We start from the raw sequence: 144,179 nt of genomic DNA, 5'->3' as shown, positions 1-144,179 counted from the left end.
CCCTGCAGTTGGTTTTCAAAGGTCATTTTTTTTTCAACCCAATTTCAGTTAGTCTTATAAAATGTGAGTTAATCACGTCCATCCAATTCCCAACATATCCTGATCCAGAAGCATGTGGAACTGGTGATAGGTACACGGAAAATAGCAAATACGCCTTTAGTTTCCTCCTGGTCATTCCACTTGATGAAGTCCAATTACTTTAAGAAGAATTTGGTTTTTTAGAGAAAATTTCAGTGACTGTTGAAGTAAAAGACTATTGCCTCTGAGAAGGCAGGTTAGGAGAATAATCGGTGTTTATTTATACCCTAAGGTAGATTTTGTAATGTCATTTTATTAGTGTTTTTAAAAATCATAAAAGGATGAAAATGCATTAGATAAATTTTAACAAAAATACCCCAAATTCAAAATAATTATAATCATTTTGTATTTAGATACCTGAAAATTGCTCTTCATGCTTTTTCTTATATAGTAACTTTTGTATCTTATATTCAGTCAGGTATTCTTGAGAATACTGCAAAATCTCATGATTTATTTTGTTTAAGCAATTTGAGATTAAAAACATTCAGATGAGAAAAAGCTACAATTAGCATCATAAAATTATCTGAAATACAAGATCCTTTAGGTGAAACTTGACTGATGTTAGTATTTTATAATTTAAAAAATAGTATTTTTGCTACTCATTAAATTGAATTCACCTCCATAAAATTTGTAGCAAGCTATAACTATTAAAAAAATAGCAAAAAAGCCTTTATTACAAGAAAATGCAGATGCCCTCCCCCTTTTTTTTTTCAAATAAGTCAAGCTCGTTAAGGAAGTTAAAAACAGAGTTTCTTGTTTATGGTTCCACTAACAGGTTTATGTAGGCTGAACATGGACTCTAATCCTGTTGACTGGCAGTGCACTTTTATTTTGCCTGGCTCTCCTGCCCCTGCCCTGCTGAAAACACACATGGCTGGACAAAACGCTTGAAAACAGTGATCTCATTGTTATGGTCCCTAACTCTGGCCTTAGTGCTGTTAGATGATTGAGAAACACAACATGCTTCACAGATGTGGAAACCGTGTAATTCTGGGCTTCCTCCAGGAAAGAATGAGCTTTGATAGGCTGGAACTAAAGCTTTTCTAAAGGTATAAAATAACCGTGAATTTCCTATTACTATGGACAACTATTTCAGATATTCACAGCCAATTTAAGCATCGTGGCTAACAACTGTTCATGATATTGCTGCCTTAGATTATATATACCTTCTAGTGAGCGTGAGAGGTACATTTCTCACTCTCTTTTTTTTTAGGAAATTATAACCATGTTATTTTCTTAAAAAATATATAGTACACTAGTTTACTTGTTTTGTTTAGTTCTGAACATTTATATAAAACTCTAAATAATATCAGGAAACACTATATACTTAATTCATAAATGTTGGGATTTTGCCTCTAAATCACATCTAATATTTTAAGAATTTCTAAAAATTTAATACGAATTTGTCTTATTTACAAAGTTTGAGAAGTAGCTTTCCACTTTTTCTCAATTCAGCTAAGAAAAATAACTTTGATGCTATAGGTCCCTATACCTAGAGATGCAACCCACATAAATTAGGGCATTTGTTCAGTTTCCTTTTAATTGTTATCATTAATAGAACTTTCGTTCACAGAAAAAATTGAATACAACAAAAAGGGAAAACACTTTTATACATACTGTTAAAAATTCTATTTTGTTTCATTGAATGTGTAACATTTTGACTATCTACATTCAAGCTCGCTCTGTCTCTTAACCTAGAGAAAACTTTTCTTATAAGCATATAAACTTTTAGTATTAATTTAGATCTGTGAAATTGGCTTCAACTTGTGAAACATTAATGCCATAGATAACAAAAGCATAGGATATAATGTTTTATACATATTATTCAATAACAGCAGAAGATAATGCTGTCGGAGGGGCAGGTAAAATTTAGGTGCAAGCTAAACTCTAATGTGTACTTCTGGAAATAGAAATCATGCAATAATAGTTTTTTTCTCCTCAAACACATAAGTCTTTCAATGTGGAAATGAATTGCCTTGGCTTCAGGGGACAATTTGTACCCGTGGTTACTGTACATTGGAAAAGTGCCTGTATACTTAAATAGATGACTAAGTCTACTTTTGTACCCTGTGAATCATTTTATATTCAGCACTTCAATTAATTATTCTTTTCATCCAATTAAGGGAAACTTATGAGAACTGGAGTACTGTATATACTTAGGTGGTCTTTTACTTGAGAGCGTTTTTCCTGGATTGCTTTGGGAACCTAGATTGAGAAATTCAAAAATGTTATTGCATTTGTTTGGATGATCATATTTCCGTATCACAATGAAGGACTATTATTGTTTTATAAAATATATCTAATTATTAGCTACATGATGTAACACAATGTTCAGCGCAAGCTTAGATTAACTATGGAGACATTTCCAATTCATTTTAAAAGGTGTATTTGGTTTGGTCTTGTGTTGTTTCTTTTTTTTTATTGTTATACTTTAAGTTCTAGGATAGATGTGCAGAATGCGCAGGTTTGTTACATAGGTATACATGTGCCATGGTGATTTGCTGCACCCATCAATTCGTTATCTACATTAGGTATTTCTCCTAATGCTATTCCTCCCCTAGATCCCCTCCCCCAACAGGACCCAGTGTGTGCCCATATGTTCTCATTGTTCATCTTCCCCTTATGAGTGAGAATATGCAGTGTTTGGTTTTCTGTTCCTGTGTTAGTTTCCTGAGAATGATGGTGTCCAGTTTCATCCATGTCCCTGCAAAGGACATGAACTCGCTCTTTTTATGACTGCATAGTATTTCATGGTGTACATGTGCCACATTTTCTTTATCCAATCTAACATTGATGGGCATTTGGTTTGGTTCCAAGTCTTTGCTATTGTGAATAGTGCTGCAATAAACATACATGTGCATGTGTCTTTATAGTAGAATGATTTATAATCCTGTGGGTATATACCCCGTAATAGGATCCCTGTGTTAAATGGTATTTCTAGCTCTAGATCCTTGAGGAATCGCCACACTGTCTTCCACAATGATTGAACTAGTTTACAGTCCCACCAACAGTGTAAAAGAGTTCCTATTTCTCTATCTCCTCTCCAGCATCTATTGTTCCTTGACTTTTTAATGATTGCTATTCTAACTGGCGTGAGATGGTATCTCTTTGTGGTTTTGATTTACATTTCTCTAATGACCAGTGAAGATGAGCTTTTTTTTAAATATTTTTTTTGACCACATAAATGTGTTCTTTTGAGAAGTGTCTGTTCATATCCTTTGCCCAGTTACTGATCGGGCTTTTTTTTTCTTGTAAATTTTTAAAAGTTTCTTGTAGATTCTGGATATTAGCTCTTTGTCAGAAGGATAGATTGCAAAAATATTCTCCCATTCTGTAGGTTGCTTGTTCACTCTGATAATACTTTCTTTTGCTGCACAGAAACTTTTTAGTTTAATTAGATCCCATTTGTCCATTATGGCTTTTGTTGCAATTGCTTTTGGTATTTTAGTCATGAAGTCTTTGCCCATGCCTAAGTCCTGAGTGGTATTGCCTAGATTTTCTTTAGTGTTTTTATGGTTTTAGGTCTTATGTTTAAATCTTTAATCCATTTTGAGTTGATTTTTGTATAAGGTGTAAGGAAGGGGTCCAGTTTCATTTTTCTGCATATGGCTAGCCAGTTTTCTCAACACCATTTATTAAATAGGAAATCCTTTGCCCATTGCTTGTTTTTGTCACGTTTGTCAAAGATCAGATGGTTATAGATGTGTGATGTTATTTCTGAGGTCTTTGTTCTGTTCCATTGGTCTATATATCTCTTTTGGTACCAATACCATAATGTCTTGGTTACTGTAGTTTTGTAGTATAGTTTGTAGTCAAGTAGCATGATGCTTACAGCTTTTTTCTTTTTTCTTAGGATTGTCTTGGCAATACGGGCTCTTTTTTGGCTCCATATGAAATTTATAATAGTTCTTTTTTTTTCTAATTCTGTCAAGAACATCGATAGTAGCTTGATGGGAATAGCATTGAATCTATAAATCACTTTGGGCAGTATGGTCATTTTCATAATATTGATTCTTCCTATCCATGAGCATAGAATATTTTTCCATTTGCTTGTTTCCTCTCTTATTTCCTTGAGCAGTGGTTTGTAGTTCTCCTTGAGGAGGAGCTTCACATTCCTTCGAAGTTGTATTTCCAGGTATTTTATTCTCTTTGTAGCAATTGTGAATGGCACTTTGCCCATGATTGGCTCTCTGTTGGTCTATTATGGGTGCATAGGAATGCTTGTGATTTTTGCACATTTATTTTAGTATCCTGTGACTTTGCTGAAGTTGTTTAGCAGCTTAGGAGGTTTTGGGGCTGAGATGATGGAGTTTTGTAAATATACATAATGTCATCTGCAACCATATATACTTTGATTTCTTCTCTTAGTATTTGAACACCCTTTGTTTCTTTGTCTTGCCTGATTGCCCTGGCCGGAATTCCAATACTATGTTGAATAGGAATGGTGAGAGAAAACATCTCTGTGCTGGTTTTCAAAGGGAATGCATCCAGCTTTTGCCCACTCAGTATTATATTGGCTGTGGGTTTGTCATGAAGAGCTCTTATTAGTTTGAGATATGTTCCATCAATATCCAGTTTATTGAGTGTTTTTAGCATGAAGGGGTGTTGAATTTTATCGAAAGCCTTTTTTGTATCTATTGAAATAATCAGGTGGTTTTTGTCATCGGTTCTGTTTATGTGATGAATTTCATTTATTGATTTGCGTATGTTGAACCAGTCTTGCATCCCAGGGGTGAAGCCGACTTGACAGTGGTGGATAAGCTTTTCAATGTGCTGCTAGATTCGGTTTGCTGGTATTTTATTGAGGATTTTCACGTCGATTTTCATCAGGTATATTGGTCTGAAATTTTCTTTTTTTGTTGTGTCTCTGCCAGGTTTTGGTATCAGCATGATGCTGGCCTCATAGAATGATTTAGGGAGGATTCCCTCTTTTTCTATTGTTTGGAATACTTTCAGAAGGAATGGTAGCAGCTCCTCTTCACACCTCTGGTAGAATTTGGCTGTAAATTTGTCTGGTCCTGGGCTTTTTTTGGTTGGTAGGCTATTAATGACTGCCTCAATTTCAGAACTTGTTATTGGTCTATTCAGGGATTCAGCTTCTTCATGGTTTACTCTTGGGAGGGTGTATGTGTCTAGGAATTTATCCATTTCTTCTAGATTTTCTAGTTTATTTGTGTAAAGATGTTCATAGTATTCTCTGATGGTAGTTTGTATTTCTATGGAATCAGTGGTGATCTCCCCTTTGTCATTTTTTATTGTGTCTATTTGAGTCTTCTCTTTTCTTCTTTTTTAGTCTGGCTAGTGGTCTGTTTTGTTAAACTTTTCAAAAAACCAGCTCCTGAATTCATTGATTTTTTAAAGAGTTTTTTGTGCCTCTATCTCCTTCAGTTCTGCTCTGGTCTTAGTTATTTCTTGTCTTCTGTTGGCTTTTCAATTTGTTTGCTCTTGTTTTCTATAGTCCTTTTAATTATGATGTTAGGGTATTGATTTTAGATCCTTCCCACTTTCTCCTGTGGGATTTAATGCTATAAATTTCCCTGTAAACGCTGCTTTAGCTGTGTCCCAGAGATTCTGGTACATTGTGTCTGTGTTCTCATTGGTTTCAAATAACTTTTTTATTTCTGCCTTAATTTTGTTATTTACCTGTAGTTCTGCGATTTTGAGTGAGTTTCCTAATTCTGAGTTCTAATTTGATTGCACTGTGCTCTGAGAGACTGTTTGTTGTAATTTCCATTCTTCTGCATTTGCTGAGGAGTGTTTTACTTTCAATTATGTGGTCTATTTTAGAATAAGTGCTATGTGGTGCTGAGAAGAATGTACATTCTGTTGATTTGGGGTGGAGAGGTCTGTAAATGTCTATTAGGTCTGCTTGGTCCAGAGCTGAGTTTAAGTCCTGAATATCCTTGTTAATTTTCTATCTCATTGATCTGTCTAATATTGACAGTGGGGTTTAAAGTCTTCCATTATTATTGTGTGGGAGTCTAGGTCTCTTTGTAGGTCTCTAAGAACTTGCTTTATAAATCTGGGTGATCCTGTATTGGGTGCATATATATTTAGGATAGTTAGTTCTTCTTGTTGCATTGATCCCTTTATGACTATGTAATGCCATTCTTTGTCTTTTTTTTATCTTTGTTGCTTTAAAGTCTGTTTTATCAGAGACTAGGTTTGCAACCTCAGCTTTTCTTTTTCTGCTTTCCATTTTCTTGGTAAATCTTTCTCCATTCCTTTATTTTGAGTCGATCTGTGTCTTTGCATGTGAGATGGGTCTCCTGAATACAGCACAACAATGGGTCTTGATTCTTTATCCAGTTTGCCAGTCTGTGCCTTTTAATTGGGGCATTTAGCCTATTTACATTTAAGGTTAATATTGTTATGTGTAAATTTGATCCCGTCATTATGATGCTAACTGGTTGTTTTGCCCATTAGTTGATGCAGTTTCTTCATGGTGTTGATGATCTTTACACTTTGGTTTGTTTCTGCAGTGGCTGGTACTAGTTTTTCTTTTCCATATTTAGTATATCCTTCAGGAACTCTTTTAAGGCAGGCCTGGTAGTGACAAAATTCCTCAGCATTGTTTATAAAGGATTTTATTTCTCCTTCATTTATGATGCTTAGTTTGGCAAATATGAAATTCTGGGTTGAAAATTATTTTCTTTAAGAATGTTGAATATTGGCCCCCACTCCCTTCTGGCTTGTAGGGTTTCTGCAGATAGATCCACTGTTGGTCTGATGGGCTTCCCTTTGTGAGTAACCCAACTTTTCTCTCTGGCCACTTTTAACAATTTTTCCTTCATTTCAACCTTGGTGAATCTGATGACTTTGTGTCTTGGGGTTGCTCTTCTCAAGGAATATCTTTGTGGTTTTCTCTGTATTTCCTGAATTTGAACGTTGGCCTGTTTTGCTAGGTTGGGGAAGTTCTTCTGGATAATATCCTAAAGTGTGTTTCCCAACTTGGTTGCATTCTCCCTGTCATATTCAGGTACACCAGTCAAACACAGGTTTGGTCTTTTCACATAGTCCCTTATTTCTTGGAGACTTTGTTCATTCCTTTTTATTCTTTCTTCTCTAATCTTGTCTTCACACTTTATTTCATTAAGTTGATCTTCAGTCTCTGATACTCTTTCTTCTGCTTCATCAATTTGGCTACTGATACTTGAGTATCCTTCACGAAGTTCTCATGCTGTGTTTTTCAGCTCCTCCAGATCATTTATGTTCTTCTCTACATTGTTTATTCTAGTTAGCACTTCCTCTAACCTTTTATCAAGGCTCTCTAACATTTTATCATGCTTCCTTGCATTGGGTTAGAACATGCTCCTTTAGCTCAGAGGATTTTGTTATTACCCACCTTCTGAAGCCTACTACTGTCAATTCGTCAGACTCATTCTCCATCAGTTTTGTTCCTTTGCTGGCAAAGAGTTGTGATCCTTTAGAGAAGAAGCTTTCTGTTTTTTGGAATTTTCAGCCTTTTTGCACTGTTTTTTCCTCAACCTTGTGGATATATTTACCTTTGGTCTTCGATGTTGGTGACCTTAGGATGGAGTTTTTGTGGGGTCTTCCTTTTTGTTGATGTTTATGCTATTGTTTTCTATTGGTTAGTTTTCCTTCTAACAGTTAGGACCCTCTTCTGTAGGTATGCTGGATTTTGCTAAGGGGTCCACTCCAGATCCTGTTTGCCTGGGTATCTCCAGCAGAGGCTGTAGAATAGCAAAGATTGCTGCCTGCTCCTTCCTCTGGAAGCTTTTTCCCAGAGGGGCACCTGCCAGCAGGCAGGAACGTTTAAGTCTGCTGAAGCTGAACGCACAACCGCCCCTTTCCCCAGGTGCTCTGTCCTTGGGAAATGGGAATTTTATCTATAAGCCCCTGACTGGGGCTGCTGTCTTTCTTTCAGAGATGCCCTGCCTAGAGAGGAGGAATCTAGGGAGGCATTCTGGCTACAGAGGCTTTGTCCAGCTCTGGTAGGCTTCACTTAGTCCAAACTTCCAAGTGGCTTTGTTTACACTCAGCTGGAATTGCAGAAATCATCCACCTTCTGCATTGATCTCACTGGAAGCTGCAGACAGGAGCTGTTCCTATTTGTCCATCTTGCCTAGGAATCCTCATGTTGTTTCTTAAAGGAGAAGACCTAGTAATAAAAAGAGGAATGCCTTTTAAATATTCTAACAATGATGGTTGACAGAAAAGATAAGTTATTGAGAATTGTGTTTATATTTTAATTTTAAAAATCATTATTGTTGTAATCAATATAGAATTGTATGTTTTACAGAAAAATGTTAATGCACATCAGTATTATTAAAACTCATTTGTAGTGCAGCAAACCAACATGGCACATGTATACCTGTGTCTCAAACCTGCACATTGTGCATGTGTACCCTAGAACTTAAAGTATAATAATAAATAAAAATAAAAAATCTTGAAATAGAAAAACAAAAACAAAAAACTCATTTGTACTTCTCCAAAAATAATTTTCTCTTTGTCTTGAAGAGTATTTAACTTCATGGTATCTGATTTTTAACACACCTCAAATTTAATGTTGAATCTTGGAAATAAAATTCAACTGTATTTTTATATTTCTAAAGTATATTAATGATTAACATTGCCTTATTTTGATATATTTTTCATGATTATATTTACATACAAAATTCTAAAACTACTTAGAACTACAAAAAAAGTGTTTATTTATTCAAATACTTGGATTCATTCCTCTTCAAATATATTAAATTAATATATAATAGGCAATCTCAAACTTTTTAAATATTTGCAACTGAGCCTAAACAAACATAGTTTTGTGTTTATGTTTTCTCTGGTAAATGAATAAAATAAAGTCTTTGCAAAGTTATAAATTCAAATCCTTCAAAAGGGATCATAATGGAAAATGCTACCTTCCCACACCAATATAGTAACTAACCTTTACATGATATAGTGTTTCCTATGGACCAGATATTAATCTAAGTCTTCTGTGTATATACATATGTACAATAATTTTCACCACATCCTCATATGGGAGGTAGTATTATTATTTTCACGTTACAGATTAGGAAACTGAAGCAAAAAGTATAAGGTCACTTGTCCAAAGTTGCATGGTTAGTAAGAGTCAGGGTCAGAATTTATAATCAGTACTCCTACTCCAGAGGCCATGTTCTTAGTCAATACTCTGTTCTCTTTCTCTGTATCTGAGCACTATATTCCTGATGGGACTAGCGAATTTCTTCATCAGAAAATAATCACCGTATATTTCGTAAATCAGATGGGTAAAAAAAATGGATATTTTTGGCCATGTTTTTTATTAGAAAACAAGTCAGCACAAGGTCATGCTGTGAAGGATGGATTTATGTCTACGCATTTGCCTGCTTTTCACGGTAAAGAAATTTATTTGCTCACGGTAGTTACCTTTCTCTTTATGGGCATCACTCTGTTAATTATTCTCACAAAAGTAAAAGGGATTAAAACATTAAAAGGTCACCAAATTCTCTTGCATGACCCTTTCAAATGTGTCTCTCAGGGCTTGGATTAAGACCTTCTCCTCTTCTACTGTGACAGTGTTCTTCAAGACAGACTTCAAAATAAGGAGAAGCAGCATTTAAAAACTGAGGCATGGTGGATATTTGTGTGTGGAGAAAGTGAAGGAATAAAAGAGACAGATCCAGGGGAACAAGGAGCAAAACATTGCAGTGGTTGTTTAAGTAATCTGAATTCTACTAATCACCAAGCATTGCAGAAATAAAATGTTTTAGAATGTTGACCGGGCATTCATGTATTGTTAACTAACAAGATGAACGTAGCTTTCACATGGGGGCCCTTTGAATTTCCCTTCTAATTTAAATTGAAGCTGTGACACATGGTTCGGTTCCAACAAATGTGACTTTCCCCCAGTCTGCAGAATCTAAGCGATGCATCTCTTGGTTTAAAAAGAAGAAAAGTAATAATAAAATCTTTATAAGATATTATAATCTATTTGCTCCTTTGTTAAGGAATAGTGACAGTCATTTTACAGATCGGATACTGATCAGAAAAATTTTCAAATTTGCTTTGCATTCAGTTTCAGACCTGGACAACAGCTATCGATGATTAATTTGATTTGGGTGCACTTCATGTGATAAAAATCTAAAATGTTGATTTAGACTACATTTTGAATATCTCAATACATCTCTAAACTATGGAAACTCACCTAATGGCTAAACACTGCCTGTTGAGGTGGGCTAAAATTTATATTTCTATTCAAGTTAATTCTTTCTTATTAACATAGGAACCAGGGCTGTGTGAGTGTTGTTCTAGTAAAATCAAATCAACCGATAGTCATTTCATACGTTGTAGGCATTGTAGGGAATACTAGAGGGAAAAAAAAAGACACCAGCACAATCTAATTAGAAAGGCAAGATAAATGTTCCTCTAAATTTTAAGACAATATATTATCAAGTAATATATTGTTTTATACAAATATAAGTACTACTGGAAATGGAATGTTTGAAATACCTCTTTTTTTTTTTTTTTAATTGAGCCTGAGTTTCACTTCCTGGGTTCAAGTGATTCTCCCGAATAACTGGGACTACATGTGTGCACCACAATGCCTGGCTAACTTTTGTATTTTTAGTATAGAAGGGATTTCATCAGGTTGGCCAGGCTGGTCTCAAATTCCTGGCAGGTGATCCACCTGCCTCAGCCTCCCAAAGTGCTGGGATTACAAGAGTGAGCCACCATGCCTGGCCTTGAAGTATCTCTGAGGTTGAATCACTAATAAAGTTTTTGTGAAGAAAATTGTTCTAAAAAATTGCATATGACATTATGTTGCAGAAAAATAAGGAAGAGACTGCAAGGTGAAGTGGAAAATTTAGTTCTGAGATAGTGGAAGAAGAAAACAAGGGAGAAGGGGCAATGACAGAAGTTAACTTACCTTGTAGTGTGATACACAGCATTGCTAAGGACTGAAGGTTTGTTTCCAGCCTCCCACTCTGCCCCAATTCGTATGTTGGAGCTTAGTTCCCAATGAGACACTATTTGGAGATAAGACTTTTGGAGGTGATCAGGTCATGAAGGTGGAGTCCTCATGGTGAAATGAGTGCTCTTATAAATAGAGACAGAAGAGAGCTTGCTTCCTCTCCCTGCCCTCTACCATGTGAGGTTACAAGAAGTGGGGAGCTGGCTACAAATCAAGAAGTGGGCCCTCACCAGGCACTGCATCTGCGGCACCTTGATCTTCAACTTCCCAGCTTCTAGACTGAGAAATATATCTGTGTTGTTTAAACTGCACCATTTATGATAGTTTACTGTGGAAGCCAAAACTAAGATAAATATGTTGAGAGTCACCCGTCGATGATCTGGACTGTCTGATGGTGCTAAGAATCTACCTCTCAAAAACCTTTTACTCCTAACGTCCTAAGTAAAGACATGCTATTTTCAAGTTATTTATTTGGGTATTTCAGGGAAGATTACTCTCTTTACTGCCTTAGAGATTTCCCTTTTTCAGGTCACCATCAGCATCATGCTTTACCTACTCTGCTATACTTCTGAGCCTCTCACTGTTTGATGGGCAGACCCAGTCCATGAGACTGCCCTTGTCCTAGGCTGCACAGAGTCATGCCTTCCATGTGACAGTGTGTCATGTAGACCAAGCAGTGTGTGGACACTTACTTGAGGTTCAGGTGTTTCCATGGAAGCCAGGGTCACTCATTCAGGTTGCATGCTTAGGGACAACACGTGCAGTCTCTTGATATGTAACCTTATTATTATCTTCCTACCACAACTTCATCCCCTATCCAAGTCCCCTTATCTCTCACGGACTACACAACTTTAATTCTACTTTCCAGACAACTATGAGGAAAAGTTTAAGCTGTTAAAAAAAAAAAAAAAATGGAGTTGAGACGCTGTATCTTTGTATTGAAATACAAACAATTCAAAACTCAAACAGGAAAAAAAAGTTTTTTTCTTTATATTTTGTAATTGATTAATTATGGGAAGGGAGCAAGCATTATTCAATGTAAAAGGACATGTTCCACCTGTGCCTCCAATATTTCTCTACTTTTTTGGAGAATGTGGCTTTTATGATCTGTAAATCCCATCCCTCCTAAGTAAGCCATGACCCTTTTGCTGCCCCATCTCCAAGATCCTAGAAGAAACTAATCTGATACAATTGTAAACTTAAAGTTATATCTCCTTGGAGTACATTGTAACCCAGATATGAAATATCCTTATGATTTTCTAAACTCTAAAATACCACCTAGAACAAGACACAAATAATAAAATTTAAGAGAGAATATTGCTCAGATATTTATCTTGAGTGGTTACTTTGGCACGTGCTCTCTCTCTTTGTTTTAAGTAATTTTTTCTGGTTGCATAATACAAAGTCATGTATTAACAAAATTTCAAATTGCCACAGGTTTTGGAATCTTGTAGTAGCTTGTTGGCAAAGAGATATAGCAGAGAGGCTACTGTGTTTTCATTGTAAAAAGGATCTCTGAAGAGGGAATATTAACCAAAAGGAAAATATAATAACGGTGTGGGAATAAAACAAATTTTTGTTATCTTCCCTTAAAAATAACTGTTATTTTGTTGAATTATAAGATATCTTTCACTGTAGCTTAGTGGGTGTTATCACAGGAGAGGAAAAAGGCTTAAGAGCAAGAAAACAAAACTTATATTTTTAGGAGAGCATTCATTTAGATCACACGACATATTGGCATATAAACCAGTTCCTACCAAATGAGTCCATTGAGATGACAGTACTTATTTGTTGAAATCAGTGTTGTTTTGAAACTCAATGTTGCATTTCCAGTCCACTTAAAAAGTAGAATAATTTATTAGTCCTACTTTTATACCCTAAACAAATACTTCTTTTTTTAAAAAAAGCCATAGTATTAATTCTATTTATATATTAGTCTACCTTAAGAATGTGCACAAACGGGAGGAAACACCAATGGTAGAGATAGGGCAATGAAACCCAAGTCTATCCTCATTTAGTCTTATTACACTGGAGCTTCAATAAAATTGTATGAACAATTCGCATTTTTCAGAAATGTTCTGCAATCTTTTTGTTTGTTTGTTTGTTTGTTTGTTTTTGGAGACAGAGTCTCACTCTGTTACCTAGGCTGGAGTGCAGTGGCACGATTACAGCTCACTGCAGCCACAATTTCCTGGACTTAAGTCCTCAACCCCCTGAATAGCTGGGAATACAGGCATGCACCATCACGCTTGGCTATTGTTTTTTTATTTTTTTGTAGATATGGTGTATTAGTCCAATCTCGTATTTCTGTAAATAAATACCTGAGGCTGTGTAATTTCTAGATAAAAGAGGTTTAACTGTCTCACAGTTCTGTAGGCTACACAGGAAACATAGCAGCTTCTGCTTTTGGGGAGGCCTCAGGCAGCTTCCAATCATGGCAGAAGGCAAAGGGAGAATGAGTCATCTCACATGGCCACAGCAGGAGGAAAAGAGAGAGGGGCAGGTGCTTTTAAACAATCAGATCTTGTGAGAGCTTACTATTGATGACAGCACCAAGGGGATGGTGTTAAACCATGAGAAACTGCTTCCACAACCCAATCAACTCTCACCAAGCCCCACTTCCAACATTGGGGATTACAATTTTATACAAGATTTGGATCGGGACACAGATCCAAAATATAATAGACAGGAACTCAGTGTTAAACAGGCTGGTCCTGAAATCTTGGGCTTAAGCAATCCTCCCACCTCAGCCTCCAAAGTGTTCTCCCAAAGTGTATGTGTTGAAGTCTTAAACCCCCATCCCTCAGAATATGACTGTATTTGAAAAAAGGGCCATAAAAATGGTGACTAAGTTAAAAGGAGACAGGTTGAGTCCTAATCCAATATGATTTGTGTCTTTGTAGAAAGAGGAAATCTGGACACATGCAAGAAATACCAGGGATGCATGTGCACAGAGGAGTGACCACGTGAGGATATAGTGGAAGGCAGCCAATTACAAGCCAAGGAGAGAGACCTCAGAAGCAACCAATTGCCCTGACACCTTTATCTTGGACTTCTCAGCCTGTAGAACTGTGGAAAAATAAATCTATGTTGTTTAAGACACCTAGTACTTTTTTATGGCAGCCCTAGTAAACTAATACGTATGCATAGGCAGAAAAAGCAAATCCTTATATAGGTATATATTCATTGCTATGTCATGGTTGTTAGAAACATGCATCAGAAAATGTTCTACGAACTTTACATGCATTATTTCATCTAATCCTCAAAATATTATAGCAACAATGAGTTAGGTGCTATTTTATGTCCATTTTACAAAGAGGAAATTGAATCACAGAAGGTTTTAATAACCAATGTCTCGCAGTTAGCCCAAAATCAGTGTTCAAACTCATAACCACTATTCTCTAAAAGAAACTTTTAAAATTAAAAAAATAAACAAATAAATAAAAATTTAGTTTTGTAGGCATGTAGTGTAAAATGTACACCAATAAACCCAAAGCATGAAGCCCCAAAACTTTTGTTAAAAAGTGGGAAAATTCAAGTGACTTTAAACCTAATTTAGGCACACATGAGTGCATGTTACCAGCTGTATTCTTATAAGAACACTTCAATGTTCATTTTCATGAGGAATGTGGATGACATGCAATTTTTAAAGCACTAAGAGTTGTTTTTAGTGCAGCCTAGCCTATAATTTTAGAGTCCCTTAGCACATCAGTTTCAAGTATCCGTTGGGCAATTTCATGATCACAAACACAAAGTAGATACAACTCAGAAGAAAATGAAAGCTAATAACTCTCTTGTCTGGTCCATGGCTAAAATGCTCAGATTTTCAACTTGAAAAATATTTCATTTTGCCCACATCATTTGGTGTAAGGATTTCAATAGGTCAAATATCTAGATTATATTGTTTTAACAGAAACACAATTTGATAATTTAAAATGTGTTGATAAGTATTGATAGGACAGGCCCCCAAGTATATAAGAATTTAGAATGTTTAGCATTAATTACTTATAAATAAATGTATCTAATAAGATAGAAATAGCATTTGAAATTATGAAAAATAGTTATTACCACATGCCAGTTACTTTCCTACATTATAGATATAGAAATCAACAAGAAAAAATCACTTTCTGTATTTGTCACAAATATGAGAAAAATGCCATCTCAAATTCATTTAATATTATTGCTTTTCCTTGAAATGACTTTTTTGATGAAACGGAAGGAAATGTTACCTGATGACCCAATAAATATAATCATAAATTGTAATTATTTATTTCTGCGAATTTATATTCGCAGTATTTTCTCTTATTTATACAATCTTATTCTTTGTGTGTTTTAAAATCTAAACAATTGTACTTAGCAATTATTTTCTCTAGCTATAACACTAATACATAACCATTATGGAAAATTCAAATGAGACAATTCCCACATATTATCCCTCCACCACTGAGGATTAGTATCAGATATTGATATATTGCATTTCAGTTTCATATTTGTATACATGAGTGTGTGACTCAAAGGTTGGTGCATGTATTTATTTATTCTTTTATTTAGTTACTGTAGCTAATGTGTATGGATAACAATTCTGTTTCAGAGCAACAGAAGGCAGAAACCGTAAACTCTGTATTCTGAGATTTAAAAAAAATTCTATTGATGGAGAGACCAGGAATCCAGATTTGGACATGCTAAGTTTGAGATGTGTATGAAACCCTCAAATGGAAATATGTTAGGCAGGAGCCAGATATTGAGTTGTGCAGTTCAGAAGAGAAGTCTTGTCCAGCTTTATTACATTTGGGAGTCAAAGGTATTTAAGATCGTGCAGTCACGTAAAGCAGCAAAGACATCAGTGTGGCTAGAAAACAAAAGACACCAGAGATGAGCCCTGAAGCACTTCAATATTAAAAGTGTGAAAAGAAAAGGAAGGGCTGGCAAATCTGACAGAGAAGAAGAAAGTAGTGAGAGAGGAGAAAAAGAGACTGAGGTTGGAAAGTCAAGTAAACCAAATTTTTCTAAATTATACTACTAAAAGAGATAGTTTCAGCTTCATTAAATAGTGCTGATAGACCAAGTGAGGTGACAAGTGGGATCAGACTGTTGGATTTAAAATGAGGAGGACATTTCTTTATCCATTGTAGATGGATGGGCATTTGGGTTGGTTCCGCATTTTGGCAATTGCGAATTGTGCTGCTATAAACGTATGTGCAAGTATCTTTTTCGTATAATGACTTCTTTTCTTCTGGGTAAATACCCAGTAGCGGGATTGCTGGATCAAATGGTAGTTCTACTTTTAGTTATTTAAGGAATCTGCAAACTGTTTTCCATAGCTGTTGTACTAGTTTACATTTCCATCAGCAGTATAGAAGTGTTCTCTGTTCACACACAACCTGTTGTCCAATAACCTATGGAAATAATTTTTTAAAAAAACTAATAAAAATAAATAAATAAATACAATGAGAAGGGCATTGGTAATCTTGATGAGAGCAGCTTCTATGGAGTATTGGGAAAGAAAAACCAACTGGAGTAGAATTAAGAGAAGAAGGGATAAGAACTGGAGCGTGTACAGGCTAGTCTTTCCTGGAGTTTTGAATAAGGTGACTAAAGAAATAAATAAAAGTGAACAGTGTGTTAGAAGGAGGTGAGAAATTGACCAAAATAATTTTTTCTTTTACAATGATAAAAATAACATCTGGCCTAAATGCTAATTGAAATGATCCAAAGGGGAATAAAAAGTTGATGATGTAAGAAAAGGGAGAGAACTGTGATGCCGATAAGAAGAAAGGAGGATCCTGCCGTCAGTACATGAGGAGTTGAACTGTAGTGATAGGCAAGAGTGCAGAGTATGTGAGGGCAGACAAGGATAGGTAGCTAGTTATGATTAGTGAGAGCCTGAAATAATCCCTCAGATGTGAATCCACTAGAGATAGGATAGGATAGGTTCAGGAGCAGCAAGGCTAATATTCATGAATTTAAAGTGAGAAGAATCAGGGGGCTTGTTTTCTACACTAAGGTTTAGCTGATTAAGTGCAAAATAAATGTAGGATAAATTTTGAATTTAGGTAGCATTGGCTAGTTTATCAAGTGTCCAAGAAAGTAAAATGAAGATTTTTAACATGAAATCATAAGCCTCTTTCCTGTATTGCTGAATAGCTTTAAACATATTATTTTAATGTTTATAAGTAAATATGAACAAAAACATATTGAAGTATTTTCCAATTGTTGGAATATTTGTTTTCACTCATTATATATAATATTTCAATAATTATTGAATTTAAGAATGAGAATTGAAAATCAATTACAAAATAATAAATTACAAAGAGCTTCCAAAAGAATAACTGTTTTAATTATGATCTATTGCTATATAACAATTCATTCTCAACATTTAGTTGGTTTAAGAATCAACAGAGTTTAATTTGTTTCCACTACTACAATTTAGGAATGACTTGTTGGGAATAGTTTATTTTGTACATGAACGTGCATTAGCTAAAGTAACCTGGCTAGAAAAATTACTTCCAGAATGGCGTCACTCACATAACCGTCACTCCTATGTTGGTTGCTGACTGTGAGCAAAGCTGGAGATATCTGAAAGATCAAAATTTATCTTAGAAATCGTATTTCTTATGGCACATATACACCACGGAATACTATGCAGCCATAGAAAAGAATGAATTTATGTCCTTTGCAGGGACATGGATGAAACTGGAAACCATCATTCTCAGCAAAATAACGCAGAAACAAAAAACCAAACACCGCATGTTCTCATTCATAGGTGGGAGATGAACAATGAGAACACATGGACACAGGGAGGGGAACATCATACACTGGGGCCTGTTGGAGGGTGGACGGGTGCAAGGGGAGGGAGAGCATTAGGACAAATACCTAATGCATGTAGGGCTTAAAACCTAGATGACAGGTTGATAGGTGCAACAAACCACCATGGCACATGTATACCTATGTAACAAATCTGCACATGTATCCCAGAAATTAAAGAATAATAAATAAAGAAATAAAGAAATCAGTATTTCTATGATGGCTATAAACTTTGATTAGATTGGGAGAATTTTTATATATTCCATTATTTTTCACCCCAATTTTTTTGAAACTTATGAATTAAACTTCTTTAATAATTAAATTTTGCTTAAATTTTTTTGAAATTACTTTTCTTTTTTTTAAAGTTTACTTTGTTCTTTGACCAATTAATGTAAAGGTTTATTTAATTTAGTTTCATTCTACTTTGTTAGTCTATAATTTTTTTGGCATTTATCAGTCTCAACTTTTATATTTATTTATTTATTTATCTATTGAAATCAGTGTTTGGACGAATGGAGGTAAGATGGCGCAGTTCCGGGTTCTTCATCACCAACTTTTCCCCCGGGCGCGAAAATGCAGCCGGCGCCAGGGAAGGTGCAGATCAACTGGGCATGCGCCAGGTGATGTCAATCCGAAGAGACCAAGATTTACCTGGTCGCACCTACGGAACGCCCCCCGACACTCCTGTGTCCCGCCTATTGCCCTCCCACTTCTAGAAAAGCCGCTCCCTACGGCCGCGGGGCGCAAACTTCCTTAGTCCCCACTCCTGTCGGGACTGCAGGAACTTTGTCCGAGAGCTTCACTGGACAGCTCTCTCGGCCTCCTTTGCCAGAGGCCAACAGATCTCTCCCTACCCACCTTCTTCCCTGAAGCTAGGTGACCAAAAATAAATTTGCAGTTTTGCTCCTACCCTTGCCTACTGGCTGGTTCTTTTGTGCCCGCTCTGGTGGTCTTAGAAAAACAAATCAATCAGTACGTACTTTAATGAGGGTGTATATGAAACATAGTTGGGACATTTTGTAGACAATGAAACAAACCAAAGCCCCCCTATCAAAAAGTGGGTGAAGGATATGAACAGAGACTTCTCAAAAGAAGACATTTATGCAGCCCACACACATGAAAAAAGCATATCATAACTGATCATTAGATAAATGCAAATCAAAACCACAATGAGACACCATCTCATGCCAGTCAGAATGGCAATCATTAAAAAGTCAGGAAATAACAGATGCTGGAAAGGATGTGGAGAAATAGGAACGCTTTTACACTGTTGGTGGGATTGTAAACTAGTTCAACCATTGTGGAAGACAGTGTGGCGATTCCTCAGGGATCTAGAGCTAGAAATACAGTTTGACCCAGCAATCCCATTACTGGGTATATACCCAAATGTTAATCTATAATTTTTAAATTTAAGTTTTAAATAATTTTTAATTATTAAAATGTTTAAAACTATGTTTGTGCCTCTGGATATCTTCTTGAACACACCTTAAGTCACACCTAAGGTGTGTCCTAGTTGTTCACTTTTACTATTAACTTCTATTTTGTCGATTTAAAGAAAATGAGAATTTTAAAATTTCTTTGAGAAATACACTGAGGTTTTCTTTGTGACATAATCTAAATTCACATTTTTGAAGAATTTTTAATGAACTCTTAAATAGTTCTTATTCTAAGTTTTAGGTTGTTAGGTTCAATGCATGCCTTTAATTTAACCTAGCGATTCATTACTCAAACACTTTATTTTATGATATTATACCAGTTACTTGGCTACAGTTTTTAGTGCGGAACAAAATTATCATGCCAGATTTATGACTGAGAACTGACATATATAGCATTAAGGAAAAATTGTTCATGACACTTGTTAAAGATGATAAGGAAGAACCGAGGGGAATACAAGGAACTACTGCAGTGGGATTTTACAGTAGGAGAAAGAAACTAGGCTCAATTCTGAATACCACATAAGGATTTACAGCTAAGAAGTAGGGTGAAAAGACTGGTTGATGGAAAACTACTAAGAGAGTAAAGCAATTCTTTGCTAAACTTACCTGTCAAGATTCTTGCTAAACGTAATCTACGACGATCAGACATCATGAAGGGGATGGTAGAAAGGAGGAAATTGTTCAGATATTGAGGTTGATTAGACCCTACAAGGACTAAGACCAAAGCCCAAGTTTGAGCCTACTTGAGTGGACGGCTTAGAGGAACTTGACTGAAGTTTGGCCAGGTACAGTACCTTTGACAACAGCATCTCATTTGTAGAAATGTAATATTTTCAGTTAAAGTAATGACGTGTCACTATACAATTAGTTGTATTTGCCAAAATGTAATCTGAAAAGTTGATTCATTGTGAAGCCATACAAACAACCTGTAAGACCATTCTATGATTTCAACCTAAAAGGCCATTCTAAGATTTTCCTATAATATTGACAAAGTTATTAGCCTCTTACATTTAGAATCACTCTGTGATTATATATTACTAAATTATATATTAATATATAATTAAGGCATTATATATTACTTAATATATAACTCGGTATTAAAAGTTATGTTGCTGAATTCAATTTATCTCTTCCTAATAATTAAAAAAATACATTAAAATTGATAAAACCCAAAAAGACAGTTTCCATATTATTCACAGGATGTCTCTTCCTACACTTGCATCTTTAACAATGTAAGTCTTCCCATAACAAAATGCATCTTAAATATTCATGTTTTATGACCTCATCAATTGTAATCATTTTATCCACCTAGATGAAGCATGGAAATAACTATATTAATCATGTTAACAGCATTACCGTCTGAGGGTACTTACTGAAATCACATATCCTCTCTTTTGACTTTTCTTTTTTTGTAGAATTGACCTCAGGATTTATTTTTACACTGCTATCGTAAGTTTCATTGGCATATATTATTTAACGCAGTTAATATTTCAGCACATCAACAGTTAAGTAATAATATTTCCTAAGGTTCTTATTGATAAGTTAAAAAATGTTCATGAGATCTCCATATGCAATGTAAAAAAGTCACAACAATATTTGACTTTCATCATTAGCATACTAAGAAAATGACTTATCATTTATTTCTATGTAACAGAATAGTTTCTCTGTGAACTTCATTAACATAGATATTTTTCCATCTTCTTGATTTGGAATTACACTTCAAATCATCACATGGACAAATTCAGTGTGATTGAATGTTTCCTAGGTAATATAAATAAATAATATATTTTTGCACACAAGGTTGACTAATAGCTAATTATTCTTACAGACAAGCCTCTGTAGTAGAATTTGTGAGGTTTGTAGGTATATTATTATGCCATTCCAACAAATGTACCTCTGTAACAAGAGAATAAGCCTAGATTTTAGAGATGGTTTGCTGGGATTCCAGAACTATTTGAAAAGTAAAGGATACTTTGATTACTTTGATTTTTTTCTGTGAAATATGTTCATATTTCAAGTTTACTATTACATTTTTATTTGTAATTTAATTTTCATCTTCAATCTTGAGCAGAGCATTTTTTTCCTCAAAAAGTAACTAAGTACCATATTAAAGTGAATGGCTTGTATTGCCATCTATAGGAAAATAATACACTACATTTAATTCCCTCAGGTAAATAAGCCACATAGAAAATACACATTTTATTACACCCTCTAATTCTAGAAGTTAGAGATACACTTTGTTAATAGTATTACTATAGTGTTTGTTTTTAAAGACCAAAAATACATATGGAATATTTTAATGTTATCCTTACATTCCTTTCAAAAGTATCTACACATCTTGAAGGAGAATAAACACATACACACACACATGCAGTATCTCAGCAATTGAAAAGTTAAGATAAATATATGTCAGTATGTACAGTGTTATGAATTAGACCTGTGATATCAGGTCTCTTGAATAAAATTCTGTGTTCTCCATTTCCTACCTGTTTATCCTTTTGTAAGCTACTCAGTCTAAGTTTTGAAATTCTTGTCTGTAAAATGAGATTTTACTTAGGACTATTGTGAAGATTTAGAGCGATCATATTCCTGGTACGTATTAAGCACTGACCATATGTTAACTATTATTTTTTTGAGGTATCTTTTTCGTATCAATATATTTTTAAATGAGAGATAATCATATGCATAAAAGTATGTGTGTCTGTTAAAAAGCAGTTTAAGCTGGCATATGATGGATTTCACAAGCAAATCTATATACAGGCTTGAAGACTCAGAAGAAAGAAAGAATTTTTAATTAATGTTTTTTAAAAAGAGTCCGTGAATTCATAACACCCTTCCCAGACACTGACACAGATATCTATAACATGCTATTAACGTTTTCATCTTTTATTGCTATACATTTTATAAACAATTGACAGGATGACACAGATGCATTATTATTCAAGAATAATAGAATTTGTCCGCGGTTTTTAATAAAAAATAGATCTAATTCAATGTATATGAAGTTGATAATTTAGTTCTTTATTAGATTTGAGTTCTTCTAGTGTGTTTGAGAAGCAAAGTACAATTGTTTTGAAAAGTCACAGGTTAAAAAGTATGTGAAATACTTTTCAGAAAACATTTCAATTGGTTGCTGCACAGATAATAACCTACAGCATGTGGTCATGAATTAAATGCAAAATAACATCAGGAGCCCTGCTTCAAGAAATAATTAGGCTTTCTGCAGAGTCATTCAGTAAAATTACATTATTGTGTTCAACTGAGAGGAGCTGTGTAGAACTGTATTTGTAAAATATAATTGCAGGGACAGCTGGCCTGAAAAGGGAAGAATCTTAATAATATATGTTGCTGAGGTGGTTGGTTGTTTACTCCCCATTATGAAAGTGGTTGATAAGAACAGTCACTGTTGCATGGGAAAGAGAAATTAATTCAGGAAAATAATGATGCAGCTTTTCATGTCATTTAACTGCATTTTAAAGCGAAATGTATTGTTAGGCATGCAAGCGACATGCCTGGAGAATTTGTGCTCCTTGCTCGTACTCCCAAAGACTCAAATCTGCTATGTGGCCTTTCCCAGTTGGCTTCTTTTATTTTCTTAACTTCTCCCTTGTAATGTAAACATGGGAAAGAGAAAGTGGTAGCAGAACAAAGAATAAGCATACAAAGTAGCCCCACTCTTTTTGCATAAAGCTTTAATAGGGAAATGGTGCCACACTGAGACTATATGAATAGATTGATAATGGTGTGTTCATTTAAACCAAATAAGGAACCACTATATGTTTTGCCATTTTAAAGTTAATTTCTCTTTTACTTAAAGGCCTTCTAGATTTTTTTCCACTCTTTGTCAAATAGGACAATTAGTTTTATCAGTATAACCTTTCAATGCTGTTATAAACTCACATGTGCTAAAATAAATGTTTTAACACCCTCATGATCGTGTCCTATACAGATTAACACATAAAAGGTGGGTGCTAGTATTTCATATACAATTCACTGTCGCATAAATTAAACATAAATCAAGGGAAGACAAAGAAAAATGTTTAGCTGATTATTAACTCTGGAAAGAAACACGTTTTAATTTTTAATGATTATTTAAATGCAGGTTAGTTTTTTAGTGGCTTTTCATTATTCAAATAAATATCAAGTAAATATTTGTTGTAATTGTCCCACAAAACAAAAGTATTGATAAATGAATATAATTATCGTTTCCTAGAAACTGAAAGTTTCTATTTTTAGACAATGTCACTATAATGTACTCTTTAAAATTATTGGGATGATCTGTACTTTCATTTGTAAAAGCAAAGTTTGTAACTTACAGGCAAAATATCTGAAGGCAAAGTTTTACTACTTCAACAAATATATATTAAGGCTACTATGTGCCAGTCACTATTCTATACAGTAAACAAAATAGAGAAACTACTTTCAGGGAAGGGATATGCAAAAATGAAGGTGGACATTACACATTTAATGTCATGTCAGTAGTAATAAGTGCAGTGAAGAGACGGAAGGCAGAGTAAGGGTATCAATGAAGGATGTGCTACTTTAAGTAGGTTAGTCAGGGAAGGTCTTTCTGAGGCGATGACATTTGAGCAGAGTCCGGTCTCTTATTTATTTTTTTATTGAGAATCCTTTAATATTTGTATTATTCTGAAATTGAGGAGAAAAAATACTGCTAATGTAGTATTATGTAGTAGAAAATAATGTAGTAGAAAAATGTAGGATATGATTGAAGCAATCCTGTTTTATTTATCACAGGAAACCAAATCAGGTCTCTCACCTATGTACAGCTGAGGTTGACAGAAATGTTTTTGTTGGCTTCATTTGTGAAGAAAACATGGATTTAAGTAAATCAGTAGACAATATTTAGAGCCATTTTTAATTTGTTATATCTCATGATCTTATGGGTCAAGAATTGAGCCAGAGCTTGGCTTCCTGTTTTGTTACACATGGTTTTGACTAAGGCCGTTCTGATATTCAGCAGCACATAGGTTGGTATAAGGATCCAAGGCAGCTTTCCTCATACGTTGAGTCCTTAGTGGGGAAGACTGAAAGACCAAGTTTGGCCCGGGGTTGTCAACCAGGGCGCTTATATGTGCAGCTCCAGTACAGCAGTCTTCCAGTCGTCAGAATTCTAACGCGGTTGTTCAGTGATGTCAGCGGGAGTAGTCCTAGAGAAGAAACGTAGATGCTCCCAGTCTCTTAAGACACAGCCCTAACATCTGTCATGATATCATTTTGGCTTTATGTTATTGAGTAAAGTGTCATGGAGCTAACCCAGATCAAGAAGGGTGACATGGGCTCCTTGTTTTCATGGAAGTAAAGGCAAAGAGGTGGTGACCATCTTTAATTGGCCGCATTATTCATTTAAAAACTTACAAAACGTATTCAAATACAGAAACCAGAAAGCAAATTTGCCTAAGATGCTTGGATAGTTCTAAAGACTCTGTTACGTGTGTGTGTGTGTGTGTGTGTGTGTGTGTGTGTAGTAAACCTGAAATGTTATAGCTATCAATAGAATATGTCATTTCCCCAATTTTGTACTGTAGAACTCATAAATTAAAATCCCGCCAGAGAAATATTGTTTATTTGTATGTTCTGGGTGGTAACCTGAGTCCAAAATGCAGGAAAAGCTAATTCATTCTTGGTATTTGTCTTATAGAAAGGATTTCATTAGATGGCTTATTTTCATCTCAATATTTATGTTATACAACATAGTGGCTATAATTAATAGCTTATAGTTAATATGTTATATTCTAAAATTTCTAAGAGGATGTATTTCAAATGTTCTTACCACAAAACAATAAGTATGTGAGGTAATGCATATGCTAATTAGCTCAATTTTGGCCATTCCACAATACATCCATTATTCCAAACATCATGTTGTGCACCATAAATATATACAATTTTTGGTTGTCCATTTATTTATTTTAGCATCTTTTAATTCTTACATAAAGGGTATAACAGCAACTAACTACAACATGATGATCTCCTGTATGTTTAAATGCCCACTGAAAATCATTAAAACAGGTATTTGCAATGCCAACATTATGATGGACATTGTTTTACCTGTCCCTATTTAACTCAAAGGCAATTTTGTGTCTACTTGAGAATAAATTTTGACAGCTCTGTGCTGTCAATCCAATCATTATGGCCTCTGCTTCTGATATTTCCTTTGGCAGGTAACTTTAAGTTACAAGCGAAGTATCCACCCAATCAGTTTCACCTACAGCAGCAATAAAATCATTCTAGCATTCTCTGTAACTGTGGTTATTCATTTGCTAGATCAACTTTGAAATGACAGACAATATCATTTAGAATAATTCCTACAGCCATGAAAATTCTTAATTTGGGAAATTATAAGAACTTTTAATTTGGTATCTAATAGAACTCTGAGGTATTATTTTAAGATAATTTTATTTTCTATGTAAAAATGCTGTCTATGATATTTAAATTGCCAACATTTTACTATGACACTTTAAATGAGAACAGTAGAATTCTAGGAATGGCATTCCATCCATTGTAGCAGTTACTTTGAATTATCCAAATTTCTGGTCTGTGTCGACAGCAAGGAACTATACATTCCAGAATTCACTTGACTTTTAACAGGAATTCTTATTTCTGTTTATGCCAGTTTGAGGATAGCTATGTGCAACTGGATACTTACTACAGCAATTTTTTTTTCTTTGATCTGTGTCTCCCAGACACTAGGTATGACTATACCCTATATTAATTAAGGAAGATTTCTCAATACCTAAATTCTAATAATTACATTCTTAACATTGCCATGAGTTAGAAAACAAAAGTTCTTCTTGTAGTTTTCCTTATTAAACAAACGGAAGCAACTCAGAAATTGCCAAGTGGAAATAAATTAAGAAGAAAACTACTTTCCACTCACCTTATGCTGATCTTATGAAATAGTCTCATTCACTCTTTAAATATGTCTGTCTGTCAAGTTTGACCTTGGCCAGAAAGTTACGAGGACAGAATTACACTCTCTTGTCTTTGAAATGGGTGGGTCTGCTGGACAATTTTCCTTTTGGCATTCACAGTCTCAAATTAGTTGTGCACTTAATTAACAGCTACTTTAGTTCCTGTTTTGAAAGTGTCATGAAAATTATGTGCCAACATTTAAATGTCTATCCATATAATCACGTAGAGATGAGAATAATATCTGCTTGGTTTGATATCACTGTTTTGGGAATATCTGGGTCTAGATATTTGGGGATATCTGAATTTTCTTTTCTTCTTTCAAATGCTTTATTTTCTGTGCCTTTAGCATCATAGAAGCCTGACTATAAACTACTGAATAACAAATAATGTTTGTAGGAAGCACTCATACCACTGAACAATTCATAGGAAACACTTACAGCACTGAATATTCACTTCAATTTGTTAATTTTATTTTCTAGAAACCAGGTGTTCTTTTCATAGCTGTGGACCCGTGAGCTTTAAAAAATAAGAACTAACGCTTCCTGAGCACTAATTCAAATCCAAGTGTTTCTCTAGTGCTTCTTTGTATATTGAGTTATTTAAACCTCATTACATTTCTACAAAAAAAGATACTGGTTTTGAAGGAGAGAGAGTCATACCCAGTTCTACATGGACATTCTCTCCCAGAGAAGGTCACAAAGCTTGTAAATGGCAGAATCAGGATTTGAAATCGGGCTGTTTGTTTTGCCTGTTTTTTAACTGCTGTATTGTTTTTGCTCTCTATATAAATTTAGGAAGAAATTATTTGTAAAGACTCAGTGGCCTTAAAATAAGTCATGGCAGAACCTATATATTCAAAATTGCTTGGTGTGAGTCGTTTGGAGTTTTGAAGTGTTCAGGCCTACAAACTCGCCACCTGAGACCATGTAGAAATATCTGATTATAACTTTTTTTGGCGATTGATACATCCCTTGATCACTTTTCATGTACAATATATGATTACCACTTTGAGACACAAATATACACACACACACACACACACACATTCACACACACAAATGTTCGGGGGTAATATTGTCACTATTATATTTTAAAACATAATTTTTCTTCTAATTTTACCTTGTTCTTAGGAGTGTCTATAAAGATATAATGAGACAAATTATATTTTGGGATTTATTTTTTTCTAAATTAACGTTCTACTTTTGGTGACCTCAAGTAGGTATCTCAGACAGTGAAAGGGAGGGACATATTTGAAAGGTAGAACCATTTCATGTATTTTGATACAATGCCTAAGAAAAGTGAAAGTATAATGTTAAAACAGTAATTGTTTCTCTTATATCTCTCTTATAGCCTTTAAGTAAATTTTTACTTCATGGATGTATCAAACATATAGTCTTAGATATAATTGACATTATAATTTCAGAAGAGCTATTTATCAGGTTCAACAAAATTCACTTTCTGGAATTTTTATAATGATTTTAAAAATTATTCAGTTTTGAGAAAAGTTTTAAAATAACAAGTCTCTATAGACCATGGAAATACTTCTCAAAGAAAATAAAACAGAAATATTAAGATAAAATATTTCAGGATAGCTGTTTCTTGTAACTTGTTAAGACAGAGCCTTTCTTGTGGAATTAAAAATTTAACACATCAACAAAATCTGTTTGCTAACTTACGGTGTGTGGGAAATAACTCACAAATTTTATTTAAATCACTATTATGCTGTATGACTTTTTTCTGCTCTGACTATGCAAGACTTAGACTCATTAAAGTATAAGTTCAAAAAATTTTATTTGAAAAACATTACTACTAGATCTCATACTATGTTTTCCTCATGATCTCTTCAGAAGTGAACTATTTTTTCCAGATATTGTTTAGCTTTAGCGTTTGGCCAGTGAATCAATAAATATAAACGTTACAATCTCTGTGGATAGATTTGGTGCTAGGTATAGAAGTAAAGGAGCAAGAATTTTTGAGACATGATGTTGGCTGTGCATTGTGACAACGTTCCCTGAGGCTAAGACCATATGTTTTATATCTTGAGTCTAGCACAATTTCTGACACATAGTAGGCAGTTAAAAAATATTTGCTGAATGAAAAATGACTGAATGGCTGAATGTACTTAACTGTTCCAGTTTAGCATTTAGAGGTTATTTTTAAAACTGTTAGAGTGACGAATATACTCATTGAATACAGCAGCAAATATTTTCCTTTCACAAATGTCCAAGGATTTTTTGATCGGTATGTCAGTTTCCCATTGTGCCAAAAGCTCTAGTAATTTTTATTTTATTTTTTTTTTTAATGTAAGCACCTTGGAAGTCTTTGGTTAAATTGAAAAGGACTTAAGTTTGCATTTTCAGTTTTTCTCTTTGTAAAAATATTAATTTTCATGTTGAATTTTCCATTTATAAAGTATTATCAATAGTTTTTATATAGTATGCCTATAATTATAAGCAGTTTTTTTTCTTCTTCTTCTTCTTCTTTTTTTTTTTTTTTTTTTTTGAGACGGAGTTTTACTCTTGCTGCCCAGGCTGGAGTGCACTGGTGTGATCTCGGCTCACCGCAAACTCCACTTCCCTGGTTCAAGCGATTCTCCTGTCTCAGCCTTTCTGAGTAGCTGGGATTATAGGCATGCGTCACCACGCCCGGCTAATTTTGTATTTCTAGTAGAGACAGGGTTTCTCCATGTTGGTCAGGCTGGTCTCAAACTCCCGACCTCAGGTGATCCACTCACCTTGGCCTCCCGAAGTGCTGGGATTACAGGTGTAAGCCACCGCCCCCGGCGAGCAGTTTTTCTTAAAACAATTATTCCTATTAAATTAAGTACCATTTAGCAATTTTGAATATTGTGCAGAAACCTCACAACAATCCTAAGATGTAGGTATTATGGTTATCTTTCCTCTTTAATTAGGTCTAGAGATGTTAAAACAGTTTGTCCCAGTTCGTTCAACTAATAACGGGGCCAAATATGACAGATCCTAAATTGTTGTCTTTATTATGGTCTTCGGCAAAGCTACTTTGTGTTGGGATTGTAGTGTTTGTATCACATTCGTTTCTCACTGTGTGTCTCTGTGTTTGTGCATCTGTGTGAGCGTATACATATATATATACATTTTTTTCTAATATATATCAGACTATTTAGAGTCCTTACCTCAGCATGTTAAGTCCTTCGACTAAGTCTAGAAACAAAAGTACATGGCCAAGGTGGGTGTAGTGATGCATATCTGTAGTTCCAACTACTTATGAGACTGAGGCGGGAGGATTGCTTGAGTCCAGGAGTTCCAGACCAGCCTGGGCAACATGGCAAAACCGTGTGTCTACAAAAAATACAAAAATTAGGCAGGAGTAGTGGCACACACCTGTAGTCCCAGCTATTCAGGAGGCGGTGGCAGGAGAATGACTTGAGCCTGGGAGGTAGAAGCTGCAGTGAGCCAACTGCACGCCAGCCTGGGGGACAGAGTGAGACCCTCTCTCAAAAAAATAAAAATTGTGTTTAAAAAAGTACATGGCAGGAAATGTCAATTTTTCAAAGTATTTTATAACAAAAATATAATTTATTTTAATGTTTTAAATATGAAATTATTTAAAAACTTTTCCACATTATTAATGGTGAAATACAAAAACCTAAAAAATAAGACAGAACTAGTTTTATTTTTAAGCACCAGATCTGTTTTCCATACAGTAATTACTTTGATTTGTTTTATTTTTTCCTTCTGCTTCTCAAAATGCTTACATAGGTGTGCCTGGTTACAAGTCAAGTTGTTTATGTTATTCTAGTTTTTCAGACAAAGAGAAGTTTATTTTATTTTTCATACTTTTATTAAAACGTCAATGTACCACTAAAAATTCTAAAGAAAGATTGAACTAGAAAACAAATTCGAACCCATTATTGTCTGCAAATGAGTAAAAAACACATGTATTTAAATTACCCGAAAAAGTGCTCATTTTACTTCTTCAGTTGGTATGATTCAGATATAACTAGCGCTGGAAGAAACTCTCTGAGAGCCATAATTGTATTTCTATTATACCATTTGGATGCTCTTAGCTGCTTGTGTCTCGGGAGCCACATCATGGCCATAGAACAGACTGTTTCCTGTGGAAAGCAGCAGCACTGCAACACAGTTCTCCATAAAAAAAGAGACAAAGCACTGCCATGTTCACGTTTTTGACTTTTTCGTTATTATCATAAGTTGCTTCCATTTTCAAAGTTGAGCATTCATCAGGGTGATCATTATATCCAAAGCAAAAGAAGTAACTATAGAACTGAAAATTTATTGTAGACATGTAACAACTGATTTAGGGTAGTCAATATTAAATCCAATTCTATTATCATACTTTTAGTTTCCATAGGTTTGCTTTATACTGCCTAGATGGACAAATAAATTGACTAATTTTATCAACATGTAGCTTATTGGCTTACAAGTCAATAAATCCAAAAATGTGGATGAAAAGATATTCCTGATTGTGTATAGAAATTAACAATTTCTGGCTGGGCACGATGGCTCAAGCCTGTCATCCCAGCACTTTAGGAGGCTGAGGTGGGCGGATCACTAGGTCAGGAGATCGAGGCCATCCTGGCTAACACGGTGAAACCGCGTCTCTACTAAAAACACGAAAAAATTAATCAGGCGTGGTGGCGGCGCCTGTAGTCCCAGCTACTCGGGAGGCTGAGGCAGGAGAATGGCGGGAACCCGGGAGGCGGAGCTTGTAGTGAGCAGAGATCTCGCCACTCACTCCAGCCTGGGCGACAGAGCGAGACTCCGTCTCATAAAAAAAAAAAAAAAAAGGGAGTTACAATTTCTATAGTAATCCATTCACATATTTGTTGAGTAAGTTAGAGAACAAATGAATAAACTGAGTCCATCTCAGCTGTTTGTGTGGGAAACCACACCAATGAGGAAGTAAGGCCTTAGTAAAGGATCATGGGTGCCTATTTGAATATCACAGGTACCGAGAGAGAATATTCTTCCCTTATTTTAACTTTTGATATTTGTTGGTGGTATGATTTGAAGATGACTGATTTAAGAGTCAGAGGCCTGGATGCTTATTGATTCAGCCGTGTAATGCTGTGTAACCTGTTGCCATGTATTTAACCATTTTGGGTTCCAGTTTCTTCATGGGAACGGTCACAGCTTTCTTTGACTTACAACTTTATGGTGACTACCAAAAGTTGTAAGATCCTGTTTTTTAAAAGCCACATTATAAACTACAGAGCCTTTTTAACAGATTTTTCTTATAAAGTTGAACATTTTCTGGAGTTTGCCTCCTTTGGATAAACTCTTATCCCCCAGTAACTTGCTCCTTTTCGAATCTTTGGAATTTTCCATGTCTACACTCAATAATAGTGAGTGGGAAATTTCCTTGAAGGGTTTAGAGATAATAGAGATGAAGAAGGAAAGTGTGCATTTGTCGTAAGATCAGATGACTAAACTGAAGCCATCATTCCAGATTGCCTATGGTCTCATGTACCCAAACTGACATCAATAATCTTGTGTGTATGTGTCCGTGTGTTTGTGCTTATGTGTGCTTCTCTGTATATTTGCCTGAATTTTTGGCTTTATAATAAATACTTATTATCCATTCACCAAAATATGCACATCTTTAATTTCCGAATAATCTACTACATGTAGAAACTATTCTGAGCCAACAGTTTTAAAGAAAACTCCTCAAACAAAGAAAGTAGATTTATGTTTACCCACAGCACTGAAGAGCAGAAAGACATTATACAGGAGAAATAACCACCTTGTCCAAAGGACCAGTCTTAAAATGATACACATTTTATGTTCTCATGTAGAAATGATGGATGGTCCTCATTGTAAATGGGATCAGATGGCAATAAAAGGAAGCATATCTGATGGCTACAATATTGGGACCAATTAGATAAAATGAGACAGCGGTACATAATGGACAGCACACATCTGTTGTTACAATACAAAGTGCTCCAAGGAGTTCAAGGACTACACAAGAAAGAGTAGGGGAATTTCACACTCATTGACTTTACCTCTAATTGATATTTCAGCTGCAGAGATAAGATAAACCTGTTTTCATGCTTAAGTAACAACACTCTCCAAAATATCTAAGTATCATTAGCAATTATGATGTACAAAGAAAGAAAGAAAGCAGATCATTAGCAATTATGATGTACAAAGAAAGAAAGAAAGCAAATGTTATAATATCCCACTTTGTTTTCTAGTAGTTAATTAAAAGAATACATGTTATTTCTTTTGCTGTGAAAGTACATTCAGTCTTGAAATATAAAATCAAATTTAGCAATACAAATGGCAAGGAAGTAATTTATGAACATCACATATAGGCACTCTTTTTATCTATTAAGAAATTGAGGATGTCAATGTTTAAGTATTACTGGGCTCCAGCATCTGTGAGTGTCTGTTAGTGTAATCAGCCCTCTAATTATATTGGAATGGTGCAAAATTTTCCATGTATTTTACAGCTCGGTGGTCAAGATACTCAAAATTAGACAGCACATTAGGGCTTTGATAATGAAAGTAACGTACTGTAATATTTTTGAAGGTAAGGGATTTTTTGGAAACTAATGTTAACTGATTTTAGTGTTAATCCATTTTTAGTTTCAAATATACCTATCTACTTTGCTATTGGAGAAATATAACTAAAAATAAATTAATGATCCTTTTCCAGTCAGCTCATTTATTCCAACAGACACTCTTAGTGTCTGCTTTTATAATTAGCCACAGCGCAATTAATAATACAATAACAAATTTTATTTTATATATACGGGGGGAGGGAGAGAGAGAGACTTTACTACAATCTATATGAGATAAATACTATTATTACCTGAATTTCACAAACAAGAAACTGGCACCAAGAATTTAATCACTATCCAAGGATAGGTCAGAATTGAATCTCAATTGGATGTGTGATTTGGGGTTAGTCACTTAAAGTTTCTTAGCCTCATTTCCTTATGTGTAAAAAATAAGAAAAATTAACACTGTCCTTTCATTCTATGCATAATTCTATGCATAATTAAGCAAAGTCTTATAATTTGTGATATTCTTGGCATAGAGACTGGAAAAATAGAAAAGGCCTAATATATGGAACTATTAACATTAATATCATTGTTGCCATCATTATCTTCCTCGTTTAAAATAATTTAATAACTTTCCATAAGCATTTCATAAATATATAATGAATTGATACTTTTATTGTTTTAGAGACTATTAGCCCTATCTGTTAAATTGAGAAATACACTTTTAACCTGGCTTCCAAACAGTAGAATTTCATGATCCATTTGTAGAGATGGACTAGAAACAAAGAATAAGTTATTTATTCAGATATTTTGTTTACATTAAAACAGTATATACACACAACCATCTATTCTTCAAGTGAGTTCAAAACTTGTAACATGTTATCTATTTGAATTCAATTCAATCCCTGATCAGCTTTTGTGGTTGAGCTCATTAGTTGATCTGATCCTTTGGCTCCATCATCTTCTACAATAAGAACTCTAACAGCTTTTGCAATTAACTGTGCCTAAATATATTTAAGACAAACTGACATCTAGCAAACAAATACTTTGTCTTTCATCCATCTTTGAGGAATGAAGACTTGTTTTCAGGAATGCACAACTCTACTTAAGTAGTCTCCACAATCTTAAACATCTCTAAAGAATATAATGCTTTATATGTAAAAATATAATGCCCCGTGTTGCAGAGATCTTATTTAAAACAGATTTAATATTGAGATTGCATTGTAAGTCTAGTAACAAAAGGTTAATTTCTTCTATTATTTAAAAAGTTTCTACACAGACTCCTTTCACTTTATTTTTTTCTTTTCTTCTTCTTTTTGTGAGGATACTTTATGTGCAAACTAGAGTCCTAAAATTTCATCTACTTCAACAAGCACTTATATAGTAACTGCTAATAATATTAGCGACCACTAATATCTATTCTGCACTAATTATACACTTCCATTTTCGAAAGAACACAGTAAGATAAATATTATCTCCATTTAATAAGCAAGGAAGCTAAGACTAAAGATATACAGTAGTAAAAGAGATAGAGCTTGCACTCAATAAAGCTTGCAATCTACTATGTTAGAAGATAGCTGTAAACAAACAACTTAACACAAACTATGGCATAAGTACAAGCCATCTAAGCATGCTAGATATACAAAAACCATTGAATGCACAGAAAGAAGAGCACGTGATACAAGCTGGAGAAAGCTGGGAGGAGCTGGCATTAGATGCAACTTTAAAAAGAACCAGAGACTATCTGAAAATGGGGAACGGACTATTGAGGTAAAAGAAACAATTTGAGAAAAGGCACAAAGGTGTGAAAGTGTATGGCATATTTGGAAATGAATGTGTCATCTTGTGCGATTGTAGTACAGAATATTTGAGGAAGAAAGTAGGTGAGGCATCATGGTTAGATCCGTTGCTCTCAAATTTTAGTACCACTCAGTAGTGATTCCCAGGTGGGCCCAAGAATTTTCACTTCTGACAAGTGCCCGGGTAACCCTAGCACTTCTATCTCAGAAAACACACTTAGAGAACTACTAGTTTAGAGGCATATGAGTTGCTAATTTTAAATGCAGAATGTAAAAAGTTTTACCGTTTGTAATTCGTAAAATAAGATGTTCAATGTTGGCCTATGATGTTAAAATCATGTGATTTCAAAGGTAATTAACTATAGGCCTGAAGGGACTGTTAAGAAAGGATTTTTGGCTGGGCGCGGTGGCTCAAGCCTGTAATCCCAGCACTTTGGGAGGCCGAGACGGGCAGATCACGAGGTCAGGAGATCGAGACCATCCTGGCTAACACAGTGAAACCCCGTCTCTACCAAAAAAAATACAAAAACTAGCCGGGCGAGGTGGCGGCGCCTGTAGTCCCAGCTACTCGGGAGGCTGAGGCAGGAGAATGGCGGGAACCCGGGAGGCGGAGCTTGCAGTGAGCTGAGATCTGGCCACGGCACTCCAGTCCGGGCGACAGAGCGAGACTCCGCCTCAAAACAAAAAAAAAAAAAAAAAAAGAAAGGATTTTTTACAATGAAGTCTGGAGTTCATTTGACAATCTAACAGGATGCTTGTTCATAGCCCTAAGGATGAAAGCCCTGTTGAAATTGACATAAGATCAGGTTCTGGCTAGGAGCAATAATTAAGGAAACCATCGGGACCTTGGTTGTGGTAATACAACAACAGTCCCCCCAAAATGAAGACTGGGGTAACAAAGCAACATTAGGTCACACATGCAAAAGAAGACACCACATAAGAAGAGACCAAAGAACTGTCTTTGAAGTGTCTCTCTTTGAAGAGCTACTGCAAAAGGTCATGAATTGGTACACAGCACAAGGGTATTGAGCAGAAGCTGACAGAGGGAGACCTCCAGGCTGGGGGTGGTAGCTCATGCTTGTGATCCCAGCACTTTGGGAAGCCGAGACAGGCGGATAACCTGAGGTCAGGAGTTTGAGACCAGTCTAGCCAACATGGTGAAACCCTGTCTTTACTAAAAATACAAAAATTAGCCAAGCATAGTGGAGCACTCCTGTAATCCCAGCTACTCGGGAGGCTGAGGCAAGAGAATTGCTTGAACCCAGGAGGCAGAGGTAGCAGTGAGCCGAGATTGTGCCACTACACTCCAACCTGGGTGACAAGAGCAAGATTCCGTCTCAAAAAAAAAAAAAAAAAAAAAAAAAACTACCTCTAATACTTGCACACTCATATCTGATGCTGAAGCTGGCACAAAATAATAATTTGTCTAGACAGCACATCCCTTTCTAATTTATCTCCTCACTTCAGGAATCTATGTTTTTTCATTCTAACCCCATAAGCCAAAGAATTGGGCAAAATTGGTTAGTTCTAAAATCTGGAGAAAAAGCAACCACCTTCATATTGCTGGTACTGTAGTAGGAGGTTGTATGATCTTAAGTAAATGGCCTCTTTTGGAATGTAGTTTCCTAAAACATAAAATTGAAATAATTAAAATAAGTAATTTCAAATACACTTTCATATCTGAAATCTGTCTTGTAGAATAAAGAAAAAACAATGTGAGTAATCATCAGTATTGACACAAGGAAGATCTGGGTTGAAAACCACTCACTTTCAGAATGCTCACTTTTGGATGATTTTGTGTATACTGCTTAATCTCTCAAAGTTTCAGGGGGCTTTATTTGCAAAATGAGGACAATAATCCTTATTTCATAGAAACAGATAAAACTGAAGAACAAGTTCCAATATAAATTTTTTTCAAGTCACTGAAGTAAAACATTTTGCGCCCATTTTTGTGTGTGTGGTAAGGTAAAAACCCTACAGAATTAAAATCCATACAAACTTCCATTTCAAATCTTCCCTTACCAAACCCTAAAAGGTGTAAATTGCTTTAAAAAGCAAGGTAAGTGAAATTGCTTTGAAAAGAAAGGTAAAAGAAATTGCTTTAAAAAGGAAGGAAAGAAGAAATGAACAGATGGAAAGAGATGGAAAAATCAAAGGAGGAAGGGAGGTAGGAATGAAAAGATATGCCTTTTAATTCTAGAAAAGAACTACTTTTCTTTAATCCAAAATGACTAAATCAAATCATGGCAGTATAAGAATATATAGAACATATGAAAAGTTACATACTATAAAAATTAAATTGTCAACAGTTCCATATGAAAAGTATGACTACAGAGGGAACAAACATAAGCAGTACAAGAAATATTAATATTTAACTGGTATCTATATTTTTACATGTGCACTTTAAAAAGAAGAAAGTAATCATTAACATGTCAAATTCTCCAGTGTCTTTAAAGGATGTGAAGCACCATACTGTTTTCTAAGAATGCAGATACAGCGTGGGCATTGAGGCTCAAAGCAAATTTTACTTGAATCTTGATTCCAGCACTTGTGTGTTCCAGTAATGTGACTTTGATCCAGTATTTACACTCTCTCAACCTTAATTTCCTCATTTACCAAATGTAAATAATACTACCTGCTTCTCTAATGAATCTGTTGCTTATTACTCAAGTGACCACATAACCAAACATTTAAATACTTCAAGCCCAGTTTCTGAGCTCTCTCTAAGTGTTGTTTATTTTGGGGATTACATGAGACAGTGTGTTTAAAATATCTACCTATAGTAGTCTTTCAATAAATATTAGCTTTATTAATACTAAAGAATTCACATACACGTGTGCAATTGACATGTAGTTAAAAATATTCCTATTTGAATACCATAATTTCAGTCATTTTAACACCCTAGGATTTTTGGGTCTATCAAATTAATCTAAAATAGCTATTTTTTTCCTTCAACAACTGATTAAGGTTGAGACATAATAACAAATTAATTTTCTACAAATTCTGTTACTTTCATGGGACAAAATAGAAAACATGATTATCTGAAGCATCACATTTTTTATAGAAATCAGCTCATATCACCAGGCACTTCTGAACGCTCATCAATGTATCTCCGAAACGAAACACAATAACACAGGTACTGCCCGTCTCAAATTCAAATGAAAAAGTCAGTAATCTACGTATGGGTCCTGAACATTGTTTTTCAGAAATTCCAAAAAGATGATAATACCATACCACATATCTTTTTATCATCTCACTCTATGAAATTCCAAATTGTAATGCTTCTTTCTTTAAGTGAGGAGCTAAGATTCCTACTGTCATATTCACATACCCATGAAGGGCATTTTGAAATGTAATCATTGACTCTCCATGTTTATTCTCATTTTCGAGCATGATTGTGACCAATGGCCTCCCCTGACATAGCCAATTTTATGATCTAGGTGACTTTTGCAGGCCTTTTTGGCTCCTGTTTGAAATGAATAAAGGGCAATAACACTGCTCAGGTTACAAATGAAATGTTCTTTTACTGACATATTTTATAAATAATATGTAGGTACATTACATAGATTTTGAAATATACAAAACAAAGTCAAAGAAGAAAATCAGTATTACCTTGCACTCAGAGATGTCCTACATGCACACAAGAAAGAAAAATAAATACCCTGCTATTTCCATATATCACAAATATTTTCTCTGGTAACTAAATACTTTCGTAAATAACTATTCTAATGAGTAATACATGTTTACACATTCATCCTATAATTCATTTCAATAACCCAATTGTTGATGCCAATTTTTCATTATTATAAATGTCATAACAATAAAGATATCTATAGGCAAATAGATGGCAATTATGTATAACCTTAAATACCTTCCTAAGAAGAGAATTTCTGATCTAAAGTTAATAAAGCATTTACTTTTGGTAAGTGCTGTATTTTGTTTTTCAGGAAGTTTATAACAGGCAACAGCAAGTAACATCACTGTTTAAAATATTTCCAGTAATATATCAATCACCTCCTTCTCTTGTTGTACACTTTAAAAAAAATCAGTTTTTGTCAGTTGTATTTCAATAAAGCTGGTGGAAAAAATAAATAAAAATAGAAGAATTCTGGTAAAATTGAATTTTAGTTCAATGGAAATATAGTTAATGCATGTTCATTGAAGAAAATTTAGAAAACACAGAAGAAAATTAAAAATTTGAATAAATTTTGCCATTCACAATTAGTGATGAATATTATTATTATATTAGTAATCAAGGGGAAGCAAGATGAATAGACAAATATAGATTTTCTAGATTATATTATTTAAATACTTCAGGTTTACTGAACACCTGGTTGTAATGTGAATTATTCTAAAGAACATGCTGTTCCTTTCCTAACAAAAAAACTTCAAAGGCAAATAAATAATTTCCAATTCCTTTTTGGTCTCCAAGTCACTCTTTACACAAGAGGAATTTGATGAGTTAAGTGTAAATGTATAAGAAACATGTGGATTACATTTTCTTTAAAAATATACAATGGTTTAAAAATGAAGGACGAAACAGTGTTTGGCACAATGTATTTTTGGTGAAGCCAAACCAGCAACATTTGAGACAGTTTCAGATTGCAGTGTGACCTTCAGCATTGCTTGTGTTTCTGGGCATTACATGAATCTAAAAATAAACACTATCCGTAGCTAGAACTGAAGCAATAAAACCTGCAGCAAGGTATGGACCTGAATGAAAAATTTTATGAGGATTTACTGAATTTTTTTCTTTTTTCTAAAAAAAAAAATCTTCCAATCTGAGATTTCAAGCAAATGCCCACCATATGTGTCATGCTCTGTGTCTATTGCATTATTTCTTCATAAGGTTTCTGGTTCATGTTGAAGAGGGGACATCTGAATATGTATAAGAAAAATGTCAACCCTCCCCTAGCGGTAAGATAAATTGAACTACAACTTGTGCTCTTCAATGGTTTCAAATGTGTTCTGAGATGGAGTCATTTTTGAATGCTTTTGGTCCATACTTTGTTCTAATTTCTCCCTATGTATTTGTTGAAAAGACACTTTCTGAGAATGACATTTTGTTTCTGTCCATAGGCAAGAATTATAAAACATAAATAGCTGGATTATGTTGAGATTTATTGGTGGGTAAGTTAAGGTGATAGAATATGCACTATAACAGGCAACGACCATTTTAACAACCTGTAACAAGTGGAAAAAAACAATAAAATGGAACTGTAAAACTAGTGTTTTATTTTTGTTGTGTGCTACTGGCTTACCTGGTGCCTCTGTTGAAGCATGGCATTTCCGTGTTTTTTGCTGTTCTACAAATTCTCCCAGTCATCTCTCATTACCTCCTTCCTTATCCTGTTTTCCAAGCACAGATCACTGTGTATCAGTCAGTTTTCACACTGCTATAAAGAACTGCTTGAGAATCGGTAATTTATAAAGGAAAGGGGTTTAATTGACTCACAGTTCTGAATGGCTGGGGAGGCCTCAGGAAACTTACAATTATGGTCCGAAGGCAAAGGGGGAGCATGAACTTTCTTCACATGGTGGCAGGAAACATAAACAGGAGAAGAGAGCAATCGAGGAACTACCAAAACACTTATAAAACCATCAGATCTCATGAGAACGCACTCAGTATCACAAGAACAGCATGGGGAGAACTGGCCCCATGATCCATTCGCCTTCCACCAGGTCTCTCCCTCAATACCTGGGGATTACAATTCAAGATGAGATTTGGATAGGGCACAGCCACACCATATCACACTGAGTCCTGTCAATCATTTCCTAGTGCTTTTCTCAAAGTCATCCTTTCCTTTATTTTCCTACTGCAGCTTTCTGAGGTAGGCTCTCATCTCTCTATATCTAGACTGTACTTGTGAAAGAGAAAAAGCATCAGTCTCTGCTATTTTACATATGCCCCATAACTTGTTAACAGCAATTTAATATTTCTAAAAAATAAAAAAATTATTCTACCACTTTCTGCTTTATAACCTTCAATCGCATCGTATTACTCAAAAGCTAAATCTTACATCACAATATTAGAAAGCAGTGTTTATTCAGTAAATATTTGTTGAAGAAACAAATGTATTTCTCTCTTGTATAGCTCTCTAAAATCTATCTTCTCACTATCTCCACTACTTTTTGAAGTACATAAACTCTTTGTGGTAAGCAGAACTTAGTTGCCCACCCACTAATACTTGGAAACTGAACATGTTATGTCACGTAGCAAAAGAGACTTTAAAGATGTAATTAATGTTACAAACCTTAAAACGGAAGGGGAGAAGATCCACTATCCAGGTGGGCTCTCAATCTAACTACATTGCTGCTTAAAGCAAGGAATCTTTTTGGCTTTTATGGGAAAAAAATGTGGCAGAAGGTGAAGCAAGAAATATATGACTGAAGAAAAAGTCAGAGAGATTCCAAGTGTCAGCAGATTTGCCATGCCCTTGCTAGCTTTGAGAAGCAGGAATACTGGCCGGGCGCGGTGGCTCAAGCCTGTAATCCCAGCACTTTGGGAGGCCGAGACGGGCGGATCACGAGGTCAGGAGATCGAGACCATCCTGGCTAACACGGTGAAACCCCGTCTCTACTAAAAAATACAAAAAAGTAGCCAGGCGAGGTGGCGGCGCCTGTAGTCCCAGCTACTCGGGAGGCTGAGGCAGGAGAATGGCGGGAACCCGGGAGGCGGAGCTTGCAGTGAGCTGAGATCCGGCCACTGCACTCCAGCCTGGGCGACAGAGCGAGACTCCGTCTCAAGAAAAAGAGAAGCAGGAATACGCAGGCAAGGACCTCAGGGGCCACTAATGGCAGCCCCTAACAGAGAGGGTGACCTCTAACTTACAAGTGCAAAAAACTGTATTCTTACAAGAGCCCAGGTGAGTTTGGAAGTGAACACTTCCTGGTACCTCCTGATAAGAACCCAGTTTGCCAATATATTTACTTCAGGCTTGTGAAAAAGCTGAAATCCACAGCAGAGAAACCAGCTGAGCCAACAAAACAATGGGATAAATTTGTGCTGTTTTAAGCAAATTTGTGATAATTTCTTACAGCAGCAATAGGAAAATAATACACTCTCAAATATGCTGTTCTTGAGTTATGCCCATTGCCTCCTCAGCTCTACCTGGCATGCTACTTACCTATGGCAATAGTATACCTTCTGTATCACCTTCCAGTTCATCCCTAATCCACACAAACATCTTGGAAAAAATTGCATTGTGTTCCTTACAGCCAAGTATTCTTAATTAATTAATGTTTGAAAAACAAAATACCTGGGAGGATCTCTTTGGTTTGACTGGAAAGAGCAATGTATCTTTTGGATGACTTGCCGTTATATATAAGATGTTCTTGTTTGATTTATGGCTCCGGACATTTAGTAAAGAAAAATATTTTAAACTAGTGCATAGCAAACCTAAATATGCATGTGTCACACCTGGGCATTCTGTTAAATTGCAAATTCCGATTCACTAGGTCTGGATTTGGTCTAGAAAGTCTTCATCTCTAGTAAGCTTTAATTGCATTGTCATTTACTTTTTGTGTGACCTTGAGTAAATTACTTCAGTGTCCAAACTTAATTTTTTTCACCTGTAAAATTGATATTATGTGTATAAATGAGAACATGGATATAAGGGAAACACTGCTTTTTATGCTTTTTTATTACCACAACTCAGATAACACCAACAAAGCAGCCCAAAAATGCAGGGATGAGCCAGGGACAAATCGTTCAATTAGCAGATCTCAAGAGCTGGAAGAAAAGGTCTCAGGCTCTCATTCTTTATTTAAAATGGCATTCAACACACTCAACAGGTTTTGTTTGTTTGTTTGTTATTGGAGGCAGAGTCTTGCTCTGTCACCCAGGCTGGAGTGCAGTGGCCCAATCTTGGCTCACTGGAACCTCCACCTCCCAGGTTCAAGTGATTTTCGTGCCTCAGTCTCCCTAGTAGCGGGGATTATAGGCATGTGTCCCACACCTGGCTAATTTTGTGTATCTTAATAGAGAGAAGGCTTCACCATGTTACCCAGACTGGTCTCCAACTCCTGAGCTCAGGCAATTCTCCCGCTTAACCTTCCAAAATGCTAGGATTACAGGCATGAGCCACCACACCCAACCTCAGCACAGTTCTTCAGAGGGACTGAGGCCCATAGCAGATGGAATTCCAGTTGTTCTCAGTGGTAACAAGCTTTCTTCTTTTCTTAATTTCCTTCCCCGCTGCCCCACCACACCTTTGCTTCTGCTTCTTGGACCCTTTCAAATAAACTATCTTTTCATAAGTTCTTTTCTCAAACTAATTTTGCGTCACAATTACTCATACTCTTACCTATTTTGAAATGAGGTAAGAGGTAGAAAAGAGGGAAACATTGGCTTATGGAGTAGCTCCGATACTTGAACCATGTAGAGGCAATGATAAATTAAAAGATTGTAAAATTATTTGACATTTACTTTGCATTGAAAACCTTGGAGAAACAGAATGACATTGACCAGAAGACCTTCCTGGAAGTATTTAAAAGTATTTAAAAGATATTTATTTATTTATTTATTTATTTATTTATTTTGTATTTTTTTTATTATACTTTAAGTTCTAGGGCACATGTGCACAATGTACAGGTTTGTTACATATGTATACATGTGCCATGTTGGTGTGCTGCACCCATTAACTCATCGTTTACATTAGGTATATCTCCTAATGCTATCCCTCCCCACTCCCCCCCACCCCACAACAGGCCCCAGTGTGTGATGTTCCCCTTCCTGTGTCCAAGTGATCTCATTGTTCAATTCCCACCTGTGAGTGAGAACATGCTGCGTTTGGTTTTCTGTTCTTACGATAGTTTGCTGAGAATGATGGTTTCCAGCTGCATCCCCACAAAGGACATGAACTCATCCTTTTTTATGGCTGCATAGTATTCCATGGTATATATGTGCCACATTTGCTTAATCCAGTCTGTCACTGATGGATATTCGGGTTAGTTCCAAGTCTTTGCTATTGTGAACAGTGCCACAGTAAACATACGTGTGCACGTGTCATTATAGCAGCATGATTTATAATCCTTTCAGTATATACCAGTAATGGGATGGCTGGGTCAAATGGTATTTCTAGTTCTAGATCCTTGAGGAATCACCACACTGTCTTCCACAATGGTTGAACTAGTTTGCAGTCCCACCAACAGTGTAAAAGTGTTCATGTTTCCCCACATCCTCTCCAGCACCTGTTGTTTCCTGACTTGTTAATGATCACCATTCTAACTGGTGTGAGATGGTATCTCATTGTGGTTTTGATTTGCATTTCTCTGATGGCCAGTGATGATGAGCATTTTTTCATGTGCCACCGCACCCAGCCTGCTAACTCAATCTTAGCTGGCAATCCCCTTTTATATCAGTGACATGACATAACAAAACTGTCAGCTTGTTTCATCATACAGTTTTTCTTCCATCACTACTTCCCCAATATTTATATTAACAAACAGTTATATAAACAAACTTTATCCTTTTGTTTTTTCTTTTCAGGAATACTGGTAGTTGATGAAAACAATACGAGAAATGCCTGCTTCTTTGCATACAACATAATCTTCCCAAGAGCACCAACCTGAATGCTATGCGTTTTTAAATGTATCAATCTAACAGTCAAACCTGGAGTAAAACTTTTATTGGAGGTGAAGGCAGTTAAAGCTCAAACTTTGGGAACTATAAAATTCCAAATTCAAGGTGACTCCTCTCTAATTGATTTCATTTAAAACAGAACCACTTATTTCAAGAAAATGAACTTGAATAAAATTATAAATAGGTGAGAGTATGAGTAGGCATGCTATGGTTAATCGATGAGAAATGTAGTCATTTTATCAGAGTAGACATGCTCAGTGAATAAATATGAATAGTTAGAACCTTTCATAAAATTTCTGAAGAAATAATAGATATTTTCATATATTATTCCTGTATATATTAGTTTCAAAGACTCTAAGAGAAATCCTAAGATCACAGAATGTTAGAACAGGGGGTATTTTAGGGAGTATTCAATTCCATCCTCTGTTCTTAGATCCTCCTTCTTGCCCAGGAAAAGCAATGTAGCATTAAGGTTAAACATGCAGAATCTGGAGCCAAACAACCTTAGTTTTAGTCTTGGCTGTGACAAAGTTACTTAATGTCTCCATCTCTCAGTTTCCCACCCGTGCAAGGAGAAGGATAATAGGAGCACCTAATTACAGGGCTGTTGAAGAATTGAGTGGCTGAATACATGGTAGATCTAGAAGAAACTGACACACACTAATAGCACAGTAAGTGTGTGTGTATGTGTTTTTCTGCAGTGATGTTTCATTGAGAACCTACTACATGAAATCATTGACCAGGAACTAGAAATGAAAAGAAGATATGTTGTGGTTTCTGTCCTCGGGATGCTGAAAAACTTGAAGAGATGGACACCACAATGGTGTGAATGGGCACATTTCCCTGAAACGATATTTACAGAGGAGATGATAGTTTATCCAGATCTTGAAGGTTAAGTAAAGGCTTGCTAATATGTTGCTGCTGCTACTGCTGTTGTTGCCATTGATGATGATGATATTGATAGTGATGACAATAAATAATGAATTGATAATATAATTATTAATTGCTAAAATTTATTGGATACTTACTGCTAGTTAATTGTGTTATTTTGTTTAATGCTGAGAAAGATCCCATGAGTCAAGTTTCATTTTTATCTTTCCTCTTGAGGACATGAAACTGAGGCCTTGAGAGATTGTGAAATTTTCCCAAGGTTACTCAAGGAGTAGATGGCAGAGACAGAAAGTTAGCACAGGCAGAAATCCATTTTAAGTAATGGGACAAGCACCGGAGAGCATACCTAAACTATAATGCATTGTGATGAATGGAAAAAAATGTTCAAAGCAGCTCAAGTACTGAGTGTGTGCAGGTGATGGCAGCTGATGGTGAAGAACCTTCAATACTCTGCTAAAAGGGTGAACATAATATAGTAGGACCCAGTGGAAAAGAGAAGCTTTTAAAAGAGAGAAATAAGAATGACTGCTACCATTCGTTAAGAATTTATATCTACTCATAATCTCCATTGCCTGTCCCAATAGCATGTTATATACCTAATAGAATCCTTGGAAGTTTAGAGGTTAATCACTTTCCTAGAAATTTTGAAGAGATTCCTCTGGAGGCAGTGTGCTTAAGAGTAATTTCTTAATTGAAGGGGAGGATGAAAGGGAAGAAATGATGAAGTCAAGAATAACTGTGGTTTATGGAGTAGGAATTGTGGAAGAAACCATAACAATAAATGAGATTTATTGGAGAGTTTGAGAGGTAGTGGAGGAAATAAAAAAATTAAGATTTTGCATAAACACATTTCACTGATTATTGGATTTCCTAGTAGTAGATGTTTTCAGATGAGCAGTTAATATGTGCATCTGAATAGGAAAGATAAGGTAGATAATAATGACAATAATAGTAATGATTTGAAAAGCATTAAGAAATTTTCCTTTTACCTTTCTGCATATATGGCCATTATTCTGATTGACCTGGGGTCCAGGGATATGGGTGTCAGTGGCAGGTGAGAAGATGAAAATGTTTCAGAAGAAAAGTAGAGAAAGAAGATGATAATAGTTATATCAATAATGATTTACAGCAAGACAGTGATTGTAAGTTCCAACATCATAGAGAAAAATTAAGATTACTTTGACATCTTTAACTTTCATTTATATATGAAGGACTAAACTAGATGTTTCCCAAAGGTTGGAAAAGGCAACCATTCCCTGAGGTTAGAACAGAAAGGAAAGTGATAATGTGATACATAAAAACACTTCACACTGATTTGAAGTTTGGTTAGAGAATGGAATTGGGGAGAGAGAGAAACTATTTGACTACTGTCTCAGTATTCCTTTTCTGGATTTGACCTCAGGATGAGGAAAGTCGATTAGATAATTAGGGGAGGGTAGAAAGTTCAGGGGACTTGTTATTTCACTTGAAATAATTTGGGAGGAGCCACTATGCCCTGTGCCCTGCACTAGCATGAGGCAGCCAGTTTAGTAAAGAAGATGGAGTGGCGTGGGAAAAGAGGAGCACAGTGGGCACCCTCTAGTTCCTGCCATTCTTTGGTGGCAGGGAGACCATGGTGGAGGTCACCAAATCTGTAAGCAGCCTACTGAAGTGGCATAAGTCACATTCTTGTCGAGGCCAGAGTGATGAATGGAAGAGAATTGTATATCTTTGCCACCTGAAACTTGGGTAAGCTGAGCAAACCATGTGGGAGAGGGCTGTGCTTCTGGAAAGACTTTACTACAGCCCGAAGTTTAAAACCTCAAATTTTAGTTTAGGAGTCATGTACGAGGCCCACCTACAAAGTGGACAAGAGTGACAGGAAAAATATCAGGAAGTGCATATCTAACAAAGAATCAAAGATCGGAGGAGTCCTCCCCATTGTACGCCTCACCAAATTAAAGTAATACAAAACTAAGAGCCACCACAAAGACATATGAGCATTCCCTTTTCTCTGTCTGAAAAGCTTAACTTCATAGCAGGTGAAGGAGGTGCAGAATATATGAACATAAATGCCACTAAAATAGACAGCTTATTTAGTTTCAAATTAGATAGAACTAAAAGTTAATACTTCTTCTTACCAAGAAGTGAAGATTTCTAGGAAGACAGGCATAGTTATGGATTGGATTAAAGAGGTTTTATTTCCTATGTGACCAGAATGAGACTGGGAAAGAAGAATGAGCAAGAATGGAGGTATTGCAAATTTAGAGATTCTTTTCCAGTTATGGGAAGAGTTCCAGAAGAAATCTGAAAAAGTTTAATTCATTTTCCAATGGTACAGCAAGTGAATGCACTGAAATTTTTAGTTTGAGTTCATTTCTTGACTGTGCATCACCTCATGGCCACTCCCCATGGGAGGAGCCTGAGGATGATACAAAACACTTCCCATAGTGTGTATGAGGCTTTAAGGAAAATAATTTCTCAGTTGACTTCTGGAAGTACTGCACTAGATGGGTGGAAGGAAAGCTCTGTAGAATGTTACATGGAAAATGTTAACCCTCTCCACAAAAATGGTACCAAGAAACCTCAACATAGTTTATTAGAAAAATCTGGATAGATAGAATACTTTCTAAAAACTCAATTTTACTTTTTACTTGCCTAAAATCAAAAAAGTTTCATGTAATAGTTTGGGAGTCGTATTTACCATTATTTTGCTTTCTAAAACAGGTTTGGATTTATCAGAGGTGGTCTTTGGTGCTTTGGGATACAACATTTTCAAATTGTATTATTTGGATTAAGTCTAAATTAATTAAAAAATATATGTGAAGTAAAAATACCAAGATTCTGGTAATTAATTAGTGTATCAATTGGTAGATTGATATTAATAGTGCTCATTTTAATAATTACTCTGACTTTTAGTAGCCATAAGGCTAACACTTGAAGTACTTCTGTGATGTTCTTGGACAGTCATCGACATTACCAACTCATTCCCAACTCAATTGACCCAATGGAGAAAGTCAGACCTTACGTAGCCCCTACTTTTACAGAGTCTTGGTACAGAACTAAATCTGTACCCTGTGCCCCAAGAGTATGTATGAGACCAACCTCATATTTTCTACTTACAAGCTCTTTCTTTGCCATTTGTCTGTATTTCCATTAGTGCCTCTTCTTTTTACTTTCAAAGTTGTAAAGGTTAAACTGCTTTCTTGTTCTAGCTCTGAGAACTGCATTGTATTTCACCCTTTTGTTGAAACGGGAAATTGTCTTTAAATGAAAGGCAAACAGATACTACTTAGTCATGATAAATGGTGAAAATTAAGCCCACAGAACTTTTATCTTTAAACATATTTTTACCCTGACATCTTGAACCTGTTATATGATGCAACTATTTCCACAAGTATTTTAAAACTGGTTTTCTGTTCCAAATAGGACCTCAAATTATTGCTATCATCATCATTCCATGTACTCCAACTCTGCCTAAGATGCTCTAAAGATATTGTATCTACTGAAAAGATATTGTGTGTGACTAAAATCAAAGGATCTTTCTCACTAGGAGGCTAAGAGTCTATTTGGGGAAATTGTACAAGCACAGAAAAATTGTAATGAATGCTATTCGTAGAGTAGAAAATGACTTTGAATGGTCTTAAAAGATGAGTAAGATTGAGGTAAAGGAAGTCAGTGTATCACAGCGTCTTCAACAGGAAGTGTGTGGTGCGTGCCTGTGTGGTGTTGGGAAGGCACATGGCAAGCCTGGGAAACAATAGTAGGTGATTTGGGCCACAATGAGGAATTTTTATATAGAATAATTTTTCTCACTAGTAAAAACTACAGAGTTCTGAAGGAAGAGAAAAGAACTCCCAAACATCAACAGAGCTACAATAATGGCTGCTAGGTGAATATTCTTGTAAACAAAGATTTTTGTATGTCTTTTTTTTTTTTTTCTCTTCCTTCTTAATGGGGACTTAATGTTCCAAGAATCCATTTGACTTTGGCAAGTTCCACCAGACACCAAGTGATGGCATCTTTAATTTGTTTACATGAAACAGAAAAATAGAAAATAAAAATAAATAAATAAAACCTAGAATGATTTTCACCTGAAGAAGCCGGAAGCTGAGAAGTGAGTGGGTGCTGTATCCACTGTGAAAAGGATACTGGTATCTCTAGAAGGACCCTACCTCTACTGTACAGGTGAGTTTTGTCATGTTTCATAAAATGTTCCAGCCCTTTGATATATTGGACTCTTTGTTCTTTTCTCCTCCCCTTCAAAGGTTAAAACAAGCAGGGGAGATTGGGTGATGATCATAACAGAAAGAATGTGGGCGTAGGAGGTGTGAGGAAATCAGTGCCTGGGGCCTGAGTTGGTTCTTCCCTGAAATGATTGAAAAGCACAGTGTGGCTTGATGACCAGAATGAACAACAAAGACTTTGAGCAGAATCTGCAGTCTGGGCCCATGGAAAGAGTGTTCTGCAGGGATGAGTCCAGCCATCACTCACTCACGTTTGCCAAAACAACCAGCCATAAGAAGGATGCCCATCTCCCCCCAGGCCCTGCTTGTAGCCTGGACGTAGTGTTGCCTGTTGCTAATGAACCACTAGGATTGCCTCAAACGCACCCTGACAGCTGCAGAGTTTTCGGTAACAGCCCTAATTCCACTTTCCCTTCCATCTGTCTACAGATGGTTTAAATTTGACCCCTTTAAAAAAAAGTATCCTATTAAGGGGCAATTACTGTGCTTGTAGATTTCCCATAAAAAAATGACAGAATTGTGATTTGCAAGGGAGTCTGGTAATTGTGGATTATGTTGAGAGTTTGACCCTCATTCTGGACATGGAGGTTTTGACAGTATTTGGGGCTGGATTTATTCTAATTGTCAATCATAATGGCATAGATAATAGTCAGAAGTGTCAGTTATAAGTGCAAAAACCATTAGCACTGATTTTGTTTTTATTTTTTCAAAATGTCTTTCAACTACAACAGGATGCTACAACACCACAATGTTTCTGTTTATTTTGTGCCATCTGGGTTTCCTTGATTAATTATATATTTCTTCTTTCTACAAGAACTTTCTTCTGAAAATTGCAAACAATTTAAAGATAGTACTTCAATATTCATTATACTTTACGTATTATCTCAGTGTGAATATGAGAACCAAGATAATTTAGGAGAAATCAAAATGTAAATAGGTTTCTAGAATATTTCAGAGAATTACAAATCTTAGACTCTTCGGAGCCTTAAAGTTTGCTTGTCCAAATCTCTCTTTTGCTAGGGGCAGGGAGGATCACCATGCCTTGAGTGACCAATTTTGTTTCCCAGTGAGCCAGAAGGAAATGCCAGTCCTACTGATGCCCAATTTAGTACTATGTACTTTTGACACCTAAGTCACAAAAAAATCTTTCTTCTAAAATGAGTATGTGTTTTATAATAACTGAATTTCTCTCTAAAGGTTTCTGAAATAGAAAAATGTTCTTTTTTTTTTGAGACAGAGTCTCGCTCTGTCGCCCGGGTTGGAGTGCAGTGGCGTGATCTCCGCTCACTGCAAGCTCCACTGCCTCCCAGGTTCATGCCATTCTCCTGCCTCAGCCTCCCTAGAAGCTGGGACTACAGGCACCCACCACCATGCCCGGCTAATTATTTGTATTTTCAGTAGAGATGGAGTTTCACTGTGTTCACCAGGATGGTCTCAATCTCCTGACCTCATGATCCGCCCACCTTGGCCTCCCAATGTGCTGGGATTACAGGCGTGAATGTTCATTTTAACATATCAAACCAATACTTTCAAGCATGTGCTTTGTGCACTATGTTGCAGAGCCTACAAAGAAAAGATACAGTCCCTATCTCAAGAAGCATATAATTGTCTTGGAAAATTACTTTGAGAAATCAAGGCCTTAGAATGTGAAGAGGTATTTCATATTGGGAGGTTGTGTGTGACAGAAAGTGAATGGTACAGTTGATATGGAAGTGAATAAGGTTTCTCCTTGACTTCCAGCAGGTGCTCTGCAAACACTTGTTAAGTTGCATTGAGCTGTATTCACTTGGAGTGAAGCTTCTCTACGGGAAAAACAATGGGTATCATGGGAAACCCCACCCCTGATATTCAACGTGGGTTCTTTTCTATTTCCCTAAGTGTCAGCTGGTCTGAGAAATAAAGGGAAAGAGTACAAGAGAGAGAAATTCTAAAGCCGGGGCCTGGGGGAGCCATCACATGTCAGCAGGTTCTGTGATGCCCGCTGAGCCGTAAAACCAGCAAGTTTTTATTAGTGATTTTCAAAAGGGGAGGGAGTGTACAAATAGGGGGTAGGTCACAGAGGTCACATGCTTCACAAGGTAATAAAATATCACAAAGCAAATGGAGGCAGGGGGAGATCACAGGACCACAGGATGGGGCAAAATTTAAATTGCTAATGAAGTTTTGAGCACGCATTGTTGTTGATAACGTCTTATTAGGAGACAGGGTTTGAGAGCAGGCAACCGGTCTGACCACAATTTATTAGGTGGGAATTTCCTCATTCTAATAAGCCTGGGAGCGCTACGGGAGACCAGGGCTTATTTCATCCCTTTGTCTTTGACAATAATAGATAGTCGCCCTCAAAGTGGCCATTTTAGAGGCCTACCCTCAGGGGCACATTCTCTTTCTCAGGGATGTTCCTTGTTGAGAAAAATAATTCAGTGACATTTCTCCCATCTGCTTTTGAAAGAAGAGAAATATGGCTCTGTTCCACCCAACTCACTGGCAGTCAGAGTTTAAGGTTATCTCCCTTGTTCCCTGAGCATTGCTGTTATCCTGTTCTTTTTTCAAGGTGCTCAGGTTTCATATTGTTCAAGCACTCATGCTCTACAAACAACTTGTGCAGTTAACGCAATCATCACAGGGTCCTGAGGCGACATACATCCTCCTCAGCTTATGAAGATGGCGGGATTGAGAGAGTAAAGGAAAGACAGGCGTAGGAGAAATCATAAGGGTATTGATTGGGGAAGTGATGAGTGTCCATGAAATTTTCACAATTTATGTTCAGAGATTACAGTAAAGACAGGAGTAAGAAATTGTAAAAATATTAATTTGGGGAACTAATAAATGTCCATGAAATCTTCACAATTTTTATTCTTCTGCCATGGCTTCAGCCGGTCCCTCCATTCAGGGTCCCTGACTTCCTGCAACAAATGGGTTTGATCAACAATGTTAACTACTAATTTTTAGTAAAAATTCTGTAGGTTGGACTAAGTTGTGGATATTTGTTTATATATATTTCAATGTACAGTGTGACTAAAAAGTGCTATGCTATGTGCTTATTCTAAAAAATATGTTAAACATGAAGATTATATTAATATGGGGAAAACACTTTTTAAAATAATTTTCTAAATCTTTACCAGTAGCTTTCTAATTTGTGATGGTTGATTTACGTACTAACTTGGCTAAGCCATGGTACCCAGGTATTTGGTCAAACACCAGTCTAGATGTTTTTGTGAAGTGTTTATTTAGATAACATTAACATTTAAATCAGTATTCGTTGAGCAAAGCAAATTACTCTCGAGATGCAGGTGGGCCTCGTCCAATCAGTTAAAGGCCTTAAGAGAAAAAAGCCTAATATCCCTTAAGGAAAAGGAAATTCTATTAGCAATCTGCCTTCACACTCATATTGCAACATCAACTTTTCCATGGGTCTTTAGCCTCTCAACCTACTCTGAAGATTTTGGACTTTCCAGCCTCCATAATCACCTGAGACAATTCCTTAAATCTCTCTTTTGTGAACGTGTGCATGTGTGTATCTTTAGAAATATAAAATCCCATAATACCAAATACACAGCAGATTCTTGAATAACATCCTTGCAAACATGCAAATGGACTGTGTGCTGCAGAAGAATTACAAACACACACCAAGAACAACATGTGGTTATAATATATATGCAGAGTTTATTGGGGGAAATATGCATATAGAGAGTTTATTGGAGAAAAAATTCAAACTAGAGAAAGAGTATAGCATATGCTGTCTCCCAAGCTCATTATTCTACAACTTAAGCAGGGTATAGATGGTCTGAATGCACCCTGGCCATGGTTTCATCAGGAAGCATCTGCCTGGATGAGAAGCTAGAAGAAAAACTGAGAACATGCCAGGACAGTGAATAAGCCTGGAGCCCACACTGCATTACATATTTTTTGGTTAACCTGTGAGGGACTAGGGATCACCTCATTTCACAAAGGAGCAAAAAATATTTTAAGATGTCTCTGAGCCCAGGTAGGATGCTACAGAGAATGCATACAAATCAGGAGGGTCTGGAAAGCTATGCATGCTAGGAATGCAGACATCAAAGATTTTTCTCTCTGTGGGCCATTACACCAACTGACCCAGCTCCCTGCCCAGATACCAATAAAGAGGAGAAAATAAGCCTCTAGAGCCATGTAGACTTGTTTCCCATCAGGATCTTAAGTATGAGTGACAAGAGTCACTTCCACTTTTTGACTCAGTTCCCCTACCTGTACATTCTGACTATGGAAAAAATACAACTGCATATTAGTTGCTATTTCAAAGCAAGTTATGCATCTTGTGTGACAGCAAATCCAACCTTGGAGGGTGTTGTCTCCTAGGTGGCACCCTAACTGAATCTTCAGCCATTCCACTAGTCTACTAGATCAGCTAGTATATAGATATGAATTCATTGCCACTCTTCTATGTTTCTAGATTACAAGCAATGTGGTGAGATACCATAAGTTGTAAATAAGCCATTCTATAATTGCTTGGATGATATTACTAGAAGCAAGGTGCATTGATAAGTCAAATTCAATTTTGAAAATGTATCTATTTGTATTTAAAAAAATTTTGCTCACTAAGACTTGTTTCTCCTTTTGAGCGGGATATCGTGCATGTCTTTCACCCTAAAAAGAACGCCCTTAGAAACTTCTCTAAGGGTAGAAGCCTGAAATTTCATTTTATCTCTTCCTCTATACACACAAATGACTTCCTAATCATTTAGGATATTCTTGCTACTTCCCCCTAACCAGATTCAGTCAGCATCTAAGTCATAGACAAATGTGATGTTCTGTGAAAGGTCCTAATCAAGGTCCTGAGTATGTATAACCATATTATATAAGATATGAACACTCCCATACCTTTTATAATATAGAAGCATATTATATGCTGTGTCCATACCTTATATACTATGTTTACACATACAATACACTGATATCTCTGATAAGAGCAAGTGAGCTGCTTCTGGTCAACCCTTCAAATTGCTATGGAGAAGAAGAAAAAAGCATTTTCAATCCAGATCAATAGATGTGTACTAAATTCTAAAGCCTTCTTTGATTTATTGTACTCAGAATACCTATGTGGAATAGCAGTTACAATTAGAGTAACCACCTGCATTTACGACAGCCTTCAGTCATTCTTTATGACTCCTTCTGCTTTTTTCCCAAAAGTAAACTTGCTGTGGCCCTCCGGGGATGAGGCTTTGCTTTTGGTTTGCTATGCAGGTACAGATGGCACTTCCAGGTGCTAACCCTTGGGATTTCTTATCATAATGGACAATGCGAGGCTTCTGTTAGTTTCCTAATGTACTTTACCCAACTATGCTATTAGGAACTGGGAAAATATCCAAAGGGGGATTCTGGACCCAATAGGACCACTTTGAGATAGACTTGGCCCAAAACTTTATTCATCAGCCAATTTCCATAAGTCCCAGAAAACTATAGGGGTACTTCAGGTGCTCAGGGATGAGTGTCAACTCAGAGCCAGTGTCTAGAATTTTCCCTTTCTCCAGTGCAACGTCATAGGTGTAATGGCCATATACTCCTTCAGGGTATGCTTAGAGGAAGGTTTAGAGTCTGTATACATGAGAATGTTGCAAGGCCTTCCTCAAGGGGGCCTGGTCTCTCCTTCAAGTAGGTAATCCAGGTTTATAGACTAGTTTAGATAGAGGAATTGGAGATGCCATGACTTCTTACTGCAGTGACTCAAATAAGAACTCTGCTCCCCAGTGTATTCTCTACAATACAAATCAAGTAATATTTATGCCTATGTATTTTGTCCCTAGGTTCCAGTAATCAATTATCCATGACTCAGGTAGCTCGAATTTAAAACACCCTGGATGGCAGTCCATCTTTACAACCAATCATGGTAATTGAGCCATCCTTATCTCTGATGCTTAAGCACTGCCACCTGGCCTCTGTCACTCTGGAATCCCACAATTTCCACTAAAATCACATAGATTACTTCACAAGTGGCAACTCCCACCATCAACCCATATTTCCAGTTGAAATCCAGAACCAAGTTTTCAAAAATGCTGGTATTTCCCTCATAAAGCATTTCTCAATGCACTGGTGATGTAAGTGTTTTTTTGTAACTTTCAGATAAAATTGTCAGAAGAAGAGAAAGCAAATTGTCCGTAATTATTTTACTCTAAAATTATCATGTTTGTATATCTGTTTGACTCCTTGCTCTAAATAATTACAGGAAAGTTTTCACATCTTGACCTTTTTAGACATAGCCCTTTGTGGAATCCATGCTTTAGTCAGTCAACCAAGTGAACTATTAGAGCCATTTCCAGATGATCAAGTTAATACATTAAATCATGAATCCAATAGATATAGCCAACCTAACTGTATATTTCATTTTCTTCCTTTCACATGCTTACAATTCATTTATATATGTGCTCTTTAAATTTCCATTAATCAATGTGGGCAAATTTTTGCAATTCCTGGTGGTCTATATGCTGCCTTCTTCCAAGATAACTCGTGATTCTACCCTGGTCTTACTGGAATCTAACTCCAGTTTTGGATCTATAAGCAATGAAGTGCGATGTGTGTGAATTACAAAAGAAGGCTAGTTTCCTCAGGAAAATGAAAAGAGGGAGAGGTGTTTCTATTAGGAAATCAGTTTTGATATTCAATTATGGAACACATTTCATTGTGTAAGTCCAGTGTCCAGCTTGATGTGAACAAACAGTTTTCTGTGCATTTCTAAGAGAATCATTGCTTTCTCACTAACCCCTGAATATTAACAGAAGAAATTTAGCAAAGTTATCTGACCAACTTGCTTCAAAATTCTCCAGACTACACCACAAGACATTAGTCCTGACTTTCAGCCATGCTGTCCTGTACGTACAATGGATAAAAATAATTCACTGAAAGCTGTCATCAAGTACTCTGGTTTTCCACCTGTGTTTGAACTGAAACTTATAAGTCTTGCATTGCCTTTTTTTTTTTTTTTGGAAACTCTGTAGTGTTGTCTCAAATACTTTATCAAGCTCCACAATACTTGTAATCATTGTTACTGCCATAGTGGCAGAGTACAGCAGATTACTTAATTTCTTAGAGCCTGGATAATCCAGGTGGTTGTGATGTCCCTACATACCATGGATTACTAAAATTCCCTCTCTGCCTTCATGTGGGTCATTCCTACTTTCAAGATCTAACATAAAATCCTTTCTTGAGGATTTGTTTCCCAGAATCACTCCTTATGGGCAAAATTGTATATGCCATATTTCAACTAGGTAAGTAGAAACCACTCTGAGTTCTTAAATAGCAAATTTGAAGCAGGAACTTGGTTATATAGTGATAGAAGAGCTACAGAGATGGTCAAACAAACCAGAGATTAGCAACATCAGGGAGCCACTCCCACCCATAGGGGCAACAAAGAAAAGCATTCTAAAGGGAGCCCAGACACCAGGGTACCCAGCGGTAGTTGGGAGTGTGTCAGCAGCTGAGGCCTCAGAGGAGTCATAGTCACTGCAGGAGACACAGCTGCTGCCAGAGATGCTGTCCAAAGCAGAGCAGGAGACAGAGAAATATCCTGGCTTGTCCTAGTACCCGGTCTCACCCTTCAATCTCCTGCCAGGGCCAGGGCTCCACCCTCTGGTAATACCACTTGGGATATTGGAAAGTCTGGGAAGGGATCAATCTTGGGAAAGCAGTTTCAGTACCTGCAAGGAAACTAATACTTCCCTTTCCAGAACAGAGTGGTTTATTCAGGAAGAGAAACTATGTCTTCCTCCACCTCAGAATGGACTGCTCTGGCCATAATTTGTAACCACCACTGCGCAGTTAGGGGGCCTCAGGCTTGATGTGATCAATCTATTTGCAATAAAGCTATGATGAGGGTAGAAACAGATGAAGTATGTGTTACGACATTTGCTGAGAAAGACGTACTTATGAGAAATGAAGCAAGTCAGATTGACTAATATGGAAACATTATTGCTAGAGATCCATACACATGAAACAGCCAGATCAAGGAGGTTGAGGGTGTTTTTAGGGCACAGAGACTGTGTTCATTTAACTTGCTTTGTCTACATGCTGGATGGCATCATGAGCAGGTGGTAAATGCCTTTGAATTATCATGATAAACTGTTCTTCCTAATGAAAGTGTGAATGACTGTAGGTAATTATATGAAATTCAGTCATGAGATTAAGCCGTCAGCAAATGCAGGAAATTTATATTGAAATTTAGTCATTTATTAGCATCCCAGAAGACTCTATAGAAGCCAACATGGATCGTTGAAATTAAGCTGGACACATAACAAGGATTTTGTTTTGTAAAATGCAGCAGAGTCGACTGAGCTGGATAACCTGTTATGTCTTTAATGATATATGTCTGTAACTTTGTCTACTGTGCTGCCTGTAATTAGTAATAGGAATGCTGTGAATGCTTTTTTTTTTTTTTAATTCTACATTTCTATTTTCCACCACTGAATAATTCAAACCAGCACATGAAACATATGGGATGAGCAAAACATCTAAATTGTGCACAAGTTTGCCTATTGGCTCCTTGAAAGAAAAACTGTTAAAAACACAATTCCAGTATGTCAAATTCTTAAAAGAATCATGTCCCTCTTGCGATTTCTTTTCTCTCTCTCTTTTTTTAACTTCAGATTACATAAACGGCAATGGCATTTGTTGCAGAGATTGTTTGGAATTTGTCTTTGTTCCACTCTGAACAACATTGTCATTATTGAATTTTTACAGCTCCAACTTGCATTAACATCTGAAGAAGTTGTTAAATAATATTTTCCAATTAGATTATTCTTTCCAAACAATTCTAGCTCCAGGAAAATATGAATGATGATGTCTAAATAGGGTACGTTGTCATATTTAAAGAAAATACATGTACAAAAACTTTTAGAACTAGAAGAAGCCTTAAAGATTGTCTAGTAGTATTGTTCCTATTTTATAGAGAAGAAAACACACCAAAGAAGTTTAGTGATTTTTTTTTTTTTCTAGGAGCACACGGGTTGTTAGTGACAAGAACAGGTCAGGAATAGATTTTCTTTCAGATAATCTAAGGAAGCATTCTTTAGGTAACTCTTCATTATTCAGTAAGATTCCATTACTTTAACATGTGATGTAGTTCTGGTTCATGATCACGCATAGTTGCAAACAACATATAGTTTTATTCTTAAGAACAACAAGACTGCTTTATCCAGAGGATAACTCATTCCTCATAGTTCTCAGCATCAGGTTATTTGCACACAAGTTCTTCAGCTCAGAGCCTTTTTTTTTTTTTTTTTTTTGAAATGGAGTCTCACTCTGTCACCCAGGCTGGAGTGCAGTGGCACGATCTGGGCTCACCGCAAGCTCCACCTCCTGGGTTCCCGCCATTCTCCTGCCTCAGCGTCCCGAGTAACTGGGACTACAGGCGCCGCCACCACGCCGGGCTAGTTTTTTGTATTTTTAGTAGAGACGGGTTTCACCATGTTAGCCAGGAAGGTCTCGATCTCCTGACCTCGTGACCTGCCCCCCTCGGCCTCCCAACGTGCTGGGATTACAGGCGTGAGCCACCGCGCCCGGCCCAGTTCAGCATCATCTTACAGACTTTTTCCTTGTTTGTCTACTTAAAATTTATTGCAAACATTTTTAATTTTCCCTTCTGTCTCTCTCCCTCAACCTGGTCTTGTTACATCTTAGTTATTCAGTATGTAACTCTCTTGTCATCTTAGGGTTTTGTTTGAGGCAGGGTCTTGCTCTGTCACCTAGCCTGGAGTGCAGTGACACAATCTTGGCTCACTTCGACCTCTGCCTCCCGGGCTCAAGTGATCCTCCCACTTCAGCCTCCCAAGTAGCTGGAGTTACAGGCATGCACCACCACACCTGGCTACTTTTTGTATTTTTTTGTAGAGACATAGAGACAAGGTTTCATCATTTTGTCCAGGTTGGCCTCGAACTCCTGACCGCAAGTGATCTGCCCCCTTGGCCTCCCAAAGTGCTGGGATTACAGGTGTGAGCCACCACACTCCACCTTATCATCTTTGAATTTTCAGTTTAATGTACTGCAACAGATAGGAACCAGAAATTAAAGGTGCAAAGCCACAATCTGATGCCTTTCTAAGCAGAACTTCCGTTTTTATCATGGGAGTCATGCTTAAGTGACATGTGCGTAGGAGAGTTGCCGTGAGGCTAATCAGCTAAAGCTTGCAGGTCTCACTTGCACAGGCCCTTTCCCAGGTCTTGGGATGAATCTAGAGCTCATGTTGACATACGTTTTTGTAATTTTCTCAAAAATTAGCCGTTTTAAGCACTATTGTTTAAGAACATTGTCTCCTTCACTCACATACGCTGTCTTTTCCATCACATGTTCCAGTTATGGGGTGGTAGGGGTGAAACTAAGGCAAGGTTGAGTTGGTCAATACATACAACTGAGATTTAGTGGATGTATTTATGCCATTTTCAAATATATCTATGTACAATTAAATAATCATTTGCTGGTGTAGAAATGGCTTCTAGGAATACTTCAACCCCTCCATTGCAATGTTTCAAATGGGCCTGAGATGACCTCTCTCTATGAACATATCCTATCAGTGTTCTCTCAGCAAGCACAAGAGTGTAGTGAAAAAAAAGTAAAAAACCGGTTTAAAGTGTGCAGAGGATTAAAACTAGTCGTTAGAAATACAGTGCATCACATACGCATCTTTAAACAAGTAATTAATGAAAATGTACATTATTTTTCTGAATTTTGTGTTTTATGGCATTGATTTTCTTTTCAAAATTTATCCATTGTGATTTCTCATTTTCAGTATTCACTTATGTACATAACTTAGTCTTCATTTGGTATTCTTTTTCTTAAAAGGTCCTCCTCTCCCCAGCTTTCATAAGTCTCAGGCCCCACAAATCCTGGATCTGCCACTAGGTGATTAACTTTCCGAAGCTAATCCTTTTAGACTTCAGAGGGAAGGTCTGTTCCTGGCTCCCTCTCGCCGCCAAAGTTTAGCAGGGCTGGGATAGCAAAGACCTAGCAGAACAATCAAGAAATAAAAGCAGGTAAAAGTCTCTTCTGTGGCATGCAATGAAAAGTTCCACCGCAGAGAAGCTGAATTCTTTTGACAAGGCCAAGAGAACTGTCATAGGGCCACCAAACATGGAGAAGTTTAGAAGCCGCACAGGTCCACAGCAGAGAGCAAGGTGCGGGGGTTGCATCTAAAAAAATTTCCATGAAAAAGCTGTCATTTCTGAGACATGTTTCTATGAATGTGCACTGCCCGATCAGAGAGTGATTTAGCCTATTACAAATAGTCAGTACAGACACCATATTCGCTGTCGACATTGACAAGGGAAATGGATTAAACATCCATATGACTTCAAATCAAGACTTCTAGGGATTGAAATCACTACTTTGTTTTATTTCTATCAGTATTTTTGCCACATATAGTTGACCCTATAGAAAGTCTAAATAAAGAGAAAAAAATAGGACACACACACACTCGCACACACACACTCACACACACACAAGTTCTGGGGGTAGGATGATTTCTCCTACTTTATTTTCACGAGTTTAGAGAAAGAAGGAAATGGGGATTATAATTCACAGTAATCTGAATTTTCATGCAGAAATGGAACTAGATTGTCCAATTACTTATGATGTGTCAGTCTCATAATTCAATTTTAAGAAAGTAAGACAGTAGTGCAGAGTACACCTAATTTGTGGTATAAACAAGTTAAAAACCAGGCTTTCAGTTACCCGTAGTAGGATCTCTGTCTTACTTATATTTTAAGTAGACTGCTGTCTTACTTATATTTTATATGTGAATGTGAGCAAACATTAGGCACTCAATGTTAATTGTATAGTAGATTGAGATGGAGGTTGGTGTAGCAGAAAATACACGAGATGTGAAATTACACTGGACTTTTAATCCTGATTCTTCTTTGTCATGTTATTTAAAATCCCTGCAACTCAGTTTTTCATCTCTAATATGAAAATAAGGAAACCCGCCTTGAAAAGTTGTTCTGAGAATTCAAAGAGGCGACTTTTGTAAAGTTCCTGATTATAGATGCCTAGTAAATTTTAGCCAATACCAATTGATGCGTAAAATTCTGACTTTTGTAAAGTTCCTGATTATAGATGCCTAGTAAATTTTAGCCAATACCAATTGATGCGTAAAATTCTGACTTTTGTAAAGTTCCTGATTATAGATGCCTAGTAAATTTTAGCCAATACCAATTGATGCGTAAAATTCTAATCTTCCTGGGAAGTCTAGTAGTTAACAGGTACTTACACATTATCCCATTTAATCCACATATCTATCCTATAATATAGGTATTGCCATCTCCTTTTTACTAATGAGGAAGGGAACATTTCCCATGTCAAACAACTGGCAAAAGAGGAGTAAGATGACGCTAGAATCTTATAGCCTCTCAGCTTTCTGACACAGAAGCTGCAGGTTAAGATAAGTGTTTTCAGATGATTTATTCTGTTCATGTTTATTAAAGTCTTGCCCAAACACGTACTCTAAGTGTGAGAAATGAGGGTACTTCATTAAAAAAAAATTTCAGGACTAAAATGTAATTTTGATTTTTTTTCTAGCAGACAAAACAAGCACTGAACACTTACAGAGATTAGGGAGTTGACAGTTTCAGATGAAAAATAAGATGTCAGCATCAAGAAGCTATAATTCTTCCAATCCATTATTCACTATTTTAATGAGATTTGAGGATGAACTGAGTAAAGGAATAATCATATTCCTTGAGACCAGAAGAATATGTCAGATGAATTTATTCTGTATTGCCAAGTTGCAAATAATGTTCTACAACTCCAAAGTCTCTCATAACTCTCATTCGTGAAAGCCACATTACTCTCCCTCACTCTTCCAAAGTGCCCTACCCTTTCTGGCCATTTTTACCTCCCCCTACTGTCTCTTTTTATCCCAGTTGACTATGAGATTATAAAATCTTCTCACAGCAAATACATTCAGATGTGACAACAGCAAAAATTTGGGGGTGGTATGGAGTTCTGAGATTTCTGTTTGGCTAAATCTGGGTTTGGATCCTGGCTCTGTCACTCCCAGCTGAGTGCCTATATTAGGATTATCTAGAGGCGAAGAACTAATAGGATATATATATATATATATTTTATATAATATATAATTATCACATATATTTATATAATATATAATAATATAAAAATATATATGATTTATATATAATTATAATCATATATAATTATAAATATATATAATACAATACAATATACTGTAATATATATTTATATATAAATATATTTTATATATTTATATGTATTTATATATATATATCCCAGCCCACTGACTCAAATGTTAATCTCTTTTGGTAGCACCTCACAGACACATCCAGGATCAATACTTTGCATCTTTCAATCCATTCGAGTTGACACTCAGTATTAGCCATCACAAGTCCACTGCTTGTCGACTTAAACCCATACACGTCTCCTGAAATCACACATAACTTCAAATAAAGCCAATAATAAGGTCATAATTAGACCTAACATAACTCTCCTTCATACAACCAGAAATGCAACAGTCCCCAACCCAAATGCTATTACATAAACTTAAATGCTCATATGAAGTCAATAAATCTTACATCACATGATAAAGGAAAAAGGAAAAAAAAATGAAGATATTTTCTTAGTACAAGTGTATACGTTGACAAACATGTTTCTAACAAAAGGAGAAGGAAATACTCATGACAATTACAGTCCCCGTTTCTGCAACTGGTCACATGGTCTTAGCTGGTATTGATGACTACCTTCTTCTGCTACCCACTCTGTATTCCTTTGCCTTTAGCAAGCACCTTGGCACGTCATGGTTTTTCCCCCTGGTGGAGTTATCCAACCATCAGCTCTTGACATCTGTGCACTCGCATAGAAGCTGCCAAGGCTTTAAGTCACAGCCCAGACTCTACGTTGGGCCCTTTCAGCCACTGTTAGAGCAGCTAGGATGCACCAAGACCTTAGGCTGCACACAGCGCAGGGACCCTGGGCCCAGCCCATAAAACCACGTTTTCTCCCTAAGCCTCCTGAGATGGGAGGGACTGCTGTGAAGACCTCTGATATGCCCTGGAGACATTTTCCCCATTGGCTTGGGGATTAACATTCAGCTCCTTGTTGTTTATGCAAATTTCTGCAGCCGGCTTGAATTTCTCCTCAGAAAATGGATTTTCCTTATCTATCATATTTTCAGGCTGCAAATTTTCTGAACTTTTATGCTCTGCTTCCCTTATAAAACTGAATGCCTTTAACAGCACACAAGTCACCTCTTGAATGCTTCGCTGCTTAGAAATTTATTCCACCAGGTACTCTAAATCATCTCTCTCAAGTTCAAAGTTCCACAAATCTCTAGGGCAGGGACAAAATTCCTCCAGTCTTTTTACTAAAACATAACAAGAGTCACCTTTGCTCCAATTCCCAACAAGTTCCTCCTCTCCATCTGAGACCATCTCATCTTGGATTTCATTGTCCATATCACTATCAGCCTTTTGGTCAAAGCTAGTCAACAAATCTCTAGGAAGTTCCAAACTTTCCCATATTTTTCTGTCTTCTTCTGATCCCTCCAAACTGTTCCAACCTATGCCTGTTACCCATTTCCAAAGTTGTTTCCACATTATTGGGTATCTTTTCGGCAGTGCCCCCACTCTACTGGTACCAATTTACTGTATTAGGACATTTTCATGCTGCTGATAAAGACATATCCGAGACTGGGCAATTTACAAAAGAAAGAGGTTTAATGAACTTACACTTCCACATGATTGGGGAGGCCTCACAATCATGGTTGAAGGCAAGGAGGAGCAAGTTACGTCTTACATGGATGGCAGCAGACAGAGAGCTTGTGCAGGGAAACTCCCCTTCATAAAACCATCAGATTTTGTGAGACTCATTCACTATCAGAAGAAGAGCAAGGGAAAGACCTGCCTCCATGATTCAATATCTCCCACTGGGTCCCTTCCACAACTCTTGGTAATTATGGGAGCTACAAGATGAGATTTGAGTGGGAACACAGAGCCAAATTATATCAGTGCCTTTTGGAATGGACATTACTGATGATTTCCTCAATTACTGAAAAGTTAGATTAATTAAAGAGAAACAACAATATTTACTTAGTGATAAGTAAATTAAATAGTTAATCCCTGTAACAACTCTGTGAAGCAGTTTCCTTTAATATCTTCATTTTACAGCCGGGCACTGTGGCTCATGCTTGTAGTACCAGCACTTTGGGAGGCTGAGGCAGGCAGATCATGAGATCAGGAGTTTGAGACCAGTCTGGCCAGTGAAACCCAGTCTCTACTAAAAATATAACAATTAGCTGGGCATGGTGGCAGGCACCTGTAATCCCAGCTACTTGGGAGGCTGAGGCAGGAGAATCCCTTGAATTCAGGAGGCGGAGGTTGCAGTGAGCCGAGATCAAACACTCCAGCCTGGGTGACAGAGCTAGACTCCAGTTCAAAAAAACAAAACAAAACAAAGCAAAACTTCATTTTACATACAGTTGACCACCCTGTGATTTAAAGAGGTCAAGAAAATTATCCAAAATATATACCTTCTAAGTAGCATTGCTGAAACTCAACCCCCATTTTTATATTGCTAACTGCTTCCCAAATAATGCTATCTGCATATTACTATTTGTGAGAGTTACTTGAGATGAATTCACGTAATACTCATGATAGATCAAGGACTTTCATTAAATATTGGTTCCTATTTATTTGTATTTGTATAGTAGTTTATTTTTCCCAAATCCGTTTAGATTTTCTTATTTCACTTGATCTTCCTTGGACAGATAAACAGAAATATAAGATTAAATGATATCAACAAATCACCAGTGGAAATCATCCTAGGATGTGGGCCTTCTCTCTTCATATTTGGTATCTTTTTTCCTTCAAACCTTCAATCCCTCAAGATATCATAAGAAGAGACTTCGAATTTTAGCTTTTCTTGTGTCCTCCCTCCATTTGGGGCTTTGAGGAAAGGCATATGAAAATAGGGCATATGCTTATTTTCATAAAAGGATGTTACAGAACCTAATAGCGCACACTTAAAATGATTACTTTGCGATCTTTGGAATCATCGTGGTTGAAGGGCCACTCACAACAGGACTTTTCCTCTTCTTGCAATGATAAGCCTTAATGGAATCTGGCCTGGAGAGTGTCTGGGCTGTGTGTGAGCTTGGTGTCAGATCAAGTCCAAGCAAGTTCCCCGAAGCTCAGGCTTTACAACATCATGTAACTCAGAAACATTCCATCAAGCCACCACCCACCTTTTCCAGTGGGAATTCACTAAAATGATTATCTTGGAAGCAGTATGGAAGTAGGGGGAAGGGTGTTAAATTTGTGCTTTTGGAGCGGATTGTAGATGGGTGAGTGGGTGGAGACAAGAGGGGGGGAATTAAAAGCAAAGATGGAAAAAATAACCACACTGCCACCAAAATATTCTGCTCAAGGATGAGGGAGTACACCCTACAGCTGTTAGCACTGTTCAGCATATTTTGCATATTTACATATACCAAGTATTTCCAAACAGCCTTGTGTTTGTTTTAAAATCCCACACGGAGATGTCTGGTAAAGCTGTCACTGTGGAAACTTCATGGTGAAGTTTGCAAGACTATTTTCAAAATTCTTTATATGCATCATAAACTGAGCAGAAGAGCTATTGTCATTAACCACATTATAGAGAAATCTGAAGTAATCTGCCGACCCATCAGACAACACTCAGAACAAAGCATCCATGTTCTAAGACAAAGAAAGCACCTCGTTGATTGAAGCCAATTGTTTTTTTTATTGTTGGTGTAATTTGCTTAATGCAAAATGGCACACAGCATGATATCACGTCACCCAATTATCCTTGATTAGTCCTGAAGTTATCGAAGTATGATTTTTCTTTATTTCTGATGACTCTAACCTTTGACTTAAAGATATTTTCCCAGACTTACTGAGTTATCATTGACAAATAAAAGTTGTATATATTTAAGGTATACCATATGATGGTTTGACATGGGTAAACATTGTGTAAACACAATCAAATTAATTAATACAGCCATCACCAGATGTATTTTTTGTAAGAAAAATAACATTGGACAGATTTCTCATGTAGCCATTTTCTTCTGGAAACATAAAACACCACAAAACCATACAGAGCTCATTTGAAAAAGATTCGTGAGCTTTCAAGAGAAAAAGTCGGGGAGTTTAAAGCTATATTTTCCTTTTAGCAAGATCCACAAGAAAGGATAGAGTGTCATGCTTAAAGGGGAACAGATTTTGTATTTTTTGGCAAGATATTAAATCCTCTGTTGCTATATTTGGCTCTCTGCAAATAGTCTCTTGTACAAGTGCAAAGCAAAGATCAATGCTGGTGTTCTTCATTCAGTCACAGCCAAACTTGGTATAGAAAGTAAAACAGTTGTGCTTGAGTGTTGTTTCGAACAAAGTCTTGCAGTTCATTTATTGATCAGCAGCATTCCAGAGTGTGGATACCCTCTTTACACATTAAATCTATCAAAACATGTTTGCTTTTCCATAAGTTTTTCCACTGCTTAACTGATAGCAGATGGAGTGATTCAATCTGGACAAAAGTGTTAAAGCTTTACCACGTCAATGTGGTCATATTTAGCTATTTAGTCAAATGTGTATAAGCAGGTCAAATAAGATGCTTGGAGACTTAGGGCATCACAAGATGGGCCTATGTTCCCAAAAAAGGAAGCAGAACAATTAAATCGTACTTGGTTGTCCCCAGAGAAAACACACTTCAGCTAGGAAGAATCTGCACTAGATGACCTGCTCTCCACCCCCCAGACTGCTCATCTTACATAAGTAACACATAACCCTTTGGATTCTGAAATACTATAAAAACGACATGAAACATTTGAAATAGTGACAGAAATTTTCTTTATATGCAATGATTTGATGAATGAAGACAAACCCCCACACAAATGCCAACGCAAGCATTATGACTTGCTACTCCCAGTGAAATAGTCCTTCTTGATTACAAGAGTGATAGAAAATGATGGAAGTCCAATACTAATTGTTGTAGGTAGAATAATGGCTCCAAGTCCTAATCCCCAGAACCATTGAATATGTTATTTTACATGGAAAAAGGGACTTTAAAGATGTAATTAAAAACCTTGAGCTGGGCACGGTGGCATTCACCTGTAATCCCAGCACTTTGGAAGACCAGGGCGGGTAGATCAGGAGGTCAGGAGTTGGAGACCATCCTGGCCAACATGGTGAAACCCCGTCTCTACTAAAATACAAAATATGAGCCGTGTGTGGTAGCAGCATCTGTAGTCCCAGCTACTCGGGAGGCTGAGGCAGGGGGATCCTGTGAACCCAGGAGGCGGAGGTCGGAGTGAGCCGAGACCTCGCCACAGAACTCCAGCCTGACAACAGAGCAAGACGCCATCAAACAAAACAAAACAAAACAAAACAAAACCTTGAGATGCTGAGATTATTCTGGATTATACAGATGCAGCTATTGTAATCACATGAGTCCTTACACATGCACGGGAGAGGAAGAAGAGAAAGTCAATGATGCCATGTGAGAAGGCCTTGACCAGGCTGCTGGATTTGAAGATGGATGGAAGCTAAGCAAAGGACTCTAGAAGCAGGGAACAGCACGATTCTCTCTAGGAAGCATTCAGAAGAAATGCCGCCTACATTTTGTGGCCCACCAAGACTAAGATCTTCGCCAAATGTCTGACCCACAAGAGCTGTAAGATAATAAATTTGTGTTGTTTTAGGCCATTATCGTTGTAGCAATGTAGTAATATTTTACAGCAGTTCTAAAAAGCTCGTTTTGACACCACATTCTAAATGTGGTAGACAGTTAAAAAGCCTGTGCCAAATTATTTCACCTATAATGCTGGAAAGTCTATTATTTAAATGCTGATTTTCAGACTTTAGTACTTTCACATTAAAGATACGTGTAATAAGAAAATTGAGGGCCCACGTAGAGAAACTCTAGCTTTCTTCAGAATACACGGTCTTGTATTCTCTTTTCAATGTTAATGCATTGTAGAGAAGTTTTTGTTTGTTTTTTCATATTACTTATGGCAGGGTCCCTGTCAACAAATGTAAAAACAGTACAATACACCTTGGTCAACCAATATCCTTAGAAGCATTGTATTATAAAATTCTCAAGACTCTTGCTGTTATGTAATTAATATACCCCATTTCATTTGCTTTTCCAATATAAACATGTGTTTTATAATCTATTCCTTGCTGTAACATATAGACTTCTTGGCTCTAGAAATTAACTTCTTAATTAAAAACATCTAAGATGTTGTAATTTCCAAAATATTTATAAGATACTTAACTGAATAAGAAGGAAACAAAAAGTGCTTTAAATTCTCAAGAAATGCAGACCAAATACAAATGCTACATTAAAATATAAACATTCAATTCACATTAAATTATTTATTGAGCAAATTGAAGATAATGACATCTGTTTTTATTACAAAGTCTTCCATCATCTGGTATCATTGACACGTTATGAGACCTGCATTTGAAGAGTGAACAGAAATAAGAAAATGTTTTCCCAGCCCCACAAAAACAGAAAAAATATATAATTTCATAATTATCTTATAAAGCCAAAAATTTTATGAGTTACACATTTTTTATTAATTCAGAATGACAGCATAACTAAGGTTAATTTTTATTTCTGGAAACACAAAATTAAGGTAGCATAACTGCTTGTAGAACTAACAAGTCTGAAATTTCATGGTATTTCAATGCACTAAAATAATGTTTCTATTAGTTTTCAGTTTATCTAATCAAGTGACAGATATAAAATTCACTACACTGTATTTTTGTTCACAAAAGCATTTCACCTTACCTAGATTTATATAATAAAAACAAATTGTATCCATATCTTCCCTTTAAATATATGTACTTTAAGATGATACAAAGAATTCACATGAAAACCTTTCTCTATGTTCTATTTCCTGAAAAAAATGTACGGAATAGTATTTTTAAATCAGATATAATATCCAATATTGTACATATCCTAAGAAATTAAATCAATTGTGTAAATAATCATTATTAACTTTTGCTCTAGCCACAGCATAGAAAGAAATGTACATCTCTATTAATATAAAGAGACATCAATAGGAAAGTTCACATCTTATGTGTATACCCAAAAACTAATTAAAGTATTTGCATTTTAAAAGCATTATTCTTATACCAAATTTAGTAGTCTAGAAATTGTTTTTTTAAAAAAAACAAATTGATGGTTACTTATCCTTTTCTAAAAGGTGTCTGTTTGCTTATACAATGGAATTGATAAATGTACATTTAATTATATAGAATTTATTGGAACCTAAAAAGGAGATTCAGAAAAACTTACTGGATCAAATGAAATTGACTACGACTTCAAGAGAATACTACTTTGATCAATACTTTAAAACTATAACAGTATTTTTAAACAAAAAAGCACAATAGACAATAAAAGAAATAGAAAAATTGAGATAATTTAACAATAATGATAATTTCTATAGGTTGGAAAAGTGTACATGGTGCAATTCCCAGAGAGCACTACAAGATTAAAAAGAAAAAAAAAAACTGCTAAAAAATTCTAAATGTCTGTGCTGTGACCAATCTCCATGATCAAATTACTAAGGAAAGTAACATTTTGAAGTTATTGAGACTGAGGTTTCCTTATAGGCTCCACTCATGCCCCCACTTGCCAGAACCATTCACTTTTGTATAGGTTCTATGTTTGCTTTCAACATCCAATGGATGTTGAAAGGCTAAAATTTTTGCCTAATTTTTCTAAAATGATTTTAATAATACTTTTAATGCTTTAATAATAGATTTAAAGGGCACTTTGGCCTTTAAATATTTTCAGAGAATAAACTGTAATTTCTCTCTCAAGCAAGCCTCTCTTATTCTGAAAGATGTCTTTTATCTTACAGGAAAGAAAAAAAATGAGTTTCTAGGAGCCTCTCCATTAAACTGGCAGGCTGATTTCATTTCTGATCCCATACAGTTTCTGCTGTCTTTCCCTTGGCTGCAAAGGTGATCAATCAGGAATTCGAACTGCCATCAATACCCTTTTGTAACTGCAATGGCTCAAGTGAACTCCTTCCATCTTCAATAACTGACACAGTGTCAACATCTGCTTCCAATAAGGTGGTTTCTTTTTTCCTTGAGTAGAGTAAATCTGCTGACTGAGATCATAAATGGTTGTGTTTTTTCACCCTTTTAATGCGGAAGATTTTTTCCACCATATTTTGCAACTTTCCTTCAAGTCAAGTAAAAATAAAAAAAATCGGAGAACTTCAAAAGAAATGTTCTTATCCTAGGTGCCAAGGAATTTCGATATATAACTAAAAATATAAACCATGGTGAATGAATGACACTGTCCTCACAATTTTGGACACAGTAATTTAAATAAAATTTTGGAACATGTAAGAAAACTGAGTTGGACCTACACGCCACTATAAGATTAATTTATGTTTCCTTCAGAAATGATACACTAAAAAGTCAGCTAATGAAGAAATGTACATTTATCTCCTATACCAGGTAGAAGGGACAGTTAGTAGGAGACAAAGATTCTCTTTGTAGTAATTTCTTACAGAAAAACAATCATGTATCTATTTGATTGCTGCAGAAACGAATATGGACGTGAAGAGAAGAGACCTTTGGGAGCTCCATTTAAGGAACTACTTACTCAACTGATAGGCATCTCTAGTAGCTGTTATTTATCGAACATCTAATATGAGCCAGATGATTGATTGTGTGTGTGTGTTTGTGTGTGTGTGTGTGTGTGTGTCTGTGTGTGCGTGAATGTGATTTACAACTTCCACAGCCTGCCTGTTAGGTATTATCCCATTTTACTCATGAGATAAATAAATAACGCCCCAAACCACACATAAAATTGTGGCTAAACTAGAATTTAAAGAATGGCCTAACAGCCAAACTCTTTTCCATTAATGCATTCTGCTTTCTATTTATCCGTCAGTGAAAACTCTAACATATGTACTTTCCTTTTTCCACCACTTAATGCCACTGCCCCCACCGGCTTAATTCAGCAAACACTATTTAAAGAAGGGACACTCAGTAAGGGATAGAATACAGGTCTTTGAAATACAGTTTCTGATTGCCACTTTAAATTATAAATACAACATTAAACCAGATAGCAAACTCAAAAGCCAGATAGTGTGACATATTCTGCAAATCTTAGAGTAGGAATGGGCAAATACTTTTTGCAAAATGAATAACACGCTTCTCAAAGGCAACTTTCATGTCAGTGCCTAGAATTTGGGTTTTTTTTTTTAAAGTCTTGTAAAGTTAAAGAAGTAAATCCCTCAATTATTTGCAAACCATTCGTTCTCATTTTGCAAATTTTAGAGCAATTTTGGCCATTTTTGCTTAACAAAATAATACAAATACTCTTAAGAAGAAAGAGAAAAGCAAGCGAATAGAGGGGAAAGTTAAGAGAGGGTGCTTAACTTTCTTAAGAAGACACATTGATTTCTCAAAAGTTCAGAGGCTCTTTCAAATTAGCAATGAGAGACAAAATAATCTGTTAGGTTCCTGATTTGTCAACATTATGTTGTTTCTTAGCTCCCGATGGTTTATTGGTGGAAGCACATATTCTATTTAAAATAAATGAGATGATTTTCTAGGCTCTAGTTCACAGATATTTAGAAAGCTTGAATAAATCTGATTTGTAAAATCAGACAAAAGTCACCTTTGTCTAAAGGTGGAATGGTTTTAATAAAATTGTGGAGGCAGATGGCAGCCCTCATAAAAACAATTCAGCAGCCTCTAAGTCCAACAGCATCATTTTGATGCGAAAAAAGAAGAGCCAGAGAATGACAGAATTTTAAACTTGGAATGAATTCAGAATATTATGCTAAATTACAACCCATCCTCTTTTAGGACTTCTGGTGGTAACAGCAATATGGTCCTAGAAGACAATTGTAGAGACATGCTCATTCTCTATTTATATTCTTGATCTACTCTCTGGGTGGCAGTGTATCCCAAACACCTAGGGCCTGTTTTCTTTTTCCTTTTTCTTTTTGAGACAAGATCTTACTCTGTTGCCCAAGTTGGAGTATAGTGGTGCAATCACAGCTCACTGCAAACTGCAAACTCAAACTCCCAGGCTCAAATGGTCCTCCTGACTCAGCCTCCAGAGTAGCTGGGAGAAGAGTTGTGCACCACAATGCCCAGGTAGTTTTTCAGAAATTTTTTGTAGGGATAGGGTCTCCCCATGTTGCCCAGGCCGATCTTGAACTCTTGGGCTCAAGCAATCCTCCTGAGCCTCTGCCTCCCATAATGCTAGGATTATAGGCATGAGCCGCCGTGCCCAGCCTGGGTCCTGTTTTCAAAGAGAGAGCTCACTTACAAATCTTTCCTCTGTACAGCAGAGAAACCAGGTTCCCAACATTTCTCTGGTCCTCAGAGCCAATACATTTTTTGTCTGACTGTTATCAGGAGAGACACAGAGCAAAGTCTAAATTCAGGGTGAAGACATCTAAGTAATGCCCTTCAATTAAATTTGGTGGAAAATAAGAAATGGAGCAAGGAGTAACTACTTTCCTTCTCCTCTTCATTGGGAAAATCCAACTGAATGATCTGAATGAGTTTGAGTATAACACTACTTTCAAATAAATTACAAAGGAAGTTAATGTAGTCCAAAGGTGGATGCGGATGAGGTAAATAACCCTGTGAGTCATCACATGGGAACTGTTGAACACTTGTCTTTGAAAATTCAGAAGGACACAAGGCAAAACCAGATTTATAAATTCACACAATTTTGTGCTCCATGTATTTGGGCAAATTATAAATGAAACAATCACATCAAATCAAATTATGGACCAAAGTATAGAAAATTTAACCAGGCTACTCCCAGGAAATATAAGTTCATATTATTAGTGAGTGGAAGGTATCTTAAATTTGGACCCCACATTGGTAAAAATGTGCATATTGTGTAAAAGAAAGTCTAGGTAAGAAAAGCAAAGTGTGGAGTGATGACAGTACAAGAGAATATATAGATCTGAAACTCAAATCCAATGGATAGTGTATAAATGAATACATAAATTACAGCCAAGGAAAATATTTGAAAATTATCTATGATAACTCTGCCTATTTGAACATGCCATGTTCATGTTTAAAAAGCTCACATATAACATATGAGTAATTAAAGATAGAAAGTGGCATTTCACTGAACATACTATTTTATGTGGTGTAGAGAAAAATGGGAGAAATTTGAAAAAATCTCTTCATAAAACTAAAAAACTTCCATATTACACTAACTTTTTTACATGACATCTCTGGAAGCAGTTGATGGAAGAAATGAACTTTGCCTTTGAAGTCTCAACATTATCAATAATTGCTACTTTCATAATCTTAGTCTTCTCCTAGCAGTGTCTTAGTGATAATTTCAACTTTATTTAGATCCTGAGAGTCATATCAAGTTAAATTCTCAAATTTTTAATTTTTAGCCCCATTTAAATTGTATATGACCTCTGGTTTTATTTTTAAATTGTGGCATAAATTTAAATCCTAATATACACTTTATTTTGCCCTAAATTTCTTTCTAAAAATAATTAAATCAAGTAAAGCCAGATTTAAACAAACAAACAAAAAGACTTAAGTTCTGTGTTTAAACTATTACATATAGAATTTTGTGTTTGTTTGTTTTAGTTTACAGTGATAGGTGGCATTATAAGAAAGAGCTAGGGCTTTGTAATTTCTCTAGTGCCTTCCCAGATATTGTTCCTTCAAATGCTCTTCAGGAAAAACAAACCCCTTAAATACGTATTTAAATACTTAAAATACGACTTTTTAAATTGCCATGAATGAACAATCAGAAACAAGTAAAATAAGTCACTGGCACTCACAGGTAGCATGGTTAAATGCAGTTTTTTCCTTGTAGTTGTATATAACCTCTGGTTCCATTTATCAAATTTGGATGGGCTAGAAAGGTAATTAGTCTCCTGTGGGCAAATTCTTCATCTAATTGAAAGTTTATGCCAACTTTCTTATTAGTCAACCTCCAAGTTATTCTTTGGGAGAAATCAAAGCAATGAAATATCATTTCTTTAGTATGGTCATTTAAAAAAACTTTTCAAGCTATACATATAATTTAAAACTAATTGAGCTAGGGTGGAATTAAATCTTTACTGTGATTCAACGTAAAAACAATACTGCATTGGTTTGTCTATGGTATAGCTACTTTTGTAAAAAGGACAAAACACAAAACATTTGAGGTAACTTAGAAAGCACAGACAGAGCATATAATAGACATCTGAGAGATAAGCATTTTAAAAATTTTTGCCAGTGCTTCTCTGAGAGCAAGTTCTTTAAACAGAACTCAACAATTTTTACAATATTAAAAAAAATACATCCCTCAAAAATAGCCCATCAATGCTAAACCAACTTTTTTGTATTTCTACAAAAATAGATGCACATAGAGCTGCAAACTTGTATTCCTGAAAGAATGAGCATTTTAATGTGTGGTTCATCCTTTCCTGAAAAGGTGGTTGGTGAAAAAAAAAAAAATCAAAATGAAACAAAAAATTAGCTATATACTAATAAAAGCAAGATAACAAAAGGAGAGAGTTGCACAGTTGGCAAAGGCTCAGATGAGGAAAAAAACAAATAAAAATGCTTTTCTTCAATGTCTAGGACCCACTTTGCTTTCTCAAGAAAGGCCGAAACCCAGTCAACTGCGTGATACTCTGTCTTCTCCTTCCGTGCCTTTCTTCGTGTCCTATTGCTGAATGGAAAATCCCGACGGTATGTTTTCCCAGTGGGCCCTTGGATTTATGCTGCAACTTAACTCACTAAGATTGTGTATTTCAGTACCATGGTGATTCCTTACTCTTGTCTTGATGCTGTAGACCTGGAACAAATGACAATGAGAAAAAATAAAGAACATTAATACATATAGTACCAAAAATTAGCATAATCTGCAATACATTGGATGTAGAAACCAAAAAGATAATCCAGGCAACTGTGAGGTCTGACCTGAAGACAACATGATCTCTAAGCAAATTCTGTGCTAGAGCTCACAATTTTCAAAAAGCCAACGAACACAGTATGTGACAAAAACACAAGACTAGAACAGTGCTATTTATACAATACAAATTCGTTGCTATATTTTTTTATTTTCTTGGAGTATGAGTGGATAGCAAAATAGAAAAAAAATGAAACATTTTATTTGTAATTTCAAAAGCCGGTGATATTGGGGGAAAAAAGATGTAAATAATCTTTGGAGCATTTATGCAGTGCTTCAATTAATACTTTCAGTAACAATCAAAATTATTCTTTTAGACTAACGTGACAAATAAATTCGGTTGTTATTTTGAAATGTACTCCACAATGGGATTACTATAAACTATGTGAGCAATTAAATGGTTAAAAACTGAGTCTACTATTGTCTGTAAGATAAATATAGTTGGTTTATAACTAACAGTCCAGACCTATGTTCTATTTATTAATTTACTTATTTCATCTTATCTTCCTCCAAAAAATATTTAAAGTGGATTTTAAAAATCATACCAGATAGCAAAAATTAAAGTTTAAAAGTTAAAAATAGTGACGAAAGGAAGGTATACATAGATTAATAGGACATAGAGTAATTCGAACTCAAAGCTAAAATCAGTAATAATTTATCAAAGAGAAAACAGGAAATGTGACTTTTATCTGTGTCTAATACAGTTAATTGACTAGTATCTGATATGGGCTATTCACATGGCATCTTCAGTTTGCACCTACTCGAAGTTACTTTTGTTTTTTCTTTTCAGTTTCATTGACGTATAATTGAAAATTAAAATTATCTATACTTAAGGTGTGTAACAAGATATTTTGATGAGCTTATATATTGTGAAATTATTACCTCAATAAAGTTAGTTAATACATCTGGCACCCGTTTTAGTTCCCTTTGTTGTTGTACCTGAAGTATAATTGCTTGGAAGAGCGAAAACACAGGGTAATAGGTGCTTTTATGTTGTTTAAAACTAAGCAAAACATGAAGCAAAACTCTTTAAACGTGTAGGTAGAAATGCGGCAAGGTTGCTGTTGTGTAGGTGCAAGGATCTCAAGTTGTTTTCTTGGCCTTTGATCTAAAACTGTTCTAATCCAAGATGGATGTCAGAAACTGAATAGCTAAATTAGCCAATTTGGTTCAAAGTTTTTCTATTATTAAACAACATTTCTTATCCCTCAACTAGTAAAAGAATTTTGTAAAATATGGATGCCGTTACGAAATCGGACACAATTAGTGTTTGGAGACATTAAGACAATCTACAAAACGGACTACACAAAGGGCAAAAGAACAAATAGAAGGAGATAAAGAAGCACCTCACAAAATTACAAGTCACAATCTGTGTACTATGTAGCGTTTGTATATCGGCAACAAGCAACGCTTCCTGAATGCCAACAGATTGGCTCCACTTTTCTTTTTTTCCACAAGCATAACTGGTATTACGCTTGATAAAGAGGCAATAGTTTTCCCTTCCCATTTCGAAAGAAGAGGAGGAGAAGTATAAAAGAGGACAATGAGGGAGAGAAAAAAAAATAAAAGGATTTGGGGTATGTCAATCCACTCTTAAGTTTGCTTTATTCATTTTCACATGGTTTTCTGGTTAGAATAATTTGCAACCTGACATAGTCTCTGTTGGGTAACTCTTGTAATCTAAACCACCTTTACTGACAATCTGCTGACTATATAAATATTTTTTTCATTATTAAAACATCTCATCTTCTGTATGACTCAGGATTTCCACACTTGAAGACTGCATCAATCTACAGAATGTCAGCGCTGCAAGTCATGAATACTGTTGTAATCATCAAGTGGTTTGCCTGTCTTATTTTTGCTTTTAAATAAAGGCAATTTCTTATTTGCTTTGCAAAGACATATGACTCTTTCAAAATCACGTGAGCCTTTTGCTGCGGACAAGTATTGCATTACTTAAGATCGCCCCAGATTTTCCAATCAGAATAACAGAAGTCATTCTCTCGTTATAAATTCATCTATTCAATTTCTTGTTTCCATGTCTCTGCATTTCTACAATGTGAATCTTAAAAAGTCAATTCCTCTGTGGCCTGAAATGTATCAGATATCTAATGGATCCTTGTGGTTAAACTTCTTGGTGATGGAACATAAAAAACTTTGCTTTAATTACCAGGCATTCATTTGTAAATCTCAAAATAAACATACGTAAAGCACAAGAAAATGAGCAACTACAAACAAAAAACCCTACTAATAAGTTGCAAAAGAAAAGCAGGGCTACAATTTTTTTTTTTATTAAGACAACTGGTAATGGTAGATCGGGATAATTAAGAGTCAACAAGTACACTTAGTTTTTCCCAGCGAGGGTGGAGCGGGGCAAAATTGTTAACCCATGAATCTTATGTGGTCTACATTTATTTGGGATTTCCAATGATTTTTCTTGCTGGAACAAAATCCACTCTGCTCTAGGTTCTGCTCCTATTCAGACTTTCCTGCTTCCTCACTTACCCAAATCAAACCTACTTGAAATTAATTCATAACATATCCTGAGATTTCCCCACTGGCTGTCTGAAACCACATCTGTTTACCTTCTTTATGGTAGCCATTTTCTTTTAGTTCTATTGTTCAGACCATGAGATTTTTCAGTAGAAAGGAAAAAAAATCACAAAAATGAGATGAGCTAACATTTTCTTAGGGCCTTAATGATTATATTAGGAATGGTGCTAAGTACTTTATATGAAACATCATACTTCATGCTCCTAATCATGCTGAAATAATATCCATTTTACAAATGAGAAAATTTAAGTTAAGATACTTTATTCAATTATTAAGTGAGAGAAATAGGATTTTAAAAGAGGTGATCTGATGTCAGAGTCAAGGGTCTTAAACATCATATATGTGTTCACCTTATGAGAATTATACTGGCTGTAGCCTAAGTCAAAATTATCACAAAATCAATTCAAGAAAAACTTAATATATTTTTATACTCCTTTTTGCACTGCTTAGAAACACCCTGATGTAACAGAACTGATCAAGATTAACAAAATGGCCCTCAGTGATTTTTAAAAAATTATCCATTTGTCACATTTTTCCTAAGATGACATAAATGATGACATAGTAGTCTGTTACACTTTTGATGAAGACCACTTCAATGGTGTGATAGGATGTGTCATATTTAACTGATGTGTGCCTCCATATGTGGCTTTAATTTAACCACCACACCCCCTGCCAGACTTCTCCAGTGTGAACTTTAAAAATATAGAGTGGTCAGTTGGCTCTTGAGGTGGTTGTCAAAAATGAACTAAGAAACAAAGATATCAATTTTACACTCCAGTGTCTGAGTTTGAAATTCAGTTAGGACAAAAGCCTGAAAGAAACTGAAGGTCCATAGACAGACCCATTTCTTTACTTCAATTACAACACCACTACTGCCTGACCACCAAAAGAAAAGGAAAAAAAAAAAAAACTATTCAGAGCCAGGATGAGAGTAAAGGAAATATGAACATACCAAATAATAATAATAATAATAAAACAAACAAAAAAACCCACCACCACCACCACAACAAAAAGCAACAAAAACAACAACAACAACAACAAAAACCTTTGGATAAGGGCAAGTGAGAAGTCTTGGTCAAGGAAGAGGATGAGAACATGATTTTCCTTAACAATTTGAAGATTCTAAACAGTCTTAGTCCATTTGGGCTGCTATACCAAAATACCATAAACTAGATAGCTTATAAACAACCAAATCCTATTCACCACAGTTCTGAAGGCTGGGAAATCTAAGACCAAGGTGCCAGCAGATTTGGTGTTTGGTGAGAGCCTGTTTTCTGGTTCACAGAGAGTGCCTTCTGCTGTGTGATCACCTGAGATCTCTCTCAGATCTCTTTTATAAGGGCATTGATTTACACTCATGAAAGCTCTGCCCCCATGACCTGATCACCTCCCAAAGGCCCAGCCTTCTAATACCATGACCTGGGGGCTGGGATTTCAACATATGCATCTGGGGGAGATGTAATTATTCAGACCATAGCACTGACTGTATATAACAAGGCATCATGACTCATATTCTAGCGGAGGTCCAGGGACGCAGCAGCTTCACAGATCCACGTCTTGTAAAATGCTATAGAAATAAGAAAATAGAAATGGCGACATGGTAGGTCTGAGCCTGAAGAGCCTAGAGACTTCCCCCTCCTTAGTTTCCCTCAAGCCCTATTTTAATTTTTCCCCCAAAAGTCTTAAAGCTCGCCTACACTCCCCACAAATGGTAAAGGAGACAGTTCAGTGAGAATTCTGGGGTCCTGTCAGTATTAGCTGTGATATGGGTATCCCACAGCAGAAGAAATAGCATGGGCCACCCCAGATGAGCATCTTGGAGGGATCACAAACACTAGGAACTGAATTCAAACAGGCCAAGTTGAGTAGACCATTATTAGAAAGCACATTAGAAAGACTATTGTATAGAGAACGGCTGGAGAAACAGATTAGAGGAGGAGGGTATATTGGAAACAGCAGTCCAGGATAAGAATGAAAAGACAGAACCAAAAAGCAGACAACAACTTAAAACTGGACTGTTTTTGTGATGTGAATAACTTTCTAGGAACCCCAAGGAAAAAATGAGGAAAGAATCTGAGAAGAGATTTCAATTCAAATGGGATTTTGTTTTAAACTGAGAATAATGGAGCTGCCAGTGGATTGAACTAAGAATAAACATAATTGATGAGGGTAAGTCTTTGACTATTAGATAGAAATAATAAATAAACATTGGGTAACAAAAAAGTGACACTAATATACAGCTGAGTTTTAGGTACTATTTGTTTGTCAGTCATAACCCACTAAATAAACATGTTCTACTTCTGAGAAAGCATAGTCATTTGACAACACCACTGATCATGGCTCTTTAAGTAAGCTGAATATGCTTTCAATTAATTTTATTGTGGGAGATAAAAGAGGTAACCATACAATGGGAAACATGCTGTTGATTGAAAAAAAAGGAACATAAATAGGAACATAAAGCCTGAAAGTGTGTGTAGAAACTTTGAAGATCTAAAAGTAAAGACAGCATTTATACGGGTAAATGTAAACTTTTCATTTCATACATATTAAAAGTCAAGAAGTCATGTGGATTAGAATGCTTACTATTAGGCTAAGAACCTAGTAACATTTCCATATTTAAAAAATAGATCTCCCTTTCAATCATCCTTTAATAAAGATAAGAAATACTTATTACAAAGCTAAATTATACAACACTGTGTCAGATGCTACATCAAAATATCCAAACTTCGCCAGCAACTTGACAGCTAACACTGACACATTGATATATAATCACAAAAAGGTGCAAGAGACAGTCATACTATTTTCTATTGCTTTATGAAATTATCATCGTTAATGACCATAGAATTGCATTTGTTTGTCTGAGCCCTGGGGCAATCACTTTAAATACTAGCTAAGAATTTCTAAATAAGATCTATGTAGGGGTAGCACCTTAATGCTTGCAAGAGAAAAATGTAAGAGAGAAGGCTACCCAATCTGAGAACCATGATTTCATTGCAGGTGAATATCAAGATTAACATATAGGTGCCACATTTTAAAACATTTTTAAAACTCTTGAAACATCATGGAATTCTTGCTTAAAAATGAAGTTAAACAGTATTTAGAAAGTAAAAAGCCTACATAATATCACCTATCATCAGACAATTTGCTAAGTGTACCCGATCTACGTATACACACACGTACCATTTGCCTATTTCACCAGCAGTATTATCTTGGAAAATCATATGATGTCAGTATGTGTACCTCGACCCCATCCTTTTGGAAGGCAGCACAATATTTATTCTATAGTATACTATTACCCAATTCTCTATAGATGTACATCATTTATACACACACACACACACACACACAAAGAGGTGTACAAAGTTGCTGTTACTTGTGTGACTGTTTAGGAGTTAAATTTCTTAGAAAAATACACATATGTATAATTGCTGAATCCAAGCATGTGAACCTTGACATTTACATATTTAATTGTGGTGACTAAATGTGCTCAGGAAATTTGTACCCATATTTATATTTTTCACTATGTATGATCAATATTACAGATTAAAAGCATCTCGTTGTTTCAATGTGAGTTTCTTTCACTGTTAGTGAGGCTGGATATTGTGTGACTATGGCATTTATTCCTCTGTGTTTTAACTCTGGCCAAATGCTTATGCTTTTCAAAAAGTAATTTTCTCGTTGACTTTCAAATGCTTTTTGTATACTAGCATTTAGTATACTTTTAGGTATCCTAGCACTTTTTCCCATGTATTACAAATATTTTTGCCAGTTTGATGACTTCTCTCCATATTTAATATGCAAATTTTGAACAACAATTCTTTTTAAAGTAATCACAAATAGGATGTATTTTCTTAAACCAGACCAAAGGTTAAATTTATTATGATATTTCAAGTGCAATTATTCCCTTATAATTACAATTCTTGCACACCAAAATCATTATAAAAGATATCTAGTATGGCAGCATAATAATTTTCTGGCAGAGGGAAATTTTCCGTGTATAGAGGTATCTTCTCCAGGCACATTTAGAATGCACTTAAAATCTCCACATACTAGTATTGTCAGAAACAGCGAGGTTAAAAACTGTCTGAACTTGTCAAAATGTCTTTAAGCTCAGATTCAAAAGAGGGTAGAATAGAAAACCCACTGAACCTGATGTTACTAGAAAACCATAATTCACTATGCTATTTTAAGAAGTACAGCACCTGCTCACCTGAGGCAAACACGCAGGTGACAAAAGTTCAGCCACCCAGGTGTTTCTCCTTGCTGGTGTTTCCCAGACTCAGACAGCAAGCCACTTTCTTCTGTTTGCTCTCTCAGTACCTACCTCCCTCCAAAACCACAAACTCTCCTGTGCACAGAATCTCTAGCCTTTGCCTTTAGTGACATCCACTTCCTCAGACATATGCATATTAAAATGCACAGCTGGAGGGTAAATTGGCAAGTACTTAAAACATCAGGATATAAAGTTACAAATCTGAACCAGTTGTTTAAAAACTGACCCTGTGGATATATATAAACTCTATATATAGAGAGAGTTAGGTAGTTTTGGTTTTTTGTGTGTTTGTTTTTGTTTTTTGTTTTGTTGTTGTTGTTGTTTATCATAGTGGCAATTTACCGGTATCAAAATTTGAATGACAATGTGGCCAATAACCTCTTGGGTGACTGGGGACTGACTATATGGAACGATATGGAATTTAGACACTGCTTACCAATTCAGTGACTTCCATTTCAAAAGCAGATATAAAGAAACTTCGAAGCCAGAGACAAAGAATAAAGCAAAGGCAGAAGGGAGTGGGGAAAATGAAATGGAATACTCTGTAATTTCTTCTACAGACTTTCTCCCAGAACTGGGGAAGAGCAAAATCAAAAATCAAAAATAAAAAAATAAAAAGCTTGGATCACTTATTGTAACCAAAACCACAAGTTATAATACTCTCAAGAGATCCTAACTATCCAGACATCTGTTGGATAACAAATGTAGCCAAACATGCATCTTTAAAGAGGTTTCTAGGTTATGCAGTGACAGCTTTACAGTCCAGAAAACAGATAATCCAATCAGAGAAAGAGCTAATCTGGATCCATTTCTCACCCCAAAAGAAAAACATAATTAAGGACATAACACCAACATAGGAAACATGATACCTAGAAGTATGAATTGTAACATTTACTATTCTAAAATTTTTAAAAGATGCTTAAAAACTGCTGAAATATGCTTGCATTTTAATGCCTATTTGGTGTAAATGTACTTGATTTAATGCCCATCAATCTCTCTACAAATGCAAGATATATTGGAAAGCATTCCATTAGAATGAGATATGTTGCATGTATATCAATTTTTGAGTTGACATCAGAAAATATTCATCTCTCTCTCTCTCTCTCTTTTTTTTTTTCTTTGAGACAAAATCTCACTCTGTCACCCAGGCTGGAGTGCAAGGCACGATCCTGGCTCACTGCAACCTCTGCCTCCCAGGTTCAAGTGATTCTCGTGCCTCAGCCTCCCCAGTAGCTGAGACTATAGGTGTGCACCACCATGCCTGGCTAATTTTTTGTATTTTTAGTAGAGACGGAATTTCACCATGCTGTCCAGACTGGTCTCAAACTCCTGACCTCAGGTGATCCACCCGCCTTGGCCTCCCAAAGTGCTGGGATCACAGGCATGAGCCACCGCACCCAGCCTCATCTCACTTTTATGTGGCACGAACAGAAGCTCACTCTCTGACATTTTCCAAAAGAGACTGTCCAATTCGAGCAAACATAAATACGGCTTCAATGATTATGAAGATGCTAAGCATCACGTAATAGTGCTCAAGTAAACCAGGCATGAAAATAAACACTACAAAACATAATTGCGTTAAAAAAAATTACGAAGTTAAATCTCCAGCATATCAGACTGTATCCCAAAAATAAAAAAAAAATCCCAGCATATTTTGTTTCTCATCAGTCCTTTTTGCCAAGAAATTCAGAACATGTTGCCTGCAGACAACTGTTTGTGAAACCTTATATTATTGATAAAGAGAACAAGAAAAGAATAGTTAGGCAGCCTGAAAGGGAGTAAACTGTATCTGTAAATTCCTCAGGCCATATAGAATTTTTGTATATAATCTTTGCAGACTGTTGGAAAATGGATATAAAATTGTCTGGGAACAAGTTCTGAAACAGATTTCTTCATTTGATCTGTTCTCTTAGATGCACCCCTATATGAGACATGAGAAACAGCAAAGCTGAAAGTAGTATTTGCTGATAAGGACCTGACCGCTGAAACAGGCTTTTCAGTGCTTTGTGTAATTCTCTACTGGGAGTCATATCAGGACAACCTGGGAGTTATGACTTCCTTCTATCGTGAGCACATCAGTTTCTTTTGGGAAGGCAAGTTTTACTTTGAAAAGGTCTCCATCTCCCAACCACAGCTAGTTGATGACAATTCCTTTAAGAAAAGGGTCAAACGATGATGGCATTGCCTAATCTTGCTTGCAGTTTTTAAGAAAATACTTAAGCTAACAAGGGATGCTATCCAATTTACATAGTAATTTATATGGTAAAGGAACTTTAAAACTCCTTCATAAAATTAATGCTAAGATAAAAAAACTGATTAGATTTGCAACTTTTAAGGATTAGCATTTATTATTGGAGTTTTGTTCAGCCTAATTCATAGTCTAACTTCCTTTTTTGTACTTAAAATTTTCTTTTGTTTTATATGCGTCACAAGGATGAATATCTCAATACATAAGCATAAAGGAATAGGTGTTTTTTTTTTAGTACCCTCTCATTCCACGTGGCAGGATATTCTAGATAGAGAAAATGTTTAAATGTTTAAAAATGTCCTGAAGATGTTAATGTTAATCCTTCAATATTTTTATCTTCTTTTCCATTGTCTGCCCAATCAATACAAAAGCACCCAGTTTTCGCTATATGGCCAATATCAGCAAAATCACTATCAGGAAATTTAACTGTGACAAATATCACAGCTAATCTTCAAGAACAGGAAAGGATTAAGTCAGATACAGACAAAACAAAAATGACAGATGCATTCACAGCTTGCACCTCAATTTTTTAGGATGCCTCAAACCTCCAGTGTAAATTAATTTTTTGTTACAGTGAACCATACCTCAGATTCAGAATCATGACAGTTTTCATTCTGTATCATGTATCACCATCTAGAAAACACAAGCTCATGGGGTTCTCCCAGCTGTGTCAGGGGAGGAAGTGTCCTCTCCATTTTGCATCTAAGGAAGAGGAGGAGCTGAGGGGTTATAGGTTTACTCAACATAACGCAACTAATAAGTGGTGATACGTGTCCAGAATCAGTTTTTCAGTCCCGTTTTTCCCTACATATATCTGGGCAGACATTTCTACATCTCTGCAAATTTTAAAGATGCCTATATTGACCAGGATTTTTATGAGCCCCTAAGTGAATTTGGGAGGGGGGGGAATAAATTACTAATAAAATTAATGTATCTCTTTTCTCTTTTTCCCTGTCTGCCCTTCTCTCTCTTTCAATGCATACATATGGATGTGTACATAAATAAATATGTATATATATTCTTCTTCTAAAGTCCTTCTCCTTCTTTCGTCCTCAAACTCATATTACTGACCTCAATACCTGCTGCCCCAAAAGAAAACACGATTTGACAAACTAGTCTTCTCTGCTTTCATTGAATGATATGTATGTTCACGTATGATACAGACAAACATGCTAACTTTTTGTTATTATTTTCAAAAAAGGACATATATGTGCTTTTCCTGAGCTTTTCTTTTTCAGTTAGCAATACCAAATGGAACACAGTTCATTCATAGATCCCACCTCTTGATGGTAATCGCTCAATTCCACTTTTTTTCTTACTGCAAACATTATCACAATAAACATTTTGTACATATATCATATGCTGCGGCTTGTATTTATGGAAGGTAGACTCATAGGAGTAAGAATGTTCAGCCAAAGTTTATGAATATTATTACTGTTACTACATTTTCCAGTCTACTTCTTTAAAAAACTAAAACTCTAATTTTCTAGCAGTAATATATGAGAAATAGCATTTTCTCTTAGCAAGACATCTTCTACAATGACTCAAATTTACGCCACATAACTATTTGTATTATTATGCAAACACATCCTAAAACACACACTTTTAGAAACCTCCTGCACCTGTTCTACCAAGTAGGAGAAGAATCTGAGGCAAATCCCCATAGTGTAGGCATTGCGACATTATGGCACCATTTTATGGAGGAAAGCCCACAGAAGCCCATGGGCATGATAGCTACATGGCTGTCAGAGGACAGGGGAATTTCATTATGGTCCTGCAACATCCAGCTTTGAATATTTGAAACTGACAGCAATGTTCTGGAATGCATTTCTCCCCTCTTATTCATCATCCAGTTACTTTTCATGCAGATCTCACTGGCTGGGATCTCCTGGCATTTTGCATGCATCTCAAAGATGGTTTCCATTACCCTTCTGGTCATGAAATTGTCATTCTGGACACGTGCCCTACACAACTAACACCAATCAAGAGTTTGTAAATATTTTAACATAACTCTGATGTTTTTTTCCTCAGTAATAGGCTTATGACATATGCCAGAGAAAAAGAAAAAGTTTTGTAGAAAGTGTGAAGCAATTGGGTGTTGATTAGAAAAAATTTTATTGTTACCAAATCATCATAAACTCGACAATGACAACAAAGTCCAGAAAAAGTATTTCCATTATTCATAAACATTCTGCCTGGTATTTTTAAAAATAATCTGCACCTATTGCTTTGTGATGTGTAACTTTCCTAGCTGAGATAATGCCCTCAGGGTAGGTATACAAAATTCTATAAATCTTTTTTGAACCATAATAATGAGATGGAAAAACATCATATAGTCCTAGGCTGGCTTCCAGATAGAAATGTCATTTTATCTGTCTACATACTGAGATCAAATGATTTTAAGTAAACTTTTACGCCTATTATATTTTAATACCATTTTTAAACATCTTCATAATTTCCTAATCATGTATATAAATTACTAATATTGTCAAGAAAGGCTTCAATGAATCCCTAATGCCATAACCCTCAGGATTCAGATGGCTAATGTATGCTCCCTGAGAAGTGAAGTAGAAAGGAGGGAAACTAGTTTTAGTCGAACATCTACAATATATGATATTTTGATGCCCTCTAATCTTTAGGGTGAAAAATATCACAGTGCTTTAATATTTTAACATAAATCAAACTATTCTGTTTATTATTCTTGCGGCTCTCTAATGATTCATCTCCAAATTTATTGCATCCTGCTTTCATTGTAAAGCCTGGAATTGGAGCATTATAATATTTAGTAAATATTCAAGCATCTTGAGTTGTAAATCTAGGTTTCCTTTAATCCTTTTTGTAAATGTAAATGTTTAGAGAGAGAAATTATTTCTAAGATGTTACTGGGTATAAAACTCCGTAATTTGAATAACATTAGTACCCCAATGAAGTTAACTTACCAGTAACTTTTAAAGAGTGTTATTTAGCAAGGTTATTTGTAGAACTTTCATGCAACTAGTGATTTTTATCCAGCTGGGTTAGCACCAGACCACTTAAAAGAAATCATGGGTCTTGAGATGTGAGTAAGTTTTGGCAAATTTATGGGTGGAATGGAAAAGTAAGAAGTAAATCAATCTCTCTTTCATGGAGAGAAACTGCCTCTCCATTTGCTTCTCTAGCATATTTGCTATTCTCACCCTGTTTTTTGTATTTCCTGTACCTAACAAAACCAAGATATTTATGTTTTTAACTAACACACTTCATTATAAAGCATCATTGTAGTGCCAGCCACCATAATCTTAAACACCAAAGTAGTTTAGTCTGTTCCAAAGTGAATACTATGTAACAATTTTGAGCAATGACGATTACAACTTAAATCCATTAAAATATAATTTTTGTCACTTGTGAATAATGTCCCTTTCACAGAATATTCAGATTAAATCGGAATGTTGTTTTTAAATATAGCTTACTGGCCTTAAACCATAAATAATTCGGAATACCATTTCATAATACCATTTCATATGATTCTGCTTTTATGATATCATCAGGCACAAGCTGTCCACAAAGAGAAAAGGGTAGATTAGGACATTTATCTACTCCTGACTTCCTCTGTGGTACCCAGTGCTTCCTATCTAATATCAAAATGGAGAGCCTCAAACAATTTTTTCCCAGTTTTCTTAACAGATGAACTTCATTCACAGGTTAGAGAGTAAAGCTTATTGCTATGAAAATCTCTTCCGAGAGAATACTAGAAACAACTTTCTGTACTTATGGCAAATTTCTCAGTCTGTACTTTGCAAGTAATTTGTGGACTAGTAGCAATTGTAGTTTTGTTTCCTCTCTCTGGCAAAAAAACCCTGCCCCAGTCTGTGACACACAGTCTTGGTTTCACTTGATAGCTAAAGATATCTTGCTAAGTGAGAGATGAACAAGATAGTGTTTAATATCTGGATATAATCACATTGGGGGCCAGCTCATATAATGACTCACTGAGAGAATCCACTATTAGGTGGCTACTTACGCAAATTAACGGCTAGTAATTAAGATGTGTTTTTCTGAGAAGCAAAAGGTACATCAGCATATGTTTACTCCCTCTAAGTTCTAGATTTCATGGACCTGAGAAATATTAGGTTATGAAAAGGTAATTGTTTTATATATATATATATATATGCATATCATGTTGTTTTGTTTGTTTAATATTAGGTTACCTAAATGTATCCTAGCAAAAAGTATATGAATATCTCAATTCTAAGTTGTTTATGTATACTGTATATTGCATTATTGTGACATTCTTCAAAGTAAAAATAGATATTTATAACAAAATTGTAGCTAAAATAACATGAGGGATACCAAGAAAAACAAATCTGTGGATCTACAGATGAATGCAATCTCATGCCATGAGCAGCTTGTGTTTATAAAGAAGTCACACCACAAAGCATGACTACTTTTGTTTTGGGTACATTTAAATAAAGTGGATGAAGTGGAAATTGTGAAAGTCAAGTTTAAATTTCAGTAAAAAGCTCTTATTAACAAATCTTCACTTGAAAAATTAATTTAAACTTGGCTGGAATGTACAAGGTTGTATGTCTTACATTAGGTAAATTATTGGCAATAACAGGAAGTAAGAATGACAACATTTCAGTAGAATGCATGGAATGATTGTGACCACTGAAAGAAGATTACTATGTCAGAATTTACTTAATGTCATCACTAAAAAATCTGAGGATGATAAGAGGAGACATATTCTGGCATTCACATGTGAATGCCTGGTAATATGTTGTACATGATCACAAATATTTCCACATTTAACTCTCCCCCTCCTTACACACAAAGGGGCCCAGTATAATACTCTGAGATAGCTGCAATCAGTCTCCACATCCTGTGACCCTTCCTTATTCACTGTACTATTCTAGGTGTTATCTCTGGCCCCACCTACCCTTGTTAACCTAGGTTACACACAGCTTAAAGTAAGGTGAAAGTCATTCAAAAGGTTGAAAACCATGGCTTCTATTATGGGAAAGAAACAAAGTTAAATGAGAATTTAATAAGTATACCCCCCCAAAAATGTGTTCATAATAAAAGCAGAGTGGAGTGGAAAAATCTCCTGCTAAACACAATTTAAAATGCCTTTTTACTGAAGAATATATAAAACATTTTATATGCTATAGGGAACTGTGATCTCTAAGAGGTATATGTAGGCAATGTAAATAAATTCAGTTGATAATAGATCTTTTGTTTTCTCAATTAAGCCTGTATTATCACATTCGGAGTATTTTTCCTATGGAAACCATGGAACTCAGTTTAAAGATTGATAAAGGAAAGGGAAAAAAGCCTAATGTGAGATTTGTGATAACACCCTCTTGGTAAAGATGGGCATTTTTCACGTGGCATGGAGGGCAAATACAAATGATTTATGATCATACCATACTGATCATTCCAAGGTACCTGTATGTAATACCTGTTTAACAGAGGGAGCAAGAAATAAGAGTGAGCTAGCATGACAACAAAGCAATACCAAGACAAAGGTTAGAGGAATAAGGAGCCCTGGGTGCGAAATATGCGGTGGCATACACTTGCACAGCCCTGACAGTATGGATCCCTTTAAATTTTGTTCCAGAGGCACCTCACTCCCCTCACCACCACTCAGCCCATCAGAAAAAATGGACCACCTTACTTCATTCCTATGGCAGTTTTGCCTACCAAACCTCAAACCCTATTATAATATGTTGTAATGAATCTTAACAATTTAAATACTTAAAAAAATTTAAAAATTAAAAATTTAAATGCAAATATTTTAAAAATTGCAGATGTATGCTCTTTGAAAAAAAAAGAAAGATTCCAAAAATACAGAAATATATAAAATAAAAAGTGAGGTTCTCTCAACCCCACAGTTATACTCCTAGATATATTTCCAAGAGAACTAAACACACATTTACATAAAAACTTGTACATGAGGTCCGGATGCGGTGGCTCACACCTGTAATCCCAGCACTTTGGGAGTCCGAGGCAGGCAGATCACGAGGTCAGGAGTTTGAGACCAGCCTGGCCAACATAGTGAAACCCCGTCTCTACTAAAAATGCAAAAAATCAGCCGGGCGTGGTGGCAGACACCTGTAATTCTAGCTACTCAGGAGGCTGAGGCAGGACAATCGGTTGAACTCGGGAGACAGAGGCTGCAGTGAGCCGAGATCTTGCCATTGCACTCCAGCCTGGGCAATAAGACTGAAACTCTGTCACAAAACAAAACAAAACAAAATAAAACAAAATCTTGCACATGAGTGTTCATCACAGTATTATTCCTATTAGCCAAAAAGTGGAAACAAATCAAATGTCCATATGCATTTGTTTATGCATCAAATGCATAAGCAAAATGTAGTATTATCCACACAATGAAATTGTACCCAGCTCCAAAAAAGAAGGACTCTGTGATAAATGCTACAACACACATGAAACTTGAAAACGTTATACTAAGTGAAAAAAGACACAAAAAGCCACATATCATACAATTCCATTTGTATGAAACGTCCAAAATAAAAAATTCCACAGAAGTAGAAAGCAGACTAATATTTGCCAGGCATAGGGGATAGGGAAAATTGGGAGAGATTCCTAAGAGGAACAGGAGTTCTTGTTGAAGTGATGGAATGTTCTGTAATTAGAAGGTTGCACAATATTGTGAATATAAGACCCATCAGTTATATTTATGAAAATGGTGAAGCATATGCTATTGTGAAATATATCTAAATAATAAATTTTTAGAAGTTAAAAAAAGTGAAAGTCTGTCCATCTTCTCTTACATAGCTAGAATTTACAGAGTACTTGTTATATGCCGGGTATATTTGTAAATGCTTTAACGAATGAACTAATTTAATCTCAAAACAATCCTATTTAGACATCGTTTACCAATAAAGAAGTTGAAGTAGAAGGAGGGCAAAGTCATTGGTCAAAAGTCTGCTTCTTTTGTAAGTGGCAAAGCTGGACTTAGAAAATCAGGCAGTCTGGCTTCCAAGCTCATGCTATCCACTAACTTACCATGAGTAACTACCATTAAAAGTTGGGATAAACACTTCAGGATAACTTTCACTGAGGGAGTGCATGCGCCCACACGCATGAGTGTGTGTAGAAGATAACAGTTATACACGGATGATACTGAGGGTTGGCAACTACCCACAGACCAAATTCGGTATCACTTGTTTATGTACACCCACGAGTTAAGAATGTAAGAGTGAATTTTTCAGTGGTTGGAAGAAAAGAAGGAAAAAAGCAGAGTAGCATTTGATGACACGTGAGAAATATATAAAACTCAAATTTCAGTGCAAATCAATAAAGTTTTATTGGAACAAAACCATCTTCATACCAGTTTTGTCTACAGCTGTTTCTGCACCACATGAGCAGAGTAGAATTAGGCAGTGGTAACAAGAGACCTGTATGGCACGGCAAAGCATAAAATATTTTGATCTGTTTCTTTACAGAAAAATTTTGCTAACCCCTGAATTATGCCATACATGATACCATAAAACTTTTGTTTGTCACTACACATTATATTATGTTCAACCTTCTAGATTTCAAGGTTTCCTTAATGTCTTTAAGTAGATACAATGAAAAACAGCACCTAACATTATTAAACCATTTGCAATGAATTGAATGTTTATGACTCCCCTCCAAATACATTCAGATGTTGAAATCCTAACCCCCAAGGTGATGGTATAAGAAAGGGAGCCTTAGAAGGTAATTAGGTTATGAAGGTGGAGTCCTCGTGAATGGCATTATTGCCCTTATAAAAGAGATCTTTAAGGTTACTTTGCCCGTTTCATCATATGAGGTTACAATGAAAAGATGGGCATCTAGAAAACAGGCCCCTACCAGACATCAAATCTTTTAGAACCGTGATCTTGGATTTCGCAGTCTCCAAAACTATGACAATAAATTTCTGTTGTTTACAAGCTACCCAGTGTATGGTATTTTATTATAACAGCTTGAAAGCACTAAGACATCATTTCTCTACTAATGAAAATTTCATGTTTTTAGACGGGGCGCAGTGGCTCATGCCTTAATCCCAGCACTTTGGGAGGCCATGATGGGAGGATCACGAGGTCAGGAGCTCAAGACCAGCCTGGCCAACACAGTGAAACCCCATCTCTACTAAAAATACAACAATTAGCTGGGCAGGGTGGCGTGCACCTGTAGTCCCAGCTACTCAGGAGGCTGAGACAGGAAAATTGCTTGAACCTGGGAAGTGGAGGTTGTGGTGAGCTGGGATCGTACCACTGCACTGCAGCCTGGGCGACAGACAGAGTGAGGCTCTGTCTCAAAAAAAAAAGAAAAGAAAAGAAAAAGAAAATTTCACGTTTTTACCAAGTTCCACTAAAAATAATTGGATTAATGTATTTATTTTCTAATGGATGTGAAAATGACCTATATCTTAATGGTCCAGGTCACCAGGACTTTGAGAAGTTTTATGACTGTATGAAGATTCTTCTCTTGGCTGCTTCATAGTCACCCAATTGTTGACGCTGAGTTTTCAGCTGAATCACTGTTTCAGGCTGTGTGGTCAGGCCAGTGTGGCAGAAGTTACAGAGAGGGACCCAAGTTTCACTGTGCTCAACTGCTCTAGTACCCCTTCCTAGCTTGGTCCTATTACGCAGAAACTTCTGTTCATTTAAAAGTAGTTGGAAAAGTGGTAGAGTGGCTACTACCCTTTTGCTGTCCCTCTTTAGAGGATAGTGTGGTGTACAACCAGATCCCTGTCTCTTTAGGACTGAAGCATTTATTCTCCTGTTGCTGGCAATTCCTGACTCTCAGTTGCTTCTCTCTTTGGGAATTGTCTTCAGCTGAACAAACCCACCTTGCCCAATGTCATGTCCTCTTCCCAGAAGCAGATCACAACTTCTAACTGGTCAATTCAGGAATGTAAAAGCCCAACCCCCTTGACCCCAGGCAGAACAGTTATGAAGAACCATCTCACTCTGGAGCACCTTGCAGAATCCAGGCCTCTATTCAATTCATCGGTGAGACTTCTGCCCAAATCTCTTATCCTCCAAAGACGTTGCCCTGAGAACATGACCCCATAAATTGTCTACAAGCAAATCTGAGTCTCAGAATCTGTTTCCTAGAAAGATTGACCTACAACACCTCTCTCTAACTCCTCTCAAAGAAAGAGAGATGTAATATTTGTTATTATATCTGAGTTTAGCAGAATAAAATGACCACATATGGCTCAGCCCCTTCCACTCGCTCTTTTTCAGGCCAGCCTTGATGCATGATGGTGCACTGTCCTGCTTGTGCCTTTTGTAGGGAAACTGTACAAGAGTTAGGCCTCAGATTATGTTTTTCAGAGAAAAATCTGATCAATCATCAATCTCTTCATAGTAATGGAGCTCTAAGCTGTATAACAAGGAAAGGATCCATGGGAATCTTCTCTGAAGTCAAGATTTTCCCCAGAACTGCATGTACCAGAATCTAAATTTAGCTGAAGGCAGCAGGAGGTCTAATTGTGGCATTAAGTCTAATCTAGAATCTCCAATTCTGCCTAATCAATGATTATGCTAATAATTTTATCTTTATTTTCATGATTCCTTTGTTTTCTCAATTGGGTCAAAATTTGTGAAACGAATCTTGATTGCTATCCTAAACCCATACTGACAAAGGACAGCACGCCACACAGGCAATAGGAAAACCTTTATCTTTCACTATTAACCATTTTAATAGTCGAATTCACCTAATTTTACCTGATTTACTTATACAAGGAGATGTTATCCCAGTAATCCCTGAGAGACGGACACGTCTTAATCCAAACTTCAGCTTGGACACATAACAATGCAATTTAAGCAAGTAGTTTTCTGAGCCTCAGGTTTCTTATTCATAAATGAAACTAACAAGAACTATCTCAGATTTAGTTTAAGAATGTAAAGTAATAGTGTGTGTGTGTGTGTATGTGTGTGTGCATATATATAAAGTACCCCAGGTAATGCCTCATGTTGTGAGTAATAAATGCTCATTCATAGCTCTGTAAGTATGAAGAATTATCATAAATGATATCCAACTGGGTCCTCTCAAGAATTTCCAGGGGAAAAAAAAACCCCTCTTGTCTACTTCCAAAAGGTGTGAGAATGGCTTTTCATCTTGATGAGATTATTTCAAGCTGAAATTCTGTAACAAGTCAGTGAATCAAGCTCACACTGAAGTGAACAAGTACAAAGCAGGCCATCAAAATGAAAGAGCAATAATCACATCCATTTCCCCCTTGTTGGTAGAATTCATAGAGGGAAGAACATGCCCTTTACCTGCTAAGAGCATTGTTACTGTTGCCACATAGGTACCACATAAGACATAGAAGAGCCTCCTGAGACCGGCTGTCCATGAAGGCAGCTGCCAAATTGGGAACTCTAATAAGATCTGGCTTCAGGCATCACATGACTCCCAAGCTGTCTTCATTCTGTTAGTATGTGGAAAAGAAAGAAGGGAAGTCTGCACTGACTGTCCCATCACACACTCTCCTGCAGAGGGAGTACCGAGTCCTCCGATACTTTGTTTAGAAAAGCAGCTTGAACCCAGTCTCAAGAGGAAGCTGAAATGGGTTAGATGGGGCAATGATCAACAATGGAAAGCTCAGTGGAGAAAAGTTAACCAAAATAAGAATGTTCCACTCATGTCACGGGAGAGGTAAAATAAAGCTGAGCATTTATGACTCTGGGGAATTATTTGTTCTGTACCAGCACATGACTAAGGGTTCTCCATACTACACAAAAGCTAACGAAGGAAAGAATTTCTTTAAGCTTTTGGAAAGAGAGTTCCAGCGTGCCACAAAATGTTCTAGCAAAAGAATCTGGGACCCACCACTTTGGACTTTAGGGATGCAATGATCAATTTGTCGTTTTGGGCTCTGATGCCTGTGATTTCATGAGCTCAGAACTATGAATACTATTAACATGACTAGTCTGGTTCAAAAATCAAGCTTAGATAGTTAACACATGACCTTCAGAACTAGCGAATTCCAGAGAGGAGATGAATGTTCTGTGAAGAAATTATTTCCTTACTATTGGTTTCTAAATCTGTTGAATATAAATTTTATAGTAGTCTTTTAAGTCTTGTATTATTTAAATCAGAGACAGGAAGAGAGGAGAGGAACAAAGGAGGAGGAATAGGAAAGAGAAAAGAAGGAAAGGCAAAGGAGGGTAAAATCAGGGAAAGGAGGGCAATGGAGGGGAGGGGAGGAATAAAATGAAGAAAAAAATCATTATTTTAAAATGTGTTCCCTAATTCTTGTTCAAAAGGCTACACTATAGACTATATTTCAGGAAGCAGTTTTTATAAGTCATACATGAGGCCTAGCAAAAAAAGGAAGGAAAGAAAAATTACTGAAGTGTACTATTTCTGAATTCTATTAGGCCTGACACATGGTGTAATGCACAGAGACATGGGAGATTTAAATAATGGGCTCAGTTCTTTGTAAACAGAAGGTACCAGAGATTCCATTTCAAAGGAACAGACTACTAGCCTAAGAGATGAGAGAAGAGCTCTGAGACCTTTCTCAGACTGTATTGCATGAGCTAGTCATACCAGTTTCTGCAGGAATGCAGAAATTATTGCAAAATGGCTAGGTTCCATAAACATGTTGGTAAAGTTTAACTTTACAGATAAGAAAAAAATAACTTCAAAACAAATTTCCACCTTTTCTTAAATTAACTTTATCTTGTTAGAGAAAGAAAGAAATCCAGCAGCTTACCTGTATCAAATCCCACACTTGGCACTATGTCTACTGTTCCATGAAAGGCTCCAGCCCATGCTGAGGTAGCAGAGGTGACTGTAGTCGGTTCTGTCTTTGTGATGTCACACTGGGGAGCAGGAATCCTGGCCGCATGCACTGAAGGCATCAGCAGAGGCCCATAGGATGGATCCAGGGCAGAACCAGCAGGAGGGTGGTGATGGTGGTGATGATGGTGGCGGTGGCGCATGTGGGCATGAGGGTGGTGGTGCCGCATGTACACGTCATGCATATGGCTGTAGGATGGGCTCACCTGAGATGTCAAAGGATAAGGCCAGGACTCAGACACAGCAGGGGGAGGGGCTGGGCCAGTCTGATGCAGGCTGTGTCCTGGCCAAGGACTGGGATCAGCTGCAGAAAAGGTGCCAGGGGGTCCAGTGACCTGGAAGTCAGGATGAACTCCCCCCAGACAAGGTGCAGGTGGGGGCTGGTAAGAGCTGGTCCAAAAGGAAGTTGGGAAACTATTCCGTTGGCTTGAGAGAGCTGAGCTGTCTGAGAAGACAGAAAATAAAACATGTGATCAACGTAAGAGTCAGTTTGGGGATAGACTTGCCTCTAATTGTCCAATAATATTTTACAAGCAGTCAAATGAGCATGCACTCTTATTCTTCCCAAACGGGGGTGAACTGATACCAGGTTGGCCTCTGGGCTCGCAAGTCAATGGGTCCGTGTGCAGGATCCAAAGTGTTGAATGAGCCTCCCTCCGTTTGCTTTGCTTGGCTTATGCCGTCACAGTCTGTGCTAAGGTTCGCAATTTGGGGATTGAAAAATTTCATTTCCTTCTGAGTACCTTGCAGCCATTAGGCCTAAGAGGAGGTCATAGCTACCCACTTCACTGGTAAAGAAAGCTTATGCCATAAATGAGGTTTACTTAAGTTGGAAATGATCATTTTTACCAACGTCTAAATGCAGATACGATTTTCATTTAAAGCAAAGATTTTAATGCCGAAGGTAACAATGAAAGTAAGATCAGAATTACTTATACTCACTAACACTCATTTTCCATTAAGAAGAGTGTATTCCAGCCTCATTTTATTTTTTTATTTTCTGTGGAGATCTGGGAGTCTCTAGACCGAGAACAACAACGGTCAATATTTAATAGAGGATCAAATGTCCAACACTATGCCATGGGCTTTTCATGGATAATCTCATAGGAGTTTCATTCCAGACCTACGGGGTAATTATTGTTATTATCCCCATGATGAGAAAATCCCAGCAGAGAAGAAGCCTAAGGCTTAAGATGGCAAGAATGGTTCTAGGCTTTGAAGCCAGGTGGCCTAAATGGCCAATGGCTGGTCCTCTTCATAAAGTGCCACAAGAGGGCACAATTGAAACTATGAACCTCAACATCTCGAATTTGGTGAAGATCCTATGGAAATGATAAGTGGAGGAAATTCAAGTAAAGGTCACGGGTTTGAGGAACTATTTTGGGGAGACGGAAATATCAAAGAATAGCACTTAGAGACAAACAAGAAAGAAAATCATCCCCTAACTCTTCATCAATTCAATTTCCTACTCGATCATAACACGTTTACACATGACCTACTATGTATCAAACGTAGGCGCCAGCGATGACCAAATGGACACCATTTTTAGTCACAATCTGCAGAAGGATAGATAAGTAAAAACAGACATGTGCAAGGTGACACGGTAGGTATTCTCCCAACAGGAAGCACAGAGAGCACCGACCCAGCTTAGAAAGTGATAGGTAAGTGGAAGCTGACAGTCTGAGTAGGGGCTAGCCCTGGGAAGAGAGCTTTAGGCAAATGGATCAGCACATAAGGAAAGGCCATGTATCACACACACACGCGCGCACACACACACACACACACACACACACACACAGGACAACAGCAGCATTTGAAAGACAAAAAGAGTTCGGTAGGCAGAAGGTGGCAAAAGAAAAAAATGAGACTACTGAAATAAAGACCCAGACGGGTGTGACTTGCTGGCCAAGGTACTGAATGTAAATTCTGTTCTGAGGTGGTAGGGTCTCAGTGGGCTTTGAAGGGTTTTAATCTAGGAAGTGACATAGTCAAATCCATTTGTAGAAAGGTCAGTGCCTCCACCTGTAGCCTGCTGCCTACAGTGTTGTGTAACTGAACAAGCACTGGGCTGGGAGACCAAGGAGCCCAGCTTTCATCCTAGGTCTTACCCTAGGACTCTCATTTTATCACCCCGTATGGACCCATTGGTCTTTCCATGGCTTACTTTCTTTCACTAAGAAAATGAAGTATTCGAATCCGTTAATTCAAATTATCTACTGGCTTAATACTGCTAACAGTCTGTGAAGTGCCCTATGGATTATTTTTAACTATAGAAGAAGATATCTTCTAAAGACATTAGTTATGCAAGTTTAAAGGGAGTATTTGTATACTGAGTTCCACATAAAAGAAACTTGCTAGATCTTTCCATTGAATGAAGGGTAAGAATGGAGGATATCTTAGGAAGTGTTTTAAAATAAGAACATTCAAAACATTATCTATGTCCTCACTTCATAAATTTCCAGGCCATACTTTTCTTACCTCAGGGAAAGCTTATAAAACTTCAATCAACCACCACGTATATTATTTGGTTAACATAATTAGGCTATTAATGTGGTGTTTGAACATCTCCTCTCCCCTAAAGGCTGTGGCAGCAGCACTGCAAGCTCTTCTATTCTCTCCCCTTCAGCCAGGCATGGGCACCAGCACTATGATCATTTATCCCATCTCTCCTGTGGTCAAACAGCTATTCACAGTCAACTCCCTCCCTCACAACATCTTCATCAATCTCAAAACACGCAGAGGAAATCTAGGAGATGATGTTCTTCAAAAAGCAAAGAATGGAAGTGCACACTTTAAGTCTTCAACAAACCTCAGGAAACTTGTAATTGAATGGTCTTGTTAAAATCAAAATCTATCCAAAAACACACCCTAAAATCAACCTTACTGGCATTGAGGTAAATATGTTTTCTTGAATTAACAATTGTCTCTTTGCAACATATGAAAAATACTATTAATGACAAGAAGGAAAGTCATATAAGTTGTAAGAAGAAAATTCAATGTGCCTTAGGTGATGGTCATTTGTAGAATATTTCAGTCACACTCACAATGAAAGCCATCAATATTTAAAGCTTAAAACCCATGCACAGAGTTTAGAGAGGCTCCTTATTCTACATAGTTCATCCCTGCTGCCGCACGTCTGCCACTTTGCTCTCACAACCCCCATCTTGTGGGACCAAAGCCTTCATTCTGCTCCTAATTTCCATCTCCTGAGGGGCTAGAATCCTATTATGAAAACTAGGTAACCCCAACCACAAGTAAGTGCCAGGGATACAGAATTCCCCTTATTAAAATCCACTATCAAGATGTCAAAAGTACAGAGTATATACCATTTCCCTGTATGTTTTTAGTCTCATTTATATGTACATGGAGCCAATCTTATTTTATAGATGCTTATGCAGTTTGAATATGCAGGCACAAAAGGGAATAATGAATGAATTCCTTATCAAAAATATTATTGGTCTATTTATGAAGCACTGTACCATGATTAGTGAATACATCATTATTGAAAGTAGAAATCTCTTTTTGAAAATGCACTCCATAAAGAATGAACAGAGTTTAAAAATGCTCCAGGGAAAAATAAAATTAAAAGGAATTTAATATTTTCCCAGTCAATATTTCTCTTGAGATTAATATGAAGTTAGCAAAGATCTATGCAGCCCTTAAAAAAAAACTGTTGCATTTACAATTGAAACAAGATTGAATTGAAAATAAGTTTATGAAGAAGTTTATACTTCAGAATCACTATTTGGTGTCTTGCTTGTTTAAAGAAAAAAGTCTTGATGCAAAGGAAAAGATGATATGCTTTGTTTCATGCCTGAGAATCAGTGTGCTTATTTCATATGTATGTAAATTTTTTTCATTACATGATTCTTTGCTTATGAGTACATAATCACAGCCATATTTGTTGGATGAAGAAAACATATGAAAAGCTATATGAGCTATTTCTATGCAATATTACATTTCAAGTTAGTGAAGGCAATACAGTACTTTATGCTATTAGCACTATATGGTGACTTTGGATTCAATATTACCTGATACACAGATGATGTTAACCGATATTTGGATGATGTTGACACTGACAGTCTAACACATACAAAAAGCCCAACTATAATTTTGATTCAATATGCATTTGGGGTTAAAAATATTACACACACATACATACACACAAGTTTATTTCTAGACAAAAAAGAAAATGGTAATATTGATACATTGTCTAATACAATCCACTCAAAGCAAACCTAGTAATCTCACTATCTGATTTAGACTGGAACATGGTACACCAGGTGTTTCTTTCAATTTCATAATAGCTGGGATACTTTTTACATTGATTCTAAATGTCTTTTTAAAACACACACACACACACACACACACACACACCCCCAAAAAACAATTTTAAAAAATCTCAGGGTAAAAAAGTTAAGAAAGATAAGATTCCAAATTTAAAGAATAATACAGCTTATTAATTTTGAAAATAACAGCAACTAAATTAAAAGGAAACAGGACAATGAAGTGTTGTAGAAACTCTAAGTCATCTTAAAATTTTCCAGAAAACACATTAGAATCAATGTTGATTAAAACATCATTATTAAATGTTAAAAGGTAACATTTTTACATTTTTTATTGATATCAGTTAAAAAACAAAATTCTACTCAATTCTTAACCTAAAGTGTTCTTGCTGTAATTTCATTGCCATTCTCTTGTTGTTCTTCCCACGAAAATAAATGTCTGGGTCAGAGGTGAAATGACATGTGTTCCAGTGTTTTCTGTCATTCAGTAATTATGCATTACCATTATGTCCGAAGATTGCCCTCTAGTTACTTTCTTCCAGAGTTGCTCAAAATGGGCCTTGTGACTCTACCATAAGAGTTTCAAGGGATGATGTCAGAGGCTGATACTCCTTGGAGGCAGCAGGGTGAGGTTAGTCACGCCTCACTTTTTTCCCCATGTCTTGGTCCTATGGACATTCTGTTCATTTCCAGTATCAGCCAGCTCATCAGACAGGCCTTTCTTTTCCTTTCTCCATTCGACTATTTAGGTTTCGTATTTATTTCGAGATTTTTTTTTCCCATGAGAATGAATTGCTCAAGCAGACCCTATGTACATCAATGAGCCAACAGATCATTTTCTTTGCAACTACAGTACCAGTAAGATTAGCATTCAGTATGGTTTTAAGTCAGTGATCTACTCTGCTATGGTTTGACATAACTCCTGCCCTTTTCTACAGGTACACACACACTCATTTCTGTAAAGATCAGTGCATAGACATATTTGAAGCCAATGTTTAGCTCTGTGCCAAATTAATCATATAGATTATTTTAAAAATCTTTATGATAACACTAGGAGAAGGGTATCAATAAACACATATTTGTATGGAGATAAGGGAACAATCATATTCATTAGGTTTTCTTTTTTCTTTCTTTTTTTTTTTTTTTGTGATGGAGTCTTGCCCTGTCACCCAGGCTGGAGTGCAATGGCACAATCTCAACTCACTGCAACCTCTGCCTCCCGGGTTCAAGTGATTCCCCTGTCTCAGCCTCCCAAGTAGCTGAGATTACAGGTGGCTGCCACCATGCCTGGCTAATTTTTTGTGTTTTTAGTAGAGACGAGGTTTCACAATGTGCCCAGACTGGTCTCAAACTCCTGACCTCAGGTGATCCGTCCGCCTCGGACTCCCAAAGTGCTGGGATTACAGGCATGAGCCACCACACCTGGCTCATTAGGTTTTCTTAATGGAAAGAAATGAAATTCTTTCAACCCTGTTAGAACATATAGCAGGATTAGAGGTAACTCATAAGACATTGCCAAATAAAATACATGTACTTCCTGTCATTAAGTGTTTGCCTTACAGCTGAAAAACACCTAAAAAAACTTTCCTAGCTTCATCAAGGAGATATACATTCAAAGTATAACCATTATTCCATTATTAACTGACACACACTATTCTTTGTCTAAAGATTTACCATGGAAATCTATTCTGCAGTTAAACTTGATTCAGTTATTTAATTTGTTTGTGGCATGGTAGTACTTCTGTGGCACTGTAATAACTTTATGCTGTAAACTAGACCCTTTAACACTTGGTCAGCAGTTCTTTTCTAAGCATCATCACCATGGCCACTAACATTATCATTAGCCTTTAGTATCTACTATTATCTAAGACTCTGTGTTTTCTACCAAAAACACAAAGTTCCAGAAAACAATGTTCCTGGATAAAGACTCAGGGTTTGTTTTCTATGCGCCAAATGAGTGGAAACTTACTTAAGGAAAAGAGAAAAGGCATCCGACTTTCATTTAGCACCTTGAGTCAAGCTCTATGCTAAATTATTCATATACATTATTTAAAAATCTTTACAATAACTCTAGGAGATGGGTATCAATAAACACATATTACAGTTGAAGAAGTCGACGTAAGAGATTTCAATTTAGTAATCCAAGATCACATTGCAAGCAGAAGGTAAAGGCTGGAACATGAATCTAAAACAAATGGACTCCAAAGACTGCATTTTCCAATTCTGTGTAGCCTTGCCAATTAATATTAAATTGCCACCAACTCTCCTATTTTATGAGAATAAAAATGTGAATCTCATTTTCTTGAACCTCTTCTTCAAGACATTTTCTATATCTTTAATTATCGTTTGTGGCTGTCCTATAAATCCTACACAAGTTTTATATATTTATCTAAATCTGACTAATTCACAACTGAAGACAATTATGGCAACGAACTAAGAAAGGCAAATAATACCTTTGAAATTATAGAACTTTACAGAAGAAAAGATTTTTACCAATTCTTTACTTCAACCCCCTTATTTTATAAATAAGAAAACTGTACCCAAAGATTTCATATAACTTATTTCCAAGAAATTTGCTATTAAAGGCTCTTTTGTCTTCTAATTCTGGATACATGGCATGAAATTTGTTCATTTAATTCAGTCACTTAATCGTCAAATTAATATCTATTTCAGATTTTCCACATAGAAACACATTGTCGTGAGCATCAGAAAAAATGAGGTACCATAAGAAGATACGGTATTTGTAGACTTAGTGGGAGAATAGGAGCTAAAAATTGAAGTGCATGCTGTGTTCTCCTGGTATACTCTGAAAAACTGATGGAAAAAGCTCTCAAATAGCTGGGCGCGGTAGCTCGCGCCTGTCATCCTAGCACTTTGGGAGGCCAAGGCAGGTGGATCACCTGAGGTCAGGAGTTCAAGACCAGCCTGGCCAACATGGTGAAACCCTGTCTCTACTAAAAAAATACAAAAATTAGCTGAGCATGGTGGAGGGCCCCTGTAATCCCAGCTACTCTGGAGGCTGAGGCAGGAGAATCTCTGGAACCGGGGAGGCAGAGGTTGCAGTGAGCCGGGATCGCCCCAAAGCACTCCAGCCTGGGTGACAAGAGCGAAACTCCTCAAAAAAAAAAGTTCTAAAACATCTGTTCTCCACCTATCACTTTGCATTCCATTCGCCTCACATCAGCATCTTTGCTTCTCATTAAATATTCTAAGCTCATTCCATCCTCAGGGCCTTTGTACTGTCTGTCCCCTGAGTGTAGAATTATTTTCCCCTAGGTAACCACATGATGAGTATTCTTATTTCCTTCAGCTATCTGCTCAAACGTAACTGTGCCCCACAGGGCTTTTGTTATCACCTTATGTAAAATAACATCTTTTGTAACAATTGTTTGTTTCCTGTTTCTACCCCAGAATGTCACCTCCATGAGGGTAGAGCCTTGGGCTGTCTCAGGACTTAGCACATTGCCTAACACATAGCAGGAGGTTAATAAATGTTTGCTGAGTATGTCAATGAATAAAACAGGTGACATATTTGAAGATCAAATTTAAGATGGTTCCAAGAAAATTTTAGTAATAGTGATGAAAACATTGCCTTAATTAGCCCTTTCTGTGTTATAATGTAACATCTGCTAAAGGACCTTGTGTAATGTGTTATGCAAATTACAGGGAAAATGCTGATGTGGTGCAGGGTTTCCACACATTCACAACATCCCACTGAAAATTATTTTGAATATGATACCATAGATAATCACTCTGGCACCAAGAAATAATTTAGGACATCAATTCTGATTTTTCAGGTTAAATGATAACAAGGTTGCATATGCCCACGTGCTAAAAGAAGTAGACATTATATGTATTAGTCTCTTGGGACTGATTATCTTAATAGGATTCATTATTAATATATCAAATTATTTATTAAAGCCATCTAATTCACCAATGTTTTCCTATTTTCTTCCTCTACAAATTATTAAAATTATTTATCACATCCTGTTAAATAGGACATTAGTCTATTACACAAGCATCATAGGCTTCCAAGGACTAAGTCTCAGTTCTCATAGTAAGTCCACAATATTTACTAATGAAATAAGTAGAACATTTTTCAATTCATTTCCATCAAGGCCTTGGATATTTTATCTGTAATCCACCTTACCCTTTATAGTCACTGTTTAGTGTTGTTTACATTTACTGAAGAGAAAAATAAAGAAGGAAGGAAAGAAAAAAAAAGAGGAGAGGAGAGGAGGCAAGCAGGGAGGGAATGAAGGAGAGAAGGTAAGAAGGGAGGGAGGGAGAGAAGAAAAGAAAGACAAAGTAGGTAAGAAAAGCCCAGGCCCAGCAATTCCACGTGGCCAGGACTTCTACGGTGAAGCAGAACCATTCCAGTGCTTCAGAGAAGGTACCACTAGTCACTGCTCATTGCTCACCTGGCCCTGCCCACAGGTGGCCAGCTTTTCCTCATGACAGGAATCACCCAGAGCCCTTGTTCAAGTGTGATTCCCACACCTTCCTATGAAGATTCCAGTTCAATAGACTCGAGATAAGGGGGTCCTGCAAACTGTCCTTAACAGGACGAGATCAATGATTATCAAACTCAAGCCTGCATTGGAGTGACTGGGAGGGCTGGTTAAAACACAGAGTGCCCCATCCCAGAGTTTCTGATTCTGCACGTCTGGGGTAGAGCCCAAGAATTTGCACTTCTAACAAGCTCCCATGTGGCACCGATGTCCCTGGTCAGGAAAATCATACCTCGAGAACCATTTTACTAGATCATTCCTATAACCAGGTGAGTTTGGAGGAAATCACCACTGTAACAAATTTCTCTAAAGCTGTCATTGGAATGACATACGATGTTTTTCTCTAACCCTGTAATTACCCTGATTTAGATGTCACCAATAATTTTCTGTGAGTCAGAAATCAGTTTCGAACACATCTCTGTGACCTCAATATAGAGAGAAACAAGGGAGTCCAACGTGCAGCTCTTTCTTTATCAAGGTAAAAACGCTACTTTAAACCATGTAGATGCTGCCAAAAATGCCTAGATTGTATACTACAAAGAGTTAATACAACAACCAATCAGGATAGAGAAGTCTATTAAAAGAACACAGACAGTTTTCAATGTCTGTATTCCTGGGTCAGACTCAGGTCTCTGGTATGTCACCACGTAGCACCTACTGGAATGAGCAAGAGCTAATTTTTTAAAGGCTGATTTAGACACGCCTATTATTTAGAGATCCAAATTGGGCCACTGGGGCTTTAGGAATGGTGCTTCGCAGCTCAATGCAGCCACTATAAACTCAAGCCGGTTGTATCACTCCTTTCCATGAGGAATTTAAGGGGTGTGACTGCATCCTTTCCAACCCTGCATTCCACATGTGACAAAACCGATCCAGCTGTTTGTCTGAAAGAAATTCCTCGCTGTCCTTAAATATTAAAAAGCAAGTGGATATCCATCCTCAGGGCAAGTCTCCAGCTGGAACCTGGTACGGGCAGTTGCGAAACAAAGACAGTGCCCTGGAGAGCATCTGCTTTTGAATTCTTACCTCGCCATAGGGGGGTTAGCCCCATCTTGCTTTTTGAAATGGCAGATTCTGGATGGAGGGTGATGGCTTGGCCCAAAGCTCTTGAGAAGTGTTCATCCACTACTGACCCAATGTCTCCCTGGAAATAAGTGAAAAGGACACAGCGAGAGTTAAGGTACTCCATCTCGGCAGGCTGGTCTTTCTCCTCCTCCTCCTCCTCCTCCTCCTCCTCCTCCTCTTGTTTGCTGGGAAGGGTGACTTCCAGAGAGTCCTGCATCTTGCTGAATACCGCTAACTTCTTCTGGGATGGAATAAACAAAACACAGTATCAAAGACAGTTTGTAAAAAGGCAGTCACTAGTTAAGTTTTCACTTAAAAAAAAAAACAATCTAAATATTAACATATGTTTGCAAACTGATTCTACTTCATCTGCTTTATTCCATCTTTTTCCTCCCCAAACCACTTGCCTCTTTCCCACACTAAAAATAATAATAATAATAATAAAAAGTCTGTGATTCTACATTTGGCAAACAAACATAAAAGCCCATTATCAAATAGCATCTTTTCAAAATAGGATTTTGTTTTTGTTTTTGCTTTTTGTTTTTTCATCTAGCTAGGCCAACAGGAGAATGACATTTTAGAAAAAGTTTTTCTTCCCAGTTTTGGTTTACTTTTAAAAATGTAATGTACAGCAGTGTTACGGTTTAGGATAGAGAGGAATGACTGTCTGCGGGTGGGGTGGAGAAGAAAAGAACTTTTCATAAATAAAATAAACTAAAATAAAAACAGGAATGTAGCATCTTATAAAAGGATTTGGCAGATGTGCTGAGCTCATTTCTCAAAAATCAAACTAAAATGGCAAAATAAGTCTGTGTGAAGATGCATTTTACATGGAACATATTTTTCAGATGTTCCACTTACCATCATTATCATGAGGGGAAAAAGTTTTATTATGGCTTGCTGAAAATATTATAAAATACTAGTAGCGGGTTAATATTTCAAATAAAAATGAGAAAGATTTGTTAATTTAAGATGTTTAAAATATATGATAACTCTCATAATAATATACATTATGTCAGACATGCTTCTAAAACTTTCTATTTATCACCTCATTTAATCTTTATAATTCTATAACACGGCTATTAATACTATCAATATTGTAACAATTAAAAAGCTAAAGCACAGAAAACTTAAGTTACTTGCCAAAAGTCACAAACCATGTAAGCTGCAGAGTCAGAATGCATAAGAAAATCATACAGGCATAGACACGTGTGTGCACACATATATGCTGGGGAATGGCAGGGAGGGATATCTAGAGTATAGATATGCATGTGCATACATGTGCTGGGGAATGGCAGGGAGGGATATCTAGAGTATAGATATGCATGTGCATACATGTGGTGGGGAAAGGCAGGGAGGGACATCAAGAGTAAAACAATTACAAAAATGTATTTTGTATTGTTTTTCTGTGTAACACATTTATAGTTAATAGACATTTTATTATTCCTGCTTTTCAATATTTCCAAACATTTTTCACTGAGCACATATTACATTTATTATCAACTTCAATGCGAATTACATATAAGAAGATAATGCTAAAGATTGTGAAATGTATTATTCTAGTGACCAAACGAGCTTTCTCTGTCATCCTTATGTCTGCAAAACCTGATCCTTGATCATACCATTTTTTTTTACTTTGAAAAAAATGCATGCTGGAAAATGAATGTGAATAGAAAAAGATAAATCACTCCAGAATACCCAGTAATTTTTCATATGTTAGCAAAATACATACCCCAGACTCTATGTTTTTAATGTAATTACTAGCTTCAATATCTATAGCTCCAAATTATAAATGCATCCTTCAACAATTTGGCCTCTTTCCCCTAGCAGTGAATATGTTGCTCTTGTATAAGGTGAGTACTGAAATATTCAGAAATACTATGAGCTTCTAGTTATCATTTCAGGATGGTTATTTATAAATATATATTTTGCTTTTATTTAACATTTTTGTCAGTATGGTTATGATTTGTTGATGAATAGATAATTCATTCTTTGTAAGTGAATGTGCCTTGCTGATGAATAGGTAATTGCAATGACCGAGTGCTTTTATTTCTCATAATCTACTTCTGCACAGATTTGAATATTTTTATCTTTAACTTCAATAGTAAAAACACCATAGAAACATATGGTATGTGTAAAATTAGGGAATCGAGCTAAATAACCTCTAAAGCTACTCCTAGTTTTAAATTCCATTCCAAAATTACATGAATATTATAATTTATTAGTCAAATCACAGTGCTGCTTCTTTGGGTGCATGTATATTTACCTAAAACATGTACTGTTTTAACCGTATGCACACACTCTCTGTTGAATATTCTGACACATTAGAAAAGCAGCTCTGTATTTACATGAAAACAAAAACCCTAAAACCTATCTACATGGTGGCATCATTGTCCACAAGTGTTCATTATTATTCGTGAAACTAATTTCTTTTTTCTGTTATTGTCCAGCTCAGCATCAGTTTGTGAGAGTGGGGCTCTGCATATAAATGCTTTATTTGTTTAATTGTAACATTCATTCTTTAAATAGTAGAGCCTGGCTATGTTAACAATCCAAATAAAGTCAACATTTTATTTTATCCTTAACTGACAGCAATTAATTCTTAGATGAAATAAAAGTGAAGTTTTATATATATATATTTATATATATATGTATATAAAGGATTTGAAAGCCATGAATCCTGATACAAATGTCAAATAGTATTCTGATCAATAGTAGCAATCAATTAAACTATTGTATTTAAGCTATAGAATTTCAATCTATTTAAGATTTCAGTTTTCTAAATGCTTCATAATATTGTGTTACCTTTCCTACCAATTTTTGAATGGTTGGATAGAAATAAACTAACCTAAAAATTATATTTTTCAATATGCAATGGGAAATAGTAAGCGAAAGCTGCCCCTGCATTAAAACGCTCATCATCAGTTTATTTTAGAAAAAGAATTATCTCAATGTATGCATTCTTTATATTTTTATTTCATATATGTACTATATCTATATTTACATAAATACATATACTGAAATAATTCCTTTTTGATATGGCAAACATATATGGTTCTTTAAAATATCTATACTGATTCCTCTAATTAAATAAATATTCTTGGAATGATTATAAAATATACTTTCTGTTTTCTTTTTCTCTCTCTGGTTCTTTAAGCCAGTTCTTTTACTAATTAAATAAATTTGCTAGAAAACTATCAAACAAATAAAATGAAAAAAGCTTATATCTACCAACAGGCAGGACACAAGAATGTCTACCATTGCCACTTGCACTTTTTTTTTAAATAATGCTAGATTGGGCCGGGCGCAGTGGCTCACGCCTGTAATCCCAGCACTTTAGGAGGCCGAGGCGGGTGGATCACGAGGTCAGGAGATCGAGACCATCCTGGCTAACACGGTGAAACCCCGTCTCTACTAAAAAATACAAAAAATTAGCCGGGCGTGGTGGCAGCGCTTGTAGTCCCAGCTACTCGGGAGGCTGAGGCAGGAGAATGGCACGCATTCGGGAGGCGGAGCTTGCAGTGTGCGGAGATCGCGCCACTCCGTCTCAAAAAAAAAAAAAAAAAAGATAAAGTTCGGTTAGTTTTCGCAGATTATAATGAACCAATTTAAACATTTACGTTTACCACACATATACACAAACACACAGACATAGCCTCACAATCAACAGTACTGGTTAAAATAAGAATTTCAAAGTATCAAATGACCTGATAACTAACTAATGTGCCAAGGTTGAATTTGCATACTTTTGTTTTAACATTAAATGTGATCATGAAGAAAACAGAAATACAACATTTAAACAGCAATTGATTCAAACGGTGCCATTCACACCATCTTAATTTCATTCTCCATTCTCCATAGACTCTCCTGCCTCAACTACTTTCTAATGTCTGTGTTTTGATGACTGTAAATCAATTTATTTTTTTGTTTTGTTTTGTTTGGGTTTTTTTTTTTTTTTCTTTTTTGAGACTGACTTTTGCTCTTGTTGCCCAGGCTGGAGTGCAATAGTGCATTCTTGGCTCAATGCAACCTCCGCCTCCCGGGTTCAAGTGATTCTCCTGCCTCAGCCTCCCTAGTAGCTGGGATTACAGATATCCGCCATGATACCCAGCTAATGTTTTGTATTTTTAGTAGAGACGGGGTTTCACTATGTTGGCCAGGCTGGTCTCAAACTCCTGACCTCAGGTGATTCACCCGCCTCAGTCTCCCAAAGTGCTGGGATTACAGGCGTGAGCCACGGCGTCCAGCTCTGCTTTTTTTTTTTTTTTTTTTTTTTTTTAAACTAAGTATTTTGCTCATGAGCACTTCTGCCACATTCTGTATTCACTTGGTCTTTGCTCCTTCAGTGAAACATTCCTAGTGTTACATTCTTTCTTGGAAATAACATATAAAACTCAAAACATTGAGACTAAGTATCAAATCATCAGAACCCAGATTTCCTGATTCAAGGTCAAAATGTAATCTAATTGGTATTTTTCTCAAAATGCACAATCACTTCCTAAAAATATCCAGATTTCTCAGAAATATGTATGTTTTGCTTAGAAGACCCTGAAGAAATGTTAACAAAAATAAAGTCATCTAAAGGGACTTTAAAGACTGCAAGTTGTTGTTTTTTTTTTTTATGCACATTTATGTCTCTTCACCACAATATAGTTATGACAATTTTTCCCTCGGTAAAATGACTCTGGAGTAAGATGAAACAACAAGTGAGTTAATAGCTATAAAGTGAACACTAACTCACAAAGAAGTTAAAGCATCAATGTGGAGAGTTCGCTTGGGCAGTACAGACTATATCCAACCACCACGCTGCTTGCCATTAGGCACAACAGCAACAAACTTTCCAGCAGGAATGTGCAGGGGAAGGATTTGTCTGACAAGAGAAAGACTTCCATGTCAGGAGCCAAATACCACTAACTCCCCAAGGCTTAAGCCTACAAAATGCCAAATGATTACCGTGCATATGTGGAAACTTTTTTTCCTGGGGAAACAAAAGTATTTTAATGAATCACTGGAGTCTTTGGATATTTAGAAACAGATTCAAAAAGAAAATCTACTGGCTATCTTTTTAAAATACAATGATTTTTTTACATTCAAAAACACGATTGGAGCTATAAGAAGAAATCACTCTCCCAGGGTAAATATTTCAAAATCGTAGAGGCCATAAAAGCAGCACATTGCTCTTTGACCATATGTATTCTTTTCTTTTGAGACAGGTTCTCGCTCTGTCGCCCAGGCTGGAGTGCAACGGCTTGACCACAGCTCTCTGCAGCCTCCACCTCTCAGGCTCAAATGGCTATCCCACTTCAGTTGGGACTAAAGATGCGTGCCACCATGCTGGCCTTATTTTTTATTCTTTTTTTTTTTTTTGTAGTGAGTGACAGGATCTCACAATGTTGCCAGCGTTGGTCTCAAATTCCTAGCCTTAAGTGATCCTCCTGCCTCAGCCTCCCAGAAGTGTTGGGATTACAAACATGAGCCACCGTGCCTGGCCACATATTTCTTAATTTACTTGGATAACATCTTTTGCTTCTTCGCCTATTTGGAGAAGGCTAGGTCAGCTTATGTGAGGTTGGGTCAAGTTAAGGAACATACGTCACAAACCTTTTGTATACTTCGTTTCACATAACTGTCCTCCCCCACACAAATATTTTGTCAGAATAAGTACTCACAAGTAATAAGTTGATATGCAAATTACTGGGTCAGGATGGTCTAATTATAATAGCAAGTGGCAGAGATAGGATTAGAACCTATTTCTGTTTGTTTACAAAGCATGTACTCAGAAAATAGACTAAAGAAAATGTGTCTCTATGGTATTTATTTTAACTGAATAAACAAGCGGAAAACATCAGTCAGCATGGCATCACATACTAACCAGGACAGTCTAAAACTCATGACATTAAAAAAAATAGAAGTTAATCAATGCCATGCTTTTAAAAACATACATAATCCTAGATGAAATTGAACTTCTATATCTAAGAATATATTATCTGCTTGACAAATCAGATACATAAAACAATTGTCTACAATTTTTCTGAAAATCCCATTTTGGAAATTTGACAAGAGTCAGTCTGTGAGACAAAATCACACCTCACGATTCTGTGTTTATTTGTTTGTCTGTTTTTCTTAACAGTAGGGAGGAGTAAACCAAAAAACCACATAACTTAACATGATGAGTTACTTTCGAGTGCATTTGCCTCTAAACGATTCTTGTCATTATCAAAAAATCAAACCTAACCCCTCCAAGGAAGAAAAATTTCCAGTTTTAATGATGTTCAAAAAAATGTGCCACAGGCTTTGAGGCGATTTCAAAATTTACATTCCCAAAATGTTTTAAGCAATGATCATATCATGAGGGTATGCGTTCTCTCTCAAACCAACTACTTTGAAGGAGAAAACAGTTTCCAACATATAAATTTCTAGTGAGTTAGTATAATTCTATTACTAGACTTAGGGTATAATTACATTTTTAAGGTTATTTATCCATTATTCATTAACTTATCTAATTGTCAATTAATACCTACTTTGGGTCAGAAATTATGCAAAGACTCGGAGTCACAAAGATGAAAGTCATAGCCTGTTCCTAAACTCAAACTTCTCATAGTTAGTTGCAAGACTATGGTAAGGGCAATCATAAATAAAGAGAGCCTCATGATTTATTTATATGGCTGATTGCATTATATTCTCTAAGTGGCTAATATTCCAAAATTTAAAAGTAAGAAAATTCAAAAGATAACACTAGGTTAATTACTAACTGTTTTCTTGTTTACAAAGCAGCACCGATGGGAAGGAAATTCAATAGAAAGAGAACTGAAATGGGAAAGAAGATTTGACCAAAACGATTTCCATGAGTCTGAGCGAGCCACTGAAGCTTCTGGCCCTTAGCTTCCTCTTTTGAAAACAAGAAACTTTGATTTGATGGTCTCAGAGGTCTCTCATCCAACTCTATATCTTAATAAGCAACATGCTGGAGCTCTAGACAAATTCACACTTAATTTTGTTTCTCAGATTGGCTGCCTCTTCTGATATTTAGCCAAAAAAAAATAAAACCCTACAGATCATTGAAGAATAATTTATTTTCAGACATGGGTCATCTAGCCCAATTCCTAGGAATTAGTTACAGTGTTTCCTTTATCTGTCTTCATATTAACAAGAAAGGACACACTTTTAGAGTCCCCTTACTTCATCCTCCAATGACAAGTGTTTTGGCATACTGAAATCATACAGTTTTAAGGAGAAATGACACCTGTTGAATTTAGGTCATTTTTCTTTCTTCTTCTACTAAAGAAGGAGACAAGTGAAAAGCGGTTCAGCTACCCCAGTTCAGACCACACTTGTAAATTACTGGAGTAAATCTGCTATCCACTGAACTATCAGTAAATATGGATTTATGAGTTGTTCTAGCAGCAGCTGTTTAGGTCTAATGGTTCAAGGCACTCTTAGGGTCTTCCTAAATGAGTAGTCAGAGCAGAAAACCAGCTGCTTAAAGAGATGTGTTTTGAAAGGTTCAGAGCAGAGCTCAGCTCAAAAGTTTTGCTCTCACTGTCCCTGACAGAGCCTCAAATTCAACTCTTAGAGAGTCTTTGTTTCTTGAATAAAAATGTTTTCTTGGAACTAATACCCTAACGTATTATCTATTACAGGATATATTCATTTTCAGATTTTTAAAAAGTTAGTTGGACACAGAGCCTATGGAAATGAGATCCAAGCTAAGCACTCAGGTCTTACAATGACAGTCACCTAGCTTACAAGTTTGCTTCAAGATCTGTCTTAGGTATCATAAGCTTAAGAGTTTTATTTCCACTGAAAAATCGCTTTGCACAGATAGATATGACAAATATATATGTACTTGTGTGTGTGTATATATATATATATATATACACACACACACATAGCCCAGCCTCTTCTGCGGTAGCCTGAAGAAACAGTGCATGGGAGAACAAGACTTTCCACTCTCAACAGCTCTTTTACCATCTTATAGGTCTCCTTGCCATCTCTGGCTTTGTGAGATGTGAAATTTTACTAAGGGCTGGATAAGGTAGGACTTCGTTGCATTTAGTCAAAATACCCTTTACATAGATTTCCAGAGAGTCACCTTGTCCTGGCATTTGGTTTCTTGGTGAATACATCCTCACTATGCATGATTCTATGGATCTCAGTCTTGCCCTTACCATCATTATTGTAATCTCCATTCTGGTTGACCGCCAGCGATAATAGTTCAGTTATGTTATGTCAACAGCTCAGTTATGTTAACAGTTAATTTTTCCTCCGGTTTTGAATTTTCTGGCTGGGAAGTCATCGGAAGCATGAAGCTCTGAGGCACTTCAAGTCTCTAAGTCTCTACAGTGAAGTTAATTTGTGTAGTGTGAAGTTATAGGGGCTGTTCTTTTTCAAAGAAATCCTGTATGAATTTTTATAAATCCACTTAAGTCTTTACTTACAGTTGCAAGAAAAATAGATCCTCTGCCTCAAATAAGTTGTCTGTGAATGGAAACTACTTGGGTTATAATTGTATTATTTTCTCTTAATGAATCTAAACTTACATTGGAATAGCAATAATAGAAGAGGCACTTAAAATTAACTGCTAATACCACTTCCTGTATTTTATTTTAGATAAATAAATATTCATTTGTTAAGTAGATATACTATTTCATCAACAAGGGGTGCAGCATGCATAGCATAAGTCATTAGCATAATCCAAATGCTTGCTAAAGGCCTTGGAATGCCTAAACTTAAGAAAGTACACTACCAAGGACTTGGAAAGCATCTCGCACTCCAAGGCCAAAGAATATACTGCATATTAATCTTCATTATCAAAACAAATTGATTGGGGATCTAAAGACAAAAATAAGCCTATTGTGCAATAGCAAAACATTAAAAAAGTTAAAAAAGCTTTAGGCAACTTCATGGCATTGTACAAAGATGCTACACTGGAGAAAGGGAGATCTGGTGGTCCTAATTTTGTCACCAGCTTTGAAATCTTTAGCCAGGCATTTCAGTCCTATAAAAATCCATTTTCTCACTTGTGAAAGGAAGAGTTGAAGTTATGTTTTTCCAGGGCTTTTTTCTCTGACAAACGGAATCTCAGAACAATTGTATGACTCAACCAAGGTAGCAGAGTCCAGACAGAGTTTGAAAAAACACCTTACAGAACTTATAACTCAAGTTCTGCCTCCAAGGGCACTTAATTTTTTCAAGTGAAAGCACGCATGCAGATTCATCCAGCTGTTACCCTGGAAGAGGACAGAGTAAATATTTTATATGAAGCCCAAAGTATGATTGTTCAAAATCCCCATGTGCAATTAGAAAACCGGTGACTGTTCTCTGCCTCATCTATAAGCTGCATAATTCTGAAACATTTGACAGCATGTGCTGAGAGACCGAGTCAAGAGTTCTACTGAAGAGATGTTAGAGACTGACATATTAAAGCCAGGAAGAGATGGTGGGCACGGGAAACAGGTCACCCAGCATCCCTCAGCAAATTTGGCTCTATAAACCCCACTGTATGATTTATTCCCAGCCATGCAATCTCTAGTAATTGATGTCAGGGACTATAAAATTTATACTTTGGACATATTTTAGCTTACTTTGAATTTTTAGCCCAATGTATACCTAAGTAACACACTGCAGTGCAGGGTTATATATATATATATACACACACACACACACAGTTCACTAGGTTTTTAAAATGACATTCGCTTATTACCCACCTACAATGTACAATATGTTCAACAAAAACCTAAACTTAAATTTCAAGTGCACATTTGTGCTTATAGGGAAACAGGTGAGAGTACACGTGCCTGGATAATGAAATTCTGTTATTTCCAAAATAATTCTCAACATTATATGATCATTTGTTAAGAGGCAAAATATACCTGTGTTTAAAATCCATCATAATGAATCATTCTGATATAGTAATTAATAAGGACTTCAGAGCTACCCAGTTTGTGGGGAAAATTAGTTGACAGATACACTATTACAACTGAATACAGAAGTAATACAAAACTTTAATCCTGTCTTTTCTAGCATTTCTTTAAATGACCATTAAAATTTGTTGATTACTGTTACTTTTCTTTGCTCCTTTTCCATTTTTTCCTTCTCAAAAAATCAATTTTTCAAATTCAGTAGGAGTTGTAGCCCTTACTTTTGTCTCCCAGGCAAGATTCTCTTAGCGGTCACTTCCCATGTACGGAGAAAGCAATCTTCATGGATAATAATGATAAAACCTTATGGAATGCAAAAACAACCAAAATATGTATTCTCGGATGACTGCATTAGGGCCAAGTCAATATTAGTCCCACTTCACCCACGCATCACATAGTCTAAAAATGCTGTCAGCCTGATAAGAATTTCCTGATTTACTCTCTTTTCCAATAGAAAATGTAGGTCATCAAAACAAACTTCTGACAGTAAAAGAACAGTTACACCGTCAAGTCTTTTTTTTTTTTTTTATTTCACTAGCCAGTTATGGTCAAATAGTTTCTTTACGTAAGAAAAAAAGAAGAACAAGAAGAAGAAAAAGAAGAAGAAAGAAAGAAATCTTGAACAAGCTGTTTTAGTAGAAGCAACATGAAAATTTCCAGGCACATCTCTCGACTACATTCTTATGGTTGACTCAGCCAAACATCTAGTTAATCTAGCTAAGCAATGTCTACAAAAGTCCAAAATATAGAAGTTGAACTAATCAATGTAGATAAATTGTTTTCTTTTTAAGAAGCTCATTGGTCAGAGTTTTTCTAATTTTTATTTTATTTTATTGTTTACTTTTTTAAATTGCTGTCTTCAGTATGTTGATGGTTTTAGCAAAAGAAATGAATTGGGGACAGAGTCTCAGGGCCATTGCAAACATTATATAAAGTATTTGGAGTCATTTCTTATTGAAAACTTTTATGATTGGTAATTTGCCATTTTCTCTGATACCGAATGTTATTTTCTAACTCAAAAAAAAAAAAAAAAGCGTTATAGTATTAACTCCACCACAGATTCATTAATTTCACAACCCTAAAAAAATGAAGCCGTATTTGAAACAGCTTCTACTAGTTTGTTGTTTTATAAAGGAGGAAAGTAGCTTTCTGAATACGTAGAGAAGTTTTAGTTTGCTGCTCATCCACATTCCAAATGATAATTGAAGGCCTCTATAATATCAGAGATGCTTTGAAATGCTGGTGCTGCTGAATATTTTTTTTTTTTTTAACAGGATAGCAGGAAAGTAGGGCTCCTTCCTCTTTTGCCCTAATTGGTCCTAGTGAAGCTGGTACTATTCAGCAGATGAATCTGGGACATGTACCCTTCCAGAGTTAGCTGAATTTCATAGTTCCTAAATTCTAAACAGAAAGTTATTTTTCTTTCTAAAGCATAGCACTGTGATTCTAGCAAAGAGACAGAGGTAGGGGAAATATAGAAAGTCAAAGGTCAGATTAATTAACAGCCCAAACCTGTGAAGGTTTGCAATAAAACATGTGGTTCCTAAAAAAGTAAAAAGAAATAAATCAATATATTCTACGGATGGTAATTTCCTAACCAAATCTAGTTATATATTTTTAAGTTTCTCCAAATCCACCCACCCTAATTCCCATAGTCTGAGGTGGACTCTATTTTGGTACAGCCCTTGCCACATACATTTTTTATTTTAATGTAGCACTAACTAAGCCTTGGCACACTCTCCGTTGTACCCAGAGAGTAATGTCCAAGGGCGCCTCGTGCCAAATTCCCCAGAACTCTACTGTTCCTTCTAAAGTAACGATATCATCTCCTCAGTTCACGACCCCTTATTACGGACATCTTCAGTCACTCTGGGAAGAGTGGAGACCCAGCATCCAGAGATCCAAGGTAACCTTTTGGCCTAGGGACACACTGTCAACAGACTGAACACGCACTATATAACAAGCTCTGTGCTTTGCTGGGATGAAAAAATGAATGAAGAACCTTGGAATCCATCCCTGTCCTCTAAGTCACAGTCACAGAGAGAAACACTCTGTGGAGAAGTTCTAGTAACACCCGATAGACATTATGCTAGACCAATGTTCCCCCATGAGAGTCCCAGATCATTTCGTGAACTCACTCTCCAGATAGCCTCCCCACCTCTGTCAGCGCACTTCTTCTTCCTCCTCAATAAAACCCTGAAACATTCCACCTTTCCGAACAAACAAAATAGTTGGTTTAAAGGAAGTTTACTCACATCGTCCTAAGATAGATGCCCTTGGTGAGCTTCAGAGAACTGAGTCCTAAGAGCTAGGGTGGCTATGAGGAGCAGCCTCTGAGCTCCGGTGACCACAGCTCAATGAAGCCCCCAGCCAGGTCATGCCTCACCCACCCGTACACCCCGCTGCTCTCCCTTCCCGGCTCTCTCGGGATGGCTTTCTGCTCAACGACGCTCCCGCAGGTCCCGGAGCATCCTCCGCGCCACGCGTGCCGGCGGGACGTCGCTGAGCCCCAGACCGATACTCTCGATGCCCTTCGCCCCCGCCCCCGCCCCCGGCAGGCTGCCCGGCCGGTGACTCACCTGCTGGCCAGGTTGGGGCGCCGGCTGGTAGTAGGCTGTGGGGCAGGTTGTCGCTGCCATGGGGTTGGGCAGATACTGGGACGCTCCATACGGCTGGGGGTGATACATCACCTCCGCACAACTCATGGCAGCCGGGGCAGTGGCGGCCCCCGAGCTGCGGCCGCCGCTCTACGCGCTGGCGCGAGGGGCGCGGGCGCCGCCGTCGCAGCTGCAGCCTCTGTCGCTGCTCCAGCTGCTACTGCGGCGAAGGCGGGTCCTCGGCGGCCTCGGGCTCCGCGCGGGGCGCGGGCTCGGGAGGGACAGGCAATCAGCGGGGGCCCGTGCGCGGGCACCTTCATCTTCAGCCCCTCCGGGTGTCCCCTGCCGCGCTTATATAGCGGCTCAGGGACGCAGCCGCCCGCTGCGCTGCTGGGGCATTACCGCGTCCGGCTCCCGCGAGGGCTGCGGCTCCCACGGCAGCGCCAGTCACAGCCACAGCCCAGGCCCGGGTCGGCCAGCCGTGGGGAGCCCGGTTCTGGTTTGCATATACACAATGCACGCCCGGGGCTCGTCCTATCACCAGTGCTCGCGGCTGTGCGAGGACCGGGAGGCGGGGGCAGAGGGAGGGGGAACGCCGGGGAGGAGGGGGAGCACTTCGCCTCCCCACGCTCTGACGCGGAACTTTGCGAAGTTTCTCCAACTTGCTTTGCAGCCGGCGGGTCACCCTGCAGGGGGACCCCGGGGAAGGCTGGCTGCGGATTGGAGCGAAGTTTGCAGCCCTCTCCGCCTCTCAGCACTGGATGGTGGTGGGAGGGGAATGGTATGCAGAGGCTCCGTGCCCTCAATGCTCGGCAGGTTCCCACCCTGTCTCTGTCACCTGACCGCCAGGGCAAGGGCTTCCCAACTCCAAGGAGATTTTACAGGGAACACCAACTCAGAGGCTGCGGCCAAACAAAAGCGAAGTGTACAAAGGGGTAAAACAGAGCAGGCGCAGAATACACGGGGATTAGCTCCTACATTAAAATAATCATAAGTGAAAGTTAACACGACTACAAGTGAGCACATGCCAAGAATGCAACACAGTTTTCCACAAGCAATCTCTGCTTTAAGTTTACATCTTCATGGTATGACATTGCTGTGGGACGTCCACCATTTCTGGCTTTTACAGCCTGGTTTTCATAGAGCAATAAAAGGTAGTTGATTAAGCCCGTTCAGCTAATAAAGGTTTATCTATTTGCAATTGGATCTCATCCTCTCCAAATGGGGGGAGAAATCTGTGAGAATATACTTGCATTCTGGCATAATCAGTAGAAATAATTATACTCACATTATTTTATTTATTTTGAGACAGGATTTCCCTCTGTTGCCCAAGCTAGAGTGCAGAGGCATGAGCACAGCTCACTGCAGCTAACCATCCCCACACTCAAGAGATCCTCCCATCTCAGCCTCTGGAGTAGCTGGGACTACAAGCCTGCAGTACCACGCCCAGCTATTTTTTTTTTTTAATTTTTGTAGAGGGTCTTGCTATGTTACCTAGGGGGGTCTCTAGCTCCTGGGCTCAAGTGATCCTCCTGCCTCGGTCTCCCAAAGTGCTGGGATAACAGGCATGATGCACCGTACTGGGCCTCATTTTATAAATGAGCAAACTCTAGTTCTGAGGTTCAGCAAACACATCTTTCCTTATACGTAGGCATCCTCTTTTATGACTCAAAGCAATCTCTCATTTTCACAGTCTATCTTTTCTCAGAGAAAAAGTCAATTTGAAAGTCAAATGTACTAATGTTTTTATAGATTGAATTATATCTTCCCAAAAATTTATATATTGAAACCTTAACCCACAATAAGGCTGTATTTGAAGACAGGACATAGAAAGAGGTGATAAGGTTAAATGATATGTAAAAGGTTGGGCCCTAATCTAATAGGACTAGGTTCCTTACAAGAAGACAAAACACACCAGATACATCTGTCTGTACCCCAAACAGCACTCCCTCTCTCTCTGCTCTGCCAAAGAGGAAAGATCATCTGAAGTCCTACAAGCTACATCTGAGTTGCCTACAAGCCAAGAAGAAAGGTCTCACTTTGAAACCAACACTGACCACACCTTATTATGCTTCTAGCCTCCAGAACTATGAAAAAATTAACTTTTGTTTTTTTTTTTTTTTTTGAGACGAAGTCTCGCTCTGTTGCCCAGGCTGGAGTGCAATGTCACCATCTCGGCTCACTGCAACCTCCGCCTCCCCGGTTCAAGCGATTCTTCCGCTCCAGTCTCAGTAATAGCTGGGATTTCAGGCACCTGCCATCATGCCTGGCTAATTTTTTGTATTTTTGTAGAGACAGGGTTTCACCATGTTGGCCAGGATGGTCTTGAACTCCTGAACTCAGGAGATCTGCCCGCCTCGGCCTCCCGAAGTGCTGGGATTACAGACATGAACCAGGGTGCCCAGCTTAATTTGTTTTTTTAGGTCACCTAGTTTGTGGTATTTATGACAGGCCTAGCAGACTAATACAGATATATAGTTCTCATATATTGTTAATGTTTACCTAAGTGTCTGTGTGCATGTCTAGCTACACAGATACATACACATGTATAAACACACAAGCATACACACACACACTCACACTATAAAAATTGGATAGGAACTTTTCACTCCACCATAACAGCTTTTATGCACTCATTTTATCCACTGAAAATTAAAAGCATATTTATTAAGGGTTTGCATAGTTTTTGCACTTTAAATTGTGCTCTTTGTAGTGCAACAGTATTTCCAGCAATGATATGTTTCATAATTTACTTTAAATGTTTATTATTGTCTTTTCCCAAATTGATATCCTTTGATTAGATCCCTTTCCTGTGTTCCAGTATTCAGTTCTTTCTAGGCAGGTCCACATAGGTGTTACATAAGGACCTCAATCCTAATACTCCTGATCGTCTCATGTCCCCAGTTTGATCCTCTTGTTTAATCTTCATCTCTACTGAAACTCCCTCACTACCAGTTGTCCTAGCTGGAAACGTGGGAATCTTCTGGCACTCCTTTCTTCTCCTCACAGTCCCCACACCTGGTCTTGGAGTCAAGTTGACCCTCAATTTTCCATTTCTACTGACTCTCTCCTTATCTCTGTTGCTATAATCGTTAGTTCACTCGGCATCTCTCACTCAGACTCCTGCAAGAGACCCTGAGTGATTTCCGGGCCCTAGGACGAACCCTCTTCCTGTTCTGCATAGTTGGTACTACTGCTCTTTAATGACACTGCAGATCCAACTGTGCAATGATGATTCATTCTTCTTCTAAAAATTTCACAGTCACATCCCTCAGTCTGTAGAAACAACTCTTTAACCTTCAGATTCTGATCCCTGCCTATGTCACTACCTCCTGCGAATGTTTACCAGCTATCCGAACTGAGATCTGCATTCTGCGAAGCTGTGGTACTTTCTACCAGCATGTCATTTTACATATGTGCACCCACAGATCCCCCACCCTCTTCACTTGTTAACTCCTTCTTGCTCTTCATGTAATTGTCCTCCAAAACATTCGCTGAGGATCAGCTTTAATGCCCCTATTTTCACCAGCTCTCCTACTTCTAAGAAATCTGCTCCCATCATACTAATAGTTAACTACTTGATTTGAAGTTGCTTATTTGCTTGTCTCCCCAATATCATCATGGCTGCTTGAGAGGAGAGACTGACTTTTATCTCTAAATTTCAATCATATTGTGTCTGGCTTAGTAAACATTCTTTGAATAAGTAAAGCATGTAATAGGAGGAGAAACAAAACTATTAGAATAACTTACAAATTCTTGGGGGGATCTGAGCACACATGAAATCAGTGAAGGCTGTAATGTAGAATATGATTTCAAACTCTGTTTTAGGCTTTCTACTGTATGTTAGATTGAGAAAATCCTTAAGATGTTAAAAAAAAAAAAAAAAAAAAGGACTTAGAATATAAAGTGACTGAATTAGTCCAGAGGAAGTTTGTGAGGACAGTCGCTTATCAGAGCCACACCTGCTGGTCAAATGTTTAATGTCTCCAACTTTTTTCAAATAACTTATATCTGTAGTTGATTTTCTTGTGCAATTATGAGTTCAGTATCTGTGTATTTAGCTGGACTTTGACAGAGATTATTTATATCTTGTTCATCTCCATATCTAACAATTAGGAGACATTCTATATGTTTTCTGAATGATAAAATAAGGTCAGAACTTGATTCAACATGTCCATACCCCTCATTGCTGCATCTTCAATGCTCCATATGGCCTCTCGTGTTGCAAATATTTATTTTATGACAAAAAAAGTTATTTGGTACTAATAACTCATGGACACAAAAGTCTGTAGGTGTTTGGCAAAATCTTCCTACAATGCAGTATCTTTTTTGATACCTCTCTTTGTTTCTATATTGTACTGCTGGAAGAAAATAAGAGAGTAAAGATTAATTCTACCTAGCCTTAGAATCTAGAGAAATGGACAGAGGAAGAAAATAGTTTGTCAAAGGCTGCAGTCTTAGTGAGGTCATTAATAAAAATTCTGATAATTAATGTTAGGGAAATCTACATTTGAGTTCTAGTAAGAAAGCAGATGTACCTGACTTCCCCTGGGTAGCTATTTAGGGTTTTAGAATGGAAAATAATAAAAAGGATCATCAAGTTTAAAACATCCTTTTTCATAAATAAGTAAATATATGATCTGATTGATGTCTTCTAGAGAACCAGTGGCAGAACTAAAACCAAAGTCTCATTTCTTTTGACTCTTGATTTAGTTCTCTTTCCATAATTGCATAATAAAGATATATAAACAAATACATATGCATATGTATATGCACACATGCATTATACATGTGTGTACATATTCCTAGATATTTACGTATGCATACACACACACACACATGCACACAGACATACATGAAGGAAGAAGTTTTTGATCAGATCCTCCTTGGGTCAACTTGGAGTTGAAGAAGAGCAGTATGTGAATGGGGTGGGGATGCAGGCCAATTGCATTTAGCAAGAGTGAGTCAGTCAGATCAGAGAATGTGGTCTGGCCACTGGTGTACTCATTGTCATCTCTACTATGTAAGTGTGTCACAATTACTTGGAAAAAGCAGCAATGGTATGGAATTCAATTTTATATAGTTCTGAGCTAAAGTTCCTCAAAGTTTGCCCTGAAACATTCCCAAATCTTCTGAATGGGTTTACGGTCACTACATTTTTCCCCCACCACCAAATTTCTCAAAATGCTTGTTTCCAAATTTTCCAGCTAGAGTTTAGTGAGGTGGACCACCCCCCACATCTAGTTTTATTTGGAGGGATAACTTGAAGTGGGTTTTCCTAATATATTTTGGAATAAGATAGGGTAAAAAGTGGGGGGCAGCTTATTTTTTGAGTGGTGACAGCCACGCCTGCCTTTAACTTGGGATCCCAATGTAAGAGAACTCCCTGGACCCTGCAGTACATGCATGTAGACATCTCAAACTAAGTATTTAAATCTGCTCTACCTGCCCCCTGCTACCGAACAGTTGAGTTTTGACCAGCCCTTTACCCTAAGCTGAGCCCACTGATAATGCAACCTGCTCTAGGAACCATGGCTCTGAGGAAATGGGCCTGCGTCATCTGTGCAGGAAATTGTCAGGTCTTGAGTAAAGAAACATAGTTGTTCTAGGCAGAATTATGCCCCTCCCTAAAGATGTCCACATTCTAATTCCTGGAACTCTTGAATGTTCTGTTACTTAGAAAAGGGGAGTCAAGATTGCAGATGGAATTAAGGCTTGCTAATGAGAGGATTTTAAGAAGATAAGCCTGATTCTCTGAATGGGCCCAATGTAATCATTATGAGGTGGGACTCCTCATATAAGGGAGGCAAGGGACAGAGGAGTCTCCCATATTGATGCAAAGAAAGAAAAACGACTTTGCAGGCCATTGCTAGTTTTGAAAATGGAAGGGATTCGAATCATGATCCAAGGAATGCAGACAGCCTTCAGAAGCTGAAAAAGGAGAGAAAATGGGTTTTTCTAAAGTCTCCAGAAAGAACACAGCCCTGCTGACACAAGTCAGCCCTGTTTTTGTACTTCTGATGTCCAGAACCATAAGATAATAAATTTACCTTATTTAAAGCCACTAAGTTTGTGATAATTGATGACAGTAACAATAGAACCCAAATACAGTGGTAAGATGGGGAAGGAGATGCTGGAAGAGGTTTTGGTGAGCAATTCCCCTTTGCCCTACAATTTCCTATGGAGAAAGGCACCGCAGGAAGAGGGCTAGGGAGGGGTACTGTAAAACTCAGGGCCAGGGAGGGACTCTAGTTTCCTGGATCTAAGAATGGTATCAATTGTGCCAGTGGGATAGAAGTAAAAACAGGAGGTCAATACTTGCATGTAAGAATGAAGATCATTTTAATCAGTTGTCATTCAGGATCACCTGCCCTCCTCAATGGCACTGCAACTTTACTGTTTCTCTAAATGTGCTTACCCATGTCATCTTGTAACTATTGCTTCCTGTCTTGTCCACCATTCTCAAATCTCTCCAATTCAGTTGTATCCACTTTCTCCATCTCTGTTCTCTATTTGTCTCCATCACCCCACCAACATATATTAAGGTCAGTAGTACTGACCATGTTGTCCAATTCAAAGTTAACTGTTAAAACCTCATCCTAATTGATGCTTTATAAACTTTGCCATTGTGAATTAATCCCTTCTTTAAATTACATCCTTTCATGATATCCTCCTGTCTGCATCTATTTCTTTATACTTTGGCTGTTCTTCCTGTTTGCTCTGCTACAGCCTCCTCTACCTAAACTTTAAACACTGAGTGTCTTAGTATTTGGTCCTGTACCCTTTTCTCAGCATTAGGTAGTACTTCTTGAAGAGATTTTATATGTACTCTAATTCAAGGTAGTATATTTTTTTTCCTGATGAGTTTACAACATCTAGTGAAATACTCCCTTCTCTTATTAATGACTCTTATAAGGTTTTTAGATTAGAGTACACCTGATATAAAGATTCTGAGGCTGGGTTTTCAACTGTAACAATTAATGATGGGCTACTTTCAATCTTCATGGTTTGATTTATTTAATGAAAAATGAGACTTTAAATATTTCTGGTTGACTCAGCAGAGACACATAGCAAATAGTAGCACCTGCTTCACACAAGATTCTCATTCGCTGGGAGCCCAGCCAGGGTTGGCCAGGACCCTCTCTTAGCACCTCTATCTACCATTAGCACACACTCCTGAAAGAGTCAGCACACTCTTTCTGTTAAGTGTTTTTGTTCTCATAATTTCATTAAAAAATTTTCATTTTTTTAATGAATTTGGCTGGAGTTACAGGATTTCACTAGAAGGCATACACACACATATGCAAATATATGTGTATGATACTATATTATTAGTATATTTTATAGATACTTAAGCATAGAGGAATTCAAGATGATAAATCGTGAGGTGAGATTAAAAGATGTCAAGACACTATTTAGGATCTATCAGCAGAGTGAGGTGATAGATATGTTAATTAACCTGATTTAATCATTCCAAAATATATACATATTCTATATTCTACAATATATCATAACATCACATTGTACACCCTTAAGTGTATACCATTATTATTTGTCAATTAAAATGAAATTTTAAAAAGTACAGGTTAGTCTGAGAAATATTCAGATAATATCAACTCATCATTTAACTATGTGCTGTTAAAATGTTAATTATTTTTTAAATATTAGCAAAGAATATGTACTTAACTGTATAATAGGGTTATCTGTCATCACAAATGACAGACCTTGAGTTCAATGCATACTTTGAGTTTGTTGTTTGTTTCTTTGCTAGCTTTCCTCATAGTGATGACAGATCTGGGCTAATGTAACTACATTGTCTCTCTCAGCCTCTGACCAAAGGAATATGTTCACACGAAATCTGGCCTGGGTATGAGTACAGTTCTGTCCATGGAATGGAATAAAGTGAAGTAGGCCAGGGGGATTAAACCCTTGATCTTGGCATCATTAGCACTGTGTTCTAACCCACCAGGCTAAGTAGCCACAGACAAAGACCAATTGGACGAATAAATCACAGCAGCCAGAAGTATCTGGTTTGCATTTATATCTCATTTTCAATACATTATTTTTATAATTTGATTTAAATATTTTAAAATTAAAAATGTAAAAAGAGAAAAGAAAAAATAAACTTTGGAAGAAACAAAGCCAAAGGCAATGTTGCCATCATTCAGAAGCGAGAAAGCAGGGAGGAAAAGCTATCCCAGGAAAAGCTATCCCACATGAAATCCCAGCACAAGGTAAGACTATGAGATGTGCTCTCACTTTGTATGAGAGGTGTCAGCTGAGAATGTTAAGAGAAACTCACAATTCTTTCAAGTAATTTATGTTTAAGAAGCACAAAAGAGGCTTTGTATTTAAGGAAAACTTTTCTGAACCACTTTGAAGGCCAATAACTTTTATAGAAAAAAAAGTACTGTTATGAAAAACAAAAATTTTCTGCTCTGTTGTTGCTGTTTCCAGATTGTCAGTTTTGTGTTTGATCCAAAAATGAGGTATGCATGTATTTTCACATCCTAAAAGTAACTTAGTTGCATCCCAACTGCCCAATTCATTCTCCTTGTAGAAATAGGTCACTGGAGAGGATGTCTTCACATTATTGTCCCTGTGGATTTTGATTCCTGGAGAATATATTCAAAATCCTATCTACTTCCAAAGCCCATTATAAGTAGTACCTCCTTTTGGAAGTGCACTTAACATTTGAAAATTGACTTCCCTATACTGTTATAATTTGTGTTGCCTGCATCTTATATTTGGAGACTTGATTGTATGTAATTATTATTGTTGCTCCTTATTTTGCTCCAATCATTTCCATTATCATAATTGTCTCCCTAATGAGAAGACAAATTCCTTAAAGGAAAAGGCAGAGTTGGATACCTCTTGGATGACTCACACAGCACAAAAGGTAGACACAAAGTTTCTATCTGCTGAATTTAATTTGAATTTAGCAATTATACCTGTGATCTGTGAATACTGTGGCATTGTCAATCTACAGATGTTCTTGCTTTGGTCTCTTTCAACACCAAATAAGAAGAACTGAGATGCTAAGAATTTTTATGTGAACATTATATAAGAAATACACGTTGCATTATCTTTTAGCTTAGTTGCCTAATTTACTTTTATGAATAAATTATGTCTTCAAGTAGGTGTCTGTTTTGAAAAAAAGTATCTACAGAATAATGTCAAAATGTTGAATGTGATGGACAATACTTTTGAAGTTTTTTTTTTACTTTCTAAGAATTCTAACTACAGCAGTTTCTTTAGTATAATATAATTATAATAAAACTGAAAAATATAAAATAAATTATTTCAGAAGCTATGTATCACCTTCAGTAACTATAAATATCAGCATTAGCAGCTCATCTTCATATGTTTGTATCTTGAGGCCTTGCAAAATCAAGTTCATCTTGGTGGTATAGTAAGGGGCAGACTTCTTGAAATTATGTAGCCATAACATAAACTTGATGAATATAAAGGAATAAGTAACAGCAATAATAGCAATCAATAGTAATAATGATGATAATAGTTAACCTTTAGAGTGCCTACAATATTGTAGGCAGGTCTTAAGTGCTTTACACATACTAACTCAATTATTCTTCACAACAACCTCATGAGGTAAGAACAATAATTTTTCCCATCATACAGATTAGAAAATTGAGGCACTAAGTGGTTAAATGATTTTCTCAACGTTATGCAGCCAGGCAGCCTGTTTCCACAGTTTAGCCCTTAACCAGTGTGCATACTATCTCTCAAAGGTGAGGGTGTTGAAGAAACCTGACGTGTAATTTTGCCAGGTCTAGATCATTTTACCCATTCTACTATAAAAAGTCATAGTCTCTTGTCTACAGTTTGTTCTTAGAAACTGGGTAGATAACATCATCTCTGAAATCTAAGATGATGTTCTGTACTCTAGATAACAATGATCTTCACTAAAAGGAAAAACTGCGGGTGATAATAACCTGTCCCCTACATATGCCACCTTCTTCGAATCTCAAGGGGACAGGGACAGGAAAGTAAACAAACCAACTAAAATAAAACAACACCTAATGCCTCAATATAATACTTGCCTAGTTCTCTTATTTGTAGAATCCAAATATAAATTTTATTCTTTCTTAAAAGTGAGTAACTGAAATAATGGCATACCTGCTGCCAACTTTGTGAGATTAAATCTCACAAATTCTCAAAGACTGAACTGCTTGTTTATATTTCCCTTGAGAGCACACCATGTTCTGTATAGATAATAACAATTTGAAAAGAAAACCTAAAAGAAATTTCAGAGCATTTGGTAATCAGGTCATGGCATCATCAACTTCAGGTATGGTGAGAATATGAGGAACTCAATGTGAACAAATGGGAGAGATAAAGAAATGTGGGAGCTGTTCTTGGACAATGTGAGATATGATGCTGAATATTAATTGTTACTTTTAAGCTCAGAAAATGTGCAAAAATTAGTCATTAACTAGAATGTTGCTACTCAAGGTGTGGTCTATGGTCCAGCAGGATTGTTATTATCTGAGTTAGAAACGAATCATCTCGGCCAGGCGCGGTGGCTCAAGCCTGTAATCCCAGCACTTTGGGAGGCCGAGACGGGTGGATCACGAGGTCAGGAGATCGAGACCATCCTGGCTAATACGGTGAAACCCCGTCTCTGCTAAAAAATACAAGAAAACTAGCCGGGCGTGGTGGCGGCGCTTGTAGTCCCAGCTACTCGGGAGGCTGAGGCAGGAGAATGGCGAGAACCCGGGAGGCGGAGCTTGCAGTGAGCCGAGATCCGGCCACTGCACTCCAGCCTGGGCGACAGAGCAAGACTCCATCTCAAAAAAAAAAAAAAAAAAGAAAGAAAGAAAAAAGAAACGAATCATCTCAGGGTCCCAACCCAAATCTGCTGAATCTGAATCTGCATTTTGATAAGATCTTTCAAGCACATTAAAATTGGATATTCACTGAACTAACGTGTCTTCTCTATACCCAACATCAAAATGTAACATCACATCACTTATATTACCTTTTAGCCTAATTTTTAGACCATAGCCACCTTAAAAAATAGACTAATTATGACATATTTATGGCAATGTAAATCTATAAAACCCTTTCCCAGGCACTTACCTCATGTAAAATCCTTATTCTGCCTTTGAGAAATTCAGAATATGTACATGTTTTTAATGGTAAACCGTTGCTAAGAGAGAAATGATCATAGGGACAAATACATAGAGGTAGTAATTTAAACCTTGATCTTGTAAATCCAGATCCACTTTAACTGTCTCACCTTTGAGACATAGTGAGGCCTTTTCCATTCCAGAGACAAGCATCTGCAGTTGTCAGAGCATTCTTAAGTTGTGTTCAGGAAATGCTGAAGGATTGACGGTCTATTTTTCTAAGACACAATGTTTTCCCAATACAATTTCCAGTCTTCATGAAGGTAGAAAAGGTGATTTAGTCAAGCACAAGGAAACCATGTCACTCTAAGATTTTCTTGACATTTTCTGGATAAACACAATGGTTTGAGGTTAAACTAGACATTTCAGATGTTTCCCTTCTTCTTCTGCCTGAAATGTTATTAGGCTATTTGGTGGGGTAGGGGAGTGCATATGTGAGGACATGGTATGGAGGAGACGCTGTGGTTGCCTCAGGTTCTTAGTCCTGACACCCCACGTAGCCATCTCTACTCTTTCCCCTTTCCTTGGTGACATTCTTGGGAGATTGCTGCCTCTTGGTATGCTAGGCAGGGAGCAGAGGCACAGGCATTCCATCCTTTCAAATTCCACTTACGATCAACTTCTGTTTCTCCTCTTCCCTTTTAGGATCCAACTGCAAGGGTGGGGACAGGAGAGGAGTGGACAGGCCAAAGGTGCCCCCTCTCATATGTTTTCACCAATTCTCTACTCTTTTGTTTTCTGTACAACTCTTCCCTATTTCTTTTAGCCCAGAGAGTTCTTATCTCTTCAAAGGCAAGAAAAACTAGATCTTCGGGTATTTTTATGTGGCTTTTATTTTAAAGCTTAAAAGTCAGGATTTGGATGGTTTTGTTTTTCAGTTTCCATAGCTGCCACTTCCCCTTAAGGCAACGCCTGCTTCAAGTCTGTCTGGTGACCTAAATGGAGGAGAGGTAACAGGGTAAAATGGAATGGCAAGCATTGCTTAATATTTAAAAATATAAATATTGTCCTTTCTGGTGACCTGTAATTCTCATGAGATATATGAACCTCTAGAGCACTGGACTTTCTAGAGTTTAAACCGTGGAAACTTAGGCTCATCTAATTTGTTCATCTGAGAATATCTTAGTTACTGAATTCAGTTCATAGTACCACTCTTTAAATGTCATTGTCAACCTAACGGATGGTCTTAGGAAAAGAATCAAAATGGAAAGGTGTCTGGGAATGATCTCCTGTGAGGTCTGATTATATGAAGTATGATTATTTAGCCTAGAAAAAATAGACTAAGAGGAAATAAATATTTAAACATCTATCATATTTACGGGGAAAAGTAAGTAAGCTTTTGCTATAGTTATTGCTTGTTCCAAGAGCAGAATGAATTAGAATTGGTGAATTAAATTTAAGAAATCTAACTTTAGTTCAAATTAAGTATGGCAGAGAAAACATTGCCGTTTTCATTTTACTTCTGGATGGAGCAACATTATAGAAAAACCCCAATTCCTGAGACACGATTTGAAGGGAAAAGCCACCAGAAAGGCAGGCATTTTACACATTTCAAATGGTGATATGAAGGAGAATAAAATTTTTATTATGTAATGCCATCACTAATATTTTGTGATTTTTATTTTATCACAGCATATTCTCCTACCTTGAATCGTATAGTAAGGAAGAATTTTCTGGGACAGATATTCATCAATGAACTGGATTTCCCGTGCAGAAGCACCTATTCTATTATGGAAATTATTGAGCAGTAAAAAGGATACACTTATTCAGTAAATGCTTCCTTAAATTTATTTTTACATTTCTCAAAATACGTATCTTCATTGAGTACAAAATATGTGCCCGTTATTCTAGTATACGATGAAGAAAAATTGGAGGCAAGACCAGCCTGGCCTCTCAAAATTGACTGGTTGTTCCGATTAGGTGATTTTTACGTTTGCTTCTGATCCTCAAAGTTTTAGGATCAATTTAATAATTTAACAGGATACTGCTACTCCTAAATCCTACTGCACCATTAAAGTTCCTATAATATTCAGCCATCCCATTTTTTCCATATGCATTAGTGTGTATGCATATTTATGCATTTTTATTTAAACACAATTTTATGCTTCTAATAACTTGCCTAATGATTTTTAAGAATTGTAAATAATCTGAGATTTTTATCCTACTTGTAAGATAACAAGTTAGCTTGCCCTAGTTTCATGGATGCTAACAGAAGGCAAAAGACTCCTGAATCAGAAACAAAGGACAGTTTATCGCTTACATCAATAGCAGTAACCAAAATATCAGCATTTACACTGGTTGCCTGAGTCCCAATTCCTATAAATAGATGTGATGAGGGCCACGTGGCACCTGCACATGCAACGGGTTGCATTAGATTACAGGGAGGAATACCAAATTTAGGAAATCTCAGGCTTGTAGAATGGGCTGCAAGCAAGCCTGCCCAAACATTGTCCCAGAGGGAAACATTGCTTATTTTCATAATGGATAGCAAACAAGCCTGGTCTCTGCCCTCAGAGGAGACACTCTCTATCTTCCCAAGTTGTCTTCTATACAAACCTGAAACTTATCTGAAAAAATAGAACAAAAGGCTGTCAATACTTCCGTTCCCAAGACACACAGAAACGCTAGAGATTCACAGAAATTGCCTTGCAATAATCATACCTGCTAGATTTCAAATTACCACGAACTAGATCCTATCTTTTTCATCACCATGTTCAATTTCTTCCCCACTGCCTAGTGCACAGTATAAGGAGCTAAGACTTACTGAGGTCTCATCATATGTCAGACTTTTCAAACCTTGTGTATGTAAACTCAATTCTAACTACTATTATATAGTTACAAACGTTACCTTCATTTGGCACCAAGTCAAAAGAATTTAGAAACTTACCTAAGACCAAACAACTAACAAGTGTTGAACATAAATATATATATTTCTAGAATAAATAAATTGGATTGACAGAAGACTGGAAAATTATGAAATGGAAAAGAAACCTCTGTGATTGTATGCATCGAGCTATATATCAGGCTGCAATTATGAGTTTGAACACAGTGCAGTTCTTTCTCTAGACCTCACATACTATTAAAATCAGAGGCTAATGCATATTGTTTTACTATTTGTTGATTTCTGTAACTGCAATCTGCTCAGGGAATCTACAAGGATGCCTGTGCTGTAACATATCTAATGGAAGCTTTAGTGTCTAGGTTTAATTTGCCTGACTTGGCCAAACTTCATGGTAAAAGACTAATTCTATCTGAAAAACACAAGAATTTATTTCATACTGATTGTTCTTAGCACTATGTCCATTGGCAGAACATTAAAAAACAAGAAGAATGGCTCTGTTTTATTAGCTGTGGAATAAATGTACAATGGAAAAACTAGCTCATGCTTAAAAGAGAGAGGAGTCATTTCTGTGCTATGTAGCCGTCCCTGGATATAGACACGACTGTAGCTACACAAAGTATATACTGCTCCATGTCTTGATTTTTGTTTTTCAGAAATTACACTCTGTTCATTTCTAGTCCCCCTCTTCATAGAATGATCTCATTTTTCCAGGTTGTAAATATAAAGTGGCATGCATTTGGGCAGAAGGAGACCGAAAAATACGTATTACTGCGTATCAGCGGGGATATAATGGAGAAAAAGGTGGGAAAAAAGAGGAAAGAGTTTGGAAAATCAGGAAATTAAATACATGTACACACAATTCCACATCCCAGTGTAGAACCATTATCATATTAATTTGTATATTTTCTCCAATATTTAAGTAATTCATCAACAAATTCACACAACACATATTTATTGAGAATCTACTACATGTCAGATACCGTTTAAGGTGCTGGGCATATAGCAGTATATAAAATGAAACAGATATTCCTGCATATATTCTAGAGATGGTTTTCTAGATAATATACATAAAATTTTGAATGCTATCTTTTAAACTTTTAATCATTTTCCCAGGTGACTCTTTGGTTTTCATAACCATAATTTTTAAAGGACTGAATGATCTTAACAAAATAGCCAATGATTTCAACTACTTTTTTAATGGTTGTTGTATTTGCTGTTTTCAATTTCCTTTTCTTCTTTCCTTTCTTCCTTCCTTATTTTTATTAAAAACATTTTTTAGCAAATAGCCTCATACTGAACATCTTGTAGGACTGCTTTTTTCTCTGTATTTTACACAAGTGTGTTCTTTCTACTCACATTTCCTCTGGACTTGTGCATAGTGCCTTTAGACACCCTTCGCTTTTTTGGGCAAGATTCACATTACAGAGCCTGAATGTTAACACATCGAATTCTCTGATGCAGAATTGTCATTGAATAATTCCAGAGCTCCCAAAGAATGATTCTCCTGGGATTTCCTTTACAGATAGCTGATGTTTGAAATGTCAAGGTTAGAGTTTCACATCTGTCCTCCTTCAAAATGTACATACCACTGCAATACTAAAATCTAGCCTTATTACAATCATCTATGCATTTATAAGAACAAAGAAGGAGCAGGTCTGATAGAGCAGAAGAAGAAAGCAGAAAACTAATGGTGCGCATTTTGTCCTATGCATATAATTCAGGCAAGTTCATTTTTATATATGGATATATGAATGTTATTTCTTGCTTCATCGTTGCTATGGAATACCTAGTATGGGATTATCTGACATTAAGAAAATCTGTCCAACTGTAAGCTCATGTGTAATTGGCTGGGTAAAGGGATCAGGTGTGAATCTCATCAGTGCAGTGTTTTAGTTGTCTAGAGTCAATAAATAGGAGGGATTTTATATACTATCAGACTGTTATAATGATTAAGGATGAGAATAAGCTGGGAATGGGGTAGGCTCGTAGATGATTAGCACTGTATTCTTTTCTATTATAGTTATTTGATTTTCAAGTGGAGAAGCTGAGGACTAAAGAAACTGAGAGATTTAACTAAGTCATAAAAATAGAATATCTCCATTCTAGTATCCTTTCAGTTTGTGTTTACTGCCTCTATGCTTTAATGAGCATTAGGATATTTTATAATGGCCTTTCAAAAACTCAATATTTTTCAGCTTTTTGAAGGAAAGTGTATCGATAGATGCTCTTGCTTAATTGTGCTTAATTGTGTATTTTTCCTTTTCACCTAGAATCTCAATAATTTTTCTAAACTGCTTTGTGGACATACATTATGAAAATGTGAAATAGAAAGGAAAAAGATAAAAAAAAGGAAAAAATAGAATGAAGCAACAATTTTAAAGTAAATTGAGTGAATTCTGACTTTCTCCTGATAATATATAACACTTCAACGTGTGTTTCATATAAAAGTTCCAGTTTCCTTTGTATTCCACTAGAAGGAGCCATTCAGTCTCAACTTTGAGGGCATACTTCCTTCCCAGAATAACATGAAGTATCTATTTTTTCCTGTTAAGACTTGAGCTAGGAAAAAATAGATACTTCATGTTATTCTGGGAAGGAAGTATGCCAGCCTGAGCGACAGAGCGAGACTCCGTCTCAAAAAAAAAAAAAAAGACTTGAGCTAGGCCGGGCGCGGTGGCTCAAGCCTGTAATCCCAGCACTTTGGGAGGCCGAGGCGGGCGGATCACGAGGTCAGGAGATCGAGACCCTCCTGGCTAACACCGTGAAACCCCGTCTCTACTAAAAAATACAAAAAACTAGCTGGGCGCAGTGGCGGGCGCCTGTAGTCCCAGCTACTCGGGAGGCTGAGGCAGGAGAATGGCGGGAATCCGGGAGGCGGAGCTTGCAGTGAGCCGAGATCGCGCCACTCACTCCAGCCTGGGCGACACAGCGAGACTCCGTCTCAAAAAAAAAAAAAAAAAAAAAAAAAAAAAAAAAAAAAGACTTGAGCTAAGCATGAGAATCAATTTTCTTAAAACAAAGTTTTCTTTATCTTTAATGAAAAATAAATACTTGTTTTAAATTACTAATGGATTTGGGCTTTATTCTAATGCGTGGTTATGCTCCTCTCTAAGAGTCTGTCCATCCTAACATGGGAGAACAAAAGGCAGAAAAATAATCCATATATTTATAAGGGAGCAAAAGGGTGTGAGTGAAAATCCTTGGAAACTGGAAGTTGGAAAAACTACCTAGAGGAGTGTAGAAAACAAATGTCAAGTGAGTCTAGATATAGTCCTATTGTGAATCTACTGATCAGCAATTCCTGGGGCAAGGAAGTGGGGATGAAGATCTTATAAAAAGCACTATTCTAATGTCCAGGAGCTGGGCTGGACAAAAAAACTGAATTTCAGTCAACTTCCCAGTCATTACATGAAGGAAATGTGTCCCTTCCCTGCTGTCAGTTTAGGCTTCAGATGATTGAGATCAATGGCTTTCTCACATTATTTCAGTCTTCTTAGGAAACATATTTGCTTATTCCATGCTAGAGTTAAATGTTTGTGTGCCTCCAAAACCCATATGTTGGAATTTAATCACCAGTGTTGTGGTGTTGGGAGGTGAGAGTTTTGCAGGGGGTGTAATTAGTAGTTAGATGGTGAAGCCCTCATTAATGGGAGTTGGTGCCATTACAGAAGGTGCCCTAGAAAGCTGCCTTGCCCCTTCTACCATATAAAGACAGAGTTAGACAGTGCCATCTATGAACCAGAGAGAAGGCCCTCACCAGACCACGACTCTGCTAGCACTTTGATCTTGGACTTCCCAGCCTCCAGAACTGTGAGAAATAAATCAATCTGTGGTGTTTCCAAGCCACCCAGTTTACGGTATTTTGTTATAGTAGCCAGAATGGACTAAGACACTTTATGATTCTACTTTAGACTGAATCAAAGATTTGAACTATATTTCCTCATACTTGGACTGTTACTGAAAATAAATAAATAATATTTCCCCCTTTTTTCTACATTTACTATGCTATCTTAGAGAGAGAGAGGGAGAGAGGTCATAGTTCATTCTTTTTTCCCCACTCATATTTCTGAATATTTGTTCTTGAATAATGCATGCCAGTTGGATCTGCATTTGCTTATATAATTTATAAACTGCCAGAACACAATTTTGTAGAACTGTCTAATTAAAATAGTATGCCCATTGAAGTGTAACATTCTTTATTTAGGCTATGCAGTATTTCTTAAGTAATGGGAGTGACTCAAAAGCATTTTATAATTATTTATTGAGACCTACTTTTGTAAAACACACAGAACATAAAATCTATGATAGGCATTACATGCTAAGTATTATTTCTTTAAAAAGAAAATAAAAATTAAATTTTTAATTGCAAAATTTCATATCTAAGTGGTAGTTATCAAAGGTTATATTTAGATTCATAAATTACTGCTTCTCCAAAATAATGTATAAATGAATACATTGCTTTGTCTTTATTAGTTTGATTACATATTTTCAAGTATCTATTAGTTTTTTTACTTGTTTTTAATTGGTGTATAACAATTGTATATATCTTTGAGGTACATGTGATATTTTGTGTATATAATGTATAATGATCAAATCAGGGTAATTGGGATACCTGCCATCTCTTTTCTTCCTGTTGAGACATTGCAATCTTTCTCTTCTAACTATTTTTAAATATAAAATAAATTTTTAACCATTAATCTCCCTACTATACTACTGAATACTGAATTTATTTCTTCTTTCTAACTGTATTTTTATACCTATTAACCAACTTCTCTTCATCGCCCCTCCTCTCTACCCTTTCCCCTGGTAACCATTCTTCTCATCTCTACTTTCATGAGATCCACTTTTTTAGCTCCCACATATGAGTGAAAACATGCAATATTTGTCTTCCTGTGCCAGGCTAATTTTGTTTAACATAATGACTCCCAGTTCTATCCATGTTGCTGCAAATGACAGAATCGTATTCTTTTTTTACAGCTGAATAGCATTCCATTGTGTATATATATACAACATTTTCTGTATCAGTTCATCCATTGATAGACATGAAGGTTGATTCCGTATTTTGGCTATTGTGACTAGTGCTACAATAAACATGAGCATGCAGATGTCTCTCCAATATACTGATTTCCTTTCTTTTGGATATATACCCAGCAGTAAAATTGCTGAGTCATAGAGTAGTTTTATTTTTAGTTTTCTGAGGAACCTCCATACTGTTCTCCAAAGTGGCTGTACTACTTTAAATTTCTACCAAGAGTGTATGAGAGCATTCTCCCTTTTCCCCACTCTCATTCACCTGTTATTATTTTTTTTCTTTTTGTATTTTTTTTTCCTTTCGATCACAGCCATTTTAATTGGGTGAGATGCTATCTCATTGTGGTTCTGATTTGCATGTCTCTGATGATTAGTGGTGCTAAGCATTTTTTTTTTTCTCATTGACTATTTGTATGTCTTCTTTTGAAAAATGTCTATTCAGGTCCTTTGTCCATTTTTAAATGGGATTATTTGGTTTTACTGCTATTGAATTATTTGAGCACATTATATACTCCACATATCAATCCACTGTCAGATGGATAGTTTGCAAATGTTGTCTCCTATTCTCTAAGCCATCTCTTTACAATGTTGATTCTTTTGCTGTAGAGAAGCTTTTCAGTTTTATGTAATCTCATTTGTCTATTTTTGCCATTGCTGCCTATGCTTTTGAGGTCTTATCCAAAAAATCTGCAGTGTTTCCTCAAAGTATTTTACCAGTAGTTTCATAGTTTTAGGTCTTACATTTAAGTCTTTACCCCTTTTGAGCTAATTTTTTATATGGTGAAAGATAAGATGTAGCTTATTTTTTCTGCATATGAACATACAGTTTTCCCAGTACCATTTATTAAAGGGACTGCTATTTTCGCAGTGTGTGTTCTTTGTGCTTTTGTCGAAAATGTGTTGGCTATAAATGAGTGAATTTATTTCTAGGTTCTGTATTCTGTTCCATTGGTCTACATGTCTGTTTTTATGCCAGTACTATGCTGTTTGGTTACTACAGATTTGTAGTGTAATGTGAAGTCAGGTAGTGTAGGGCCTCCAGTTTTGTTTTTTTGCACAGGATTGCTTTAGCCACTGAGGGTCTTTTGAGTTTCCATACAGATTTCATGATTGTTTTTTCTAATTCTGTGAGTAAGGTCATTGGTATTTAGATACAGGTTGCATTGAATCCTTAGATTGCTTTGGATAGTATGGAAATTTTTACAATATTAGTTCTTCTAATCCATAAGCATGAGATATAGTTTTCATTTTTGTGTGTTCTTCAATTTCTTTTATAAGTGTTTTATAGTTTTCCTTGTGAAAATATTTCATTTCGTTGGTTAAATTTATTCCTAGATTTTTTTGTAGCTTTTGTAAATGAAATTTCTTGACAGTATCTTTCACAGAGCAGAAGTATCTGATAAAAATCTGTTATCCAAAATATGCAAAGAACTCTTAAAACTCAACAATGAAAAATACAAACAACCTGAAAACAAAAAATGAGCAAAAAGATACCTCACCAAAGAAGATATTCAGTTGACAAATGGCATGTGAAAATATACTCCACATCATATATCATCAGAAATGCAAGTTAAAACAACAATGAGAAACCACCACACAACTACAACTGTTAGAAGGGCAGAAATTCGAAGCACTGATAACATCAAATACTGGCAAAGATGTAGAGCAACAGGAACTCCCATTGCTGATGGGAATGCAAAATGGTATAGTCACTTTGGAAGATAGTTGAGCGTTTCTTATAAAACTAAACATGCTCTGAGCATATGATCCAGCAATCCTATTCTTTGGTATTCACTGAAAGGAGTTGAAAACGTATGTCCACACAGAAACCTACACATAAATGTTAATGGCAGCTTTAATTACAGTTGCCAAACCTTTGAAGCAACCAAACTGTCCTTCAGTAGGAAAGAATAAATAAACTGTGATACATCCAGACAAGAAAATCCCATCAGCACCAAAACGATATGAGCTGTCAAGCCCTCAAAATACTTGGAGAAAACTTATATGCATGTGTTAAGTGGAAGAAGTCAATCTGCAAAGCTTACATATTATATGATCCCAACTTCATGACATTCCAAAAAAGAAAAAAATACCGAGACAAAAGATCAGTTGTTGCCAGGGTCTGGGGTAATACAAAAGTAGAGGATGAATAGACAGACCACAGAAGATTTTTAGGACAGTGAAAATACTCTGTATGATACTACAATGGTCCATAAACGCTATTATAAATTCGTCCAAACCCATAGAATGTACAACAAAAGAATACCCTGATGTAAACTGTGGACATTGGTGAATATGATGTCCCATTGTATGTTCATCAATTGTAAGAAACATACCATTATGTGGATGGTGTTGATAATAGAGGAGGCTATGCATGTGAGAGGAAGGGGATATATGGGAAATCTCTGTGGTTTTCTCTCAATTTTGCTGTGATCCTACAATTGCTCTAAAGAATAAATTCTATTAAAATTAAAAAAAAGAGAAAAGAATGCAATATTCTTCCTCATGCTTTTTTCTCTACTGAGAGAACCACAGGTACCTAATAAAGTTGCTCTTTCATCCTGGATCTAGGAATGAAGGTGATAGATGAAGCGGAACCACAATCAATCCACAGCCTCCATGAGAAACAAGCATCTGCCATCGTGTATAACTGAACCTTTGAGTTTGTCACCATGACCTAGCCACAGCTAACTGATAACCTTTGGAAACTCCTTTCTACTCCACTTAGCTTCATGTACCATTTGAAACCCACTTCCTTGAACTTCTTTCTTTATTCCCTTTAACTTGATATATGACTTGTTTTCTTTTTTTTTTTTTTCTTTTCTAACCTCTTCTTTGCTCTTTTCATTCTTATTTTCATTGGATTTTCTTTCTACTGCCATTCTCTATAAAACTAAATCTGTAAATCACACCTTTACCTCCACACACTACTTGTACTGTAGTAATTGTTTAATTGTTTCACAGTTTTGAATCTATTAATCCCCTAGCTTGGACTATCTATTTGTGGTATTTGATTTAACTTTAAGAATAATATTTGCCTTATATTATGTTTCTACTAAAAATCATTAGTAACCACTCATTACTTATAAGGTTAATCTGACCATCTCACCTTTGTTAACAAGGTCCTTCAGTTAGTTTCTGAACTGCCTTTCCTACCACTTCTACCACTGCAAGCATCTTCCATTTCTCTATTGAATTAACACTCTTCAAACTGTATGGGTATACTCCTCATTTCAGGATTTGCAGCATATATTTCAGTCTCTTTCGAACCGTATTTCTTTCCATCATTTGAAATCCTCCAAGACATATATCTTAAATTCCATTCTTTCCAAGAAATTATTTCTACTGATTTCATTGAGTTACCATTGACCCCTTCAAGCCACTCTCTGCAAAGCTGCAAGAATGACCTTTCAATGACACATATCCTTCATCCCTTCTATCTACCCTACTTAAATTATTTCACTGGGCATTTAGGGAAAAAAATACTAAAAATCTTGAAGAATCTACAGATGTATTGCCTGTTTTACTCTCTCTCTAGCATTCTGGCCACAGGTATCATCTTGTGGCTCTATTGAACACCATATTCCCTCCCACCACAGGATCTTAGTGCTTGTTATTTGCTCTATAATGTGATTCTTTTGTCATTCTCTAGTTAACTCCTTCTTGTCCTTCAGTTCTTAATTCTCTTATTACTTCCAAAGAGAAACCTCTGACCTCCCTGTGCAGGTCCAAACTTTTTATTTGGATCATGCCTTTATAGCATGATTTATCTACTCCTCCTTCAGAGTATGCAGTATTGCTGTAATTTTGTATCTATTTTTTGATTATTACATTATCTACCTGCTTGGACTTCAGCAATATAGACCTGCCCTACCCACGAAACAGTAGCCAGCATGCTGTATACCCTCAATAAATATTTGTTGACAGTTACTCAAAAATGTGAAGTCCATGGTGCCTGGGCCCTTCCTTCTGTCTTTATCTTTCATTTGTTATGCATTATCATACCGACTGACAGTCTTGTATTGATTTGTAATTGAAGTCTTTGCCACTCTTCCTTGCTAATTTTTTTGTTTGCATCACTGCTATACCAACAAACACATCCAAGGGTCCTAAGTTATTAGTTGAATAAATGCATACTTTCTGGCTATTAGTGAATAAGAGTACTCACCAACTGAAGGTTAGTAGATGCAGCCAGATTTATATATTAAAATTCATCAACATCTTGCTATTTTAAAAAATTTAGTCCATAGTATCATTTATATAAACAAAACTATTCAAGCAAAAACTCCTGAGCACTTACCATCCCCAGCACTATGATTAGGATTGCCAGATAAAATCTCAGCCATGAATAATTTTTTAGTGTATGCTTTCTGTATAGCCTAGGACACAATTACAGTAAATTTATGAGTGGTTTCTCTGAAATTCCAGTTTAACTGGGAATCTTTTATTTTTATTGACTAAATCTTGCAACTATAACTCTGATACTCACTGAAATGATAACGGTTGTTCTTCACTGAGCACTGACTGTCAGTCACATATGGTACCAAGTGTTGTCTATTGATGAGGGGTCTATGAATATTTACTTTGGGCACATGAAAAAACTAAGGCACAAATTAAAGAACTTGCTCAGAGTCACAAAACTATCAAGTGACAACTCTGGTTTATGTCTTGAGATGTATAAGAACTTAGAGCCTGCACTACTAACCATTATAAAATACCACCTCATCTAACACAGTCTAAGCTATTGCGCATACCCTCAGCAACAGTGAAATCAACAGGGGGACTTTTGTCACCAAGTGTTTCAAGTATCTTTTAACTGTGATCATCCAGAGATCCTAATGTAAAACCCAGCATCAGATTTGTAAAACTGCAAATGTGTTTCTGCCACTCCTTAGGACGTTTCAGGTAGTTTGTCAACTGTAGGGGTTCTGAATTGACATAAAGGTGTTAGAGTATCACTATTTGTGTAAGTGATAATGTTGTGTTTAGTTGCTCATGAGTTAACTGTTTGAGAATTTTCTATGACATTAAAAAATCTAGATACAGCTTTCATGTCCTTAGATGAATTTAATGGGTACCTTGCCAGTGACAGAAATATCTCCAAAACCATATTTTCTTTGAGGATTTATAAAGGTTTGCACTATACTTGCCATTTTATTCCAATGGTAACTTTCAATATTATCAGACCACCCAGTGCTTTCCACTGTAACCACATAAACATTATGTGAATGAGTTATTACTTTGTATAAGTATTAACTTTAAATTTCCTCTCTTTAAATTAAATTGTTAGGTGACTTAATCCCTGAGTTCTATGCAAAAGGCGGGTTGGGCATAGTAATGGATTAAGTGATTCTTGTGCAGAGTTTAAATATCAGCTTGAAAGATGGTAAAGAAAAAATTTAAGGTATATCATATGTCAAGAATGTTGGGCTTTCAAGGTGTTGTGCATTCCATCATTTCTTTAGTCTTCCTTCAAGGAAAATGTGACTATTGGGTTTCATGCAAAGTAAACCTCTGCTCCTTCATCATTATGTAACTTTCACTAAGTGGGGATCTTAGACACAGACATAAAACGGCTCTATTCCACACTGAGTCCATCCATGTTCTCTCCTTGGTTCACTTAACTTAGCTCTCTTGCTTTTTCTCGCCATCTTCACATCACTCCCCTGGGATCTGGTCACTCAGCACACCTAGGGACAAGCTGCCTCCTTTTACTTATGTGGTGACAATGTCACAAAGTCAACAGTGCAAGTTCTCGAGTCAGACCAACTTGAGTTCAAATCCCAACTTTATTTCTTAGCTGTGTAACCTAGGGCTGTTTATTTAACCAAAATGTTAACTAATCAGTAATACTAGCATTTCATGTTAGAAAATATGTGCAGAATATGCCATTGTAAACATGAAAGAAAAAAAAAAGCCTCAGTTTTTACTTTCCTGTTAGACTATACTCTAATTTCCCCTGTCAATTTTCCTATTAATAAGTTGCATTTAATGTAAATACGTTTTTAGCCTTAAAAATGCAATACACAAAAGCTATTAAAGTTTATAGTAGCAGGGAAAAATGCAGTGCAGAACACATTGCTGATCATGTTCACATCCAGCCATTCCTTAGATGTTAGACTCTTCAACTACTAGACTAAATTACTAAAGGTACATTCTTTCTGAATAAAATGCTTCCTTGATGTAGAAGACAGAATCAGAGCAAATATCTCTTATTCTGCTAAAAGCATTACCATTGGTTTTTTTCAAAGTATGTGGAATCTTAGTGCTCTCTAATTACAAATATATTGATGTTCTTTTTTCTTATTGAATGCCCCCCACACCACCTCTACCGTATTTTCTTTATTTTTTCAGCTTGATGAAAAATTTCCCATCCATTAATACTTTCATAAAAAAATTCACCATGTTTGAAATATAATTACTCAGATCAAAACTGTCTTGATCTCTCTTTCTCTTTTTCTCTCTCTGCCTCTCCCTTTCTCTCTCTTACCCTTTCTTTCTCTCTTCAACCCTCCAACCACCCGCTTGGCCTCTTTTTCAGACTCAGTCCCCTCTACCCTCTGTTTTTAGACCTCATTGCCTTTAACACACCACTCTCTTCCTAAACAAAAACCTAATCTTTTCTTCCTGGTAGTATTTGCAACAGTGGATTTAGTTAACTTTTTCTCATGTTTAAGCATCCATTTATCTCCTACACCAACAGAGATTGTAAAAGTCCATATTTGCCCATTCATTTAGTAAAGTTTCACATGTCTGAAAAGAAAAAACCTCCCAGTGCTTTTAGCAGCAGAGAGT

At 36.6% G+C, this 144,179-nt stretch overlaps 1 protein-coding gene and 1 pseudogene across 2 annotated transcripts; both read right to left on the bottom strand.

Moving 5' to 3' along the window:
* Window positions 1–65,940: 65,940 nt before the first annotated feature.
* Window positions 65,941–70,379, bottom strand: LOC117078387 (annotated as a pseudogene).
* On the bottom strand, window positions 68,549–118,872 carry VGLL3 (vestigial like family member 3). Of its 2 annotated transcripts, XM_033211595.1 has the most exons (6): window positions 118,344–118,635; window positions 105,806–106,085; window positions 95,897–96,427; window positions 74,987–75,007; window positions 74,004–74,168; window positions 68,549–68,650 (listed from the first exon to the last, which is right to left on the bottom strand). In XM_033211595.1, exons 1-5 carry the CDS (start codon window positions 118,467–118,469, stop codon window positions 74,164–74,166), a joined length of 963 nt encoding a protein of 320 aa, XP_033067486.1. In that variant the 5' UTR covers window positions 118,470–118,635; the 3' UTR covers window positions 68,549–68,650; window positions 74,004–74,163. The 2 variants fall into 2 exon arrangements, with proteins under 2 accessions (XP_033067486.1, XP_033067487.1); XM_033211596.1 differs by having other exon boundaries at window positions 74,004–75,007; window positions 105,806–105,923; window positions 118,344–118,872.
* Between the last annotated feature and the right edge of the window lie 25,307 nt (window positions 118,873–144,179).

The sequence above is a fragment of the Trachypithecus francoisi genome, unplaced genomic scaffold, assembly GCF_009764315.1.
Source record: "Trachypithecus francoisi isolate TF-2019V2 unplaced genomic scaffold, Tfra_2.0 Lachesis_group0, whole genome shotgun sequence".
NCBI lineage: Eukaryota > Metazoa > Chordata > Mammalia > Primates > Cercopithecidae > Trachypithecus > Trachypithecus francoisi.
The sequence above is the reverse complement of the archived record's forward strand: the minus strand, read 5'-3'. Positions and strand labels throughout refer to the sequence as shown.

Coding starts and splice junctions, on each gene's coding strand:
- VGLL3 (XM_033211595.1), bottom strand. CDS start 118,469: ATGAGTTGTGCGGAGGTGATGTATCACCCCCAGCCGTATGGAGCGTCC. Junction 106,086..118,343: donor CGCCCCAACCTGGCCAGCAG/GTGAGTCACCGG, acceptor ATTCCATCCCAG/AAGAAGTTAGCGGTATTCAG. Junction 96,428..105,805: donor GCTAACCCCCCTATGGCGAG/GTAAGAATTCAA, acceptor CTGTCTTCTCAG/ACAGCTCAGCTCTCTCAAGC.